This window comes from Somniosus microcephalus, unplaced genomic scaffold (assembly GCF_052327205.1).
Source record: "Somniosus microcephalus isolate GS21.2 unplaced genomic scaffold, FLI_Smic_1.0 scaffold99, whole genome shotgun sequence".
NCBI lineage: Eukaryota > Metazoa > Chordata > Chondrichthyes > Squaliformes > Somniosidae > Somniosus > Somniosus microcephalus.
Genome location: NW_028225286.1, coordinates 332,605 through 476,783, shown reverse-complemented (window position 1 = coordinate 476,783; position 144,179 = coordinate 332,605). Strand labels below are relative to the sequence as shown.

Genomic DNA, 144,179 nt, shown 5'->3' with positions numbered 1-144,179 from the left:
GTACACATTGATTTCGCTGGTCCATTTATGGACTCAATGTTTCTAATTGCTGTGGACGCCCATTCGAAATGGCCAGAGGTCATTAAAATGTCCTCCACCACCACGGAGAAAACTATTGCAGTCCTAAGAACCATCTTCGCCAGGAATGGGTTGCCAGAACAGATCTGTTCCTACAATGGCCCACAGTTTGTGTCTGAGGATTTCCGGAGGTTCCTGAAGAATAATGGGGTGAAACATTACACATCTGCCCCATATCATCCAGCCACAAATGGATTGGCTGAGAGGTTTGTTCAGACCTTTAAAAAGGCCATAAAGGCAATGTATAATGACGACATACCACTGCAACACAAGGTGGATAACTTCCTGTTTGCTTACCGGAATGCAACACATGCAGTAACCAACCAAACTCCAGCCGTACTGTTTTTTAACCGGAGACTAAGATGTCGCTTGGATTTGCTCAAACCAAACATAAGACGAGATGTTGAGGATAAGCAGTTCCAGCACATAAATGAGAAGCCAACCAGGACCTTCAAGATAGGGCAACCAGTCTTGGCCCGCGACTACCGAACAGAAAAATGGCAGCCAGGCACGATATGCACACAGCAGGGACCACTAATGTACACAGTGGACGTTGGAGAGAGCATCGTGAGATGCCATGCTGACCAGATTCTAGAGTCACAGGAACAAGCCAAACCTGTACCACAAGCATGTGCACCTGGTAATGAGCCCGAAGTACAGATTGCGTCTACCTCAGAAGCAGGGGTATTGGAAGCTGAAGAACCAACCAATGACAATGAGCCAGAATTGACTCCACCGCCAGAACAGGATACTTGAGAAAGGCGCTATCCAGTCCGGATCAGGAAGCCTCCTCAAAGACTGAACTTATAAATGACTATTTCAGTTGATGTATATATTACTGAGAAAATTGTAATTGTAATTAGTTATTATTTAGTTGCTAAATGAATGTTATGTACTGTTTATCTAAAAGGGGAGGAATTGTTGTGTATGTACCTTTAAGGGAATAACTGGTCTTAGACTGCAGTACCGGCAGTGACCACCCCTGTATAAAAGGCCCTAACAGGCTTCTGTAGTTTCAGTTTCAAGCTGCCTCTTGTTCAGTAAAGTACCTGTTAAACTGTTCTCCCGAAGTCCGTGTATTATTGAGGCGCGGACTTTACACCCACAGCTCCGCACATTTTTCCCTTCAAGTATTTATCCAATTCCTTTTTGAAAGTTACTACTGAATCTACTTCCACTGCCCTTTTAGGCAGCGCATTCCAGATCGTAATAACTTGCTGCTTAAAAAAAAAATTCACCTCATCTCGAATGGGAAATGTTTCTGGTGCAGAAGGGGCAGGAGGCTCTGGTACATTGTTGTGGCAGACTCGAGGAAGCTTTGCTGTGTATCTAACTTGTGCTGTACTTGACCTGGGAGTGCTGATCCCAACACTGGGTGCCTGATATTGGGAAGTGTTCTGTCTCCCAGTAATCTATAGAAGGGGTGAATGTGATGAAATATATTCCATTCATCACTGCCTGTTTTCTGTGTCTGGTAACTGCCTGCTTTCTGTGTCTTTTCCCTTCCCCCAGTCCTCATGTATTATGTATTGGAATGTGCTGGAACTGGTTGTGTGCAGGGCTCCGCCCATACCTGGCTCCTTTGTAATCTAACTTCAGTCGGGCATCAGCCTCCTGAAGGAAGACACCTCTCTATTTTACGTGTTATGTTCTGAGTTAATAAAAGCCTTACTTTTGTTCTGCTAACTTCGAGTCTCGGAATAATTGAGGCACATCACCCACAAAAATCTGGGCCGCTGTTGCCCTGGGAGCCCCCGTCTCTGCGTTTGTGCTCCCCCGCCCACCCCCCCTCCCCCGACTTCCCCTCATGTCTTACCTTGCTGGCAGCAGCTCTGGCTCGATAGATTTTTGGACCCTAGGGGAATCATAGAAACATAGAAGAGAGGAGCAGGAGTAGGCCATTCGGCCCCTCTAGCCAGGTCCGCCATTCAATGCGATCATGGGTGATCATCCAAGTTCAGTACCCGGTCCCTGCTTTCTCCCCATGCCCCTTGATCCCTTTAGCCTTAAGAAATATATCCAACTCCTTCTTGAATATATTTAATGAATTGGCCTCGACTACCTTCTGTGGTAGAGAATTCCACAGGTTCACCACTCTCTGGGTGAAGAAATTCCTCACCATTTCTGTCCTAAAAGGCCTACCCCTTATCCTTAGACTGTGACCCCTGGTTCTGGATTCCCCGACCATCGGGAACATCCTCACTGCATCTAGTCTGTCCAGTCCTGCCAGAATTTTATAAGTTTCAATGAGATCCCCTCTCATTCCTCTAAACTCCAGTGAGTACAAGCCCAATCGACCCAATCTCTCCTCATACGTCATTCCTGTCATCCCAGGAATCTGCCTGGTGAACCTTTGCTGAACTCCTTCAATGGCGAGAATATCCTTCCTCAGATAAGGTGACCAAAACTGCACACAATACTCTAGATGTGGTCTCAACAAGGCCCTGTACAACTGCAGCAAGACATCCTTATTCTTGTACGCAAACCCTCTCGCTATGAAGGCCAACATACTATTTGCCTTTTTAACAGCCTGCTGCACCTGCATGCTTACCTTCAGCAACTGGTGCACAAGGACACCCAGGTCTCGTTGCACTTCCCCTTCTCCCAATCTATTGCCATTCAGATAATAATCTGCCTTCCTGTTTTTGACCCCAAAGTGGATAACCTCACATTTATCCACGTTATATTGCACCTGCCATGCTTCTGCCCAATCACCCAACCTGTCCAAATCACACTGGAGTTTCTCGGCATCCTCCTCACAGCACACACGCCCACCCAGCTTTGTGTCGTCTGCAAATTTGGAGATATTACATCTAGTTCCCTTGTCTAGGTCATTAATATATATAGGCCTAGAAATTGGGTTTTGGCGCAGCCAGGGCTTTAGCGCCGGAAGTTAGTGCTGGCGCTAAGTCCCCCTGCGCGCGCCAAAAATTCAGTAGCGCCGCGCCCAAACGGCTGCCGGCGCTACTGGAGGGTTTTAGCGCCTCCCAATGGGCGCTACCTGCCCCATTGCGGCGCTGTTCCGGCGCTGCGGCGCCCGATGCGGTGCAGCAGGCTGGGGAAGTGCAGGCCTCCTCCTTCCGTTAAGGAGGAGCTGCCTGCACCCGACCGCTGGCCGTTGACGGCTGAATAAAAATGAGCCCGGCACCTCGGAGAAGTGCCGGGCTCGCGGCCCACACGCATCTGTGCCACGGGGGGGTCTTGGAGGAGTCCGGGGAGGGAGGTGCGGGCAGGCGGCCACCGGGGAAGCGGCCGGCCGCCGCGCGACCTTAATGCGCCGGCGCTAACTTCAGCAAGGCACCTTTTACAGAACGTTGATTGCGGCTGCCACGGGCGAGGCGGCCGCAACTCAATTTCGGAGTTCGGGCGGGTTACCACGGCAACCGGGACGCTGCGCACACCGATGACGTCATCGGTGCCGGCGCAGCGCTACCGGTGCAACGCCACTTTAGGGCCCCACTCAATTTTTCAAATGGCCATAACTCTGGCGCTAGTCCCTCTAGCGCCTCAAAAGCGGCGCTAAGGCTAGTGAATTTCTAGGCCCCAGTGAATAGCTGGGGTCCTAGCACCGATCCCTGCGGTACCCCACTAGTCACTGCCTGCCACTCAGAAAAAGACCTGTTTATTCCAACTCTTTGCTTTCTATCTGCCAACCAGTTCTCTATTCAAGTCAATACCTTGCCCCCAATCCCATGTGCCTTAACTTTGCACGCTAATCTCTTATGTGGGACCTTATTGAAAGCCTTCTGAAAGTCCAAATACACTACATCCACTGGTTCTCCCTTATCTATTTTACTAGTTACATCCTCAAAAAATTCCAGTAGATTAGTCAAGCACGATTTACCTTTTGTAAATCCATGTTGATTTTGTCCGATCCTGTCACTGTTTTCCAAGTGCTCTGCCATTACATCTTTTATAATGGACTCTAGCATTTTCCCCACTACCGATGTCAGGCTTACCGGTCTGTAATTCCCCATTTTCTCTCTACCACCTTTTTGCATAGTGGGGTAACATTAGCTACCCTCCAATCCATGGGTACTGTTCCAGATTCCATCGAATGTTGGAAGATGATCAGCAATGCATCTCCTATTTCTAGGGCCACTTCGTTAAGTACCCTAGACTGTAGATTATCAGGCCCTGGGGCTTTATCGGCCTTCAATCCCATCAATTTCCCTAACACCATTTCCCTACAAATACTGATTTCTTTCAGTTCCTCCCTTTCATCAGACCCTATGTTCCCTGACATTTCTGGGGGGTTATTTGTGTCCTGCTTTGTGAAGACAGAACCAAAATATGTATTTAATTGGTCGGCCATTTCTTTGTTCCCCATTATAAATCCCCCTGATTCTGACTGCAAGGGACCTACGCTTGACTTCACCAATCTTTTTATCTTCACTTATCTATAAAAGCTTTTACAGTCAGTTTTTATGTTCCCTGCAAGCTTACTCCCATATTCTATATTCCCTCTCTTAATTAATCCCTTTGTCCTCCTTTGTTGAATCCTAAACTGCTCCCAATCCTCTGGATTACTGCTTTTTTTGGCCAATTTATATGGCCTCTTCTTGGATCTTATGCTATCCCTAATTTCCCTCATTAGCCACGGTTGAGTCACCTTTTTTGTTTTATTTTTATGCCAAACTGGGATGAACATATTCTGTAGTTCATCCATGCGGTCTTTGAATGTTTGCCAATGCCTATCCACCGTTAACCCTTTGAGTGACATTCCCCAATCTATCCTACCCAATTCGCGCCTCAGACCATCTTCGTTTCCTTTATTTAAATTCAGGACCCTAGTCTCTGATTCAACTACTTCATTCTCCATCTTAATGAAGAATTCAATCATATTATGATCGCTCTGCCCCAAGGGGCCTCGTACAACAAGATTGCTAATTAATCCTTTCTCGTTACATAATACCCAGTCTAAGATGGCCTGATCTCTGGTTGGTTCCTTGACATATTGGTCCAGGAATCCATCCCGTAAACACTCAAGGAATTCCTCATCCACAGTATTGTTACTAATTTGGTTAGCCCAATCTATATGTAGATTAAAGTCACCCATGATGACTACTGTGCCGTTTTTGCACGCTTCTCTAATTTCCCTTTTAATGCATTACGGTTTGGAATTCTTTATGCCACTCCCACTAACGTTTTCTGCCCCTTGGTATTTCTCAGTTCTACCCATACAGTTTCCACATCATCAGAGCTAATATCCTTCCTTACAATTGTGTTAATCCCTTCTTTAACCAGTAATCAAGGGATATGGGGGTCCGGCGGGAAAGTGGAGTTGAGGTCGAAGATCAGCCATGATCTTATTGAATGGCGGAGCAGGCTTGAGGGGCCGTATGGCGTACTCCTGCTCCTATTTCTTACATTGTTATTTCCAGGCTTCAATCCGACTAGCTTGGTGGGGACGCCTGATTTCTGCGCCCTGCAGCTCACTTGGAGAATTCAAGTGAGGCCGGGACCTCAAAATCATGGGGGGTGAGGGGGCAGTTCTCTTTGCTGCTGGAATCGGCAGCCCAAAGGTCAAAATCAACCCCGATGTCTTCTATTATGTGATGTACATTTTCCTGGTACTGCACACGGGGCTTTTGGACGACTCAGGAGTAGCCGATGCAGGAAAATTGGGTGTGGAGTGGCACAGGCCCGTGAGGAGGCCTTTCCTGATTGTCCCTTTTTCTATTTAAATGGACAGGAGGTCAGGGCCAGCGGCTGTGCGCTCCTCTCACACAATTGTCTCGTATTCGCTTTGCCCAGGAGATCCCACAGGCCAGGGCACAGGAACCCCCCACTCTTTCATCTACGCCATGCGTGTGAAGGAATCAAAGATGTCACAAACCAGGAAGTGATGTTTGCATTGCTGCCCATTCCAGCGTTTCAAACAAAAAACAAAAAAGGTGACTCAACCGTGGCTAACAAGGGAAATTAGGGATAGCATAAGATCCAAGGAGTGGACATATAAATTGGCCAGAAAAAGCAGTAAACCTGAGGACTGGGAGCAGTTTAGGATTCAGCAAAGGAGGACAAAGGGATTAATTAAGAGAGTATGAGAGTAAGCTTGCAGGGAACATAAAAACTGACTGTAAAAGCTTCTATAGATATGTGAAGAGAAAAAGATTGATGAAGTCAAGCGTAGGTCCCTTGCAGTCAGAATCAGGGGAATTTATAATGGGGAACAAAGAAATGGTAGACCAACTAAATATATACTTCGGTTCTGTCTTCACGAAGGAGGACACAAATAACCTCCCAGAGATGTCGGGGAACATAGGGTCTAATGAGAGGGAGGAACTGAATGAAATCAGTATTTGTAGGGAAATGGTGTTAGGGAAATTTACGGGAATGAAGGCCGATAAATCCCCAGGGCCTGATAATTTACATCCTAGGGTACTTAAGGAAGTGGCCCTAGAAATAGTAGATGCATTGCTGCTCATCTTCCAAAATTCTATAGACTCTGGAACAGTTCCCATGGATTGGAGGGTAGCTAATGTTACCCTACTGTTCAAAAAAGGTGGTAGAGAGAAAATGGGGAATTATATTGAATGGCGGAGCAGGCTCGAGGGGCTGAATGGCCTACTCCTGCTCCTCTCTTCTATGTTTCTATGTTTCTTCACCGGCCATTTTTTGCTCTTATTTTTTTTTGAAAATGTGCAAACAAACAATTTAAGGAAAGTCGAGCACACGCTGGTTAATCATGTGCAGGCAACAAACGCCAACAACCCGAGAGATTGCACACATGCCAAAGATCAAGATCATCATGATCAAAGCTTTTCTGTTAGAGGGGAGGCGGGTGGGGGGGTGGGGAGCTGCGATGGGGGGAATGAAACTCTTCTGCAACATGACAGGATACAAATGTGAAACTGATTACTGCACTTGTTAGTCTCACCGCATAAAGAAGAAAGAGGCTGCCTTTCTGTATGATCCTATTGATGGGTGGTCCCCTTTTTCCAGAGCAAAGGGAAGCCAAGCAAGGGAAAATAAGCACAAGGCATAGAGCTTATAGATCAAACCATGTGCTTTGGTGTGGCGACGTCATTACTTATGGTGGTGGGACTCTTGCAGCTCGTAGCCTTTTATGCTGACTGGAGGGAACGGACCAGAGACCCAACACGGGTTGACATCGTTGCATTTGCAGCAAAGATGTTTCTGTCCCTTTTGAAGTAAGTGTTTTGCAGTCTGGCCCTTGACAGTGGACTGTAATTAGTAACTGATAATTAATGCTTCCATAACACCATAAGAAATAGGAGCAGGAGTAGGCCATACGACCCCTCGAGCCTGCTCCGCCATTCAATAAGATCATGGCTGATCATCGACCTCAACTCTAGTTTCCCGCCCGATCTCCATAATCCCTTTATTCCCTTAGTGTCCAAAAATCTATCAATCTCAGTTTTGAATGTACTCAACAACTGAGCAACTCTGGGTACCTCTGCGGTAGAGAATTCCAAAGATTCAAACCCAAAGATACCGACCCCATATCCTCTCCATCACCAATTTCCACCCATGTCCACCTCCGTAACATCATTGGACTCCACCAACCCACCTGCTGCTGAAACCCTCATCCATGCCTTTGTTACCTCCAGACTCCACTATTCCAAAGCTCTACTGGCTGGTCTCCCACCTACCACCCTCTGTAAACTTGAACTCATCGAAAACTCTGCTGCTCATATCCTAACTCATACCAAGTCCCGTTCACCCATCATCCCTGTGTTCGCTGACCTACGTTAGCTCCCAGTCTGGCGAGATCTCTCCACTCCTCTAATTCTGAACTCTTGCGCACCCTTAATTTTAATCCCTCCACCATTGGTGGCCGTGCCTTCTGCTGCCAAGGCCCTGAGCTCTGGAATTCTCTTGCTAAATCTCTCCACCTCTCCGCCTCTCTACCTCTTTCCTCCTTTAAGACGCTCCTTAAAACCTACCTCTTTGACCAAGCTTTTGGTCACCTCTCCCAATATCTCCTTATGTGGCTCAGTGTGAAATATTTGAATGATAACGCTCCTGAGAAGTGCCTTGGAATGTTTTACTGCGTTAAAGATAGCTGTATAAATGTAAGTTGTTGTTATTTTCAGTAAAAACAAAAATCCAGCTTTGCGGTTGCCTCAGTTTATACACCCACTGTCCAGTATGGAACTGAGCCATGAGGGCTAGAAAGATCCCATGTTCAATCCCTAGTCCTTGCTAGCTGGTAGGGGTGTTGCAATTGGGCTGACTGCCCCTGGGTTGGGGCATCACTAAAACAGATTATCTGGTCAGTAACACATTGCTTTTCGTGGGAGCTTGCTGTGCACAAATTGGTTGCTGCATTTTCCTACATTACAACAGTGACTAAACTTTAAATGTAATTCATTGGCTAAAAAGTGCTTTGGGAGGTCCTGAGGTCATGAACGGCACCAAATAAATGTAAGTCCTGTTTTTCCTTCTTATAATACTGCAGTCTTCAGCTGCAGAAGATCAGAAGAAGGCTGGTCGATATTGGTAGATCTCATTTACTTGCTGTTTGTAGGAATTTATGTACAAATTGGCTGTTGCATTTGCTTGCACATAAGAACAGTGACTACAATTCACAAAGTAATGAATTAGATGTGAAGCAGTTTGGGATCTCCTGGGAGATGTGATAAGGTGCTATATTCTTTCTAGTTTTTTTCTCCATATGAGTTGAACACATCAAAAAAAAATTTTTTTGCCTCAGCCTTCACAATCACAGCGTATCATGCGGTTTATTTAAATCCAAGTTCTCTCTTTTACTTTATTCATATGTTTACACTTTAGTTTCCCTTTCTTTATGCCACCAGTGTGCAATTATAATTATCAATTAATCCAATCAGGAGCTCCTTGGGGGTACAACAACAACTTACCACCATATTCTTCAGTTAACCCTTAGTCATTAGTAAATGAGCTGCTGCACAACTGCTGCAGTGTGAGTAATGACCAACAAAGTGGATGGAATAGATTCTGATGTTGTTCGATAGTGTAAAATGTGTGATAGTGAGTCGGCAGCCCGTTTTACATCTCTCCCCATTTTTATTTACATTGAAGTTAAGATCTATCCCAACAGGTGTCCAGAGGGCTGCCTTCAGCTATGTAGCAGAGACAGCCCCTGGTAGTTACGCTACCATCAAGCTGCTCCAACTGTTTCCAGGTACAAGTTACCATTTATTTGGATGCCAGCATTATCCACTTATCGCTTTGACTTCATTGTCTTCACATGAACGTGTTAAGATGGCAAAGGCTGAGAGTTGGCCTGAAATGGTTAACAGAGTTCTCTTTCAAACAGTCCTCCTCATATTCCCACTGTGTGATCAGTTGTTGTGTCATTACTAAATCCATTTGAAATGCAGGAGACAAATATGGACTTCACCAGACTATATCAATCTCCAGGGAGAAACTGATGTGCCTCAAATGGATCATTGTCACTCACTGAATCTATTGTAGTCTTGTGGTTGAAAAAAGCCTGTTGTCAAGGGCTGGATTTAATATCACGTGGGGCATTACTCATAATATCTACAAATGAGTTTTCAAGTGAGTTGCTGTTACGTACCAGCAGTGTAATCCACTCATGTTAAATGCCTACTTTTCCTCAATTTCTTGTGCACATAATCCTAAATGTTAGGAAGGGGCTATCGTTATACTTCTTGGTGTGTCTCGGTTGCCTCTTGTTATCATGAATTATCCAATAATTGCTACTTAGAGTCATTAATTTTGTGGAGAACTCCTCTGATGTGATATTGTGGCGTTTTGTCCAGTGACACTATGAATGAATGGGGATGATGGACAGTGGACAACACTTCCCGTTCTCGATGTGGAACTTCATGAGGGAATTGTAAAGGAATGCCTATTACCAGGCTACCTCTAACAGTTGCAACCCTTTCTGTGCCAAAGATAAGTTATCTTGTCTGGGCAGGATAAGGTTATCACTGCTAACAAGGTAACGTGCCCCACAGTAATGTTGATACTAGCTAAAGTCTCATAACAATGAACTGCATAAGTGAAGAAAACAAACAACAGGTCAGGATATATAGCTAAGGGTGTGACTTATAAGTCTAAGGAGATGAATGTTGATATTGGATCAAGCTTTGGCAAGCCATGTCTGAAGTACAGTGTTCAATTTTGGTTATGTGGCAGAGCCACTGAGAGACTCTGAACAAGTGTACATAATTCCTTTTAATGATGTGTTAGCTACAGACTAAATCTGTACCATTGTATATACTGTTTGCATGTACAGGGCGCGGGCCCTTTAAGAGTGCGGGCAAATGCGATGATGTCATGCCGCTGATCACGTGATCACCCTAAACGCGGGAAGAATGTGATGACGTCATGACGCCATCCACGGGACTGCCCAGGCAGTCCTCGTGGAGCTTCCAGCTAGTTAAGACCTGTATTCATAGTTCTCTTGCATCAATCTGTTAAACTCGTTAGTTTGACATTAAAAACCTTTTTGATTGATTGCCTGCGTTGAACTCAATCTCTGGATAGGAATTTGACCATTCCTACAGTTACATGTTAAAGAAAGGATGCTGGGGAATCCAAAACTAGGGGCCATCAATATAAGATAGTCACCAATAAATCCAATAAGGAATTCAGAAGAAACTTCATTACCCAGAGAGAGATGAGAATGTGGAACTTGCTACCACAGGGAGTGGTTAACATGAAGAGCACAGGTGCATTCAAGGGGAAGCTAGATGAGCACATAAGGGAGAAAGGAATAGAAGGGCTTCCTTTTTATCTTACTGTGATATTCCATGCTTTCAGTAAATGTCTCCAGTTATGTTAAATGTTTTGAGGGAAGATCTCTATTTTATACACACACACACAATTCCCTATAAATAGCGCCCAGTGTTACATCTTCTCCATGGGGTCAAAGCAGTGGTGGCTTGGGAACTATTCAAAGTTCATTCTAATTCACCATGTGAAGCACTTTGAAACATTTTGATGATGTGATAGAGCATCATATAAATACAAGAGTTTCTAGTTTTCTATTTTCCACCCTTTTAATGATAGCAAGGAGCCAGCTACCTCACTGGCTTTTCACTAATATCAAAATTTAACCGCCATTCGGATATCGGTGAGTGCAGCTCTGCACTTGCAACAACAACCTGTATTTATATAGCACCTCTAACGTAGTAAAATGTCCCAGGGTGCTTCACAGGAGCGATTATCAAACAAAATTTGACACCAAGCCACATGATATATTAAGACTGGTGACCAAAAGCTTGGTCAAACAGGTAGGTTTTAAGGAGCGTCTTAAAGGAGGAGAGAGAGGTAGAGAGGCGGAGAGGTTTAGGCAGGGAATTCCAGAGCTTAGGGTCTAGGCAACAGAAGGCACGGCCACCAATGGTGGAGCGATGAAAATCGGAGACACGCAAGCAGCCAGAATTGGAGGAGCGCAGGGATCTGCTTTCCGTGACTGGAGAGCAGTATAGCAACTGTGCCTGTCTCTAGTTCTGTGTGTGTGTCTCTCTCTCTTCAATTCATTCCCTCCCTCTTAACCCACAATGCCTCACTTTCATCCTCTCCCCTTTGATTTCTGCTTGAACTTGGCAAGCTGTGTCATGGGCTGGAGATGACTTCTAAAGAAAGGACAAAATTATCCTTTTGAGGATAATAGCTGGTTACAGTTTTGGTCTGGGACAATCCCTGGGAATCTGGTGATGGTGGGAAACTACTCACTTAAAAGGATAAAACTCCACAGAAATTAGTGGAAGAAAATCTGATCTTTATAGAAGCTGCACAGGATTTAAATGGATGTCGATGTAATGGGTATAATACGTTAGGGAAAGCGACTGGGCTTGAATGAGGGCCCCGAGGTAACTTTGTGGCGTAATAGTGTATGAACACTTAATGGGTTAATCTAAATCTCCTTCGTCTGCTATTTTACTAGTCAGAAGGTTCAAGTCCCACTCCAACGACTTGAGCACAAAATCCAGGCTGACACTCCAGTGCAGTGCTGAGGGAGTGCTGCACTGTCGGACCCTACGGCACTATTTCGAAGAAGAGCAGGGAGTTCACCCTGGTGTCCTGGCCAATATTTATCCCTCAATCAACATAACAAAAACAGATTATCTGGTCATTATCACATTGCTGTTTGTGGGAGCTTGCTGTGCCCAAACTGGCTGCTGCGTTTCCCTACATTACAACAGTGACTACACTTCAAAAGTACTTCATTGGCTGTAAAGCGCTTTGGGACTCCTGAGGTCATGAAAGGCGCTATAGAAATGCAAGTCTTTATTACTGGAGGTGTTAGCCCATTTGTTCTAAGGAAACAGTAAATAAAGGAAATTCAGACAAACCCGTTAAATGTTCATGTGCGATTATCCCACTGTATAATTTCTGGACCAACTTTAAAAAAAAACTGACTTTAAAGAGAGACCAAATATTTCTGCAGCCATTTCTCATGGGCACATAGCTTTGGGCAGCATTCCATAGAGCCACTGCCTGATTAGACTGTATCCCGAGTCATCTATTTATGTCATAACTATGGATACTACTGACCTTGGGAGGCAGTGCACACCCTTTCCCACGCTATCTAGAGTACATGTGCGACAGGCTCCTTTCTGTGAAGCCATATTCATTTGGAACTTACAATTCCACCACACTGCATCTTCTTTTAATGTTAAAACTGGGGTGGGGGGAGGAGGAGATGCGCAATGTGTCAGTCTGGTTTCAGAATGATAAAGTGTACAGAAATCACACTCTTCAGATGGCCAGGAGTTTAGATTTTAAACAAAATCCTGCCTTACATCACAGGGAGTTTGTTTCATTTTTTTTCCTGAAGAGTGACATCTCTTCAAGTAGGGCACTGGACTCTGATTTAGATGGGGAAAATTCTATGTATGTAAGCTCAAAAATCATCAAGGTGGGAGTAAAATATTCCCACTTGAGAGAGCAGTGGATATGCAGAACGGGCTCCCAACAATAATTTGTACTTATTTAGCTCCTTTAACATAGTAAAATCTCCCAAGGCGCTTCACAGGAGCGATTATCAAACAACATTTGACACCGAGCCACATAATGAGAAATTGGGCAGATGACCAAAAGCTTGGTCAAAGAGGTCGGTTTTAAGGAACATCTTAAAGGAGGAGTGAGAGGCGGAGAGGTTTAGGGAGGAAATTCCAGAGCTTAGGGCCTTGGCAGCTGAAGGCACAGCCGCCAATGGTGGAGCGATTAAATTCGGGAATGTGTAAGAGGCCAGAATTGGAGGAGCGCAGAGATCTTGCAGGGATGCAGGACTGCAGGAGATTACAGAGATAGGGAGAGTCGAGGCCATGGAGGGATTTGAAAACAAGGATGAAAATTTTAAAATTGAAGCGTTGCCGGACTGGGAGCCAATGTAGGTTAGTTAGGTTGGCGATCCCTCTTTTTGAAGGAGTTAACTATCTAGTTAGGCCAGGGATTGAAGGGGCAAGTGGAGCGTGAGGTGATGAAATACTCCAGAGGACATGATGGTTCGTGTGCTTCTGGACTGGGGGTAGCAGTGGGAGTTGCGAATATTTTCCACGTTGAGCAGCAGGCCAAGGTTGAATAGTGCAGATAAATATCCTGCAGTTTTACTTATAATTACCTTTGGGAGACATGCGGAATTCATCCAGAGCTTTGCCTTAGTTGATTAGATAGTTTGGGAAGAGTCCACGATATGGAATGTGGTCTGTGAGAGGAGTGATCTTAATTGGCCAGATGTTCTTTTCTTGCTCAATGCTAAGCACCAGCCTTGCTTTTTTTTTTACAGGAATTTGGTTGATGTGGTTCAATGGATGAATTTAGCCTGGTGGAATGTGTTGTTGGCAACATTGTGCTCCTCTTGAATGGAAGGGGGTGTTGGCGGAGGTGGGGAGAATAGAAAGAAAGGCGGTAAGAAGACTTATCCCATCTCACAACACATGCTTGTTGTAAGTCGATGCAATAAATCCCTGATAATTGGTCATTAAGATGTCTGCAGCCCACCCTTAGACTGGGTCCCCTTTCCCAAGGGGAGAAGGTGAGAAGGTAGTAAATGGGTACTTAAGAATATGCATTAAAAATGAAACCTGATAGGAAACATATATTTTCTCTCACAATGGAGATATTTCAGTGAAGATTTGCATTGAATTCAGCCGAAACCAAGACTCATTGGGGTAGATCTTGACTTGGTGCGATAATGTAAAGCGAGTGATAGCGAGTCAGCAGCTCATTCAACCTGCATTTATATAACACCTTTAACATAGTAAAATGTCCTAAGGCCTTTCACAGGAGCGTTATAAAACAAAATTTGACATGGAGCCACATAAGGAGATACTGGGGCAGATGACCAATGCCTTGGTCGAAGAGGTAGGTTTTTAAGAAGCATTTTAAAAGAAGAGAAAGAGATAGAAAGGTTTAGGGAGGGGATTCCAGAGCTTAGGGCAGCAGAAGGCACGGCCGCCAATGGTAGAGCGATTAAAATTGGAGATGTAAAACCCAAATCTTGGGGGGAAAAATTGAGTGGCACCCATTTTGGGGCGCTAATGTCAGCGCCCTGAAAAGGTTAGCGCCCCTCCGCCGTAACTTCAGTAGTAGTGCCCCAAGCAGGAGGTGGGGCTCTACTGGAAAGCGCTCCACCTCCTGCTTGGGGCGCTACTACAGAATTTCACGGTGCTATGATTATGGGAGAGGCCTAGCGCTGCGCGCACCGGGGCCCTGCTGGACCACCGGGGAGCGGGGTGCCGTAAAAACAGCTCGGTACTCAAGAGGAGTGCCGGGTTGCGCGATCGCAACCGGCACCCTGCATAAAAAAGTGAAAAGGGGCAGGTGCTGGCAGTTGGGCAAAATAAAAATGGCCGCCTGACACCTGACCTTTAATTTGTGCCGCCGCGGCTGCAGAAATGCCCCCTGACCCTGTCGGACATATTGTCCGGTGATAGGCCAGGGGGCGCAAGGGAAGTTTGCAGCCGGGGCGCAAGCGGGGCGCTGCACACGGCGATGACGTCTTCGGCGGAGGTGCAGCGCCACGGGGCGCTTCCAGCTACTGCCGCCGCTAACCTCCCGCTGAATTTTGTGGGCGGCATTAGTGGCGCCATACCCGGGTGCTAGGGGATTTGTGCCCCGTTAGTGCCCCCCGGGGGTTCCTAACAAGAGGCGCAAACCAACCCAATTTTTCCCCATTGGTGTCTTATAACCACTATCTCTTGATTTGTCTTTTCTTTCTCTCCTATTCTTTTCAAACTTAGTGGTGTCCTGCACTATGGGTCTTGGCCCTTTGCCAAAGCTTTCAAACTTTAAAAGAAATAGTTGGGAATCATTTCCCCCCACCCCGGGATAAGCAGCACCCTTCCCACTGGGACCTTGGCTGAGCCTTGCGATACTCACCCTGTACCATTGACCCTTTACCTTGGTTTCTCAGTTCAAGAACAAAATTGGTGTCTCTCGGATGAAGACTGAGCATCTGATTGCATCATACCGCGCGCATCAGTTTAAGCTGTCAAGGAAATACTTGCTGATTTTCAAAACAAATCCATTTAAGCTGCTGTGGCGGAGCCACGAAGGGACTCCAATCAATTGTATATAATTCCCTTTAATAATATGTTAGCTACAGCCTGACTCTGTATCTTTGTTTTCACTGTTTACATGTACAGAGCGCGATCACTTTAATAGCGCAGGTAAACGCGATGACATCACGCTGTTCATCACGTGATCCGCCACCGGCGGGAAAAACGTGATGACGTCATGACGTCAGCCACGGGAGCGCCCAAGCAGTCCTCGTGGAGCCTCCGAACTGACTTGACCTATATTCGATGTTCTCCTGTAATTATCCATTAAACTCTGTTAGTTTTCATTAAACCTCATTTATTTGATCGCCTGACTGGACCTCAGTCTTTTGGATAGGAACTAGGCATTCCTACATTGGTGACCCCAACTTTAGCGAACGGTTTTCGCAGAAGTTACTGAACATGGAATTGAACGCCGTTGCTTTGAAGCTACCACAGTTCTGGGAGCAACAGCCAGCCGCGTGGTTCATCCAGGCTGAAGCCCAGTTCGCAATCAGGAACATCGTTGCGGATCAGACCCATTACTATCACGTGGTCTCCGCCCTCGACAGCGCCACAGCCTCGTGGATCGTCAGCCTGCTTGGTAATCCACCAGAAGATCGCAAGTATGAAATGATAAAGGCGCAGTTGTTACAGGTCTTCGGGCTCACGAAGTCGGAGCGTGCCCGCCGGCTGCTCAATATGTCTGGCCTCGGGGACTCCAAGCCGTCCGAGCTCATGAGCCAAATGCTCACGCTCCTGGGCTCCGAACCGGAATGCCTCCTCTTCAGGGAGCTATTCCTCAGCCAGCTACTGGAGCAAGTTCAGGCTGCCCTAGCCAGGTCGGAAGTCACAGACTGCGCAGAGCTGGCTGCCGATGTGGACAAAATCTTCGCGGTGACACAGCAGTACTGCGCTGCCATGAGGCGCCCATCCCCCACAGACGCTGCTCCAGCCCCTCAACCTGCGGGGTTGTGCTTCTACCACGCCCGTTTTGGCACGATAGCAAGATGCTGCCACCCACCCTGCAGCTTTTCGCTCAAAAAAAAACAGCAGCCACCCTGTCAAAAGAGGATCGGTTATAACGAGTGCCCCATGGCTGCAATGGCAATTGGTAATTCGGGAAAACTCCTCTTCATCAACGACTCCCTATCTGGTCGACGTTTCCTCTGCGACACCGGGGCGCAGTGTAGCATCCTACCCACGTCAAATCTTGATCTACAAGCTGGGGGGCATGGCCCCTCCCTCCAGGCGGCTAATGGCGGGGCCATTCGGACCTTCGGAAGCTGGCGGGTCCAGGTGTGCTTTGGCGGCCAGCGGTTTTACTGGGATTTCATCATGGCCAAAGTCTCTCAAGCCACCCTCGGGGTGGATTTTTTGTGCACCAACGGCCTCCTGGTGGATGTACAGCACCGCCGGTTGATCAATGCAGCCACTTTTCACTCCATCCCGTGCCACCGCAGTAACACCGTGGCACGCACTGTCTCCTGCGTGTTCCCACCTCCGGATGACTTCACTCACCTCCTCGGAGATTTCCCAGACCTGACCAGGCCCACTTTCTCTTCCACGACCACGAAACATGGTGTCGAACATCACATCACCACTACTGGCTCCCCGGTACGGGCCCGGCGCCTCGAACCTGGCAAGCTCGCGGCTGCGAAAGCGGAGTTCGACATGATGGAGCGGCTAGGGATTATTTGCCAGTCGAATAGTCCCTGGTCTTCACCTCTCCACATTGTTCCAAAACCTGGCGGCGGATGGCGGCCTTGCGCCGACTACCGACGCTTGAACGACGCCACTACTCCTGATCGGTACCCGATCCCTCATATTCAGGATTTCTCTGCCCATTTGTCGGGAAATACCATTTTTTCAAAAGTCGACCTTGTCCGTGGCTACCATCAGGTCCCCGTACACCCGCAAGATGTCCCGAAAACTGCAGTCATCACCCCATTCGGCCTGTTTGAATTTCTGCGGATGCCGTTTGGATTGAAGAACGCTGCACAGGCTTTCCAGTGCTTGATGGACTCCGTGCTTCGGGACCTCAAGTTTCTATTCATCTACCTCGATGACATCCTCATCGCCAGCCCTAATAAAGAGGAGCACATCTGCCATTTGCGCACCCTCTTTAGACACCTCAGTCAACACGGCTTGATCATCAACCCGGCCAAGTGCCAGTTTGGCCTGCAGCAGATTGATTTCTTAGGCCATTGCATCACATCGGATGGCGCAATTCCCCTGCAAACGAAGTGGAGTCAGTTACTTCGTTCCCATGCCCACAGACCGTCAAGGCCCTGCAGGAGTTCCTCGGGATGGTAAATTTTTATCACCGGTTCATCCCTAATGCAGCTCTGCTCATGCAGCCCCTGTACGAGGCCCTCAAGGGCAAGTCCGGCAAGGATCCGATTAGCTAGACGGTCGACATGGACCGGGCGTTCGACGACACAAAGGGCGCGTTAGCCAATGCAACCATGCTGGCACACCCGCTGCCAGGTGTCACCATCGCCCTTACCACCGACGCGTCAGACTACGCCATCGGCGCAGTGCAGGAACAGTGGGTGCACGGGACGTGGCAACCGCTGGCGTTTTTCAGCCGTCAACTACGGCGAAACGAACGGAAGTACAGCACGTTCGACCGGGAGTTGCTGGCCCTTTTTCTGGCCATCCGCCATTTCCGGTTCTTGCTAGAGGGACGTCCGTTCACGGCTTTTGTGGACCATAAGCCACTAACGTTCGCTATGGCCAAGACCGCCAAACCGTGGTCAGCTCGGCAACAACGTCGGTTGACGTTTATCTCAGAATTCACCACTGACATTCAGCATGTGTCCGGTAAAGACAACCTGGTGGCGGATTGCCTCTCCCGCGTGACCGTTCATGCAGTCCAGCTCGGCATCGACTATGCCCTCATGGCTGCGGATCAAGCCTCGGATCCGGAAGTCCAATCTTACAGAACCAACCCCTCTAGCCTCCAAGCGGCCGACATCAAATTCCATGCCGCGGGCACTACGCTACTCTGCGACGTCGCCGTAGGAGATCCACGCCCTATCGTCCCGGTCGCCTGGCACCGAAAAGTTTTTGATGCCATACATGGGTTGTCACACCCTGGCATGAAGGCCTCGCAATGGCTGATGTCATCCAAATTCGTGAGGCGGGGCATGCACATGGATGTTTGCGACTCAGCCAACACCTGGGTGGTCTGCCAAAAGTCCAAGGTGCAGCGTCACATCAAGGCTCCATTGGTCACTTTCGCTGTTCCGGAACGTAGGTTTGATCATGTGCATGTGGACCTGGTGGGGCCACTTCCACCTTCGTACGGATTTACTCATCTTCTTACAATGGTGGACCGCACCACTCGATGGCCGGAGGCGGTTCCTTTGTCATCCACCACTTCCGCAGACGTCGCCAGGGCATTCATCTCCTCTTGGGTCGCCCGTTTCGGGGTACCGGCAGACATCTCGTCTGATCGTGGGCCGCAGTTTTCTTCAGAGCTCTGGAACGCTGTGGCTCAGGGGCTCAGCGTCAAGCTACATCGCACCACTGCCTACCATCCACAGGCAAATGGCCTGTGCGAACGATTCCACAGGTCGCTCAAAGCCACACTGCAAGCCAGCCTTCAAGGCACGGGCTGGGTGGACAGGCTTCCGTGGGTCCTTTTAGGTCTTCGTACGGCACCTAAAGAAGATCTTCAATCGTCTTCGGCGGAGCTCGTATATGGCCAGCCACTACGTGTACCAGGGGATTTCCTTCCGTCTCCAACAGAGCCATGGTCCGCGTCCCAGCAGCGCATCAGCCACCAGGAGGCAGCCCGAAGTTTCGCTCCAGTGCCTACGTCGCATCATGGCTTGCAGAGCTCCCACGTCCCTGCTGAGCTGAAGAACGCCGACTATGTGTTTATCCGCCACGACGCTCATCGGGACCCGCTCAAACCCCTTTACACTGGTCCTTTCCGTGTGATAGAGCCGGGAGACAAATCTTTTTCGGTCGATGTTGGAAGTAAACCGGACCACATTTCGGTTGACCGGTTGAAGCCGGCTCACTTGGACCTTGACTGCCCAGTCGAGATCGCACAACCGCCGAAATGTGGCCGACTGCCCACAGTCGCCGTGCCGGATCAAACGCAACCGCCCGCCAGCTCACCCGCCGTCCATCAGCTTCCGCCTCAAGGCTACTGAAGTCGATCTGACAGGCTTGTCAGGCCTCCTCGCCATTTTACTTTTGCTATTAAAGACAATTCTGGGGGGAGCATGTGGCGGAGCCACTAAGGGACTCCAATCAATTGTATATAATTCCCTTTAATAATATGTTAGCTACAGCCTGAGTCTGTATCTTTGATTTCACTGTTTACATGTACAGAGTGCGATCACTTTAATAGCGTGGGTAAACGCGATGACATCACGCCGTTCATCACGTGATCCCCCACCGGCGGGAGAAACGTGATGACGTCATGACGTCAGCCACGGGACCGCCCAAGCAGTCCTCGTGGAGCCTCCGAACTGACTTGACCTATATTCGATGTTCTCCTGTAGTTATCCGTTAAACTCTGTTAGTTTTCATTAAACCTCGTTTATTTGATCGCCTGAGTGGACCTCAGTCTTTTGGATAGGAACTAGACATTCCTACACTGCAACAATTTACTCTTTTGCAATGATGACCGTCTGCTGCCTATAAATCAGCACAGGTTTCAATCACCTCACTTAAGTTCTGGTGAATATTTAGTTGAGAGTCTCAACTGGCAGTACCTCACCTTCAATGGAAATATTCGATTTTGTTTAAGAATGTGGTGTGCCTGTTATAGTTAGCCACAACATTTCCCATGCCAAAACTTGTTCTCAAAGCGCAAGAACAGGAAATCAGAAAAGTGCCACCATAGTAGATCAAAAGGGGTCTGATTCCAAACCACAATGTAAAACTCGAAACATTCATTTGTACTGTATTCATGCCAAATATTACAAACATTTCTGTATATTAAGTGGTCTGTGAAATTACAACACTAGTTATCTACTGTTACAGGGGATACATCCTCCCAGAAACAACATATAATTATGGTTGCTTTGGCAGATTTTCTTTTTTCATTGTTAATATTTCTTTAGAACTAATGGACCGACTGCTGCTGTTTCTGGTTCAATCACTAGTTAAAACGGAACTGGGCCACTGTTTGCGGCCTACTTGTGTCCCGGTCCTATTAGCTGGAAGTGGACATGGGAAAAATACATCTTCCCCATTGGCAAAGTGAATTTCAAAAGATGTATTTTCTTGGGTTTTTTTTAAAAGAGGTTTTCATAATTCTAATAAAGTCTTAGGATCAGTCAAATCGGAAGCAGAAAATGTCTGAGGTTTGAAGTAGAGAACTATGGGATCTTTGACATTACATACGCACATCAAATATGTATCCTGAACACAAGTTGTACTGTATCCATGACTCTTTTGAAGATAAGCAACTTCGCGCCTTTTGTACTTGGGATTGTGGGGGGGGGGGGGCCGGATGTGGGCGGGGATGTTCGTTCCCAACTGAAATTCATAGTCACAAAAATTTTATGGAATTGGCCATTACAGATGCACAGAAGCTGTTTGATTGTGGGCTTCATTCAGTTCGTGGAGTCTTAACAATTCTAGTTTCCTTTCCCTTCCATCTATAGATTAGCTTTGAAATATTATTAGCTATCCCTCCTTCAGCAACTTTTGCTTTCCTGCCTGTCGCTCGTTTAAAGGAGCCAGGTTTCTTTTGAAACCTCCTACACTGTTCCAATGAAGCTCAACGGAAGCTGGAGGAACAGCAGCTCACCTTTCGATTAGGCACTTTACTGCCTTCCGGACTCGACCTTGAATTCAACAACTTTAAATCATAACCACTGCTCCCATTTTCTTGTGATGGCAGATTCCACGTATCTGTTCCCAGCTAAGTAACAAAACAGTTCTAGTCAGGCCTCAGGGTTGTCTCATGTATCCCCATTCAACCTACGTAACAACCCAAGGAGGGAGAAATGGGTGAAATGGTTTGAGGGGGGGAGGTAATTTAAACTTAACCCGACTGGTGGGAATGTGAGGATCGGATCAGCCGCCTGTTTTACACCCCGCCCCGATTTTACTCTGTATTGAAGTTGGGTTAGGTTGGAATTACCCTCCAGTGTGTCACAATGGGGATTATATCACCTTTCAAACTAGAGTTTTGCTTTATAACAACAGAAAATGCTGGAAAAACTCAGCAGGTCAGGCAACATCCGTGGAGAGAAATTTGAGTTGACGTTTCGGGTTGGACCCTTCTTCAAAACTGGAAAGAAAAGAAACTAGGTCCGAGGCAGGGCTGCGATCGGACAAAAGAATAAAAGAAACAAAAGAAATAAAAGAGATTAGAAGCTAGACGAGATGGTAATAGGCTGGGATTAGGTGTAAAGTGTACTGGCAGGGCAAAAGATAGCTGCCAGGTGTGAGAGAGAAACAAAAGGAAAGGGGGGGGGGAAAAGGAGTGGAACAATTACAAGAGAAAATGAAATGGGGGCCGAGCTTATGATCTGAAATTGTTGAACTCGATATTGAGTCCGGAAGGCTGCTTTTGCTTTATTGGGTGGGGAAGGGGGGTGGGGGAGTGGACATTTGCGAGGTATGTTTGACACACAGATACTGAAAATGATGCAGACTACGTTAAGGCCTAATTAAGCCAGCTGATCATTTCACTCCTAAGCAATATGCGCACAGCAAGCTCCCACAAACAGCAATGTGATAATGACCAGATAACCTGTTTTTTAGTTGTTGGCTGAGGGATAAATATTGACCAGGAGAACTCCCCTGCACCTCTTCGAAATAGTGCCCTGGGATTACGTTCTGTGAAACGCCTTGGGAGGTTTTACTACGCTAAAGGTGCTATATAAATGCAAGTTGTTGTTGTTCTGGTGGAACATCCCACCACGCTGGTGCTTGTCCATCTCCACCAAAGGGCAAAGAATGTGGGAATCAATGGTGGCTTCGCCTGGTGCCTGCAGCCAACCAACCATAGACCGCCACGCAAACATCCCATGGAACACAGTGACCTAGGTACATATCCACAAAGATACAACTAGTCCAAGCTGCACAATGTGCAATGTTACCAAAAGAGAATCTACTATCTGCAGTATCCAGAATCGAGCACTGCTACTTGCACGTTCTGTTTCAGACCTCACTACCTCAGTGTATTGTTTGAAAATTCACATGCAATGTTTTAGGAATCCGGCTTATTTGTGTTTTTTACATATATGCTGTCATTCTTTCTTAAAGGAAGGGAGGAATGTAGCGCGATCATCCCAACTCTAGTTTTCTGTTGCAACAAAGACGTACTAGATTGTTTAACTTATAACAGCCACGGACTCTTTCTGAAAATAAATAATCAGTGTTTGACAAACATGACAGATGTTCTGCCTTTCTTAAGGTTTTTATTTGCTAAGTTAAGTGCAGAGAAGGGAGGACATCCAGCTCATTTTCGCCTTGCTAGCGCCTGTTTTTCAGCAGGAATGGGGTGGTAGGTGGTGGCACTCTTGCCTCTGAGTTGGAAGGTCGTGGGATCAAGTCCCACTCCAGAGACTTGCGCCCAAGGTCTAGGCTGACACTCCAGTGCAGTACTGAGGGAGTGCTGCATGGTCGGAGGTGCCGTCTTTCGGATGAATCGTTAAACCGAGACCCCATCTGCCCTCTCTGGTGGAAGTAAAAGACCCCACGGCCACTATTTTGAAGAAGGGCAAGAGCAGTACTCCCCCATGTCCTGGCCAATATTTATCCCTTAACCAACACCTAAAACAGATTATCTGGTCATTATCACATTCCTGTTTGTGGGAGCTTGCTGTGCACAAATTGGATAAGACAGAGTTCCGTGCATGTTGGTAGCACCCTTAATATCGAGGGTTGAAAGGTCAACCTTTTTCCTTGAGGTTGAGTCAGGGGGCTCAGTGGACACTCATTGGGCAGAGCATCGCCCCCTGAGGTCACTGATGCATCCAATGGGAAGCTGAGGTATCCCTAGTGCTCTGTCTTAGCTAAACAGTTACAACCAACTTGACACAGCAAACACAATTAACCAGGAAGGGGCTGATACTGGACCTGATCCAACAGCTTGAAATCCTCTTCCGATCAATTGATGAAAAGCCACCCAACGAAATGAATCAAGTTCACGGTGGCATAGTGGTTAGCACTGTTGCCTCACAGCGCCAGGGACCCGGGTTCAAATCTGGCCTCGGGCAACTGTCTGTGTGGAGTTTGCACATTCACAGAATCACAGAATCACAGAAACCCCACAGTGCAGATAGAGGCTATTTCGGCCCATCGAGCCTGCACCGACACATATCCCACCCGATCCACATAACCCCACGTATTTAATCCCCCCTAACACTAAGGGTCAATTTATCATAGCCAATCAACCTAACCCGCACATCTTTGGACTGTAGGAGGAAACCGGAGCACCCGGAGGAAACCCACGCAAACACGGGGAGAATGCGTGGGTTTCCTCCGGGTGCTCTGGTTTCCTCCCACAGTCCAAAGATGTGCAGGTTAGGTTGATTTGGCTATGATAAATTGACCCTTAGTGTTAGGGGATTAAATACGTGGGGTTACGGGGATAGGGTGGGATATGTGTCGGTGCAGGCTCGATGGGCCGAAATGGCCTCTATCTGCACTGTAGATTCTGTGATTCTGCGAATATAAGTTGCGACTGCCTAAGCATTCCATCCCCTTCCTTGAACTGGCTGCAACAGTTCAGTGGCCTCACATAAGAGGGGCCATGTTTTGTTTAAACATTACTTCATCATCTTCCCTTGGAAAAATTCTCCTCTTCAAAATAATGTGTGGTGACATTTGCAGGCAACGTTCAGTGCACCATGACGGAAAGGCTCCTCGTAGGTTTTTCACCACTTCATAGTTTCAACATAAAGCAGTTGGCCATGATGCATGACAGACAGATTGTTCTCTGAATGATTTACCTGTTCTCCTAAAGTTTAGAGCCTCATTACTCAACCGTGAAGACCGTTCTGCGCTTCTAGAAATCATGACCTCCAAGTGAGAAATTGCTAAGTCTTTTGAGAAGAAATATTTTACAAAGCCACCTAGATTTTAGCTGACACAACTACACACAAGCAAATTTTTGAACATACAACTTTAATGATCAGTCACGTGATGACCATGGAATCCACCAGATCTTGGCACATTGCGTACTCCATCTGCTGGCTTCTGCACCTGTCTTCCTGCCATTGTTCTTCCAGTGAGATCTTACCGTACCTGGTCGCATTACCTAAGTTTCAGGGTTCTTTGGGGTCTTCCTTCACCTGAGGTCGTCATTCTTCAGTATGCTACACCCAGTTCCTGCTGATGCTGGTTGAGGGACAAATATTGTCCAGAACACCCCTGCTCTTCTTCGAAACATTGTCGTGGGATCTTTTACATCCACCTGAGTGGCCTCGGTTTAACGTCTCGTCCGAAAGACGGCACTTCCGACCATGCAGAGGAAGCCACAGTGACACCTGGAAGAGCAAGAAGAATGAAACTGAACATCAATATTGGTTACAATCTATTGGGGGCAAAAGAGACCATGGAAATCTGTTTCAAATGGAAATAATTTTCTAAAAGAATACAGTGTATCTAATCTGAATTATAGCATTTTAAAATTCTCATCCTAGTTTTCAATTCCCTCCATGTCCTCGCCCCTCTGTAACCTCCTCCAGCCCCACAGCCCCCCGAGACATCTGCGTTCCTCCAAAGCTGGCCTCTTGAGCATCCCTGATTTTAATCGCCTTCAGCTGCTGAGGCCCTGAGCTCTGGAATTCCCTCCCTAAACCTCTCTATCTCTCCCTCCTCCTTTAAGACGCTTCTTAAAACCTACCTCTTTGACCAAGCTTTTGGACACCTGCCCTAATTTCTCCTTATGTGGCTTAGTGTCAAATTTTGTCTGGTAACGCTTCCGTGAAGCGCCTTGCGATGTTTTACTATGTTAAAGGCACTGTATAAATGTCATTTGTTGTTTAATCCCTTCCGGGTGCACTTTGATCATATTGAATTCCTGATGCATACTAATAGTCCTGATCCAAGGAAAAAAATCACAGTAAATTCAGTAAGCTTCCATGCCCGTGCAAAACCTAGCTCACTGCGACATGGGTCAGAGGTACGGCTGCCGTACTAAAGGCTGATTCTTTGAGTTGTGCTCATGGCTTCTGCACCGGGAATGCAACTTTGTTGAATTTTCCCGTTTGTCCTATTCTACATGTCACAAGATTCTATTCTGTGATTAAGAATGTGAGGAAGCATGGAATAGGGCACCTCTTAATCTTCGGTGAACTTTTCCAGTGAGTAGGTGGGCCATTCAGTCCTCATTCTGCATCGAATTCGCTGATGTGAGTTGGGTGGCAGTGATGTAACGGCACAAGGGAGTATGGCAGGGTTGAATGGCATTTATTTTAATGCAAGGAGTCTTGCGAGTAAGGCAGATGAATTGAAGGTGTTGATGAACACATGGGAGTATGATATTGTTGCTGATGTGCCTCAATAAATCCGAGACTCAATGTTAGCGGAACAAAAACAAGGCTTTTATTAACTTAGAAGGTAACACACAGTGGAGAGGTGTCTTCCATCCAGAGGTCTGCAGTACTGGATGTGAGGCACGCTGAGCCTGCTTACATAGGGGCCAGGTATGGGCGGAGCCCTACACACAATACAATACAAGGTGAGGAAACGGAACTGAGGTAAGGGAAATGAAACTGAAAATAAACCACAGTCACAGGCACAATCACACAGAGAATACAGATGAGTGATGAATGGCATATTTCATCACATTCACCCCTTCTATAGATTTAGTCTGTTCGGGGGTTTGATAGTCCTCTGTGACCGACGTGGCTGTTGTGGTGCCGCGGGTGTCGGCTGGGTGTCCCCGGTGGCCTCCTGGGTCTCTGCCGGGGGCGCCACCAGGGTTGTTGAAGGGGTAGTTGGTGGGGGTACCGTTGGTCGATGTTCTTCCGGGGGTGATGAAAGAGTAGTGGGTGGGTAAGAGTTGCTGTGATCGTTGTTGCTGCTGTTGTCGTGGTTGTTGTCGTTACCGGCTGGGGCGACGTCTTTTATGGACACGGTGTCCTCCCTTCCGTCGGCGTGCCGGACATACGCGTATTGGGGGTTGGCGTGGAGTAGGTGCACTGACTCCACGAGAGGGTCCATCTTGTGGCCCCTCACATGCCTTCGAACGAATACCGGACCTGGGGTGGAGAGCCATGACGGCATGGATACGCCTGAGGTGGATTTCCGGGGAAAGACAAACATTCGTTCATGAGGCGTGGCATTAGTGGCAGTACACAATAGCGACCGTATCGAATGGAGCACATCTGAGAGGACTTTCTGCCAGCGGGAGATAGGGAGGCCCTTGGTCCTTAGAGCTAGAGTGACTGCTTTCCATACTGTCCCGTTCTCTCGCTCCACTTGACCGTTACCCCGGGGGTTGTAGCTGGTGGTACGGCTCATGGCGATCCCCCTGGACAGCATGTACTGGCGTAGCTCTTCACTCATGAAGGACGCCCTCCTATTCGTATGGATGTAGCTCGGCATACCGAACAGGCAGAACAGGCTGTTGAGGCATTTAATGACTGCGGCGCTGGTCATGTCTGGGCAGGGGAAGGCGAATGGGAAACGGGAGTATTCGTCCACAATTTTCAGGAAGTAAACATTGCGGTCGACGGACAGGAGGGGGCCCTTGAAATCTAAGCTGAGCCGCTCAAAGGGCCGTGTAGCTTTGATTAAGTGGGCTCTATCTGGGCGGTAGAACCGAGGCTTGCACTCAGCGCAAGTGCGGCAATTCCTGGTCAGAGATCGAACTTCCTCGATCGAGTAGGGTCAGTTACGGGACTTTATGAAGTGGAACAGCCGCGTGACCCCTGGGTGGCAGAGGTCATTGTGGAGGGTCTGTAGCCAATCCCCGGTGGCGCTGGCACACATGGCCCGCTCAATATCCCGCTTAATGCTTTTGAAGGCGGCATGGGCCTCAGCAGAGAGCGGAAAAGAGGATGCTTTCAAGAGGGGGCGGGCTTTGTCGGAGTAGTTGGGGACCCATTGGGAATAATAAGAAAATAACCCCAGGCACCTTTTCAGGGCTTTGGGAGTGTTGGGCAGGGGCAGCTCCCGTAGGGGGCTCAATCGGTCGGGGTCTGGTCCGATTTCCCCATTCTCCACCACGCTGCCTAGTATGCAGAGGCGCGTGGTGTTGTAAACGCACTTGTCCTCGTTGTAAGTGAGGTTGAGTTTTTTTGCGGTTTTCAGGAACCTCTCGAGGTTCGAGTCATGATCCTGCTGGTTGTGACTGCAGATGGTGACGTTGTCGAGGTAGGGGAAGGTTGCCTGCAAGTGGTGGTCATCGACCATGCGGTCCATCTCCCTCTGGAAGACCGAGACCCCATTCGTCACCCCAAATGGGACTCTGAGGAATTGGTAGAGGCGTCCGTTCGCCTCGAAGGCGGTGTACGGGCGGTCCTCTGGTCTGATAGGGAGCTGGTGGTACACTGACTTGAGGTCGATGGTGGAGAACACCCGGTATTGGGCGATTTGGTTCACCATTTCTGATATGTGGGGTAGCGGGTAGGCGTCTAGCTGGGTATACCTGTTGATCGTTTGGCTATAGTTGATCACCATCCGTTTCTTCTCGCTACCCCTTACCACCACCACTTGGGCGCGCCACGGGCTGTTGCTGCGTTCAATAATGCGCTCCTTCAGGAGCCTGTCTACCTTGGTCGCGATAAACCGCCTGTCCTCCCAGCTGTACCTCCTGCTTTTGGTTGCTATTGGCCGGCAGTTAGGGGTAAGGTTCGCGAATAGCGAAGGCGGCTTTACCTTCAGGGTAGTCAGACCGCACACTGTGAGGGGCGGCTGGGACCCACCGTAATTGAGCGTGATGCTTTGGTGGTGGCACTGGAAATCCAGGCCCAAGATCACGCTCGCACATAGATTCTTCATGATTAGTACTTTAAAATTATCGTATACAGTTCCGTTAATGGACAATTGTACCGTGCAGTAACCCATAATGGTCGATGTCTGGGTTTTATCAGCCATAGAGATGGTACCCCGAGTAGGGACCACCTTTAGGGAGAGTTGTTGTGCTAGGTCAGGGTGGATAAAACTCTCCGTGCTTCCACTGTCAATTAAACATTTAACCCCGCACCCGTTTACCTCGATGTCCACCATTGATTTGGATTGCGGGTGTGGCCTGGTCTGGGCCACTGTGACCGATGCCACTGTAGGGCCCTGATCGAGACAAGATGGCGTCCATGCTGTCTGCTCATAAGATGGCGGACCCCACGAGGTCGGGCAAGATGGCGTCCAAGATGGCCACTCCCACGGCGCACACGCGGCGGTGGCGGGTTTTCCGGCGGGGTTCCCTCTGCACACCTTCCCAAAGTGCCCCTTCTTACCGCACTTAAAGCAGGTGGTGCCTTTCGCCGGGCACAGGTTTCTGGTGTGCTTCGACTACCCGCAGAAGTAGCAGTTGGGTCCCCGACGCGTCGCGGCTGTCGTAGGGCTTCTGGGGGGAGAGCGGGGCCCCGACGGTGTCGGGCTGCCGGGCGGGGAAGATGCCTTCCAAGATGGCGGCGCCCTTGATGCACACGTGGCAGCATGGGCGGCGCGGGCTGAAGAGTAGGCGTCTGAGTTTCTCTGGGCCACATCCAGGGATCGCGCTGTGTCCACAGCCTGTTTCAGGTCCAATCCCGTTTTTTCCAGCAGTCTCTGCCGGATGTAAGTGGAGCTGAGGCCTGTGATGAAGGCATTGCGAACAAGCTCGTCAGTGTACACTGCGGCTTTTACATCTTGGCACTTGCAGTCTTTGCCAAGCGTTTTCAGGGTGACTAGGAACTCATCCAGCGATTCCTCGCTGTGCGCGAGTAGCGAGCAGATGCCTAGCATACAGCTCATTCGTAGGCTGCTGGTAATGCACCTTTAAGATGTCGCAGGCAGCCGGGTACATGTCGGCGTCTTGGATGAGGGGGTAAACCCTGTGGCTTACCCAATTCTGCAGGATTCCGAGTTTCATACTTTCAGCGTCCGTAGCGCCTGTGACGGCTGCCGAATTGTCCAGGAAGAATTCCATACACATAAACCAGTGTCCGAAGCATGCCGATGCTCCGAAGCATGCTGGTCCAAATCCAAACGTTCGGGTTTCAAGAGTTGATCCATTGTGTTGAAAAGTAAGTTAATAAAATTTATGTGCCTCAATAAATCCGAGACTCAATGTTAGCGGAACAAAACAAGGCTTTTATTAACTTAGAAGGTAACACACAGTGGAGAGGTGTCTTCCATCCAGAGGTCTGCAGTACTGGATGTGAAGCACGCTGAGCCTGCTTACATAGGGGCCAGGTATGGGCAGAGCCCTACACACAATACAATACAAGGTGAGGAAATGGAACTGAGGTAAGGGAAATGAAACTGAAACTAAACCACAGTCACAGGCACAATCACACAGAGAAGACAGACGAGTGATGAATGGCATATTTCATCACAGTTGCTATCACAGATACATGGTTGAGGGAGAGGCAGGACTGGCAGCTCAATATTCCAGGGTATAGAATCTTCAGGCGAGACAGAGGGGGGTGTAAAAGAGGAGGGGGTGTTGCAATATTAATCAAGGAGTCAATTACTGCAGTAAGGAGGGATGATATCTTAGCAGGTTCCTCTAATGAGGCCATATGGGTAGAACTTAAAAACAAAAAGGGGCAAGCACTTTGCTGGGAGTGTAAACAGTCAGGGGGAGGTAGAGGAACAGATATGTAGGCAAATCTCAGAGAAGTGTAGTAATAATAGTAGGAGATTTCAACTTCCGCAGTATTAACTGGGATGGTCAGAGTGTGAAAGGCTTAAAGGGTGCGGAATTCTTAAAGTGCATCCAGGAGAGCTTTTTGAGCCAGCATGTAGAAAGTCCTACAAGAGAGGGGGCGGTACTGGACCTAATTCTATGGAATGTAACCAGGCAAGTGGTAGAAGTGTCAGAAGGAGAGCATTTTGGTGACCGTGACCATAATTCGGTGAGATTTAAGGTAGTCATGGAAAAGGACAAAGATGGACCAGAAATAAAGGTTCTAAATTGGGGGAAGGCCGATTTTAATATGATAAGGCAGGATCTGGCTAAAGTGGACTGGGATCAGCTACTTGTAGGAAAATCCACATCAGAATAGTGGGAGTCATTCAGAAAGGAAATAGAGAGAGAGTACAGCACCAACATGTTCCCGTAAAGGTCAAGGGTGGGACCAACAAGTCCAGGGAACCCAGGATGTCAAGGGATATACAAGAATGGATTAGGAAAAAAAGGGAGGCTTTTGGCAGATACAAAGGACTAAAAACAGTGGAAGCCCTAGAGGAATATAGAAAGTGCAGGGGGGTACCTAAAAAAGAAATTAGGAGGGCAAAGAGGGGGCATGAAAAAACACTGGCGGGCAAAATAAAGGAAAATCCCAAGGTGTTCTATAAGTATATTAAGGGCAAGAGGATAACCAGGGAAAGAGTAGGGCCCATTAGGGACCAAAGTGGCAATCTGTGTGTAGAGCCAGAAGATGTAGATGAGGTTTTAAATGAATATTTTGCAATTGTGTTCACTATGGAGAAGGACGATTTAGGATAGAAATCAGGCAGGGGGATTGTGATATACTTGAACAAATTAGCATTGAGAGGGAGGAGGTACTAGCAGTTCTAGAGGGCTTAAAATTGGATAAATCCCCAGGCCCAGACGAAATGTATCTCAGGCAGCTGTGTGAGGCAAGGGAGGAGATTGCAGGGGCTCTGACACAAATTTTCAGAACCTCTCTGGCCCCAGGGGATGTGCCAGAAGACTGGAGGACAGCTAACGTAGTACCATTGTTCAAGAAGGGGAGTAGGGATAAACCAGGGAATTACAGACCAGTGAGCCTAACATCAGTGGTAGGGAAATTATTGGAAAAAATTCTGAGGGACAGAATTAGTCTCCACTTGGAGAGGCAAGGATTAATCAAGAATAGTCAGCATGGCTTTGTCAGGGGGAGATCATGTCTAACCAATTTGATTGAATTTTTCGAGGGGGTGACTAGGTGTGTGGATGAAGGTAGTGCAGTTGATGTAGTCTGCATGGACTTCAGTAAGGCTTTTGACAAAGTCCCGCATGGGAGACTGGTCAAGAAGGTAAGAGCCCATGTGATCCAGGGCAATTTGGCACATTAGATCCATCTATTTACAGCCTCCTAGGTCCTGATTACTAACTGAATTAATGAAGATTAGAGGTGGGAGACAGTGACAAATGATACTTGGCTCACTGCCAACATCATTTTTTTGATTCTTCTCAGGCTGTGGGCGTCGCTGGCAAGGCCACATTTATCGCCTGTCGTCAATTGCCCTGAGAAGGTGATTTGTCATGAACAGGTACAGGAAATAATCAAAAAGGCTAATGGGATGCTGGCCTTTATATCTAGAGGACTAGAATACAAGGGGGTCGAAGTTATGCTGATTCAGGTCCCCCTCAGCCTCCTCTGCTCCAAGGAAAACAACCCCAGCCTGTCCAGTCTCTCTTCATAGCTGAAGTGCTCCAGCCCAGGTAACATCCTGGTGAATCTCCTCTGCACCCTCTCCAATGCAATCACATCCTTCCTATAGTGTGGTGACCAGAACTGCACACAGTATTCCAGCTGTGGCGTAACTAGCGTTTTGTACAGCTGTATCATAACCTCCCTGCTCTTATATTCTATGCCTCGGTTAATGAAGGCAAGTATCCCATATGTCTTTTTAACCACCTTTTCTACCTGTCCTGCTGCCTTCAGGAATCTATGTACATGCACACCAAGGTCCCTCTGATCCTCTGTCCTTCCTAGGGTCCTAGCATTCATTGTCTATTCCCTTGCCTTGTTAGTCCTCCCAAAATGCATCACCTCACACTTTTCAGGGCTAAATTCCATTTGCTATGACTCCTTCATACTGCGCCAGTCTAGTGTGCCTCCGCTATTCAGTCCACCAGACCAAGCTAACGGATGGCTACTTGGAGACAAGGGCTATCCCCTGAAGACGTGGCTAATGATGCCGTTGAGGAGCCCATCCAACGAAGCTGAGGAGAGCTACAACTCCAGCCACATGTCCACCAGAGCCATAATCGAGCAAACCATCGGTTTGCTGAAGATGCGCTTCAGATGTCTGGATAGGTCAGTACTCAGCAGCCAGGGTCTCCAGAATCGTCGTGGTTTGCTGTGCACTTCACAACATGGCACAGCATTGTGGCTTGCAGATTCCTGAGGACCAAGTGGCTCCTCACATATCCTCCTCAGATGAGGAGGAGGAGGAGGAGGAGGAGGAGGAGAGCAAAAACGAACATCTTGCAGAGGCCGATCAACCAGCAGCAGCAGTACGCGAGAACATTGCTGCCCGGGATACAAGGAATGCACTCATCTTGGCAAGATTTGCTTAGCCTAGCCAATCAAGCACTTTTGCCTCGCAGCTTCTTATCTGAGCATCGACAATAGCCAAGAACCAGCGGATTCCTAGCAATTTGACCACCATACTGACAATTGCAAGTAATCCTAAGCCCTCAATGTGGAAGTCCCATTCGCGAAATGACACACGCTACAACTACAGCAGTAGCCATCAGATTTTGTATTTACAGTAATCATCTGATGGCTTTTCAACATAAAACATCAAATTTCTCCCAAGTGACTACCCTTGTGACTATTTGTGCAGTATCTTTCTCTTACGCGTGCTCCTACGTAGTGCTTCCCCTGTGGCTTCAGCAGATGTGGAGGCCCCTTGCTCAGTTTCTTGCTGCTCCTGCCTCGACACCTTTGGCGGGCGTCCTCTTGGATTGCAAACCTGTGAGGGCTCGCCAACAGTCTGCTGCTCCTGCGTCTGTGCAGAGGTTGAGACGCCGATCTCAGTTGGATCTGGACTCTGGTGGGGCTCTGACCGAGGGCTCTGCAGTGGTATGGAAGTGTGAACGCTTGGCGAGGAGCCCCCACTTCCTTGATGTCAGCCACCAACTTCCCTCTCATGGGTCAGGTCCCCCTCAGCGCTTGCAAGTGGCTTGAGAGCACCTTGCTGCACATCAGGGGGGCCATGGGGACCCGTATCTGCACTGGCAGTCCTACTCAGAAGGACTTCCATGAAGGTCTGGTTTCTCTGTTCAATTGATGACCATCGCTCCACCAGAGATGTCATTCTATTCAGAACACTCACCATGTTTTCTGCACTCTGGCGACTTATCACCTCTATGGAGGTTGCCATCCTTTCCATGGTGATACATTCATGTGCCAATGGCTCCACAAAGACTCTGCTCATGTTTGCAATGGACTCCTACATTCACTCCACACTTGCAGCGATCCTGGAGACAAAATCTGCCAGAGACTCCTGCATCTGTTCCTGGAGTTCCAGCACCGTTGATCTTGTGGATGGACCCAGAGGCAGAGGGTCGACATGCAGCTGAGCCGAGCTGGGAGAGTCCTGCGCCCTCTGACTAGGACTCTCCACTGCTGTCCCTGTCTCCACAATCTGCTGATGCTCACTTGTGAGCTGTGATACATAAGGTGACAACTCTATGTCCCGAAGGTCCCATCGAGGTGTGAGTGTCTGCGCTGGTGCAGGGTGCGCTTAATTCTGCTGATGCTGCGCCCTCAGAGGTTGCAGCTTCCTCTGAGGATTCTGGATGCTCAGGATCTTCCTCCTGGAGAGTGGGGATGGGTGCTTGCGATGGTCCTGTGGGGGAGTAAAGGAAATAGTCTGAGATGTGATGCCAAGGTTACATGCACATTGCATATTGCAGATGATCATAAGTCCATCTGTTAGAGCTTCAGAATCATTATCAGCGACTCATGCAATGTCAATGAGAGAGATGGAAAACTGTTCTGTCACCAGCTTGCTGTGATGCACTCGTCTGTCCGTTCTCCACTTGCGCATCATCCTCCACTCCCACGATCTCCAGGACCACATCCTCCCAGGGGGTGAGGTGGGCTACTGAGGGTGGCCCTCCTCCTGTCCTCGCTCTTTCTCTCTTATTGTGAGCTCTCTTTTCCTGCAATGAGGGAGACAAGTGGAGTTTGAGTGAGAATGAAGGAGTGAGTGTAGAGAATCCATAGCATAGGTACTTAGAAGGAGACAAAGATGGAGTGAGGTGGCAAGACCAAGGGCCCTCCCTGTGTGTTGTAAGTTGTTTTCATAGCATCACAGTGATAGGAAGTGTGAGGGCTGCATAGCCGAATAGTTAGGTGAATGTGACCATAGAGAGAGAGGGAATGGGTAAGGGTGCATGGATGTCAGTGTCAAGTGGGATGTGGAGGAAGAGATTGCTAAAGCTGAGTGCTGGTGAGGAGAGGCAATGGAGATCAGATTGAGGGTGATGGGAAATTCATACTCACTTTTCCAGTGCGCAGAAGGTCATGAAATCGCTTCCTGCAGTGAAGCCAGGTTCTGCGGGTTACTGACAAAGCGTTGACCTCCTCTGCCACCTGGATCCACACAGCCTTGCTGTGCTGGGGAGGCTTCTTCCTCTCTGAAGAAGGGAAGAGCACCTCTTTATGTGCTCTTGCTCCCTCTACTAAAGCCTGCAGGGCAATGTCATTGAAGCGGGGTGCAGACCTAGGTCTCTCGCTGGCCATTCTTCCTGCAGGTGCCTCTCACTGCAAAGGCCAAATGGTTGGCAGTCTGCAGAAGAAGCAAGGCTTGTTGCAGACCTTAAATCAGCAGCAATGATGACGTCATCGGAGGCGACTTTCAGACTGGAAAAGCTCATTGGCCATGGGTTCCCACACGTTGGAACTCAATTGGCCAATTAAGTTAAAATGGCAGAATTTTCCCACATCGATGTAGAATTGGGTGGCTAACACGAAATGCAGATTACACGATCCCAGCCCGCCCCAGTATCAAAATCCAGCCCACTAACTGCACTCTAAAAATAGCACACAGAGGGAGACCAAACCCTGATGTACAAATGGCTGTCAGAGAGAGATTTCAATATTGGAAGAACTTGTATGTAAAATATATTTTACTTAGATTCCTCATCCTCAGAACAGACCAGTTTTTGGAAAATATATGTGGGCGGGTTTAGTGAAATGATAACTTAATTTGATATGGCCTGTACAATCACAGTGTTTGTTACGAAATGCAGTTGATTTAATTTGGGTTGATTTGTTGAAGTAACCTCTTACTGGCATGCGGCACAGTGCAAGGACTTGTCAGATTGATGTACGGTGCACAATTACAAAATCCAATTGATATAACGCTAAAATACACCGGATCAAAAGGTTTAAACGTATCATTAGAAATATTCTGTAATAAACTACCAGACCCCATCAGAGGAAATGCATTACCCGAGTTTTCAATTTGTGTGTTTCCTTGGGAGAGAAGGTGGGGCCATAAATAGGTAGTTGAATGACTTCATGTATGAATGGGTGTCAATTTTGATAAATGATGGGCATTGTAGCCCTCCTGGGTTTATTTTTTCTTCAAAGCAAAAATTGAAATGACACATTTTACTTGACCCTAACTGCAGCCTTTGGTCATCATGTCATAGAGTCATAGAGTTTTACAGCACAGAAAGAGGCCCTTCGGCCCATCGTGTCTGCGCCGCCCATCCATCCCTTTCCAGTCTAATCCCATTTTCCAGCATTTGGTCCATAGCCTTGTATGCAATGGCATTTCAAGTGCTCATCCAAATGCTTCTTGAATGTTGTGAGGGTTCCTGCCTCCACCACCCTTTCAGGCATTGAGTTCCACATTCCAACCACCCTCTGGGTGAAAAAGTTCCTCCTCAAATCCCCTCTAAATCTCCTGCCCCTTACCCTGAATCTATGCCCCCTTGTTATTGACCCCCCCACTAAGGGGAAAAGTTCCTCTTTATCTACCCTATCTATGCCCCTCATTATTTTGTACACCTCAATCAGGTCCCCCCTCAGCCTTCTCTGCTCCAAGGAAAACAACTCCAGCCTGTCCAGCCTCTCTTCATAGCTGAGGCGCTCCATCCCAGGTAACATCCTGGTGAATCTTCTCTGCACCCTCTCCAAAGCAATCACATCCTTCCTATAGTGAGGCGACCAGAACTGCACACAGTACTCCAGCTGTGGCCTCACCAGCGTTTTGTACAGCTCCATCATAACCTCCCTGCTCTTATATTCTATGCCTCGGCTAAGGAAGGCAAGTATCCCATATGCCTTTTTAACCACCTTATCTACCTGCTCCGCTGCCTTCAGGGATCTATGTACATGTACACCAAGGTCCCTCTGACCCTCTGTACTTCCTAGGGTCCTACCACTCATTGTGTATTCCCTTGCCTTATTTGTCCGTCCAAAATGCATCACCTCGCACTTTTCAGGGTTAAATTCCATTTGCCACTTTTCCGCCCATCTGACCAACCTGTTTATATCGTCCTGTAGCCGGAGGCTTTCCTCCTCGCAATTTACCACCCCACCAATTTTCGTGTCTTTAAGAACATAAGAAATAGGAGAAGGAGTCGGCCATTTAGCCCCTCAAGCCTGCTCCGCCATTCAATAAGATCATGGCTGATCATCGATCTCAATTCCACTTTCCCGCCCTATCCCCATTTCCCTTGATTCCCTTAGAATCCAAAAATGACCTTTGAAAGTCATTGCGTAGCAGACCTGCAGGGCGAGCTGCACGCAAGTGTTTGGGGTTTGGAGTTTGGAGGGGTTTGAGTTTACATCAAGTGATGATGTCAGGTGAGGGATGGGGTAAAGGTTTCCCTACGAAATCGGGTGAGAGGCTGTTGGGCGAAGATGGGCGGAGCCTCTTTGATTCATACTTTCCTTTCCATCTCTAAGACCAAGCAACAGAGACACCTTGCAGATGAATTTCATGCAATTAAATAGCGTAAACACTTTGTACGTGTGGAGATTGATCTTTAGAAATGCTTCAATAATTGTAGAAAATGCGTTACAGATTTTTCACTCAGTGCACTGGTAGTGGATGGCACCAGATGAAGTTCTCAACCAGCAGGTTAACACTATAAACACCATAGTCCTTCCTACCCCAGTCATGGGAGGAGTGTGGGAGGCTCCAGGAGCACTGCTTTGGGAGGAGTGTGGGAGGCTCCAGGAGTACTGCTTTGTGTCACGTTCACGGTGTCAGCCGTGGCTCCGTGGGTTGCACTCTCATCTCAAAGTCAGCAGGTCGTGGGTTCAAGTCCCACTCCAGAGACTTTCAGCACAAAATCTAGGCTGACTCTCCAGTGCCACCATTGAGAGAATGTTGCACTGTCGGAGGGGTCGTCTTTTGGATGAGACGTTAAACTGAGGCCCTGTCTCCCCTCTCAGGTGGGCGTAAAAGATCCCATGGCCACTATTTTGAAGAAGAACAGCGGAGTTCTCCCCGGTGTCCTGGCCAATATTTATCCCTCAACAAAAATCACTTAAACAGATGATCTGATCATTATCACATGGCTATTTGTGGGAGCTTGCTGTGCGCAAATTGGCTGCAACCTTTCCTACTTCTTCTTCTTAGGCAGTCCCTCGGAACCGAGGATGACTTGCTTCCACATTAAAAATGAGTTCTCAGGTGACTGATGAGTCCAATGCAGGACCTACAGTCTCTGTCACAGGTGGGGCAGACGGTGGCTGAAGCGGCGGGTGGGTGGCGTGCTTGGGTTGACGTGCGCTCCTTGCGCTTAGCTTCCGCTTGCTCCCGGCGAAGAGACTCGAGGTGTTCGGCGCCTTCCCGGATGCTTCTCCTCCACTTTGTGTGGTCTTGGGCCAGGGATTCCCATCTTTCAGTGGGGATGTTGCACTTTTTCAAGGAGGCTTTGAGGGTGTCCTTGAAGCATTTCCTCTGCCCACCTGGGGCTCTCTTGCCGTGTTGGAGCTCCATGTAGAGCGCTTGTTTTGGGAGTCTCATATTGGGAATGCTGATGATGTGGCCCGTCCATCGGAGCTGATCGAGCGTGGTCAAAGCTTCGATGCTGGGGATGTTGGCCTGAGCGAGAACACTGACGTTGGTGCGCCTATCTTGCCAATGGATTTACAGGATCTTGCGGAGGCAGCGTTGGTGGTACCTCTCCAGTGCTATGAGGTGCCTGCTGTACATGGTCCATGTTTCTGAAGCATACAGGAGGGCGGATATCACTAATGCTCTGTAGACCATGAGCTTGGTGCTGGGTTTGAGGTCCTGGTCTTCAAACACACTCTTCCTCAGGCGACCGAAGGCTGCACTGGCACATTGAAGGTGGTGTTGGACTTCGCCATCGACATCTGCCCTTGTAGACAGTAGGCTCCCGAGGTATGGAAAGTGGTCCACGTTGTCCAAGGCCTCATCATGTATTTTGACAATCGGGGAGCAGTACTGTGTGGCGGGGGCAGGTTGGTAGAGGACCTTTGTCTTACGGATGTTTAGTGTAAGGCCCATGCTCTCGTATGCTTCGGTGAAGGTGTTGATGATGGTTTGGAGTTCGACCTCAGAATGTGCGCAGACGCAAGCATTGTCTGCATACTGTAATTCGATGACAGAGGATAGGACGACATTGGATCTAGTCTGAAGGCGACGGAGGTTGAACAGTTTCCCGTTTGTTCTGTAGATTAGCTCCACTCCAGTGGGGAGCTTACTGAGGGTGAGATGGAGCATTGCAGCCAGGAAGATCAAGAAGAGTGTTGGTGTGATGACAAAGCATTGCTTGACCCCGGTCCATACATGAATTGGATCTGTCGTGGATCCATTGGTCAGGATCACGGCTTGCATGTCATCGTGAAGCAGGCAGAGGATGGTAACAAACTTTTGAGGGCAGCCGAATTTGAGGAGAACACTCCATAATTCCTCACGGTTGACGGTGTCGAAGGTCTTTGTGAGGTCAAAGAAGGCCATATACAGCGGTTGGTGCTGTTCCCTGCATTTCTCTTGTAGTTGACGTGCGGTGAAGATCATGTCCATTGTGCCCCTTAGTGGACGGAATCCGCATTGCGACTCTGGGAGGAGCTCTTCAGCCACTGGGAGAAGGCGATTGAGGAGGATTCTTGTGATGACTTTCCCTGTGGCAGACAGCAGGGAGACTCCTCTGTAATTACTGCAATCGGCCTTGTCACCTTTCTTGAAGATGGTCATGATTACGGCATCTCTGAGATCCCCTGTCATGCTCTCCTCCTTCCAAATAAGAGAAATGAGTTCATGTATTCGCACCAATAGTGCTTCTCCACCATGTTTTAGTGCCTCGGCGAGGATTCCATCTGCTCCTGAGGCCTTCAGTTGTCGGATGGCCTTTTCAACCTCATGCCGGGCTGAGGTGGTGGCGGGTAGCATGTTGCGGGATGGAGTTGAGGACACTCGCGTCGAAGACAGAGTCTCGGTTAAGGAGATCTTCGAAGTGCTCCTTCCAGCGGGCACTGATTGCCTCTCTGTCCTTGATGAGGACCTCTCCGTTCTTGGCCCGCAGTGGGGTAGGACCTTGGGTGCATGGGCTGTAGGTGGTCTTGACTGCGCTAAAAAATCCACGCATGTCGTGGTTGTCGGCTAGCTGCTGGATCTCCTGCGCTTTCTCCACCCACCATCTGTTCTTTAGGTCACAAGTTTTCTGTTGGATCTTGGCCTTCAGGCGTCTGGAGAGCTGCTTTCTTGCTCTCGAGTTCTGTTGCTGTTTCCAGATCAGGAATGCCTTGTGCTTGTGAGTTATTAGCTCCTGGATCTCCTGGTCATTCTCGTTGAACCAGTCTTGATATTTCCTGGTCGAGTGACCGAGCGTCTCTTCACAGGTGCTGATTGTGGAGACCTTGAGTGCAGACCAGGTGCTGTGGACACTCTGTGTCTCTGAATCACAGGGAGTCGCCAGGTTGGTTGTGAGGAGCAGGCTGAATAGGGCTTTCTTAGCAGGGTATTTGAGTGCTCCAGCGTTGATTTTCCTGCGGCATTTCCTACATTACAACAATGACTACACTTCAAAAAACACTTTGTCAGCTGTTAAGCACTTTGAGATGTTATGAAAGGCGCGATATAAATGCAAATGTTGGAGTTCAGTTACACACCATGTCAGGGTTCAATTACACACTGTGTTGGGGTGCAGTAACACACCGTGTCAGGGTTCAGTTACACACCGTGTCGGGGTTCAGTTACGCACCGTGTCGGGGTTCAGTTACATACCATGTCGGGGTTCAGTTACACACCGTGTCGGGGTTCAGTTACACACCGTGTCGGGGTTCAGTTGCATACCATGTCGGGGTTCAGTTACACACCATGTCGGGGTTCAGTTACACACCGTGTCAGGGTTCAGTTACAAACCGTGCCGGGGTTCAGTTACACACCGTGTCGGGGTTCAGTTACACACCGTGTCGGGGTACAGTTACACACCATGTCAGGGTTCAGTTACACACCGTGCCGGGGTTCAGTTACACACCGTGTCGGGGTTCAGTTACACAACATGTCGGGGTTCAGTTACACACCGTGTCGGGGTTCAGTTACAGACCGTGTCAGGGTTCAGTTACACACCGTGTCGGGTTCAGTTACACACCGTGTCAGGGTTCAGTTACACACCATGTCGGGGTACAGTTACAGACTGTGCCGGGGTTCAGTTACACACCGTGTCGGGTTTCAGTTACACACCGTGTCGGGGTTCAGTTACACACCGTGCCAGGGTTCAGTTGCACACCGTGTCGGGGTTCAGTTACACACTGTGTCGGGGTTCAGTTACACAACATGTCAGGGTTCCGTTACACACAGTGTCGGGGTTCAGTTACAGGCCGTGTCAGGGTTCAGTTACAGAACGTGTCAGGGTTCAGTTACACACCATGCCGGGGTTCAGTTAAAGACCGTGTCAGGGTTCAGTTACACACCGTGTCAGGGTTCAGTTACAGGCCGTGTCAGGGTTCAGTTACAGACCGTGTCGGGGTTCAGTTACAGACCGTGTCAGGGTTCAGTTACAGACTGTGTCGGGTTTCAGTTACACACCATGTCGGGGTTCAGTTACACATCGTGTCAGGGTTCAGTTACAGACCGTGTCGGGGTTCAGTTACAGACCGTGTCGTGGTTCAGTCACAGACCGTGTCAGGGTTCAGTTACACACCATGTCGGGGTTCAGTTACACATCATGTCAGGGTTCAGTTACAGACCGTGTCGGGGTTCAGTTACACACCGTGTTGGGGTTCAGTTACACACCGTGTCAGGGTTCAGTTACACACCGTGTCAGGGTTCAGTTACAGACTTTGTCAGGGATCAGTTACAGACCGTGTCAGGGTTCAGTTACACACCCTGCCGGGGTTCAGTTACACACCGTGTCGGGGTTCAGTTACACACCGTGTCTGGGTTCAGTTACACACTGTGTCGGTGTTCAGTTACACACCGTGTCAGGGTTCAGTTACAGACTGTGTCGGGGTTCAGTTACACACTGTGTCGGGGTTCAGTTACACACCGTGTCAGGGTTCAGTTACAGACCGTGTCGGGGTTCAGTTACAGACCGTGTCGGGGTTCAGTTACAGACTGTGTCGGGGTTCAGTTAGAGACCGTGTGATGCGCCATCAATTACTCAAAAGACTGAAGTTGAGCGAGTAACAATCAGGCTTTTATTAACTAAAGAATGAAGGTCTTGTCTCGAGTGATCGACCCGTCCAGAATACTAAGGGACTGGGAGGTAGTCACTTATATACCTGGAATAGTGGGAGGAGTCAGCCGAGGCATGTCCAGACCTGTACCTAGTGGAATACACATACAGACACAGACAGGTATGACAGTGGTTTACCACACCGTGTCGGGGTTCAGTTACAGGCCGTGTCGGTGTTCAGTTACACACCGTGTCGGGGTTCAGTTACAGACTGTGTCGGGGTTCAGTTACACACCGTGTCGGGGTTCAGTTACAGACCGTGTCGGGGTTCAGTTACAGACCGTGTCAGGGTTCAGTTACACACCATGCCGGGGTTCAGTTACAGACCGTGTCAGGGTTCAGTTACACACCATGTCGGGGTTAAGTTACGCACCGTGTCGGGGTTCAGTTACATACCATGTCGGGGTTCAGTGATACACTGTGTCGGGGTTCAGTTACACACCGTGTCAGGGTTCAGTTGCATACCATGTCGGGGTTCAGTTACAGACCGTGTCAGGGATCAGTTACAGACCATGTCAGGGTTCAGTTACACACCGTGTCGGGGTTCAGTTACACACCGTGTCTGGGTTCAGTTACACACCATGTCGGTGTTCAGTTACACACCGTGTCAGGGTTCAGTTACAGACCGTGTCGGGGTTCAGTTACACACTGTGTCGGGGTTCAGTTACACACCGGGTCGGGGTTCAGTTACAGACCGTGTCGGTGTTCAGTTACAGACCGTGTCGGTGTTCAGTTACAGACCGTGTCGGGGTTCAGTTACACACCGTGTCGGGGTTCAGTTACACACCGTGTCAGGGTTCAGTTACACACCCTGTCAGGGTTCAGTTACACATCGTGCCGGGGTTCAGTTGGACACCGTGTCGGGGTTCAGTTACACATCGTGTCGGGGTTCAGTTACAGACCGTGTCGGGGTTCAGTTACGCACCGTGTCAGGGTTCAGTTACAGACCGTGTCGGGGTTCAGTTACACACCGTGTCGGGGTTCAGTTACACACCGTGTCGGGGTTCAGTTACACACCGTGTCAAGGTTCAGTTACACACCGTGTCGGGGTTCAGTTACACACCGTGTCGGGGTTCAGTTACAGACCGTGTCGGGGTTCAGTTGCAGACCGTGTCGGGTTTCAGTTACAGACCGTGTCGGGGTTTAGTTACAGACCGTGCCAGGGTTTAGTTACACACTGTGTCAGGGTTCAGTTACAGACCGTGTCGGGGTTCAGTTACAGACCGTGTCAGGGTTCAGTTACACACCGTATCAGGGTTCAGTTACACACCGTGTCGGGGTTCAGTTACACACCGTGTCGGGGTTCAGTTACAGACCGTGTCAGGGTTCAGTGACAGACCGTGTCAGGGTTCAGTTACACACCGTGTCGGGGTTCAGTTACACACCGTGTAAGGGTTCAGTTACACATCGTGTCAGTGTTCAGTTACAGACCGTGTCAGGGTTCAGTTACGCACCGTGTCGTGGTTCAGTTACAGACCGTGTCAGGTTTCAGTTACTGACCGTGTCAGGGTTCAGTTACAGACCGTGTCAGGGTTCAGTTACAGACTGTGTCAGGGTTCAGTTACACACCGTGTCAGGGATCAGTTACACACCGTGTTGGTGTTCAGTTACACACCGTGTCAGGGTTCAGTTACACACCGTGTCAGGGTTCAGTTACAGACCGTGTCAGGCTTCAGTTACAGACCGTGTCAGGGTTCAGTTACAGACCGTGTCAGGGTTTAGTTACAGACCGCGTCAGGTTTCAGTTACAGACCGTGTCGGGGTTCAGTTAAAGACCGTGTGAGGGTTCAGTTAGAGACCGTGTGAGGGTTCAGTTACAGACTGTGTCAGGGTTCAGTTACACACCGTGTCAGGGTTGAGTTACAGACCATGTCAGGGTTCAGTTACACACCGTGTCGGGGTTCAGTTACAGACTGTGTCGGGTTTCAGTTACAGACCGTGTCAGGGTTCAGTTACACACCATGTCAGGGTTCAGTTACACACCGTGTCGGGGTTCAGTTACAGACCGTGTCGGGGTTCAGTTACAGACAGTGTCAGTGTTCAGTTACACACCGTGCCAGGGTTCAGTTACAGACCATGTCGGGTTCCAGTTGCAGACCGTGTCAGGGTTCAGTTACACACCGTGTCGGGGTTCAGTTAAAGACCGTGTCAGGGTTCAGTTACAGACCGTGTCAGGGTTCAATTACAGACCGTTTCAGGGTCCAGTTACACACCGTGTCAGGGTTCAGTTACAGACCGTGTCAGGGTTCAGTTACAGACTGTGTCGGGGTTCAGTTACACACCGTGTCAGGGTTCAGTTACAGACCGTGTCACGGTTCAGTTACACACCATGTCAGGGTTCAGTTACAGACTGTGTCAGGGTTCAGTTACACACCGTGTCTGGGTTCAGTTACAGACCGTGTCAGGGTAGAGTTACACACAGCATCGGGGTTCAGTTACACACCGTCTGAGGGTTCAGTTACACACCGTGTCAGGGTTCAGTTACAGACCGTGTCGGGGTACAGTTACAGACTGTGTCGGGGTTCAGTTACACACCGAGCCAGGTTTCAGTTACAGACCGTGTCAGGGTTCAGTTACAGGCCGTGTCAGGGTTCAGTTACACACCGTGTCGGGGTTCAGTTACAGACTGTGTCGGGGTTCAGTTACAGACGGTGTCGGGGTTCAGTTACACAACATGCCGGGGTTCAGTTACAGACCGTGTCAGGGTCCAGTTACACACCATGTCGGGGTTCAGTTACACATCGTTTCAGGGTCCAGTTACAGACTGTGTCGGGGGTCAGTTACACACCGTGTCGGGGTTCAGTTACACACCGTGTCAGTGTTCAGTTACACATCCTGTCAGGGTTCAGTTACACATCGTGCCGGGGTTCAGTTACACACCGTGTCGGGGTTCAGTTACACATCGTGTCGGGGTTCAGTTACAGACCGTGTCGGGGTTCAGTTACGCACCGTGTCAGGGTTCAGTTACAGACTGTGTCGGGTTTCAGTTACACACCGTGTCGGGGTTCAGTTACACACCGTGTCGGGGTTCAGTTACACACCGTGTCAGGGTTCAGTTAAACACCGTGTCGGGGTTCAGTTACACACCGTGTCGGGGTTCAGTTACGGACCGTGTCGGGGTTCAGTTACAGACCCTGTTGGGTTTCAGTTACAAACCGTGTCGGGGTTCAGTTACAGACCGTGCCAGGGCTCAGTTACACACCGTGTCAGGGTTCAGTTACGGACCGTGTCGGGGTTCTTTTGCAGACCGTGTCGGGGTTCAGTTACACACCGTGTCAGGGTTCAGTTACACACCGTGTCAGGGTTCAGTTACACACCGTGTCAGGGTTCAGTTACAGACCGTGTCAGGGTTCAGTTACACACCGTGTCAGGGTTCAGTGACAGACCGTGTCATGGTTCAGTTACACACCGTGTCGGGGTTCAGTTACACACCGTGTCAGGGATCAGTTACACACCGTATTAGGGTTCAGTTACAGACCGTGTCAGGGTTCAGTTACGCACCGTGTCGTGGTTCAGTTACAAACCGTGTCAGGGTTCAGTTACAGACCGTGTCAGGGTTCAGTTACAGACCGTGTCAGGGTTCAGTTATAGACTGTGTCAGGGTTCAGTTACACACTGTGTCAGGGTTCAGTTACACACCGTGTTGGGGTTCAGTTACACACCGTGTCAGGGTTCAGTTACACGCCGTGTCAGGGTTCAGTTACAGACCGTGTCAGGGTTCAGTTACAGACCGTGTCAGGGTTCAGTTACAGGCCGTGTCAGGGTTCAGTTACAGACCGTGTCAGGTTTCAGTTACAGACCGTGTCGGGATTCAGTTAAAGACCGTGTCAGGGTTCAGTTACAGACCGTTTCAGGGTTCAGTTACAGACTGTGTCAGGGTTCAGTTACACATCGTGTCAGGGTTCAGTTACAGACCGTGTCATGGTTCAGTTACACACCATGTCGGGGTTCAGTTACAGACTGTGTTGGGTTTCAGTTACAGACCGTGTCAGGGTTCAGTTACACACCATGTCAGGGTTCAGTTACACACCGTGTCGGGGTTCAGTTACAGACCGTGTCGGGGTTCAGTTACAGACCGTGTCAGGGTTCAGTTACACACCGTGCCAGGGTTCAGTTACAGACAGTGTCGGGGTTCAGTTACAGACCGTGTCAGGGTTCAGTTACACACCGTGTCAGGGTTCAGTTACACACCGTGTCAGGGTTCAGTTACAGACCTTGTCGGGGTTCAGTTACAGACCGTGTCGGGATTCTGTTACACACCGTGCTAGGGTTCAGTTACAGACCGTGTCAGGGTTCAGTTACAGACCGTGTCGGGGTTCAGTTGCACACCATGTCGGGGTTCAGTTACACATCGTGTCAGGGTTCAGTTACTGACCGTGTCGGGGTTCAGTTACACACCGTGTCAGGGTTCAGTTACAGACCGTGTCAGGGTTCAGTTACAGACCGTGTCAGGGTTCAGTTACAGACTGTGTCAGGGTTCAGTTACAGACCGTGTCGGGGTTCAGTTAAAGAACGTGTCAGGGTTCAGTTACAGACCGTGTCAGTGTTCAGTTACAGACTGTTTCAGGGTTCAGTTACACACCGTGTCAGTGTTCAGTTACACACCGTGTCAGGGTTCAGTTACAGACCGTGTCGGGGTTCAGTTACACATCGTGTCAGGGTTCAGTTACAGACGGTGTCTGGGTTCAGTTACACACCGTGTCAGGGTTCAGTTACAGACCGTGTCAGGTTTCAGTTACACACCATGTCGGGGTTCAGTTACACACCGTGTCAGGGTTCAGTTACAGACCGTGTCAGGGTTCAGTTACAGACCGTGCCAGGGTTCAGTTACAGACCGTGTCAGGGTTCAGTTACAGACCGTGTCGGGGTTCAGTTACACACCATGTCGGGGTTCAGTTACACATCGTGTCAGGGTTCAGTTACTGACCGTGTCGGGGTTCTGTTACACACCGTGTCAGGGTTCAGTTACAGACCGTGTCAGGGTTCAGTTACAGACCGTGTCTGGGTTCAGTTACAGACCGTGTCAGGGTTCAGTTACAGACCGTGTCGGGGTTCAGTTAAAGACCGTGTCAGGGTTCAGTTACAGACCGTGTCAGGGTTCAGTTACAGACCTTTTCAGGGTTCAGTTACACACCGTGTCAGGGTTCAGCTACAGACCGTGTCAGGGTTCAGTTACAGACCGTGTCGGGGTTCAGTTACACATCGTGTCAGGGTTCAGTTGCAGACCGTGTCTGGGTTCAGTTACACACCGTGTCAGGGTTCAGTTACAGACCGTGTCAGGGTTCAGTTACACACCATGTCGGGGTTCAGTTACACACCGTGTCAGGGTTCAGTTACACACCGTGTCAGGGTTCAGTTACACACCGTGTCAGGGTTCAGTTACAGACCGTGTCGGGGAACAGTTACAGACCGTGTCGGGGTTCAGTTACACACTGTGCCAGGTTTCAGTTACAGACCATTTCAGGGTTCAGTTACAGACCGTGTCGGGGTTCAGTTACACACCGTGTCAGGGTTCAGTTACAGACCGTGTCGGGGTTCAGTTGCACACCGTGTCGGGGTTCAGCTCCAGGCCGTGTCGGGGTTCAGTTACAGACTGTTTCAGGGTTCAGTTACAGACCGTGTCAGGGTTCAGTTACACACCGTGTCAGGGTTCAGTTACACACCGTGTCAGGGTTCAGTTACAGACCGTGTCAGGCTTCAGTTACAGACCGTGTCAGGGTTCAGTTACAGACCGTGTCAGGGTTTAGTTACAGACCGCGTCAGGTTTCAGTTACAGACCGTGTCGGGGTTCAGTTAAAGACCGTGTGAGGGTTCAGTTAGAGACCGTGTGAGGGTTCAGTTACAGACTGTGTCAGGGTTCAGTTACACACCGTGTCAGGGTTGAGTTACAGACCATGTCAGGGTTCAGTTACACACCGTGTCGGGGTTCAGTTACAGACTGTGTTGGGTTTCAGTTACAGACCGTGTCAGGGTTCAGTTACACACCATGTCAGGGTTCAGTTACACACCGTGTCGGGGTTCAGTTACAGACCGTGTCGGGGTTCCGTTACAGACCGTGTCAGTGTTCAGTTACACACCGTGCCAGGGTTCAGTTACAGACCATGTCGGGTTCCAGTTGCAGACCGTGTCAGGGTTCAGTTACACACCATGTCGGGGTTCAGTTACACATCGTGTCAGGGTTCAGTTACTGACCGTGTCGGGGTTCTGTTACACACCGTGTCAGGGTTCAGTTACAGACCGTGTCAGGGTTCAGTTACAGACCGTGTCTGGGTTCAGTTACAGACCGTGTCAGGGTTCAGTTACAGACCGTGTCGGGGTTCAGTTAAAGACCGTGTCAGGGTTCAGTTACAGACCGTGTCAGGGTTCAGTTACAGACCTTTTCAGGGTTCAGTTACACACCGTGTCAGGGTTCAGCTACAGACCGTGTCAGGGTTCAGTTACAGACCGTGTCGGGGTTCAGTTACACATCGTGTCAGGGTTCAGTTGCAGACCGTGTCTGGGTTCAGTTACACACCGTGTCAGGGTTCAGTTACAGACCGTGTCAGGGTTCAGTTACACACCATGTCGGGGTTCAGTTACACACCGTGTCAGGGTTCAGTTACACACCGTGTCAGGGTTCAGTTACACACCGTGTCAGGGTTCAGTTACAGACCGTGTCGGGGAACAGTTACAGACCGTGTCGGGGTTCAGTTACACACTGTGCCAGGTTTCAGTTACAGACCATTTCAGGGTTCAGTTACAGACCGTGTCGGGGTTCAGTTACACACCGTGTCAGGGTTCAGTTACAGACCGTGTCGGGGTTCAGTTGCACACCGTGTCGGGGTTCAGCTCCAGGCCGTGTCGGGGTTCAGTTACAGACTGTTTCAGGGTTCAGTTACAGACCGTGTCAGGGTTCAGTTACACACCGTGTCAGGGTTCAGTTACACACCGTGTCAGGGTTCAGTTACAGACCGTGTCAGGCTTCAGTTACAGACCGTGTCAGGGTTCAGTTACAGACCGTGTCAGGGTTTAGTTACAGACCGCGTCAGGTTTCAGTTACAGACCGTGTCGGGGTTCAGTTAAAGACCGTGTGAGGGTTCAGTTAGAGACCGTGTGAGGGTTCAGTTACAGACTGTGTCAGGGTTCAGTTACACACCGTGTCAGGGTTGAGTTACAGACCATGTCAGGGTTCAGTTACACACCGTGTCGGGGTTCAGTTACAGACTGTGTTGGGTTTCAGTTACAGACCGTGTCAGGGTTCAGTTACACACCATGTCAGGGTTCAGTTACACACCGTGTCGGGGTTCAGTTACAGACCGTGTCGGGGTTCCGTTACAGACCGTGTCAGTGTTCAGTTACACACCGTGCCAGGGTTCAGTTACAGACCATGTCGGGTTCCAGTTGCAGACCGTGTCAGGGTTCAGTTACACACCGTGTCAGGGTTCAGTTACACACCATGTCAGTGTTCAGTTACAGACCTTGTCGGAGTTCAGTTACAGACCGTGTCGGGGTTCAGTTACACACTGTGCCAGGTTTCAGTTACAGACCATTTCAGGGTTCAGTTACAGACCGTGTCGGGGTTCAGTTACACACCGTGTCAGGGTTCAGTTACAGACCGTGTCGGGGTTCAGTTGCACACCGTGTCGGGGTTCAGCTCCAGGCCGTGTCGGGGTTCAGTTACAGACTGTTTCAGGGTTCAGTTACAGACCGTGTCAGGGTTCAGTTACACACCGTGTCAGGGTTCAGTTACACACCGTGTCAGGGTTCAGTTACAGACCGTGTCAGGCTTCAGTTACAGACCGTGTCAGGGTTCAGTTACAGACCGTGTCAGGGTTTAGTTACAGACCGCGTCAGGTTTCAGTTACAGACCGTGTCGGGGTTCAGTTAAAGACCGTGTGAGGGTTCAGTTAGAGACCGTGTGAGGGTTCAGTTACAGACTGTGTCAGGGTTCAGTTACACACCGTGTCAGGGTTGAGTTACAGACCATGTCAGGGTTCAGTTACACACCGTGTCGGGGTTCAGTTACAGACTGTGTTGGGTTTCAGTTACAGACCGTGTCAGGGTTCAGTTACACACCATGTCAGGGTTCAGTTACACACCGTGTCGGGGTTCAGTTACAGACCGTGTCGGGGTTCCGTTACAGACCGTGTCAGTGTTCAGTTACACACCGTGCCAGGGTTCAGTTACAGACCATGTCGGGTTCCAGTTGCAGACCGTGTCAGGGTTCAGTTACACACCGTGTCAGGGTTCAGTTACACACCATGTCAGTGTTCAGTTACAGACCTTGTCGGAGTTCAGTTACAGACCGTGTCGGGATTCTGTTACACACCGTGCCAGGGTTCAGTTACAGACCGTGTCAGGGTTCAGTTACAGACCGTGTCGGGGTTCAGTTACACACCATGTCGGGGTTCAGTTACACATCGTGTCAGGGTTCAGTTACTGACCGTGTCGGTGTTCTGTTACACACCGTGTCAGGGTTCAGTTACAGACCGTGTCAGGGTTCAGTTACAGACCGTGTCAGGGTTCAGTTACAGACCGTGTCAGGGTTCAGTTACAGACCGTGTCAGGGTTCAGTTACAGACCGTGTCGGGGTTCAGTTAAAGACCGTGTCAGGGTTCAGTTACAGACCGTGTCAGGGTTCAATTACAGACCGTTTCAGGGTCCAGTTACACACCGTGTCAGGGTTCAGTTACAGACCGTGTCAGGGTTCAGTTACAGACTGTGTCGGGGTTCAGTTACACACCGTGTCAGGGTTCAGTTACAGACCGTGTCACGGTTCAGTTACACACCATGTCAGGGTTCAGTTACAGACTGTGTCAGGGTTCAGTTACACACCGTGTCTGGGTTCAGTTACAGACCGTGTCGGGGTAGAGTTACACACAGCATCGGGGTTCAGTTACACACCGTGTGAGGGTTCAGTTACACACCGTGTCAGGGTTCAGTTACAGACCGTGTCGGGGTTCAGTTACAGACGGTGTCGGGGTTCAGTTACACAACATGCCGGGGTTCAGTTACAGACCGTGTCAGGGTCCAGTTACACACCATGTCGGGGTTCAGTTACACATCGTTTCAGGGTCCAGTTACAGACCGTGTCGGGGGTCAGTTACACACCGTGTCGGGGTTCAGTTACACACCGTGTCAGTGTTCAGTTACACACCCTGTCAGGGTTCAGTTACACATCGTGCCGGGGTTCAGTTACACACCGTGTCGGGGTTCAGTTACACACCGTGTCGGGGTTCAGTTACAGACCGTGTCGGGGTTCAGTTACGCACCGTGTCAGGGTTCAGTTACAGACTGTGTCGGGTTTCAGTTACACACCGTGTCGGGGTTCAGTTACACACCGTGTCAGGGTTCAGTTAAACACCGTGTCGGCGTTCAGTTACACACCGTGTCGTGGTTCAGTTACGGACCGTGTCGGGGTTCAGTTACAGACCCTGTTGAGTTTCAGTTACAAACCGTGTCGGGGTTCAGTTACAGACCGTGCCAGGGCTCAGTTACACACCGTGTCAGGGTTCAGTTACAGACCGTGTCGGGGTTCATTTGCAGACCGTGTCGGGGTTCAGTTACACACCGTGTCAGGGTTCAGTTACACACCGTGTCAGGGTTCAGTTACACACCGTGTCAGGGTTCAGTTACAGACCGTGTCAGGGTTCAGTTACACACCGTGTCAGGGTTCAGTGACAGACCGTGTCAGGGTTCAGTTACACACCGTGTCGGGGTTCAGTTACACACCGTGTCAGGGATCAGTTACACACCGTATTAGGGTTCAGTTACAGACCGTGTCAGGGTTCAGTTACGCACCGTGTCGTGGTTCAGTTACAAACCGTGTCAGGGTTCAGTTACAGACCGTGTCAGGGTTCAGTTACAGACCGTGTCAAGGTTCAGTTATAGACTGTGTCAGGGTTCAGTTACACACTGTGTCAGGGTTCAGTTACACACCGTGTTGGGGTTCAGTTACACACCGTGTCAGGGTTCAGTTACACGCCGTGTCAGGGTTCAGTTACAGACCGTGTCAGGGTTCAGTTACAGACCGTGTCAGGGTTCAGTTACAGACCGTGTCAGGGTTCAGTTACAGACCGTGTCAGGTTTCAGTTACAGACCGTGTCGGGATTCAGTTAAAGACCGTGTCAGGGTTCAGTTACAGACCGTTTCAGGGTTCAGTTACAGACTGTGTCAGGGTTCAGTTACACATCGTGTCAGGGTTCAGTTACAGACCGTGTCATGGTTCAGTTACACACCATGTCGGGGTTCAGTTACAGACTGTGTTGGGTTTCAGTTACAGACCGTGTCAGGGTTCAGTTACACACCATGTCAGGGTTCAGTTACACACCGTGTTGGGGTTCAGTTACAGACCGTGTCGGGGTTCAGTTACAGACCGTGTCAGGGTTCAGTTACAGACCGTGTCAGGGTTCAGTTACACACCGTGTCAGGGTTCAGTTACACACCGTGTCAGGGTTCAGTTACAGACCGTGTCAGGGTTCAGTTACACAGCGTGTCATGGATCAGTTACAGACCGTGTCAGGGTTCAGTTACAGGCCGTGTCGGGGTTCAGTTACGGATCGTGTCGGGGTTCAGTTAAAGACTGTGTCAGGGTTCAGTTACACACCGTGTCAGGGTTCAGTTACAGACCGTGTCAGGGTTCAGTTACAGACCGTGTTGGGGTTCAGTTACAGACCGTGCCAGGGTTCAGTTACAGACCGTGTCGGGTTTCAGTTACAGACCATGTCGGGGTTCAGTTACACATCGTGTCAGGGTTCAGTTACAGACCGTGTCAGGGTTCAGTTACGGATCGTGTCGGGGTTCAGTTAAAGACTGTGTCAGGGTTCAGTTACACACCGTGTCAGGGTTCAGTTACAGACCGTGTCAGGGTTCAGTTACAGACCGTGTTGGGGTTCAGTTACAGACCGTGCCAGGGTTCAGTTACAGACCGTGTCGGGTTTCAGTTACAGACCATGTCGGGGTTCAGTTACACATCGTGTCAGGGTTCAGTTACAGACCGTGTCAGGGTTCAGTTACACACCGTGTCGGGGTTCAGTTACAGACCGTGTCGGGGTTCAGTTACACACCATGTCGGGGTTCAGTTACACATCGTGTCAGGGTTCATTACCGACCGTGTCTGGGTTCAGTTACACACCGTGTCGGGGTTCAGTTACACACAGTGTCGGGGTTCAGTTACACACCGTGTCAGGGTGCAGTTACAGACTGTGTCAGGGTTCAGTTACAGACCGTGTCAGGGTTCAGTTACACACCGTGCCGGGGTTCAGTTACACACCGTGCCGGGGTTCAGTTACACACCGTGTCGGGGTTCAGTTACACAACGTGTCCAGGTTCAGTTACACACCGTGTCCAGGTTCAGTTACACACCGTGTCGGGGTTCAGTTACACACCGTGTCAGGGTTCAGTTACAGACTGTGTCGGGGTTCAGTTACACACCGTGTCGGGGTTCAGTTACACACCGTGTCAGGATTCAGTTACACACCGTGTCGGGGTTCAGTTACACACCGTGTCGGGGTTCAGTTACAGACTGTGTTGGGGTTCAGTTACAGACTGTGTCGGGGTTCAGTTACAGGTCGTGTCGGGGTTCAGTTACACACCGTGTCGGGGTTCAGTTACAGACTGTGTCGGGGTTCAGTTACAGACCGTGTCGGGTTTCAGTTACACACCATGCCGGGGTTCAGTTACAGACCGTGTCAGGGTTCAGTTACGCACCATGTCGGGGTTCAGTTACACATCGTGTCAGGGTTCAGTTACAGACCGTGTCGGGGTTCAGTTACACACCGTGTCGTGGTTCAGTCACACACCGTGTCAGGGTTCAGTTACACACCGTGTCGGGGTTCAGTTACAGACCGTGTCAGTGCTCAGTTACAGACCGTGTCAGGGTTCAGATACACATCGTGCCGGGGTTCAGTTACACACCGTGTCGGGGTTCAGTTACACACCGTGTCGTGGTTCAGTTACACACCGTGCCGGGGTTCAGTTACGCACCGTGTCAGTGTTCAGTTACAGACTGTGTCGGGGTTTAGTTACACACCGTGTCGGGGTTCAGTTACACACCGTGTCAGGGTTCAGTTACACACCGTGTCGGGGTTCAGTTACACACCGTGTCGGGGTTCAGTTACAGACCGTGTCGGCGTTCAGTTACAGACCGTGTCGGGGTTCAGTTACACACCATGCCGGGGTCCAGTTGCAGACTGTGTTGGGGTTCAGTTACACACCGTGTCGGGGATCAGTTACAGACCGTGTCGGGGTTCAGTTACAAACCGTGTCGGGGTTCAGTTACACACCATGTCAGGGTTCAGTTACAAACCGTGTCGGAGTTCAGTTACAGACTGTGTCGGGGTTCAGTTACAGACCATGTCGGGGTTCAGTTACAGACCGTGTCGGGGTTCAGTTACACAACGTGTCGGGGTTCAGTTACACACAGTGTCAGGGTTCAGTTACAGACCGTGTCGGGGTTCAGTTACGGACTGTGTCGGGGTTCAGTTACAGGCCGTGTCAGGGTTCAGTTACTGACCATGTCAGGTTTCAGTTACACATCGTGTCGGGGTTCAGTTACACACCGTGTCAGGGTTCAGTTACACCCCGTGTCAGGGTTCAGTTACAGACCGTGTCAGGGTTCAGTTACACACCGTGTCGGGGTTCAGTTACAGACCGTGTCGGGGTTCAGTTACAGACCGTGTCAGGGTTCAGTTACAGACCGTGTCGGGGTTCAGTTACAGACCGTGTCAGGTTTCAGTTACAGACCGTGTCAGGGTTCAGTTATAGACTGTGTCAGGGTTCAGTTACACACTGTGTCAGGGTTCAGTTACACACCGTGTTGGGGTTCAGTTACAGACCGTGTCAGGGTTCAGTTACACGCCGTGTCAGGGTTCAGTTACAGACCGTGTCAGGGTTCAGTTACAGACCGTGTCAGGGTTCAGTTACAGACCGTGTCAGGGTTCAGTTACAGACCGTGTCAGGTTTCAGTTACAGACCGTGTCGGGATTCAGTTAAAGACCGTGTCAGTGTTCAGTTACAGACCGTTTCAGGGTTCAGTTACAGACTGTGTCAGGGTTCAGTTACACATCGTGTCAGGGTTCAGTTACAGACCGTGTCAGGGTTCAGTTACACACCGTGTCGGGGTTCAGTTACAGACTGTGTTGGGTTTCAGTTACAGACCGTGTCAGGGTTCAGTTACACACCATGTCAGGGTTCAGTTACACACCGTGTCGGGGTTCAGTTACAGACCGTGTCGGGGTTCAGTTACAGACCGTGTCAGGGTTCAGTTACACACCGTGCCAGGGTTCAGTTACAGACAGTGTCGGGGTTCAGTTACAGACCGTGTCAGGGTTCAGTTACACACCGTGTCAGGGTTCAGTTACACACCGTGTCAGGGTTCAGTTACAGACCGTGTCGGGATTCTGTTACACACCGTGCTAGGGTTCAGTTACAGACCGTGTCAGGGTTCAGTTACAGACCGTGTCGGGGTTCAGTTGCACACCATGTCGGGGTTCAGTTACACATCGTGTCAGGGTTCAGTTACTGACCGTGTCGGGGTTCAGTTACACACCGTGTCAGGGTTCAGTTACAGACCGTGTCAGGGTTCAGTTACAGCCCGTGTCAGGGTTCAGTTACAGACTGTGTCAGGGATCAGTTACAGACGTGTCGGGGTTCAGTTAAAGACCGTGTCAGGGTTCAGTTACAGACCGTGTCAGTGTTCAGTTACAGACTGTTTCAGGGTTCAGTTACACACCGTGTCAGGGTTCAGTTACAGACCGTGTCAGGGTTCAGTTACAGACCGTGTCGGGGTTCAGTTACACATCGTGTCAGGGTTCAGTTACAGACGGTGTCTGGGTTCAGTTACACACCGTGTCAGGGTTCAGTTACAGACCGTGTCAGGTTTCAGTTACAAACCATGTCGGGGTTCAGTTACACACCGTGTCAGGGTTCAGTTACAGACCGTGTCAGGGTTCAGTTACAGACCGTGCCAGGGTTCAGTTACAGACCGTGTCAGGGTTCAGTTACAGACCGTGTCGGGGTTCAGTTACACACCATGTCGGGGTTCAGTTACACATCGTGTCAGGGTTCAGTTACTGACCGTGTCGGGGTTCTGTTACACACCGTGTCAGGGTTCAGTTACCGACCGTGTCAGGGTTCAGTTACAGACCGTGTCAGGGTTCAGTTACAGACTGTGTCAGGGTTCAGTTACAGACCGTGTCGGGGTTCAGTTAAAGACCGTGTCAGGGTTCAGTTACAGACCGTGTCAGGGCTCAGTTACAGACCTTTTCAGGGTTCAGTTACACACCGTGTCAGGGTTCAGCTACAGACCGTGTCAGGGTTCAGTTACAGACCGTGTCGGGGTTCAGTTACACATCGTGTCAGGGTTCAGTTGCAGACCGTGTCTGGGTTCAGTTACACACCGTGTCAGGGTTCAGTTACAGACCGTGTCAGGGTTCAGTTACACACCATGTCGCGGTTCAGTTACTCACCGTGTCAGGGTTCAGTTACACACCGTGTCAGGGTTCAGTTACACACCGTGTCAGGGTTCAGTTACAGACCGTGTCGGGGTACAGTTACAGACCGTGTCGGGGTTCAGTTACACACTGTGCCAGGTTTCAGTTACAGACCATTTCAGGGTTCAGTTACAGACCGTGTCGGGGTTCAGTTACACACCGTGTCAGGGTTCAGTTACAGACCGTGTCGGGGTTCAGTTGCACACCGTGTCGGGGTTCAGTTACAGGCCGTGTCGGGGTTCAGTTACAGACCGTGTCAGGGTTCAGTTACAGACCATGTCAGGGTTCAGTTACACACCATGTCAGGGTTCAGTTACAGACCGTGTCAGGCTTCAGTTACACAGCGTGTCATGGATCAGTTACAGACCGTGTCAGGCTTCAGTTACACAGCGTGTCATGGATCAGTTACAGACTGTGTCAGGGTTCAGTTAGAGGCCGTGTCGGGGTTCAGTTACAGACCGTGTCAGGGTTCAGTTACAGACCGTGTCGGGGTTCAGTTAAAGATTGTGTCAGGGTTCAGTTACACACCGTGTCAGGGTTCTGTTACAGACCGTGTCAGGGTTCAGTTACAGACCGTGTTGGGGTTCAGTTACAGACCGTGCCAGGGTTCAGTTACAGACCGTGTCGGGTTTCAGTTACAGACCATGTCGGGTTTCAATTACACACCGTGCCAGGGTTCAGTTACAGACCGTGTCAGGGTTCAGTTACAGACCGTGTCGGGGTTCAGTTACACACCATGTCGGGGTTCAGTTACACATCGTGTCAGGGTTCAGTTGCAGACCGTGTCGGGGTTCAGTTACACACCGTGTCGGGGTTCAGTTACAGACCGTGTCGGGGTTCAGTTACACACCATGTCGGGGTTCAGTTACACATCGTGTCAGGGTTCAGTTACAGACCGTGTCTGGGTTCAGTTACACACCGTGTCGGGGTTCAGTTACACACCGTGTCAGGGTTCAGTTACACACCGTGTCAGGGTGCAGTTACAGACCGTGTCAGGGTTCAGTTACAGACCGTGTCAGGGTTCAGTTACACACCGTGCCGGGGTTCAGTTACACACCGTGTCGGGGTTCAGTTACACAACGTGTCCAGGTTCAGTTACACACCGTGTCGGGGTTCAGTTACACACCGTGTCAGGGTTCAGTTACAGACTGTGTCAGGGTTCAGTTACACGCCGTGTCAGGGTTCAGTTACAGACCGTGTCAGGGTTCAGTTACAGATCGTGTCAGGGTTCAGTTACAGACCGTGTCAGGTTTCAGTTACAGACCGTGTCGGGGTTCAGTTAAAGACCGTGTCAGGGTTCAGTTACAGACCGTGTCAGGGTTCAGTTACAGACCGTGTCAGGGTTCAGTTGCAGACTGTGTCAGGGTTCAGTTAAAGACCGTGTCAGGGTTCAGTGACAGACCGTGTCAGGGTTCAGTTACACACCGTGTCGGGGTTCATTTACACACCGTGTAAGGGTTCAGTTACACACCGTGTCAGTGTTCAGTTACAGACCGTGTCAGGGTTCAGTTACAGACCGTGTCGGGGTTCAGTTACACAACGTGTCGGGGTTCAGTTACACACCGTGTCGGGGTTCAGTTACACACCGTGTCAGGATTCAGTTACACACCGTGTCGGGGTTCAGTTACACACCGTGTCGGGGTTCAGTTACAGACTGTGTTGGGGTTCAGTTACAGACTGTGTCGGGGTTCAGTTACAGGTCGTGTCGGGGTTCAGTTACACACCGTGTCGGGGTTCAGTTACAGACTGTGTCGGGGTTCAGTTACAGACCGTGTCGGGTTTCAGTTACACACCATGCCGGGGTTCAGTTACAGACCGTGTCAGGGTTCAGTTACGCACCATGTCGGGGTTCAGTTACACATCGTGTCAGGGTTCAGTTACAGACCGTGTCGGGGTTCAGTTACACACCGTGTCGTGGTTCAGTCACACACCGTGTCAGGGTTCAGTTACACACCGTGTCGGGGTTCAGTTACAGACCGTGTCAGTGCTCAGTTACAGACCGTGTCAGGGTTCAGATACACATCGTGCCGGGGTTCAGTTACACACCGTGTCGGGGTTCAGTTACACACCGTGTCGTGGTTCAGTTACACACCGTGCCGGGGTTCAGTTACGCACCGTGTCAGTGTTCAGTTACAGACTGTGTCGGGGTTTAGTTACACACCGTGTCGGGGTTCAGTTACACACCGTGTCAGGGTTCAGTTACACACCGTGTCGGGGTTCAGTTACACACCGTGTCGGGGTTCAGTTACAGACCGTGTCGGCGTTCAGTTACAGACCGTGTCGGGGTTCAGTTACACACCATGCCGGGGTCCAGTTGCAGACTGTGTTGGGGTTCAGTTACACACCGTGTCGGGGATCAGTTACAGACCGTGTCGGGGTTCAGTTACAAACCGTGTCGGGGTTCAGTTACACACCATGTCAGGGTTCAGTTACAAACCGTGTCGGAGTTCAGTTACAGACTGTGTCGGGGTTCAGTTACAGACCATGTCGGGGTTCAGTTACAGACCGTGTCGGGGTTCAGTTACACAACGTGTCGGGGTTCAGTTACACACAGTGTCAGGGTTCAGTTACAGACCGTGTCGGGGTTCAGTTACGGACTGTGTCGGGGTTCAGTTACAGGCCGTGTCAGGGTTCAGTTACTGACCATGTCAGGTTTCAGTTACACATCGTGTCGGGGTTCAGTTACACACCGTGTCAGGGTTCAGTTACACCCCGTGTCAGGGTTCAGTTACAGACCGTGTCAGGGTTCAGTTACACACCGTGTCGGGGTTCAGTTACAGACCGTGTCGGGGTTCAGTTACAGACCGTGTCAGGGTTCAGTTACAGACCGTGTCGGGGTTCAGTTACAGACCGTGTCAGGGTTCAGTTACAGACCGTGTCAGGGTTCAGTTACAGACCGTGTCAGGGTTCAGTTACAGACCGTGTCAGGTTTCAGTTACAGACCGTGTCAGGGTTCAGTTATAGACTGTGTCAGGGTTCAGTTACACACTGTGTCAGGGTTCAGTTACACACCGTGTTGGGGTTCAGTTACAGACCGTGTCAGGGTTCAGTTACACGCCGTGTCAGGGTTCAGTTACAGACCGTGTCAGGGTTCAGTTACAGACCGTGTCAGGGTTCAGTTACAGACCGTGTCAGGGTTCAGTTACAGACCGTGTCAGGTTTCAGTTACAGACCGTGTCGGGATTCAGTTAAAGACCGTGTCAGTGTTCAGTTACAGACCGTTTCAGGGTTCAGTTACAGACTGTGTCAGGGTTCAGTTACACATCGTGTCAGGGTTCAGTTACAGACCGTGTCAGGGTTCAGTTACACACCGTGTCGGGGTTCAGTTACAGACTGTGTTGGGTTTCAGTTACAGACCGTGTCAGGGTTCAGTTACACACCATGTCAGGGTTCAGTTACACACCGTGTCGGGGTTCAGTTACAGACCGTGTCGGGGTTCAGTTACAGACCGTGTCAGGGTTCAGTTACACACCGTGCCAGGGTTCAGTTACAGACAGTGTCGGGGTTCAGTTACAGACCGTGTCAGGGTTCAGTTACACACCGTGTCAGGGTTCAGTTACACACCGTGTCAGGGTTCAGTTACAGACCTTGTCGGGGTTCAGTTACAGACCGTGTCGGGATTCTGTTACACACCGTGCTAGGGTTCAGTTACAGACCGTGTCAGGGTTCAGTTACAGACCGTGTCGGGGTTCAGTTGCACACCATGTCGGGGTTCAGTTACACATCGTGTCAGGGTTCAGTTACTGACCGTGTCGGGGTTCAGTTACACACCGTGTCAGGGTTCAGTTACAGACCGTGTCAGGGTTCAGTTACAGCCCGTGTCAGGGTTCAGTTACAGACTGTGTCAGGGATCAGTTACAGACGTGTCGGGGTTCAGTTAAAGACCGTGTCAGGGTTCAGTTACAGACCGTGTCAGTGTTCAGTTACAGACTGTTTCAGGGTTCAGTTACACACCGTGTCAGGGTTCAGTTACAGACCGTGTCAGGGTTCAGTTACAGACCGTGTCGGGGTTCAGTTACACATCGTGTCAGGGTTCAGTTACAGACGGTGTCTGGGTTCAGTTACACACCGTGTCAGGGTTCAGTTACAGACCGTGTCAGGTTTCAGTTACAAACCATGTCGGGGTTCAGTTACACACCGTGTCAGGTTTCAGTTACAGACCATTTCAGGGTTCAGTTACAGACCGTGTCGGGGTTCAGTTACACACCGTGTCAGGGTTCAGTTACAGACCGTGTCGGGGTTCAGTTGCACACCGTGTCGGGGTTCAATTACAGGCCGTGTCGGGGTTCAGTTACAGACCGTGTCAGGGTTCAGTTACAGACCATGTCAGGGTTCAGTTACACACCATGTCAGGGTTCAGTTACAGACCGTGTCAGGCTTCAGTTACACAGCGTGTCATGGATCAGTTACAGACCGTGTCAGGCTTCAGTTACACAGCGTGTCATGGATCAGTTACAGACTGTGTCAGGGTTCAGTTAGAGGCCGTGTCGGGGTTCAGTTACAGACCGTGTCAGGGTTCAGTTACAGACCGTGTCGGGGTTCAGTTAAAGATTGTGTCAGGGTTCAGTTACACACCGTGTCAGGGTTCTGTTACAGACCGTGTCAGGGTTCAGTTACAGACCGTGTTGGGGTTCAGTTACAGACCGTGCCAGGGTTCAGTTACAGACCGTGTCGGGTTTCAGTTACAGACCATGTCGGGTTTCAATTACACACCGTGCCAGGGTTCAGTTACAGACCGTGTCAGGGTTCAGTTACAGACCGTGTCGGGGTTCAGTTACACACCATGTCGGGGTTCAGTTACACATCGTGTCAGGGTTCAGTTGCAGACCGTGTCGGGGTTCAGTTACACACCGTGTCGGGGTTCAGTTACAGACCGTGTCGGGGTTCAGTTACACACCATGTCGGGGTTCAGTTACACATCGTGTCAGGGTTCAGTTACAGACCGTGTCTGGGTTCAGTTACACACCGTGTCGGGGTTCAGTTACACACCGTGTCAGGGTTCAGTTACACACCGTGTCAGGGTGCAGTTACAGACCGTGTCAGGGTTCAGTTACAGACCGTGTCAGGGTTCAGTTACACACCGTGCCGGGGTTCAGTTACACACCGTGTCGGGGTTCAGTTACACAACGTGTCCAGGTTCAGTTACACACCGTGTCGGGGTTCAGTTACACACCGTGTCAGGGTTCAGTTACAGACTGTGTCAGGGTTCAGTTACACGCCGTGTCAGGGTTCAGTTACAGACCGTGTCAGGGTTCAGTTACAGATCGTGTCAGGGTTCAGTTACAGACCGTGTCAGGTTTCAGTTACAGACCGTGTCGGGGTTCAGTTAAAGACCGTGTCAGGGTTCAGTTACAGACCGTGTCAGGGTTCAGTTACAGACCGTGTCAGGGTTCAGTTGCAGACTGTGTCAGGGTTCAGTTAAAGACCGTGTCAGGGTTCAGTGACAGACCGTGTCAGGGTTCAGTTACACACCGTGTCGGGGTTCATTTACACACCGTGTAAGGGTTCAGTTACACACCGTGTCAGTGTTCAGTTACAGACCGTGTCAGGGTTCAGTTACAGACCGTGTCGGGGTTCAGTTACACAACGTGTCGGGGTTCAGTTACACACCGTGTCGGGGTTCAGTTACACACCGTGTCAGGATTCAGTTACACACCGTGTCGGGGTTCAGTTACACACCGTGTCGGGGTTCAGTTACAGACTGTGTTGGGGTTCAGTTACAGACTGTGTCGGGGTTCAGTTACAGGTCGTGTCGGGGTTCAGTTACACACCGTGTCGGGGTTCAGTTACAGACTGTGTCGGGGTTCAGTTACAGACCGTGTCGGGTTTCAGTTACACACCATGCCGGGGTTCAGTTACAGACCGTGTCAGGGTTCAGTTACGCACCATGTCGGGGTTCAGTTACACATCGTGTCAGGGTTCAGTTACAGACCGTGTCGGGGTTCAGTTACACACCGTGTCGTGGTTCAGTCACACACCGTGTCAGGGTTCAGTTACACACCGTGTCGGGGTTCAGTTACAGACCGTGTCAGTGCTCAGTTACAGACCGTGTCAGGGTTCAGATACACATCGTGCCGGGGTTCAGTTACACACCGTGTCGGGGTTCAGTTACACACCGTGTCGTGGTTCAGTTACACACCGTGCCGGGGTTCAGTTACGCACCGTGTCAGTGTTCAGTTACAGACTGTGTCGGGGTTTAGTTACACACCGTGTCGGGGTTCAGTTACACACCGTGTCAGGGTTCAGTTACACACCGTGTCGGGGTTCAGTTACACACCGTGTCGGGGTTCAGTTACAGACCGTGTCGGCGTTCAGTTACAGACCGTGTCGGGGTTCAGTTACACACCATGCCGGGGTCCAGTTGCAGACTGTGTTGGGGTTCAGTTACACACCGTGTCGGGGATCAGTTACAGACCGTGTCGGGGTTCAGTTACAAACCGTGTCGGGGTTCAGTTACACACCATGTCAGGGTTCAGTTACAAACCGTGTCGGAGTTCAGTTACAGACTGTGTCGGGGTTCAGTTACAGACCATGTCGGGGTTCAGTTACAGACCGTGTCGGGGTTCAGTTACACAACGTGTCGGGGTTCAGTTACACACAGTGTCAGGGTTCAGTTACAGACCGTGTCGGGGTTCAGTTACGGACTGTGTCGGGGTTCAGTTACAGGCCGTGTCAGGGTTCAGTTACTGACCATGTCAGGTTTCAGTTACACATCGTGTCGGGGTTCAGTTACACACCGTGTCAGGGTTCAGTTACACCCCGTGTCAGGGTTCAGTTACAGACCGTGTCAGGGTTCAGTTACACACCGTGTCGGGGTTCAGTTACAGACCGTGTCGGGGTTCAGTTACAGACCGTGTCAGGGTCCAGTTACAGACCGTGTCGGGGTTCAGTTACAGACCGTGTCAGGGTTCAGTTACAGACCGTGTCAGGGTTCAGTTACAGACCGTGTCAGGGTTCAGTTACAGACCGTGTCAGGTTTCAGTTACAGACCGTGTCAGGGTTCAGTTATAGACTGTGTCAGGGTTCAGTTACACACTGTGTCAGGGTTCAGTTACACACCGTGTTGGGGTTCAGTTACAGACCGTGTCAGGGTTCAGTTACACGCCGTGTCAGGGTTCAGTTACAGACCGTGTCAGGGTTCAGTTACAGACCGTGTCAGGGTTCAGTTACAGACCGTGTCAGGGTTCAGTTACAGACCGTGTCAGGTTTCAGTTACAGACCGTGTCGGGATTCAGTTAAAGACCGTGTCAGTGTTCAGTTACAGACCGTTTCAGGGTTCAGTTACAGACTGTGTCAGGGTTCAGTTACACATCGTGTCAGGGTTCAGTTACAGACCGTGTCAGGGTTCAGTTACACACCGTGTCGGGGTTCAGTTACAGACTGTGTTGGGTTTCAGTTACAGACCGTGTCAGGGTTCAGTTACACACCATGTCAGGGTTCAGTTACACACCGTGTCGGGGTTCAGTTACAGACCGTGTCGGGGTTCAGTTACAGACCGTGTCAGGGTTCAGTTACACACCGTGCCAGGGTTCAGTTACAGACAGTGTCGGGGTTCAGTTACAGACCGTGTCAGGGTTCAGTTACACACCGTGTCAGGGTTCAGTTACACACCGTGTCAGGGTTCAGTTACAGACCTTGTCGGGGTTCAGTTACAGACCGTGTCGGGATTCTGTTACACACCGTGCTAGGGTTCAGTTACAGACCGTGTCAGGGTTCAGTTACAGACCGTGTCGGGGTTCAGTTGCACACCATGTCGGGGTTCAGTTACACATCGTGTCAGGGTTCAGTTACTGACCGTGTCGGGGTTCAGTTACACACCGTGTCAGGGTTCAGTTACAGACCGTGTCAGGGTTCAGTCACAGCCCGTGTCAGGGTTCAGTTACAGACTGTGTCAGGGATCAGTTACAGACGTGTCGGGGTTCAGTTAAAGACCGTGTCAGGGTTCAGTTACAGACCGTGTCAGTGTTCAGTTACAGACTGTTTCAGGGTTCAGTTACACACCGTGTCAGGGTTCAGTTACAGACCGTGTCAGGGTTCAGTTACAGACCGTGTCGGGGTTCAGTTACACATCGTGTCAGGGTTCAGTTACAGACGGTGTCTGGGTTCAGTTACACACCGTGTCAGGGTTCAGTTACAGACCGTGTCAGGTTTCAGTTACAAACCATGTCGGGGTTCAGTTACACACCGTGTCAGGGTTCAGTTACAGACCGTGTCAGGGTTCAGTTACAGACCGTGCCAGGGTTCAGTTACAGACCGTGTCAGGGTTCAGTTACAGACCGTGTCGGGGTTCAGTTACACACCATGTCGGGGTTCAGTTACACATCGTGTCAGGGTTCAGTTACTGACCGTGTCGGGGTTCTGTTACACACCGTGTCAGGGTTCAGTTACCGACCGTGTCAGGTTTCAGTTACAGACCGTGTCAGGGTTCAGTTACAGACCGTGTCAGGGTTCAGTTACAGACCGTGTCGGGGTTCAGTTAAAGACCGTGTCAGGGTTCAGTTACAGACCGTGTCAGGGCTCAGTTACAGACCTTTTCAGGGTTCAGTTACACACCGTGTCAGGGTTCAGCTACAGACCGTGTCAGGGTTCAGTTACAGACCGTGTCGGGGTTCAGTTACACATCGTGTCAGGGTTCAGTTGCAGACCGTGTCTGGGTTCAGTTACACACCGTGTCAGGGTTCAGTTACAGACCGTGTCAGGGTTCAGTTACACACCATGTCGCGGTTCAGTTACTCACCGTGTCAGGGTTCAGTTACACACCGTGTCAGGGTTCAGTTACACACCGTGTCAGGGTTCAGTTACAGACCGTGTCGGGGTACAGTTACAGACCGTGTCGGGGTTCAGTTACACACTGTGCCAGGTTTCAGTTACAGACCATTTCAGGGTTCAGTTACAGACCGTGTCGGGGTTCAGTTACACACCGTGTCAGGGTTCAGTTACAGACCGTGTCGGGGTTCAGTTGCACACCGTGTCGGGGTTCAGTTACAGGCCGTGTCGGGGTTCAGTTACAGACCGTGTCAGGGTTCAGTTACAGACCATGTCAGGGTTCAGTTACACACCATGTCAGGGTTCAGTTACAGACCGTGTCAGGCTTCAGTTACACAGCGTGTCATGGATCAGTTACAGACCGTGTCAGGCTTCAGTTACACAGCGTGTCATGGATCAGTTACAGACTGTGTCAGGGTTCAGTTAGAGGCCGTGTCGGGGTTCAGTTACAGACCGTGTCAGGGTTCAGTTACAGACCGTGTCGGGGTTCAGTTAAAGATTGTGTCAGGGTTCAGTTACACACCGTGTCAGGGTTCTGTTACAGACCGTGTCAGGGTTCAGTTACAGACCGTGTTGGGGTTCAGTTACAGACCGTGCCAGGGTTCAGTTACAGACCGTGTCGGGTTTCAGTTACAGACCATGTCGGGTTTCAATTACACACCGTGCCAGGGTTCAGTTACAGACCGTGTCAGGGTTCAGTTACAGACCGTGTCGGGGTTCAGTTACACACCATGTCGGGGTTCAGTTACACATCGTGTCAGGGTTCAGTTGCAGACCGTGTCGGGGTTCAGTTACACACCGTGTCGGGGTTCAGTTACAGACCGTGTCGGGGTTCAGTTACACACCATGTCGGGGTTCAGTTACACATCGTGTCAGGGTTCAGTTACAGACCGTGTCTGGGTTCAGTTACACACCGTGTCGGGGTTCAGTTACACACCGTGTCAGGGTTCAGTTACACACCGTGTCAGGGTGCAGTTACAGACCGTGTCAGGGTTCAGTTACAGACCGTGTCAGGGTTCAGTTACACACCGTGCCGGGGTTCAGTTACACACCGTGTCGGGGTTCAGTTACACAACGTGTCCAGGTTCAGTTACACACCGTGTCGGGGTTCAGTTACACACCGTGTCAGGGTTCAGTTACAGACTGTGTCAGGGTTCAGTTACACGCCGTGTCAGGGTTCAGTTACAGACCGTGTCAGGGTTCAGTTACAGATCGTGTCAGGGTTCAGTTACAGACCGTGTCAGGTTTCAGTTACAGACCGTGTCGGGGTTCAGTTAAAGACCGTGTCAGGGTTCAGTTACAGACCGTGTCAGGGTTCAGTTACAGACCGTGTCAGGGTTCAGTTGCAGACTGTGTCAGGGTTCAGTTAAAGACCGTGTCAGGGTTCAGTGACAGACCGTGTCAGGGTTCAGTTACACACCGTGTCGGGGTTCATTTACACACCGTGTAAGGGTTCAGTTACACACCGTGTCAGTGTTCAGTTACAGACCGTGTCAGGGTTCAGTTACAGACCGTGTCGGGGTTCAGTTACACAACGTGTCGGGGTTCAGTTACACACAGTGTCAGGGTTCAGTTACAGACCGTGTCGGGGTTCAGTTACGGACCGTGTCGGGGTTCAGTTACAGACCGTGTCAGGGTTCAGTTACAGACCGTGTCGGGGTTCAGTTACACACCGTGTCGGGGTTCAGTTACAGACTGTGTCGGGGTTCAGTTACACACCGTGTCGGGGTTCAGTTACAGACTGTGTCGGGGTTCAGTTACACACCGTGTCGGGGTTCAGTTACACACCGTGTCAGGGTTCAGTTACACACCGTGTCGGGGTTCAGTTACACACCGTGTCGGGGTTCAGTTACACACCGTGTCGGGGTTCAGTTACAGACCGTGTTGGGTTTCAGTTACAGACCGTGTCGGCGTTCAGTTACAGACCGTGCCAGGTTTCAGTTACACACCGTGTCAGGGTTCAGTTACAGACCGTGTCGGGGTTCAGTTACAGACCATGTCGGGGTTCAGTTACACACCGTGTCAGGGTTCAGTTACACACCGTGTCAGGGTTCAGTTACACACCGTGTCGGGGTTCAGTTACAGACCGTGTCAGGGTTCAGTTACACACCGTGTCAGGGTTCAGTGACAGACCGTGTCAGGGTTCAGTTACACACCGTGTCGGGGTTCAGTTACACACCGTGTCAGGGTTCAGTTACACACCGTATCAGGGTTCAGTTACAGACCGTGTCAGGGTTCAGTTACGCACCGTGTCGTGGTTCAGTTACAGACAGTGTCAGGGTTCAGTTACAGACCGTGTCAGGGTTCAGTTACAGACCGTGTCAGGGTTCAGTTACAGACCGTGTCAGGGTTCAGTTACACACCGTGTCGGGGTTCAGTTACTCACCGTGTTGGGGTTCAGTTACACACCGTGTCAGGGTTCAGTTACACGCCGTGTCAGGGTTCAGTTACAGACCGTGTCAGGGTTCAGTTACAGACCGTGTCAGGGTTCAGTTACAGACCGTGTCAGGTTTCAGTTACAGACCGTGTCGGGGTTCAGTTAAAGACCGTGTCAGGGTTCAGTTACAGACCGTGTCAGGGTTCAGTTACAGACTGTGTCAGGGTTCAGTTAAAGACCGTGTCAGGGTTCAGTTACAGACCATGTCAGGGTTCAGTTACACACCATGTCGGGGTTCAGTTACACGTCGTTTCAGGGTTCAGTTACAGACCGTGTCGGGGTTCAGTTACACACCGTGTCGGGGTTCAGTTACACACCGTGTCAGGGTTCAGTTACACACCCTGTCAGGGTTAAGTTACACATCGTGCCGGGGTTCAGTTGCACACCGTGTCGGGGTTCAGTTACACATCGTGTCGGGGTTCAGTTACAGACCGTGTCGGGGTTCAGTTACGCACCGTGTCAGGGTTCAGTTACAGACTGTGTCGGGGTTCAGTTACACACCGTGTCGGGGTTCAGTTACACACCGTGTCAAGGTTCAGTTACACACCGTGTCGGGGTTCAGTTACACACCGTGTCGGGGTTCAGTTACAGACCGTGTCGGGGTTCAGTTGCAGACCGTGTTGGGTTTCAGTTACAGACCGTGTCGGGTTTCAGTTACAGACCGTGTCGGGGTTTAGTTACAGACCGTGCCAGGGTTTAGTTACACACCGTGTCAGGGTTCAGTTACAGACCGTGTCGGGGTTCAGTTACAGACCGTGTCGGGGTTCAGTTACACACCGTATCAGGGTTCAGTTACACACCGTGTCAGGGTTCAGTTACACACCGTGTCGGGGTTCAGTTACAGACCGTGTCAGGGTTCAGTTACACACCGTGTCAGGGTTCAGTGACAGACCGTGTCAGGGTTCAGTTACACACCGTGTCGGGGTTCATTTACACACCGTGTAAGGGTTCAGTTACACACCGTGTCAGTGTTCAGTTACAGACCGTGTCAGGGTTCAGTTACGCACCGTGTCGTGGTTCAGTTACAGACCGTGTCAGGTTTCAGTTACTGACCGTGTCAGGGTTCAGTTACAGACCGTTTCAGGGTTCAGTTACAGACTGTGTCAGGGTTCAGTTACACACCGTGTCAGGGATCAGTTACACACCGTGTTGGTGTTCAGTTACTCACCGTGTCAGGGTTCAGTTACACACCGTGTCAGGGTTCAGTTACAGACCGTGTCAGGGTTCAGTTACAGACCGTGTCAGGGTTCAGTTACAGACCGTGTCAGGGTTTAGTTACAGACCGCGTCAGGTTTCAGTTACAGACCGTGTCGGGGTTCAGTTAAAGACCGTGTGAGGGTTCAGTTAGAGACCGTGTGAGGGTTCAGTTACAGACTGTGTCAGGGTTCAGTTACACACCGTGTCAGGGTTGAGTTACAGACCATGTCAGGGTTGAGTTACAGACCATGTCAGGGTTCAGTTACACACAGTGTCGGGGTTCAGTTACAGACTGTGTTGGGTTTCAGTTACAGACCGTGTCAGGGTTCAGTTACACACCATGTCAGGGTTCAGTTACACACCGTGTCGGGGTTCAGTTACAGACCGTGTCGGGGTTCAGTTGCAGACCGTGTCAGTGTTCAGTTACACACCGTGCCAGGGTTCAGTTACAGACCATGTCGGGGTCCAGTTGCAGACCGTGTCAGGGTTCAGTTACACACCATGTCAGGGTTCAGTTACACACCGTGTCAGTGTTCAGTTACAGACCTTGTCGGAGTTCAGTTACAGACCGTGTCGGGATTCTGTTACACACCGTGAGAGGGTTCAGTTACAGACCGTGTCAGGGTTCAGTTACAGACCGTGTCGGGGTTCAGTTACACACCATGTCGGGGTTCAGTTACACATCATGTCAGGGTTCAGTTACTGACCGTGTCGGGGTTCTGTTACACACCGTGTCAGGGTTCAGTTACAGACCGTGTCAGGGTTCAGTTACAGACCGTGTCAGGGTTCAGTTACAGACCATGTCAGGGTTCAGTTACAGACCGTGTCGGGGTTCAGTGAAAGACCGTGTCAGGGTTCAGTTACAGACCGTGTCAGGGTTCAATTACAGACCGTTTCAGGGTCCAGTTACACACCGTGTCAGGGTTCAGTTGCAGACCGTGTCAGGGTTCCGTTACAGACTGTGTCGGGGTTCAGTGACACACCGTGTCAGGGTTCAGTTGCAGACCGTGTCATGGTTCAGTTACACACCATGTCAGGGTTCAGTTACAGACTGTGTCAGGGTTCAGTTACACACCGTGTCGGGGTTCAGTTACAGACCGGGTCGGGGTAGAGTTACACACAGCATTGGGGTTCAGTTACACACCGTGTCAGGGTTCAGTTACACACCGTGTCAGGGTTCAGTTACAGACCGTGTCGGGGTACAGTTACAGACCGTGTCGGGGTTCAGTTACACACCGAGCCAGGTTTCAGTTACAGACCGTGTCAGGGTTCAGTTACAGGCCGTGTCAGGGTTCAGTTACACACCGTGTCGGGGTTCAGTTACAGACTGTGTCGGGGTTCAGTTACACACCGTGTCGGGGTTCAGTTACAGACCGTGTCGGGGTTCAGTTACACACCATGCCGGTGTTCAGTTACAGACCGTGTCAGGGTTCAGTTACACACCATGTCGGGGTTCAGTTACACATCGTTTCAGGGTCCAGTTACAGACCGTGTCGGGGTTCAGTTACACACCGTGTCGGGGTTCAGTTACACACCGTGTCAGGGTTCAGTTACACACCCTGTCAGGGTTCAGTTACACATCGTGCCGGGGTTCAGTTACACACCGTGTCGGGGTTCAGTTACACACCGTGTCGGGGTTCAGTTACAGACTGTGTCGGGGTTCAGTTACGTACCGTGTCAGGGTTCAGTTACAGACTGTGTCGGGTTTCAGTTACACACCGTGTCGGGGTTCAGTTACAGACCGTGTTGGGTTTCAGTTACAAACCGTGTCGGGGTTCAGTTACAGACCGTGCCAGGGCTCAGTTACACACCGTGTCAGGGTTCAGTTACAGACCGTGTCGGGGTTCAGTTGCAGACCGTGTCGGGGTTCAGTTACACACCGTGTCAGGGTTCAGTTACACACCGTGTCAGGGTTCAGTTACACACCGTGTCAGGGTTCAGTTACAGACCGTGTCAGGGTTCAGTTACACACCGTGTCAGGGTTCAGTGACAGACCGTGTCAGGGTTCAGTTACACACCGTGTCGGGGTTCAGTTACACACCGTGTCAGGGTTCAGTTACACACCGCATCAGGGTTCAGTTACAGACCGTGTCAGGGTTCAGTTACGCACCGTGTCGTGGTTCAGTTACAGACCGTGTCAGGGTTCAGTTACAGACCGTGTCAGGGTTCAGTTACAGACCGTGTCAGGGTTCAGTTACAGACTGTGTCAGGGTTCAGTTACACACTGTGTCAGGGTTCAGTTACACACCGTGTTGGGGTTCAGTTACACACCGTGTCAGGGTTCAGTTACACGCCGTGTCAGGGTTCAGTTACAGACCGTGTCAGGGTTCAGTTACAGACCGTGTCAGGGTTCAGTTACAGACTGTGTCAGGGGTCAGTTACAGACCGTGTCAGGTTTCAGTTACAGACCGTGTCGGGGTTCAGTAAAAGACCGTGTCAGGGTTCAGTTACAGACCGTTTCAGGGTTCAGTTACAGATTGTGTCAGGGTTCAGTTACACATCGTGTCAGGGTTCAGTTACAGACCATGTCAGGGTTCAGTTACACACCGTGTCGGGGTTCAGTTACAGACTGTGTTGGGTTTCAGTTACAGACCGTGTCAGGGTTCAGTTACACACCATGTCAGGGTTCAGTTACACACCGTGTCGGGGTTCAGTTACAGACCGTGTCGGGGTTCAGTTACAGACCGTGTCAGGGTTCAGTTACACACCGTGCCAGGGTTCAGTTACAGACAGTGTCGGGGTTCAGTTACAGACCGTGTCAGGGTTCAGTTACACACCGTGTCAGGGTTCAGTTACAGACCATGTCAGGGTTCAGTTACACACCGTGTCAGGGTTCAGTTACAGACCGTGTCAGGCTTCAGTTACACAGCGTGTCATGGATCAGTTACAGACCGTGTCAGGCTTCAGTTACACAGCGTGTCATGGATCAGTTACAGACTGTGTCAGGGTTCAGTTACAGGCCGTGTCGGGGTTCAGTTACAGACCGTGTCAGGGTTCAGTTACAGACCGTGTCGGGGTTCAGTTAAAGATTGTGTCAGGGTTCAGTTACACACCGTGTCAGGGTTCTGTTACAGACCGTGTCAGGGTTCAGTTACAGACCGTGTTGGGGTTCAGTTACAGGCCGTGTCAGGGTTCAGTTACACACCGTGTCGGGGTTCAGTTACAGACTGTGTCGGGGTTCAGTTACACACCGTGTCGGGGTTCAGTTACAGACCGTGTCGGGGTTCAGTTACACACCATGCCGGTGTTCAGTTACAGACCGTGTCAGGGTTCAGTTACACACCATGTCGGGGTTCAGTTACACATCGTTTCAGGGTCCAGTTACAGACCGTGTCGGGGTTCAGTTACACACCGTGTCGGGGTTCAGTTACACATCGTGCCGGGGTTCAGTTACACACCGTGTCGGGGTTCAGTTACACACCGTGTCGGGGTTCAGTTACAGACTGTGTCGGGGTTCAGTTACGTACCGTGTCAGGGTTCAGTTACAGACTGTGTCGGGTTTCAGTTACACACCGTGTCAGGGTTCAGTTACAGACCGTGTCAGGGTTCAGTTACACACCGTGTCAGGGTTCAGTGACAGACCGTGTCAGGGTTCAGTTACACACCGTGTCGGGGTTCAGTTACACACCGTGTCAGGGTTCAGTTACACACCGCATCAGGGTTCAGTTACAGACCGTGTCAGGGTTCAGTTACGCACCGTGTCGTGGTTCAGTTACAGACCGTGTCAGGGTTCAGTTACAGACCGTGTCAGGGTTCAGTTACAGACCGTGTCAGGGTTCAGTTACAGACTGTGTCAGGGTTCAGTTACACACTGTGTCAGGGTTCAGTTACACACCGTGTTGGGGTTCAGTTACACACCGTGTCAGGGTTCAGTTACACGCCGTGTCAGGGTTCAGTTACAGACCGTGTCAGGGTTCAGTTACAGACCGTGTCAGGGTTCAGTTACAGACTGTGTCAGGGGTCAGTTACAGACCGTGTCAGGTTTCAGTTACAGACCGTGTCGGGGTTCAGTAAAAGACCGTGTCAGGGTTCAGTTACAGACCGTTTCAGGGTTCAGTTACAGATTGTGTCAGGGTTCAGTTACACATCGTGTCAGGGTTCAGTTACAGACCATGTCAGGGTTCAGTTACACACCGTGTCGGGGTTCAGTTACAGACTGTGTTGGGTTTCAGTTACAGACCGTGTCAGGGTTCAGTTACACACCATGTCAGGGTTCAGTTACACACCGTGTCGGGGTTCAGTTACAGACCGTGTCGGGGTTCAGTTACAGACCGTGTCAGGGTTCAGTTACACACCGTGCCAGGGTTCAGTTACAGACAGTGTCGGGGTTCAGTTACAGACCGTGTCAGGGTTCAGTTACACACCGTGTCAGGGTTCAGTTACAGACCATGTCAGGGTTCAGTTACACACCGTGTCAGGGTTCAGTTACAGACCGTGTCAGGCTTCAGTTACACAGCGTGTCATGGATCAGTTACAGACCGTGTCAGGCTTCAGTTACACAGCGTGTCATGGATCAGTTACAGACTGTGTCAGGGTTCAGTTACAGGCCGTGTCGGGGTTCAGTTACAGACCGTGTCAGGGTTCAGTTACAGACCGTGTCGGGGTTCAGTTAAAGATTGTGTCAGGGTTCAGTTACACACCGTGTCAGGGTTCTGTTACAGACCGTGTCAGGGTTCAGTTACAGACCGTGTTGGGGTTCAGTTACAGACCGTGCCGGGGTTCAGTTACAGACCGTGTCGGGTTTCAGTTACAGACCATGTCGGGTTTCAATTACACACCGTGCCAGGGTTCAGTTACAGACCGTGTCAGGGTTCAGTTACAGACCGTGTCGGGGTTCAGTTACACACCATGTCGGGGTTCAGTTACACATCGTGTCAGGGTTCAGTTGCAGACCGTGTCGGGGTTCAGTTACACACCGTGTCGGGGTTCAGTTACAGACCGTGTCGGGGTTCAGTTACACACCATGTCGGGGTTCAGTTACACATCGTGTCAGGGTTCAGTTACAGACCGTGTCTGGGTTCAGTTACACACCGTGTCGGGGTTCAGTTACACACCGTGTCAGGGTTCAGTTACACACCGTGTCAGGGTGCAGTTACAGACTGTGTCAGGGTTCAGTTACAGACCGTGTCAGGGTTCAGTTACACACCGTGCCGGGGTTCAGTTACACACCGTGTCGGGGTTCAGTTACACAACGTGTCCAGGTTCAGTTACACACCGTGTCGGGGTTCAGTTACACACCGTGTCAGGGTTCAGTTACAGACTGTGTCGGGGTTCAGTTACACACCGTGTCGGGGTTCAGTTACACACCGTGTCAGGGTTCAGTTACACACCGTGTCGGGGTTCAGTTACACACCGTGTCGGGGTTCAGTTACAGACTGTGTTGGGGTTCAGTTACAGACTGTGTCGGGGTTCAGTTACAGGTCGTGTCGGGGTTCAGTTACACACCGTGTCGGGGTTCAGTTACAGACTGTGTCGGGGTTCAGTTACACACCGTGTCGGGGTTCAGTTACAGACTGTGTCGGGGTTCAGTTACAGACCGTGTCGGGGTTCAGTTACACACCCTGCCGGGGTTCAGTTACAGACCGTGTCAGGGTTCAGTTACGCACCATGTCGGGGTTCAGTTACACATCGTGTCAGGGTTCAGTTACAGACCGTGTCGGGGTTCAGTTACACACCGTGTCGTGGTTCAGTCACACACCGTGTCAGGGTTCAGTTACACACTGTGTCGGGGTTCAGTTACAGACCGTGTCAGTGTTCAGTTACAGACCGTGTCAGGGTTCAGTTACACATCGTGCCGGGGTTCAGTTACACACCGTGTCGGGGTTCAGTTACACACCGTGTCGTGGTTCAGTTACACACCGTGCCGGGGTTCAGTTACGCACCGTGTCAGGGTTCAGTTACAGACCGTGTCAGGTTTCAGTTACACACCGTGTCGGGGTTCAGTTACACACCGTGTCGGGGTTCAGTTACAGACCGTGTCGGCGTTCAGTTACAGACCGTGTCGGGGTTCAGTTACACACCATGCCGGGGTTCAGTTGCAGACTGTGTCGGGGTTCAGTTACACACCGTGTCGGGGATCAGTTACAGACCGTGTCGGGGTTCAGTTACAAACCGTGTCGGGGTTCAGTTACACACCATGTCAGGGTTCAGTTACAAACCGTGTCGGAGTTCAGTTACAGACTGTGTCGGGGTTCAGTTACAGACCATGTCGGGGTTCAGTTACAGACCGTGTCGGGGTTCAGTTACACAACGTGTCGGGGTTCAGTTACACAGAGTGTCAGGGTTCAGTTACAGACCGTGTCGGGGTTCAGTTACGGACCGTGTCGGGGTTCAGTTACAGGCCGTGTCAGGGTTCAGTTACTGACCATGTCAGGTTTCAGTTACACATCGTGTCGGGGTTCAGTTACACACCGTGTCAGGGTTCAGTTACACCCCGTGTCAGGGTTCAGTTACAGACCGTGTCAGGGTTCAGTTACACACCGTGTCGGGGTTCAGTTACAGACCGTGTCGGGGTTCAGTTACAGACCGTGTCAGGGTTCAGTTACAGACCGTGTCGGGGTTCAGTTACACACCGTGTCGGGGTTCAGTTACAGACTGTGTCGGGGTTCAGTTACACACCGTGTCGGGGTTCAGTTACAGACTGTGTCGGGGTTCAGTTACACACCGTGTCGGGGTTCAGTTACACACCGTGTCAGGGTTCAGTTACACACCGTGTCGGGGTTCAGTTACACACCGTGTCGGGGTTCAGTTACACACCGTGTCGGGGTTCAGTTACAGACCGTGTTGGGTTTCAGTTACAGACCGTGTCGGCGTTCAGTTACAGACCGTGCCAGGTTTCAGTTACACACCGTGTCAGGGTTCAGTTACAGACCGTGTCGGGGTTCAGTTACAGACCATGTCGGGGTTCAGTTACACACCGTGTCAGGGTTCAGTTACACACCGTGTCAGGGTTCAGTTACACACCGTGTCGGTGTTCAGTTACAGACCGTGTCAGGGTTCAGTTACACACCGTGTCAGGGTTCAGTGACAGACCGTGTCAGGGTTCAGTTACACACTGTGTCGGGGTTCAGTTACACACCGTGTCAGGGTTCAGTTACACACCGTATCAGGGTTCAGTTACAGACCGTGTCAGGGTTCAGTTACGCACCGTGTCGTGGTTCAGTTACAGACAGTGTCAGGGTTCAGTTACAGACCGTGTCAGGGTTCAGTTACAGACCGTGTCAGGGTTCAGTTACAGACCGTGTCAGGGTTCAGTTACAGACCGTGTCAGGGTTCAGTTACACACCGTGTCGGGGTTCAGTTACTCACCGTGTTGGGGTTCAGTTACACACCGTGTCAGGGTTCAGTTACACGCCGTGTCAGGGTTCAGTTACAGACCGTGTCAGGGTTCAGTTACAGATCGTGTCAGGGTTCAGTTACAGACCGTGTCAGGTTTCAGTTACAGACCGTGTCGGGGTTCAGTTAAAGACCGTGTCAGGGTTCAGTTACAGACCGTGTCAGGGTTCAGTTACAGACCGTGTCAGGGTTCAGTTACAGACTGTGTCAGGGTTCAGTTAAAGACCGTGTCAGGGTTCAGTTACAGACCATGTCAGGGTTCAGTTACACACCATGTTGGGGTTCAGTTACACGTCGTTTCAGGGTTCAGTTACAGACCGTGTCGGGGTTCAGTTACACACCGTGTCGGGGTTCAGTTACACACCGTGTCAGGGTTCAGTTACACACCCTGTCAGGGTTAAGTTACACATCGTGCCAGGGTTCAGTTGCACACCGTGTCGGGGTTCAGTTACACATCGTGTCGGGGTTCAGTTACAGACCGTGTCGGGGTTCAGTTACGCACCGTGTCAGGGTTCAGTTACAGACTGTGTCGGGGTTCAGTTACACACCGTGTCGGGGTTCAGTTACACACCGTGTCAAGGTTCAGTTACACACCGTGTCGGGGTTCAGTTACACACCGTGTCGGGGTTCAGTTACAGACCGTGTCGGGGTTCAGTTGCAGACCGTGTTGGGTTTCAGTTACAGACCGTGTCGGGGTTTAGTTACAGACCGTGCCAGGGTTTAGTTACACACCGTGTCAGGGTTCAGTTACAGACCGTGTCGGGGTTCAGTTACAGACCGTGTCGGGGTTCAGTTACACACCGTGTCAGGGTTCAGTTACACACCGTGTCAGGGTTCAGTTACACACCGTGTCGGGGTTCAGTTACAGACCGTGTCAGGGTTCAGTTACACACCGTGTCAGGGTTCAGTGACAGACCGTGTCAGGGTTCAGTTACACACCGTGTCGGGGTTCATTTACACACCGTGTAAGGGTTCAGTTACACACCGTGTCAGTGTTCAGTTACAGACCGTGTCAGGGTTCAGTTACAGACCGTGTCGGGGTTCAGTTACACAACGTGTCGGGGTTCAGTTACACACAGTGTCAGGGTTCAGTTACAGACCGTGTCGGGGTTCAGTTACGGACCGTGTCGGGGTTCAGTTACAGACCGTGTCAGGGTTCAGTTACAGACCGTGTCGGGGTTCAGTTACACACCGTGTCGGGGTTCAGTTACAGACTGTGTCGGGGATCAGTTACACACCGTGTCGGGGTTCAGTTACAGACTGTGTCGGGGTTCAGTTACACACCGTGTCGGGGTTCAGTTACACACCGTGTCGGGGTTCAGTTACACACCGTGTCGGGGTTCAGTTACACACCGTGTCGGGGTTCAGTTACACACCGTGTCGGGGTTCAGTTACAGACCGTGTCGGGGTTCAGTTACAGACCGTGTCAGGGTTCAGTTACACACCGTGCCAGGGTTCAGTTACAGACAGTGTCGGGGTTCAGTTACAGACCGTGTCAGGGTTCAGTTACACACCGTGTCAGGGTTCAGTTACAGACCATGTCAGGGTTCAGTTACACACCGTGTCAGGGTTCAGTTACAGACCGTGTCAGGCTTCAGTTACACAGCGTGTCATGGATCAGTTACAGACCGTGTCAGGCTTCAGTTACACAGCGTGTCATGGATCAGTTACAGACTGTGTCAGGGTTCAGTTACAGGCCGTGTCGGGGTTCAGTTACAGACCGTGTCAGGGTTCAGTTACAGACCGTGTCGGGGTTCAGTTAAAGATTGTGTCAGGGTTCAGTTACACACCGTGTCAGGGTTCTGTTACAGACCGTGTCAGGGTTCAGTTACAGACCGTGTTGGGGTTCAGTTACAGACCGTGCCGGGGTTCAGTTACAGACCGTGTCGGGTTTCAGTTACAGACCATGTCGGGTTTCAATTACACACCGTGCCAGGGTTCAGTTACAGACCGTGTCAGGGTTCAGTTACAGACCGTGTCGGGGTTCAGTTACACACCATGTCGGGGTTCAGTTACACATCGTGTCAGGGTTCAGTTGCAGACCGTGTCGGGGTTCAGTTACACACCGTGTCGGGGTTCAGTTACAGACCGTGTCGGGGTTCAGTTACACACCATGTCGGGGTTCAGTTACACATCGTGTCAGGGTTCAGTTACAGACCGTGTCTGGGTTCAGTTACACACCGTGTCGGGGTTCAGTTACACACCGTGTCAGGGTTCAGTTACACACCGTGTCAGGGTGCAGTTACAGACTGTGTCAGGGTTCAGTTACAGACCGTGTCAGGGTTCAGTTACACACCGTGCCGGGGTTCAGTTACACACCGTGTCGGGGTTCAGTTACACAACGTGTCCAGGTTCAGTTACACACCGTGTCGGGGTTCAGTTACACACCGTGTCAGGGTTCAGTTACAGACTGTGTCGGGGTTCAGTTACACACCGTGTCGGGGTTCAGTTACACACCGTGTCAGGGTTCAGTTACACACCGTGTCGGGGTTCAGTTACACACCGTGTCGGGGTTCAGTTACAGACTGTGTTGGGGTTCAGTTACAGACTGTGTCGGGGTTCAGTTACAGGTCGTGTCGGGGTTCAGTTACACACCGTGTCGGGGTTCAGTTACAGACTGTGTCGGGGTTCAGTTACACACCGTGTCGGGGTTCAGTTACAGACTGTGTCGGGGTTCAGTTACAGACCGTGTCGGGGTTCAGTTACACACCCTGCCGGGGTTCAGTTACAGACCGTGTCAGGGTTCAGTTACGCACCATGTCGGGGTTCAGTTACACATCGTGTCAGGGTTCAGTTACAGACCGTGTCGGGGTTCAGTTACACACCGTGTCGTGGTTCAGTCACACACCGTGTCAGGGTTCAGTTACACACTGTGTCGGGGTTCAGTTACAGACCGTGTCAGTGTTCAGTTACAGACCGTGTCGGGGTTCAGTTACACATCGTGCCGGGGTTCAGTTACACACCGTGTCGGGGTTCAGTTACACACCGTGTCGGGGTTCAGTTACAGACCGTGTCAGGGTTCAGTTACACACCGTGTCAGGGTTCAGTGACAGACCGTGTCAGGGTTCAGTTACACACCGTGTCGGGGTTCAGTTACACACCGTGTCAGGGTTCAGTTACACACCGTATCAGGGTTCAGTTACAGACCGTGTCAGGGTTCAGTTACGCACCGTGTCGTGGTTCAGTTACAGACAGTGTCAGAGTTCAGTTACAGACCGTGTCAGGGTTCAGTTACAGACCGTGTCAGGGTTCAGTTACAGACCGTGTCAGGGTTCAGTTACACACCGTGTCGGGGTTCAGTTACTCACCGTGTTGGGGTTCAGTTACACACCGTGTCAGGGTTCAGTTACACGCCGTGTCAGGGTTCAGTTACAGACCGTGTCAGGGTTCAGTTACAGACCGTGTCAGGGTTCAGTTACAGACCGTGTCAGGTTTCAGTTACAGACCGTGTCGGGGTTCAGTTAAAGACCGTGTCAGGGTTCAGTTACAGACCGTGTCAGGGTTCAGTTACAGACTGTGTCAGGGTTCAGTTAAAGACCGTGTCAGGGTTCAGTTACAGACCATGTCAGGGTTCAGTTACACACCATGTCGGGGTTCAGTTACACGTCGTTTCAGGGTTCAGTTACAGACCGTGTCGGGGTTCAGTTACACACCGTGTCGGGGTTCAGTTACACACCGTGTCGGGGTTCAGTTACACACCGTGTCAGGGTTAAGTTACACACCCTGTCAGGGTTAAGTTACACATCGTGCCGGGGTTCAGTTGCACACCGTGTCGGGGTTCAGTTACACACCGTGTCGGGGTTCAGTTACACACCGTGTCAAGGTTCAGTTACACACCGTGTCGGGGTTCAGTTACACACCGTGTCGGGGTTCAGTTACAGACCGTGTCGGGGTTCAGTTGCAGACCGTGTTGGGTTTCAGTTACAGACCGTGTCGGGGTTTAGTTACAGACCGTGCCAGGGTTTAGTTACACACCGTGTCAGGGTTCAGTTACAGACCGTGTCGGGGTTCAGTTACAGACCGTGTCGGGGTTCAGTTACACACCGTATCAGGGTTCAGTTACACACCGTGTCAGGGTTCAGTTACACACCGTGTCGGGGTTCAGTTACAGACCGTGTCAGGGTTCAGTTACACACCGTGTCAGGGTTCAGTGACAGACCGTGTCAGGGTTCAGTTACACACCGTGTCGGGGTTCATTTACACACCGTGTAAGGGTTCAGTTACACACCGTGTCAGTGTTCAGTTACAGACCGTGTCAGGGTTCAGTTACGCACCGTGTCGTGGTTCAGTTACAGACCGTGTCAGGTTTCAGTTACTGACCGTGTCAGGGTTCAGTTACAGACCGTGTCAGGGTTCAGTTACAGACTGTGTCAGGGTTCAGTTACACACCGTGTCAGGGATCAGTTACACACCGTGTTGGTGTTCAGTTACACACTGTGTCAGGGTTCAGTTACACACCGTGTCAGGGTTCAGTTACAGACCGTGTCAGGGTTCAGTTACAGACCGTGTCAGGGTTCAGTTACAGACCGTGTCAGGGTTTAGTTACAGACCGCGTCAGGTTTCAGTTACAGACCGTGTCGGGGTTCAGTTAAAGACCGTGTGAGGGTTCAGTTAGAGACCGTGTCAGGGTTCAGTTACACACCATGTCAGGGTTCAGTTACACACCGTGTCGGGGTTCAGTTACAGACCGTGTCGGGGTTCAGTTGCAGACCGTGTCAGTGTTCAGTTACACACCGTGCCAGGGTTCAGTTACAGACCATGTCGGGGTCCAGTTGCAGACCGTGTCAGGGTTCAGTTACACACCATGTCAGGGTTCAGTTACACACCGTGTCAGTGTTCAGTTACAGACCTTGTCGGAGTTCAGTTACAGACCGTGTCGGGATTCTGTTACACACCGTGAGAGGGTTCAGTTACAGACCGTGTCAGGGTTCAGTTACAGACCGTGTCGGGGTTCAGTTACACACCATGTCGGGGTTCAGTTACACATCGTGTCAGGGTTCAGTTACTGACCGTGTCGGGGTTCTGTTACACACCGTGTCAGGGTTCAGTTACAGACCGTGTCAGGGTTCAGTTACAGACCGTGTCAGGGTTCAGTTACAGACCATGTCAGGGTTCAGTTACAGACCGTGTCGGGGTTCAGTTAAAGACCGTGTCAGGGTTCAGTTACAGACCGTGTCAGGGTTCAATTACAGACCGTTTCAGGGTCCAGTTACACACCGTGTCAGGGTTCAGTTGCAGACCGTGTCAGGGTTCCGTTACAGACTGTGTCGGGGTTCAGTGACACACCGTGTCAGGGTTCAGTTGCAGACCGTGTCATGGTTCAGTTACACACCATGTCAGGGTTCAGTTACAGACTGTGTCAGGGTTCAGTTACACACCGTGTCGGGGTTCAGTTACAGACCGGGTCGGGGTAGAGTTACACACAGCATTGGGGTTCAGTTACACACCGTGTCAGGGTTCAGTTACACACCGTGTCAGGGTTCAGTTACAGACCGTGTCGGGGTACAGTTACAGACCGTGTCGGGGTTCAGTTACACACCGAGCCAGGTTTCAGTTACAGACCGTGTCAGGGTTCAGTTACAGGCCGTGTCAGGGTTCAGTTACACACCGTGTCGGGGTTCAGTTACAGACTGTGTCGGGGTTCAGTTACACACCGTGTCGGGGTTCAGTTACAGACCGTGTCAGGGTTCAGTTACACACCATGCCGGGGTTCAGTTACAGACCGTGTCAGGGTTCAGTTACACACCATGTCGGGGTTCAGTTACACATCGTTTCAGGGTCCAGTTACAGACCGTGTCGGGGTTCAGTTACACACCGTGTCGGGGTTCAGTTACACACCGTGTCAGGGTTCAGTTACACACCCTGTCAGGGTTCAGTTACACATCGTGCCGGGGTTCAGTTACACACCGTGTCGGGGTTCAGTTACACACCGTGTCGGGGTTCAGTTACAGACTGTGTCGGGGTTCAGTTACGTACCGTGTCAGGGTTCAGTTACAGACTGTGTCGGGTTTCAGTTACACACCGTGTCGGGGTTCAGTTACAGACCGTGTTGGGTTTCAGTTACAGACCGTGTCGGGGTTCAGTTGCAGACCGTGTCGGGGTTCAGTTACACACCGTGTCAGGGTTCAGTTACACACCGTGTCAGGGTTCAGTTACACACCGTGTCAGGGTTCAGTTACAGACCGTGTCAGGGTTCAGTTACACACCGTGTCAGATTTCAGTGACAGACCGTGTCAGGGTTCAGTTACACACCGTGTCGGGGTTTAGTTACACACCGTGTCAGGGTTCAGTTACACACCGCATCAGGGTTCAGTTACAGACCGTGTCAGGGTTCATTTACGCACCGTGTCGTGGTTCAGTTACAGACCGTGTCAGGGTTCAGTTACAGACCGTGTCAGGGTTCAGTTACAGACCGTGTCAGGGTTCAGTTACAGACTGTGTCAGGGTTCAGTTACACACTGTGTCAGGGTTCAGTTACACACCGTGTTGGGGTTCAGTTACACACCGTGTCGGGGTTCAGTTACACACCGTGTCAGGGTTCAGTTACACGCCGCGTCAGGGTTCAGTTACAGACCGTGTCAGGGTTCAGTTACAGACCGTGTCAGGGTTCAGTTACAGACTGTGTCAGGGTTCAGTTACAGACCGTGTCAGGTTTCAGTTACAGACCGTGTCGGGGTTCAGTAAAAGACCGTGTCAGGGTTCAGTTACAGACCGTTTCAGGGTTCAGTTACAGACTGTGTCAGGGTTCAGTTACACATCGTGTCAGGGTTCAGTTACAGACCATGTCAGGGTTCAGTTACACACCGTGTCGGGGTTCAGTTACAGACTGTGTTGGGTTTCAGTTACAGACCGTGTCAGGGTTCAGTTACACACCATGTCAGGGTTCAGTTACACACCGTGTCGGGGTTCAGTTACAGACCGTGTCGGGGTTCAGTTACAGACCGTGTCAGGGTTCAGTTACACACCGTGCCAGGGTTCAGTTACAGACAGTGTCGGGGTTCAGTTACAGACCGTGTCAGGGTTCAGTTACACACCGTGTCAGGGTTCAGTTACACACCGTGTCAGGGTTCAGTTACAGACCTTGTCGGGGTTCAGTTACAGATCGTGTCGGGATTCTGTTACACACAGTGCTAGGGTTCAGTTACAGATCGTGTCAGGGTTCAGTTACAGACCGTGTCGGGGTTCAGTTGCACACTGTGTCGGGGTTCAGTTACACATCGTGTCAGGGTTCAGTTGCTGACCGTGTCGGGGTTCTGTTACACACCGTGTCAGGGTTCAGTTACAGACCGTGTCAGGGTTCAGTTACAGACCGTGTCAGGGTTCAGTTACAGACCGTGTCGGGGTTCAGTTAAAGACCGTGTCAGGGTTCAGTTACAGACCGTGTCAGTGTTCAGTTACAGACTGTTTAAGAGTTCAGTTACACACCGTGTCAGGGTTCAGTTACAGACCGTGTCAGGGTTCAGTTACAGACGGTGTCTGGGTTCAGTTACACACCGTGTCAGGGTTCAGTTACAGACCGTGTCAGGTTTCAGTCACACACCATTTCGGGGTTCAGTTACACACCGTGTCAGGGTTCAGTTACAGACCGTGTCAGGGTTCAGTTACACACCGTGCCAGGGTTCAGTTACAGACCGTGTCAGGGTTCAGTTACAGACCGTGTCGGGGTTCAGTTACACACCATGTCGGGGTTCAGTTACACATCGTGTCTGGGTTCAGTTACTGAACGTGTCGGGGTTCTGTTACACACCGTGTCAGGGTTCACTTACAGACTGTGTCAGGGTTCATTTACAGACCGTGTCAGGGTTCAGTTACAGACCATGTCAGTGTCCAGTTACAGACCGTGTCGGGGTTCATTTAAAGACCGTGTCAGGGTTCAGTTACAGACCGTGTCAGGGTTCAGTTACAGACCGTTTCAGGGTTCAGTTACACACCGTGTCAGGGTTCAGCTACAGACCGTGTCAGGGTTCAGTTACAGACCGTGTCAGGGTTCAGTTACACATCGTGTCAGGGTTCAGTTGCAGACCGTGTCTGGGTTCAGTTACAGACTGTGTCGGGTTTCAGTTACACACCGTGTCGGGGTTCAGTTACAGACCGTGTTGGGTTTCAGTTACAAACCGTGTCGGGGTTCAGTTACAGACCGTGCCAGGGCTCAGTTACACACCGTGTCAGGGTTCAGTTACAGACCGTGTCGGGGTTCAGTTGCAGACCGTGTCGGGGTTCAGTTACACACCGTGTCAGGGTTCAGTTACACACTGTGTCAGGGTTCAGTTACAGACCGTGTCAGGGTTCAGTTACACACCGTGTCAGGGTTCAGTGACAGACCGTGTCAGGGTTCAGTTACACACCGTGTCGGGGTTCAGTTACACACCGTGTCAGGGTTCAGTTACACACCGCATCAGGGTTCAGTTACAGACCGTGTCAGGGTTCAGTTACGCACCGTGTCGTGGTTCAGTTACAGACCGTGTCAGGGTTCAGTTACAGACCGTGTCAGGGTTCAGTTACAGACCGTGTCAGGGTTCAGTTACAGACTGTGTCAGGGTTCAGTTACACACTGTGTCAGGGTTCAGTTACACACCGTGTTGGGGTTCAGTTACACACCGTGTCAGGGTTCAGTTACACGCCGTGTCAGGGTTCAGTTACAGACCGTGTCAGGGTTCAGTTACAGACCGTGTCAGGGTTCAGTTACAGACTGTGTCAGGGTTCAGTTACAGACCGTGTCAGGTTTCAGTTACAGACCGTGTCGGGGTTCAGTAAAAGACCGTGTCAGGGTTCAGTTACAGACCGTTTCAGGGTTCAGTTACAGACTGTGTCAGGGTTCAGTTACACATCGTGTCAGGGTTCAGTTACAGACCATGTCAGGGTTCAGTTACACACCGTGTCGGGGTTCAGTTACAGACTGTGTTGGGTTTCAGTTACAGACCGTGTCAGGGTTCAGTTACACACCATGTCAGGGTTCAGTTACACACCGTGTCGGGGTTCAGTTACAGACCGTGTCGGGGTTCAGTTACAGACCGTGTCAGGGTTCAGTTACACACCGTGCCAGGGTTCAGTTACAGACAGTGTCGGGGTTCAGTTACAGACCGTGTCAGGGTTCAGTTACACACCGTGTCAGGGTTCAGTTACACACCGTGTCAGGGTTCAGTTACAGACCTTGTCGGGGTTCAGTTACAGATTGTGTCGGGATTCTGTTACACACAGTGCTAGGGTTCAGTTACAGATCGTGTCAGGGTTCAGTTACAGACCGTGTCGGGGTTCAGTTGCACACCGTGTCGGGGTTCAGTTACACATCGTGTCAGGGTTCAGTTGCTGACCGTGTCGGGGTTCTGTTACACACCGTGTCAGGGTTCAGTTACAGACCGTGTCAGGGTTCAGTTACAGACCGTGTCAGGGTTCAGTTACAGACCGTGTCGGGGTTCAGTTAAAGACCGTGTCAGGGTTCAGTTACAGACCGTGTCAGTGTTCAGTTACAGACCGTGTCAGGGTTCAGTTACAGACGGTGTCTGGGTTCAGTTACACACCGTGTCAGGGTTCAGTTACAGACCGTGTCAGGTTTCAGTCACACACCATTTCGGGGTTCAGTTACACACCGTGTCAGGGTTCAGTTACAGACCGTGTCAGGGTTCAGTTACACACCGTGCCAGGGTTCAGTTACAGACCGTGTCAGGGTTCAGTTACAGACCGTGTCGGGGTTCAGTTACACACCATGTCGGGGTTCAGTTACACATCGTGTCAGGGTTCAGTTACTGAACGTGTCGGGGTTCTGTTACACACCGTGTCAGGGTTCACTTACAGACTGTGTCAGGGTTCAGTTACAGACCGTGTCAGGGTTCAGTTACAGACCATGTCAGGGTTCAGTTACAGACCGTGTCGGGGTTCATTTAAAGACCGTGTCAGGGTTCAGTTACAGACCGTGTCAGGGTTCAGTTACAGACCGTTTCAGGGTTCAGTTACACACCGTGTCAGGGTTCAGCTACAGACCGTGTCAGGGTTCAGTTACAGACCGTGTCAGGGTTCAGTTACACATCGTGTCAGGGTTCAGTTGCAGACCGTGTCTGGGTTCAGTTACACACCGTGTCAGGGTTCAGTTACAGACCGTGTCAGGGTTCAGTTACACACCATGTCGGGGTTCAGTTACACACCGTGTCAGGGTTCAGTTACACACCGTGTCAGGGTTCAGTTACACACCGTGTCAGGGTTCAGTTACAGACCGTGTCGGGGTACAGTTGCAGACCGTGTCGGGGTTCAGTTACAGACCGTGTCGGGGTTCAGTTACACACCGTGCCAGGTTTCAGTTACAGACCATTTCAGGGTTCAGTTACAGACCGTGTCGAGGTTCAGTTACACACCGTGTCAGGGTTCAGTTACAGACCGTGTCGGAGTTCAGTTACACACCGTGTCGGGGTTCAGTTACAGGCCGTGTCGGGGTTCAGTTACAGACTGTGTCGGGGTTCAGTTACAGACCGTGTCAGGGTTCAGTTACACAGCGTGTCATGGATCAGTTACAGACCGTGTCAGGGTTCAGTTACGGGCCGTGTCGGGGTTCAGTTACAGAACGTGTCGGGGTTCAGTTACAGACCGTGTCGGGGTTCAGTTAAAGACTGTGTCAGGGTTCAGTTACACACCGTGTCAGGGTTCAGTTACAGACCGTGTCGGGGTTCAGTTAAAGACCGTGTCAGGGTTCAGTTACAGACCGTGTCAGGGTTCAGTTACAGACTGTGTCAGGGTTCAGTTAAAGACCGTGTCAGGGTTCAGTTACAGACCATGTCAGGGTTCAGTTACACACCATGTCGGGGTTCAGTTACACATCGTTTCAGGGTTCAGTTACAGACCGTGTCGGGGTTCAGTTACACACCGTGTCGGGGTTCAGTTACACACCGTGTCAGGGTTCAGTTACACACCCTGTCAGGGTTCAGTTACACATCGTGCCAGGGTTCAGTTGCACACCGTGTTGGGGTTCAGTTACACATCGTGTCGGGGTTCAGTTACAGACCGTGTCGGGGTTCAGTTACGCACCGTGTCAGGGTTCAGTTACAGACTGTGTCGGGGTTCAGTTACACACCGTGTCGGGGTTCAGTTACACACCGTGTCAAGGTTCAGTTACACACCGTGTCGGGGTTCAGTTACACACCGTGTCGGGGTTCAGTTACAGACCATGTCGGGGTTCAGTTGCAGACTGTGTTGGGTTTCAGTTACAGACCGTGTCGGGGTTTAGTTACAGACCGTGCCAGGGTTTAGTTACACACCGTGTCAGGGTTCAGTTACAGACCGTGTCGTGGTTCAGTTACAGACCGTGTCGGGGTTCAGTTACACACCGTATCAGGGTTCAGTTACACACCGTGTCAGGGTTCAGTTACACACCGTGTCGGGGTTCAGTTACAGACCGTGTCAGGGTTCAGTTACACACCGTGTCAGGGTTCAGTGACAGATCGTGTCAGGGTTCAGTTACACACCGTGTCGGGGTTCAGTTACACACCGTGTAAGGTTTCAGTTACACACCGTGTCAGTGTTCAGTTACAGACCGTGTCAGGGTTCAGTTACGCACCGTGTCGTGGTTCAGTTACAGACCGTGTCAGGTTTCAGTTACTGACCGTGTCAGGGTTCAGTTACAGACCGTGTCAGGGTTCAGTTACAGACTGTGTCAGGGTTCAGTTACACACCGTGTCAGGGATCAGTTACACACCGTGTTGGTGTTCAGTTACACACCGTGTCTGGGTTCAGTTACACACCGTGTCAGGGTTCAGTTACAGACCGTGTCAGGGTTCAGTTACAGACCGTGTCAGGGTTCAGTTACAGACCGTGTCAGGGTTTAGTTACAGACCGCGTCAGGTTTCAGTTACAGACCGTGTCGGGGTTCAGTTAAAGACCGTGTGAGGGTTCAGTTAGAGACCGTGTGAGGGTTCAGTTACAGACCGTGTCGGGGTTCAGTTACACACCGTATCAGGGTTCAGTTACACACCGTGTCAGGGTTCAGTTACACACCGTGTCGGGGTTCAGTTACAGACCGTGTCAGGGTTCAGTTACACACCGTGTCAGGGTTCAGTGACAGACCGTGTCAGGGTTCAGTTACACACCGTGTCGGGGTTCAGTTACACACCGTGTAAGGGTTCAGTTACACACCGTGTCAGTGTTCAGTTACAGACCGTGTCAGGGTTCAGTTACGCACCGTGTCGTGGTTCAGTTACAGACCGTGTCAGGGTTCAGTTACAGACTGTGTCAGGGTTCACTTACAGACTGTGTCAGGGTTCAGTTACAGACCGTGTCAGGGTTCAGTTACAGACCATGTCAGGGTTCAGTTACAGACCGTGTCGGGGTTCATTTAAAGACCGTGTCAGGGTTCAGTTACAGACCGTGTCAGGGTTCAGTTACAGACCGTTTCAGGGTTCAGTTACACACCGTGTCAGGGTTCAGCTACAGACCGTGTCAGGGTTCAGTTACAGACCGTGTCAGGGTTCAGTTACACATCGTGTCAGGGTTCAGTTGCAGACCGTGTCTGGGTTCAGTTACACACCGTGTCAGGGTTCAGTTACAGACCGTGTCAGGGTTCAGTTACACACCATGTCGGGGTTCAGTTACACACCGTGTCAGGGTTCAGTTACACACCGTGTCAGGGTTCAGTTACACACCGTGTCAGGGTTCAGTTACAGACCGTGTCGGGGTACAGTTGCAGACCGTGTCGGGGTTCAGTTACACACCGTGCCAGGTTTCAGTTACAGACCATTTCAGGGTTCAGTTACAGACCGTGTCGAGGTTCAGTTACACACCGTGTCAGGGTTCAGTTACAGACCGTGTCGGAGTTCAGTTACACACCGTGTCGGGGTTCAGTTACAGGCCGTGTCGGGGTTCAGTTACAGACTGTGTCAGGGTTCAGTTACAGACCGTGTCAGGGTTCAGTTACACACCGTGTCAGGGTTCAGTTACAGACCGTGTCAGGGTTCAGTTACACAGCGTGTCATGGATCAGTTACAGACCGTGTCAGGGTTCAGTTACGGGCCGTGTCGGGGTTCAGTTACAGAACGTGTCGGGGTTCAGTTACAGACCGTGTCGGGGTTCAGTTAAAGACTGTGTCAGGGTTCAGTTACACACCGTGTCAGGGTTCAGTTACAGACCGTGTCGGGGTTCAGTTAAAGACCGTGTCAGGGTTCAGTTACAGACCGTGTCAGGGTTCAGTTACAGACTGTGTCAGGGTTCAGTTAAAGACCGTGTCAGGGTTCAGTTACAGACCATGTCAGGGTTCAGTTACACACCATGTCGGGGTTCAGTTACACATCGTGCCAGGGTTCAGTTGCACACCGTGTTGGGGTTCAGTTACACATCGTGTCGGGGTTCAGTTACAGACCGTGTCGGGGTTCAGTTACGCACCGTGTCAGGGTTCAGTTACAGACTGTGTCGGGGTTCAGTTACACACCGTGTCGGGGTTCAGTTACACACCGTGTCAAGGTTCAGTTACACACCGTGTCGGGGTTCAGTTACACACCGTGTCGGGGTTCAGTTACAGACCATGTCGGGGTTCAGTTGCAGACTGTGTTGGGTTTCAGTTACAGACCGTGTCGGGGTTTAGTTACAGACCGTGCCAGGGTTTAGTTACACACCGTGTCAGGGTTCAGTTACAGACCGTGTCGTGGTTCAGTTACAGACCGTGTCGGGGTTCAGTTACACACCGTATCAGGGTTCAGTTACACACCGTGTCAGGGTTCAGTTACACACCGTGTCGGGGTTCAGTTACAGACCGTGTCAGGGTTCAGTTACACACCGTGTCAGGGTTCAGTGACAGATCGTGTCAGGGTTCAGTTACACACCGTGTCGGGGTTCAGTTACACACCGTGTAAGGTTTCAGTTACACACCGTGTCAGTGTTCAGTTACAGACCGTGTCAGGGTTCAGTTACGCACCGTGTCGTGGTTCAGTTACAGACCGTGTCAGGTTTCAGTTACTGACCGTGTCAGGGTTCAGTTACAGACCGTGTCAGGGTTCAGTTACAGACTGTGTCAGGGTTCAGTTACACACCGTGTCAGGGATCAGTTACACACCGTGTTGGTGTTCAGTTACACACCGTGTCTGGGTTCAGTTACACACCGTGTCAGGGTTCAGTTACAGACCGTGTCAGGGTTCAGTTACAGACCGTGTCAGGGTTTAGTTACAGACCGCGTCAGGTTTCAGTTACAGACCGTGTCGGGGTTCAGTTAAAGACCGTGTGAGGGTTCAGTTAGAGACCGTGTGAGGGTTCAGTTACAGACCGTGTCGGGGTTCAGTTACACACCGTATCAGGGTTCAGTTACACACCGTGTCAGGGTTCAGTTACACACCGTGTCGGGGTTCAGTTACAGACCGTGTCAGGGTTCAGTTACACACCGTGTCAGGGTTCAGTGACAGACCGTGTCAGGGTTCAGTTACACACCGTGTCGGGGTTCAGTTACACACCGTGTAAGGGTTCAGTTACACACCGTGTCAGTGTTCAGTTACAGACCGTGTCAGGGTTCAGTTACGCACCGTGTCGTGGTTCAGTTACAGACCGTGTCAGGGTTCAGTTACAGACTGTGTCAGGGTTCAGTTACACACCGTGTCAGGGATCAGTTACACACTGTGTTGGTGTTCAGTTACACACCGTGTCAGGGTTCAGTTACACACCGTGTCAGGGTTCAGTTACAGACCGTGTCAGGGTTCAGTTACAGACCGTGTCAGGGTTCAGTTACAGACCGTGTCAGGGTTTAGTTACAGACCGCGTCAGGTTTCAGTTACAGACCGTGTCGGGGTTCAGTTAAAGACCGTGTGAGGGTTCAGTTAGAGACCGTGTGAGGGTTCAGTTACAGACTGTGTCAGGGTTCAGTTACACACCGTGTCAGGGTTGAGTTACAGACCATGTCAGGGTTCAGTTACACACCGTGTCGGGGTTCAGTTACAGATTGTGTTGGGTTTCAGTTACAGACCGTGTCAGGGTTCAGTTACACACCATGTCAGGGTTCAGTTACACACCGTGTCGGGGTTCAGTTACAGACCGTGTCGGGGTTCAGTTACAGACCGTGTCAGTGTTCAGTTACACACCGTGCCAGGGTTCAGTTACAGACCATGTCGGGGTCCAGTTGCAGACCGTGTCGGGGTTCAGTTACACACCATGTCGGCGTTCAGTTACACATCGTGTCAGGGTTCAGTTACTGACCGTGTCGGGGTTCTGTTACACACCGTGTCAGGGTTCAGTTACAGACCGTGTCAGGGTTCAGTTACAGACCGTGTCAGGGTTCAATTACAGACCGTTTCAGGGTCCAGTTACACACCGTGTCAGGGTTCAGTTACAGACCGTGTCAGGGTTCAGTTACAGACTGTGTCGGGGTCCAGTTACACACCGTGTCAGGGTTCAGTTACAGACCGTGTCAGGGTTCAGTTGCAGACCGTGTCATGGTTCAGTTACACACCATGTCAGGGTTCAGTTACAGACTGTGTCAGGGTTCAGTTACACACCGTGTCGGGGTTCAGTTACAGACCGTGTCGGGGTAGAGTTACACACAGCATTGGGGTTCAGTTACACACTGTGTCAGGGTTCAGTTACAGACCGTGTCGGGGTACAGTTACAGACCGTGTCGGGGTTCAGTTACACACCGAGCCAGGTTTCAGTTACAGACCGTGTCAGGGTTCAGTTACAGGCCGTGTCAGGGTTCAGTTACACACCGTGTCGGGGTTCAGTTACAGACTGTGTCGGGGTTCAGTTACACACCGTGTCGGGGTTCAGTTACAGACCGTGTCGGGGTTCAGTTACAGAACGTGTCGGGGTTCAGTTACACACCATGCCGGGGTTCAGTTACAGACCGTGTCAGGGTTCAGTTACACACCATGTCGGGGTTCAGTTACACATCATTTCAGGGTCCAGTTACAGACCGTGTCGGGGTTCAGTTACACACCGTGTCGGGGTTCAGTTACACACCGTGTCAGGGTTCAGTTACACACCCTGTCAGGGTTCAGTGACACATCGTGCCGGGGTTCAGTTACACACCGTGTCGGGGTTCAGTTACACACCGTGTCGGGGTTCAGTTACAGACCGTGTCGGGGTTCAGTTACGCACCGTGTCAGGGTTCAGTTACAGACTATGTCTGGTTTCAGTTACACACCGTGTCGGGGTTCAGTTACACACCGTGTCAGGGTTCAGTTACACACAGTGTCGGGGTTCAGTTACACACCGTGTCGGTGTTCAGTTACGGACCGTGTCGGGGTTCAGTTACAGACCGTGTTGGGTTTCAGATACAAACCGTGTCGGGGTTCAGTTACAGACCGTGCCAGGGCTCAGTTACACACCGTGTTAGGGTTCAGTTACAGACCGTGTCGGGGTTCAGTTGCAGACCGTGTCGGGGTTCAGTTACACACCGTGTCGGGGTTCAGTTACACACCATGTCGGGGTTCAGTTACACATCGTGTCAGGGTTCAGTTACTGACCGTGTCGGGGTTCTGTTACACACCGTGTCAGGGTTCAGTTACAGACCGTGTCAGGGTTCAGTTACAGACCGTGTCAGGGTTCAGTTACAGACCGTGTCAGGGTTCAGTTACAGACCGTGTCGGCGTTCAGTTAAAGACCGTGTCAGGGTTCAGTTACAGACCGTGTCAGGGTTCAATTACAGACCGTTTCAGGGTCCAGTTACACACCGTGTCAGGGTTCAGTTACAGACCGTGTCAGGGTTCAGTTACAGACTGTGTCGGGGTCCAGTTACACACCGTGTCAGGGTTCAGTTACAGACCGTGTCAGGGTTCAGTTGCAGACCGTGTCATGGTTCAGTTACACACCATGTCAGGGTTCAGTTACAGACTGTGTCAGGGTTCAGTTACACACCGTGTCGGGGTTCAGTTACAGACCGTGTCGGGGTAGAGTTACACACAGCATTGGGGTTCAGTTACACACCGTGTCAGGGTTCAGTTACAGACCGTGTCGGGGTACAGTTACAGACCGTGTCGGGGTTCAGTTACACACCGAGCCAGGTTTCAGTTACAGACCGTGTCAGGGTTCAGTTACAGTCCGTGTCAGGGTTCAGTTACACACCGTGTCGGGGTTCAGTTACAGACTGTGTCGGGGTTCAGTTACACACCGTGTCGGGGTTCAGTTACAGACCGTGTCGGGGTTCAGTTACAGACCGTGTCGGGGTTCAGTTACACACCATGCCGGGGTTCAGTTACAGACCGTGTCAGGGTTCAGTTACACACCATGTCGGGGTTCAGTTACACATCATTTCAGGGTCCAGTTACAGACCGTGTCGGGGTTCAGTTACACACCGTGTCGGGGTTCAGTTACACACCGTGTCAGGGTTCAGTTACACACCCTGTCAGGGTTCAGTGACACATCGTGCCGGGGTTCAGTTACACACTGTGTCGGGGTTCAGTTACACACCGTGTCGGGGTTCAGTTACAGACCGTGTCGGGGTTCAGTTACGCACCGTGTCAGGGTTCAGTTACAGACTATGTCTGGTTTCAGTTACACACCGTGTCGGGGTTCAGTTACACACCGTGTCAGGGTTCAGTTACACACAGTGTCGGGGTTCAGTTACACACCGTGTCGGTGTTCAGTTACGGACCGTGTCGGGGTTCAGTTGCAGACCGTGTTGGGTTTCAGATACAAACCGTGTCGGGGTTCAGTTACAGACCGTGCCAGGGCTCAGTTACAGACCGTGTCGGGGTTCAGTTACAGACCGTGTCGGGGTTCAGTTGCAGACCGTGTCGGGGTTCAGTTACACACCGTGTCAGGGTTCAGTTACACACCGTGTCAGGGTTCAGTTACACACCGTGTCAGGGTTCAGTTACAGACCGTGTCAGGGTTCAGTTACACACCGTGTCAGGGTTCAGTGACAGACCGTGTCAGGGTTCAGTTACACACCGTGTCGGGGTTCAGTTACACACCGTGTCAGGGTTCAGTTACACACCGTATCAGGGTTCAGTTACAGACCGTGTCAGGGTTCAGTTACGCACCGTGTCGTGGTTCAGTTACAGACCGTGTCAGGGTTCAGTTACAGACCGTGTCAGGGTTCAGTTACAGACCGTGTCAGGGTTCAGTTACAGACTGTGTCAGGGTTCAGTTACACACCGTGTCAGGGTTCAGTTACACGCCGTGTCAGGGTTCAGTTACAGACCGTGTCAGGGTTCAGTTACAGACCGTGTCAGGGTTCAGTTACAGAACGTGTCAGGGTTCAGTTACAGACCGTGTCAGGTTTCAGTTACAGACCGTGTCGGGGTTCAGTTACAGACCGTGTCGGGGTTCAGTTACAGACCGTGTCACGTTTCAGTTACACACCGTGCCAGGGTTCAGTTACAGACAGTGTCGGAGTTCAGTTACAGACCGTGTCAGGGTTCAGTTACACAGCGTGTCAGGGTTCAGTTACACACCGTGTCAGGGTTCAGTTACAGACCTTGTCGGGGTTCAGTTACAGACCGTGTCGGGATTCTGTTACACACCGTGCTAGGGTTCAGTTACAGACCGTGTCAGGGTTCAGTTACTGACCGTGTCGGGGTTCAGTTACTGACCGTGTCAGGGTTCAGTTCCAGACCGTGTCAGGGTTCAGTTACAGACCGTGTCGCGGTTCAGTTAAAGACCGTGTCAGGGTTCAGTTACAGACCGTGTCAGTGTTCAGTTACAGACCGTTTCAGAGTTCAGTTACACACCGTGTCAGGGTTCAGTTACAGACCGTGTCAGGGTTCAGTTACAGACCGTGTCGGGGTTCAGTTACACATCGTGTCAGGGTTCAGTTACAGACGGTGTCTGGGTTCAGTTATACACCGTGTCAGGGTTCAGTTACAGACCGTGTCAGGTTTCAGTTACACACCATGTCGGTGTTCAGTTACACACCGTGTCAGGGTTCAGTTACAGACCGTGTCAGGGTTCAGTTAAACACCGTGCCAGGGTTCAGTTACAGACCGTGTCAGGGTTCAGTTACAGACCGTGTCAGGGTTCAGTTACAGACCGTGTCAGGGTTCAGTTACAGACCGTGTCAGGGTTCAGTTACAGACTGTGTCAGGGTTCAGTTACACACCGTGTCAGGGTTCAGTTACACGCCGTGTCAGGGTTCAGTTACAGACCGTGTCAGGGTTCAGTTACAGACCGTGTCAGGGTTCAGTTACAGAACGTGTCAGGGTTCAGTTACAGACCGTGTCAGGTTTCAGTTACAGACCGTGTCGGGTTTCAGTAAAAGACCGTGTCAGGGTTCAGTTACAGACCGTTTCAGGGTTCAGTTACAGACTGTGTCAGGGTTCAGTTACACATCGTGTCAGGGTTCAGTTACACACCGTGTCGGGGTTCAGTTACAGACTGTGTTGGGTTTCAGTTACAGACCGTGTCAGGGTTCAGTTACACACCATGTCAGGGTTCAGTTACACACCGTGTCGGGGTTCAGTTACAGACCGTGTCGGGGTTCAGTTACAGACCGTGTCACGTTTCAGTTACACACCGTGCCAGGGTTCAGTTACAGACAGTGTCGGAGTTCAGTTACAGACCGTGTCAGGGTTCAGTTACACAGCGTGTCAGGGTTCAGTTACACACCGTGTCAGGGTTCAGTTACAGACCTTGTCGGGGTTCAGTTACAGACCTTGTCGGGGTTCAGTTACAGACCGTGTCGGGATTCTGTTACACACCGTGCTAGGGTTCAGTTACAGACCGTGTCAGGGTTCAGTTACTGACCGTGTCGGGGTTCAGTTACTGACCGTGTCAGGGTTCAGTTCCAGACCGTGTCAGGGTTCAGTTACAGACCGTGTCGCGGTTCAGTTAAAGACCGTGTCAGGGTTCAGTTACAGACCGTGTCAGTGTTCAGTTACAGACCGTTTCAGAGTTCAGTTACACACCGTGTCAGGGTTCAGTTACAGACCGTGTCAGGGTTCAGTTACAGACCGTGTCGGGGTTCAGTTACACATCGTGTCAGGGTTCAGTTACAGACGGTGTCTGGGTTCAGTTATACACCGTGTCAGGGTTCAGTTACAGACCGTGTCAGGTTTCAGTTACACACCATGTCGGTGTTCAGTTACACACCGTGTCAGGGTTCAGTTACAGACCGTGTCAGGGTTCAGTTAAACACCGTGCCAGGGTTCAGTTACAGACCGTGTCAGGGTTCAGTTACAGACCGTGTCGGGGTTCAGTTACACACCATGTCGGGGTTCAGTTACACATCGTGTCAGGGTTCAGTTACTGAACGTGTCGGGGTTCTGTTACACACCGTGTCAGGGTTCAGTTACAGACCGTGTCAGGGTTCAGTTACAGACCGTTTCAGGGTTCAGTTACACACCGTGTCAGGGTTCAGCTACAGACCGTGTCAGGGTTCAGTTACAGACCGTGTCGGGGTTCAGTTACACATCGTGTCAGGGTTCAGTTGCAGACCGTGTCTGGGTTCAGTTACACACCGTGTCAGTGTTCAGATACAGACCGTGTCAGAGTTCAGTTACACACCATGTCGGGGTTCAGTTACACACCGTGTCAGGGTTCAGTTACACACCGTGTCAGGGTTCAGTTACACACCGTGTCAGGGTTCAGTTACAGACCGTGTCGGGGTACAGTTGCAGACCGTGTCGGGGTTCAGTTACACACCGTGCCAGGTTTCAGTTACAGACCAATTCAGGGTTCAGTTACAGACCGTGTCGGGGTTCAGTTACACACCGTGTCAGGGTTCAGTTACAGACCGTGTCGGGGTTCAGTTACACACCGTGTCGGGGTTCAGTTACAGGCCGTGTCGGGGTTCAGTTACAGACTGTGTCAGGGTTCAGTTACAGACCGTGTCGGGGTTCAGTTACACACCGTGTCGGGGTTCAGTTACACACCGTGTCGGGGTTCAGTTACAGGCCGTGTCGGGGTTCAGTTACAGACTGTGTCAGGGTTCAGTTACAGACCGTGTCAGGGTTCAGTTACACACCGTGTCAGTGTTCAGTTACAGACCGTTTCAGAGTTCAGTTACACACCGTGTCAGGGTTCAGTTACAGACCGTGTCAGGGTTCAGTTACAGACCGTGTCGGGGTTCAGTTACACATCGTGTCAGGGTTCAGTTACAGACGGTGTCTGGGTTCAGTTATACACCGTGTCAGGGTTCAGTTACAGACCGTGTCAGGTTTCAGTTACACACCATGTCGGTGTTCAGTTACACACCGTGTCAGGGTTCAGTTACAGACCGTGTCAGGGTTCAGTTAAACACCGTGCCAGGGTTCAGTTACAGACCGTGTCAGGGTTCAGTTACAGACCGTGTCGGGGTTCAGTTACACACCATGTCGGGGTTCAGTTACACATCGTGTCAGGGTTCAGTTACTGAACGTGTCGGGGTTCTGTTACACACCGTGTCAGGGTTCAGTTACAGACCGTGTCAGGGTTCAGTTACAGACCGTGTCAGGGTTCAGTTACAGACCGTGTCAGGGTTCAGTTACAGACCGTGTCGGGGTTCATTTAAAGACCGTGTCAGGGTTCAGTTACAGACCGTGTCAGGGTTCAGTTACAGACCGTTTCAGGGTTCAGTTACACACCGTGTCAGGGTTCAGTTACAGACCGTGTCAGGGTTCAGTTACAGACCGTGTCTGGGTTCAGTTACACACCGTGTCAGTGTTCAGATACAGACCGTGTCAGAGTTCAGTTACACACCATGTCGGGGTTCAGTTACACACCGTGTCAGGGTTCAGTTACACACCGTGTCAGGGTTCAGTTACACACCGTGTCAGGGTTCAGTTACAGACCGTGTCGGGGTACAGTTGCAGACCGTGTCGGGGTTCAGTTACACACCGTGCCAGGTTTCAGTTACAGACCAATTCAGGGTTCAGTTACAGACCGTGTCGGGGTTCAGTTACACACCGTGTCAGGGTTCAGTTACAGACCGTGTCGGGGTTCAGTTACACACCGTGTCGGGGTTCAGTTACAGGCCGTGTCGGGGTTCAGTTACAGACTGTGTCAGGGTTCAGTTACAGACCGTGTCGGGGTTCAGTTACACACCGTGTCGGGGTTCAGTTACACACCGTGTCGGGGTTCAGTTACAGGCCGTGTCGGGGTTCAGTTACAGACCGTGTCAGGGTTCAGTTACACACCGTGTCAGGGTTCAGTTACAGACCGTGTCAGGGTTCAGTTACACAGCGTGTCATGGATCAGTTACAGACCGTGTCAGGGTTCAGTTACAGGCCGTGTCGGGGTTCAGTTACAGACCATGTCAGGTTTCAGTTACAGACCGTGTCGGGGTTCAGTTAAAGACTGTGTCAGGGTTCAGTTACACACCGTGTCAGGGTTCAGTTACAGACCGTGTAAGGGTTCAGTTACAGACCGTGTTGGGGTTCAGTTACAGACCGTGCCAGGGTTCAGTTACAGACCGTGTCGGGTTTCAGTTACAGACCATGTCGGGTTTCAGTTACACACCGTGCCAGGGTTCAGTTACAGACCGTGTCAGGGTTCAGTTACAGACCCTGTCGGGGTTCAGTTACACACCATGTCGGGGTTCAGTTACACATCGTGTCAGCGTTCAGTTACAGACCGTGTCAGGGTTCAGTTACACACCGTGTCGGGGTTCAGTTACAGATCATGTCGGGGTTCAGTTACACACTCTGTCGGGGTTCAGTTACACACCGTGTCGGGGTTCAGTTACAGACTGTTTCGGGGTTCAGTTACACACCGTGTCGGGGTTCAGTTACAGACTGTGTCGGGGTTCAGTTACAGACCGCGTCGAGGTTCAGTTACAGACCGTGTCAGGGTTCAGTTACACACCGTGTCTGGGTTCAGTTACACACCGTGTCGGGGTACAGTTACAGACTGTGTCGGGGTTCAGTTACAGACCGTGTCGGGGTTCAGTTACAAACGGTGTCAGGGTTCGGTTACACACCGCGTCAGGGTTCAGTTACACACCGTGTCGGGGTTCAGTTACAAACCGTGTCGGGGTTCAGTTACACACCATGTCGGGGTTCAGTTACACACCGTGTCGGGGTTCAGTTACAGACCGTGTCGGGGTTCAGTTACAGACCGTGTCGGGGTTCAGTTAAAGTCCGTGTCGGGGTTCAATTACACATCATGTCGGGATTCAGTTCGAGACCGTGTCGGGGTTCAGTTACAGACCGTGTCGGGGTTCAGTTACAGACCGTGTCGGGTTTCAGTTGCACACCGTTTCGGGGTTCAGTTACAGACCGTGTCGGGGTTCAGTTACACACCGTGTCGGGGTTCAGTTACAGACTGTGTCGGGGTTCAGTTACACACCATGTCGGGGTTCAGTTACAGACTGTGTCGGGGATCAGTTACAGACCGTATCGGGGTTCAGTTACACACTGTGTCGGGGTTCAGTTACAGACCGTGCCGGGGTTCAGTTACAAACCATGTCGGGGTTCAGTTACACACCGTGTCGGGGTTCAGTTACAGACCGTGTCGGGGTTCAGTTACACACCGTGTCGGTGTTAAGTTACACACCGTTTCGTGGTTCAGTTACACACTGTGTCAGGGTTCAGTTACACACCGTGTCGTGGTTCAGTTACACACCGTGTCAGGGTTCAGTTACACACCGTGTCGTGGTTCAGTTACACATCTTGTCAGGTTCAGTTACACACCGTGTCGTGGTTCAGTTACACACCGTGTCGGGGTTCAGTTACAGACCGTGTCGGGTTTCAGTTACAAATCATGTCGGGGTTCAGTTACACACCGTGTCAGGTTCAGTTACACACCGTGTCAGGGTTCAATTACAGACCGTGTCAGGGTTCAGTTGCAAACCATGTCGGTGTTCAGTTACAGACCGTGTCGGGGTTCAGTTACACACTGTGTCAGGGTTCAGTTACACACCGTGTCGTGGTTCAGTTACACATCGTGTCAGGGTTCAGTTACACACCGTGTCGGGGTTCAGTTACACACCGTGTCAGGGTTCAGTTACACACCGCATCGGGGTTCAGTTACAGACCGTGTCGGGCTTCAATTACAGACCGTGTCGGGGTTCAGTTACACACCGCGTTGGAGTTCAGTTACAGACCGTGCCAGTGTTCAGTTACAGACCGTGTCGGGGTTCGGTTACACACCGTGTCGGGGTTCAGTTACAGACCGTGTCGGGGTTCAGTTACAGACCGTATCTGGGTTCAGTTACACACCGTTTCGGTGTTCAGTTACACACCGTGTCGGGGTTCAGTTACACACCGTGTCGGGGTTCGGTTACACATCGCGTCGGGGTTCAGTTACAGACCGTGTCAGGGTTCAGTTACACACCGTGTCGGGGTTCAGCTACAGACCGTGTCGGGTTTCAGTTACAGACTGTGTCAGGGTTCAGTTACACAGCGTGTCAGGGATCAGTTACAGACCGTGTCGGGGTTCAGTTAAAGACTGTGTCGGGTTTCCGTTACAGACCGCGTCGGGGTTCAGTTACAGACCATGTCGGGGTTCAGTTACACACTGCGTCGGGGTTCAGTTACAGACCGTGTCGGGGTTCAGTTACAGACCGTGTCGGGGTTCAGTTACAGACTGTGTCGGGGTTCAGTTACAGACCGTGTCGGGGTTCAGTTACACACGGTGTCGGGGTCCGGTAACACACCGTGTTGGGGTTCAGTTACAGACCGTGCCGGGGTTCAGTTACAAACCATGTCGGGGTTCAGTTACACACCGTGTCGGGGTTCAGTTACAGACCGTGTCGGGGTTCAGTTACACACCGTGTCGGGGTTCAGTTACACACCGTGTCGGGGTTCAGTTACACACCGCGTCATGGTTCAGATACACACCGTGTCAGGGTTCAGTTACAGACCGTGTCAGGGTTCAGTTACACACCGTGTCGGGGTTCAGTTACTCACCGTGTCGTGGTTCAGTTACACACCGTGTCGTGGTTCAGTTACAGACCGTGTCGGGGTTCAGTTACAAACCATGTCGGGGTTCAGTTACACACCGTGTCAGGTTTCAGTTGCAAACCATGTCGGTGTTCAGTTACACATCGTGTCAGGGTTCAGTTACAGACCATGTCAGGGTTCAGTTACACACCGTGTCAGGGTTCAGTTACAGACCGTGTCAGGGTTCAGTTACACACCGTGTCGGGGTTCAGTTACAAACCATGTCGGGGTTCAGTTACAGACCGTGTCGGGGTTCAGTTACACACCGTGTCATGGTTCAGTTACACACCGTGTCGTGGTTCAGTTACACACCGTGTCAGGGTTCAGTTACACATCATGTTGGGGTTCAGTTACACACCGTGTCGGGGTTCAGTTACACACCGTGTCAGGGTTCAGTTACAGACCGTGTCGGGGTTCAGTTACAAACCATGTCGGGGATCAGTTACACACCGTGTCAGGTTTCAGTTACACACCGTGTCAGGGTTCAGTTACAGACCGTGTCACGGTTCAGTTGTAAACCATGTCGGTGTTCAGTTACACATCGTGTCAGGGTTCAGTTACAGACCGTGTCAGGGTTCAGTTACAGACCGTGTCGGAGTTCAGTTACAGACCGTGTCGGGGTTCAGTTACACACCGTGTCAGGGTTCAGTTACAGACCGTGCCAGGGTTCAGTTACACACCGTGTCGGGGTTCAGTTACACACCGTGTCGGGGTTCAGTTACAGACCTTGTCGGGGTTCAGTTACAGACCTTGTCAGGGTTCAGTTACACACCGTGTCAGGGTTCAGTTACACACTGTGTCAGGGTTCAGTTACACAACGTGTTGGGGTTCAGTTACACACCGTGTCGGGGTTCATTTACAGACCGTTTCGGGATTCAGTTACAGACCGTGCCAGGGTTCAGTTACACACCGTGTTAGGGTTCAGTTACAGACCGTGTCAGGGTTCAGTTACACACCGTGTCGGGGTTCAGTTACACAGCGTGTCGGGGTTCAGTTACACACCGTGTCGGGGTTCAGTTACACACCGTGTCAGGGTTCAGTTACACATCGTGTCGAGGTTCGGTTACAGACCGCGTCGGGGTTCAGTTAAATGCCGTGCCGGGGTTCAGTTACAAACCATGTCGGGGTTCAGTTACACACCGTGTCGGGGTTCAGTTACAGACCGTGCCGGGGTTCAGTTACACACCGTGTCGGGGTTCAGTTACACACCGTGTCGTGGTTCAGTTACACACCGTGTCAGTGTTCAGTTACAGACCGTGTCAGGGTTCAGTTACACACCGTGTCGGGGTTCAGTTACACACGGTGCCGTGGTTCAGTTACACACCGTGTCGGGGTTCAGTTACAGACCGTGTCGGGGTTCAGTTACAAACCATGTCGGGGTTCAGTTACACACCGTGTCAGGGTTCAGTTACAGACCGTGTCAGGGTTCAGTTACAGACCGTTTCAGGGTTCAGTTACACACCGTGTCAGGGTTCAGCTACAGACCGTGTCAGGGTTCAGTTACAGACCGTGTCGGGGTTCAGTTACACATCGTGTCAGGGTTCAGTTGCAGACCGTGTCTGGGTTCAGTTACACACCGTGTCAGTGTTCAGATACAGACCGTGTCAGAGTTCAGTTACACACCATGTCGGGGTTCAGTTACACACCGTGTCAGGGTTCAGTTACACACCGTGTCAGGGTTCAGTTACACACCGTGTCAGGGTTCAGTTACAGACCGTGTCGGGGTACAGTTACAGACCGTGTCGGGGTTCAGTTACACACCGTGTCAGGGTTCAGTTACAGACCGTGTCGGGGTTCAGTTACACACCGTGTCGGGGTTCAGTTACAGGCCGTGTCGGGGTTCAGTTACAGACTGTGTCAGGGTTCAGTTACAGACCGTGTCGGGGTTCAGTTACACACCGTGTCGGGGTTCAGTTACACACCGTGTCGGGGTTCAGTTACAGGCCATGTCGGGGTTCAGTTACACACCGTGTCAGGGTTCAGTTACAGACCGTGTCAGGGTTCAGTTACACACCGTGTCAGGGTTCAGTTACAGACCGTGTCAGGGTTCAGTTACACAGCGTGTCATGGATCAGTTACAGACCGTGTCAGGGTTCAGTTACAGGCCGTGTCGGGGTTCAGTTACAGACCATGTCAGGTTTCAGTTACAGACCGTGTCGGGGTTCAGTTAAAGACTGTGTCAGGGTTCAGTTACACACCGTGTCAGGGTTCAGTTACAGACCGTGTAAGGGTTCAGTTACAGACCGTGTTGGGGTTCAGTTACAGACCGTGCCAGGGTTCAGTTACAGACCGTGTCGGGTTTCAGTTACAGACCATGTCGGGTTTCAGTTACACACCGTGCCAGGGTTCAGTTACAGACCGTGTCAGGGTTCAGTTACAGACCCTGTCGGGGTTCAGTTACACACCATGTCGGGGTTCAGTTACACATCGTGTCAGCGTTCAGTTACAGACCGTGTCAGGGTTCAGTTACACACCGTGTCGGGGTTCAGTTACAGATCATGTCGGGGTTCAGTTACACACTCTGTCGGGGTTCAGTTACACACCGTGTCGGGGTTCAGTTACAGACTGTTTCGGGGTTCAGTTACACACCGTGTCGGGGTTCAGTTACAGACTGTGTCGGGGTTCAGTTACAGACCGCGTCGAGGTTCAGTTACAGACCGTGTCAGGGTTCAGTTACACACCGTGTCTGGGTTCAGTTACACACCGTGTCGGGGTACAGTTACAGACTGTGTCGGGGTTCAGTTACAGACCGTGTCGGGGTTCAGTTACAAACGGTGTCAGGGTTCGGTTACACACCGCGTCAGGGTTCAGTTACACACCGTGTCGGGGTTCAGTTACAAACCGTGTCGGGGTTCAGTTACACACCATGTCGGGGTTCAGTTACACACCGTGTCGGGGTTCAGTTACAGACCGTGTCGGGGTTCAGTTACACACCGTGTCGGGATTCAGTTCGAGACCGTGTCGGGGTTCAGTTACAGACCGTGTCGGGGTTCAGTTACAGACCGTGTCGGGTTTCAGTTGCACACCGTTTCGGGGTTCAGTTACAGACCGTGTCGGGGTTCAGTTACACACCGTGTCGGGGTTCAGTTACAGACTGTGTCGGGGTTCAGTTACACACCATGTCGGGGTTCAGTTACAGACTGTGTCGGGGATCAGTTACAGACCGTATCGGGGTTCAGTTACACACTGTGTCGGGGTTCAGTTACAGACCGTGCCGGGGTTCAGTTACAAACCATGTCGGGGTTCAGTTACACACCGTGTCGGGGTTCAGTTACAGACCGTGTCGGGGTTCAGTTACACACCGTGTCGTGGTTCAGTTACACACCGTGTCAGGGTTCAGTTACACACCGTGTCGTGGTTCAGTTACACATCTTGTCAGGTTCAGTTACACACCGTGTCGTGGTTCAGTTACACACCGTGTCGGGGTTCAGTTACAGACCGTGTCGGGTTTCAGTTACAAATCATGTCGGGGTTCAGTTACACACCGCGTTGGAGTTCAGTTGCAGACCGTGCCAGTGTTCAGTTACAGGCCGTGTCGGGGTTCGGTTACACACCGTGTCGGGGTTCAGTTACAGACCGTGTCGGGGTTCAGTTACAGACCGTATCTGGGTTCAGTTACACACCGTTTCGGTGTTCAGTTACACACCGTGTCGGGGTTCAGTTACACACCGTGTCGGGGTTCGGTTACACTTCGCGTCGGGGTTCAGTTACAGACCGTGTCAGGGTTCAGTTACACACCGTGTCGGGGTTCAGCTACAGACCGTGTCGGGTTTCAGTTACAGACTGTGTCAGGGTTCAGTTACACAGCGTGTCAGGGATCAGTTACAGACCGTGTCGGGGTTCAGTTAAAGACTGTGTCGGGTTTCCGTTACAGACCGCGTCGGGGTTCAGTTACAGACCATGTCGGGGTTCAGTTACACACTGCGTCGGGGTTCAGTTACAGACCGTGTCGGGGTTCAGTTACAGACCGTGTCGGGGTTCAGTTACAGACTGTGTCGGGGTTCAGTTACAGACCGTGTCGGGGTTCAGTTACAGACTGTGTCGGGGTTCAGTTACAGACTGTGTCAGGGTTCAGTTACACATCGTGTCGGGGATCCGTTACAGAACGTGTTGGGGTTCAGTTCAAACCATGTCGGGGTTCAGTTGCACACCGTGTCAGGGTTCAGTTACACACCGTGTCAGGGTTCAGTTACAGACCGTGTCAGGGTTCAGTTACACACCGTGTCGGGGTTCAGTTACAGAACGTGTCAGGGTTCAGTTACACACCGTGTCAGGGTTCAGTTGCAGACCGTGTCAGGGTTCAGTTACACACCGTGTCTGGGTTCAGTTACAAACCATGTCGGGGTTCAGTTACAGACTGTGTCGGGGTTTAGTTACACACCATGTCAGGGTTCAGTTGCAGACCGTGTCAGGGTTCAGTTACAGACCGTGTCACGGTTCAGTTGCAAAACATGTCGGTGTTCAGTTACACATCGTGTCAGGGTTCAGTTACAGACCGTGTCGGGGTTCAGTTACAAACCATGTCGGGGTTCAGTTACACACCGTGTCAGGTTTCAGTTACACACCGTGTCAGGGTTCAGTTACAGACCGTGTCACGGTTCAGTTGCAAAACATGTCGGTGTTCAGTTACACATCGTGTCAGGGTTCAGTTACAGACCGTGTCAGGGTTCAGTTACACACCGTGTCAGGGTTCAGTTACAGACCGTGTCAGGGTTCAGTTACACACCGTGTCGGGGTTCAGTTACAAACCATGTCGGGGTTCAGTTACAGACTGTGTCGGGGTTCAGTTACACACCGTGTCATGGTTCAGTTACACACCGTGTCGTGGTTCAGTTACACACCGTGTCAGGGTTCAGTTACACATCATGTTGGGGTTCAGTTACACACCGTGTCGGGGTTCAGTTACACACCGTGTCAGGGTTCAGTTACACACCGTGTCAGGGTTCAGTTACAGACCGTGTCGGGGTTCAGTTACAAACCATGTCGGGGATCAGTTACACACCGTGTCAGGTTTCAGTTACACACCGTGTCAGGGTTCAGTTACAGACCGTATCACGGTTCAGTTGCAAACCATGTCGGTGTTCAGTTACACATCGTGTCAGGGTTCAGTTACAGACCGTGTCAGGGTTCAGTTACAGACCGTGTCGGAGTTCAGTTACAGACCGTGTCGGGGTTCAGTTACACACCGTGTCAGGGTTCAGTTACAGACCGTGCCAGGGTTCAGTTACACACCGTGTCGGGGTTCAGTTACACACCGTGTCGGGGTTCAGTTACAGACCTTGTCGGGGTTCAGTTACAGACCTTGTCAGGGTTCAGTTACACACCGTGTCAGGGTTCAGTTACACACTGTGTCAGGGTTCAGTTACACAACGTGTTGGGGTTCAGTTACACACCGTGTCGGGGTTCATTTACAGACCGTTTCGGGATTCAGTTCCAGACCGTGCCAGGGTTCAGTTACACACCGTGTTAGGGTTCAGTTACAGACCGTGTCAGGGTTCAGTTACACACCGTGTCGGGGTTCAGTTACACACCGTGTCGTGGTTCAATTACACACCGTGTCGGGGTTCAGTTACAGACCGTGTCGGGGTTCAGTTACAAACCATGTCGGGGTTCAGTTGCAGACCGTGTCAGGGTTCAGTTACAGACCGTGTCAGGGTTCAGTTACAGACCGTGTCAGGGTTCAGTTACAGACCGTGTCAGGGTTCAGTTGCAAAGCATGTCGGTGTTCAGTTACACATCGTGTCAGGGTTCAGTTACAGACTGTGTCAGGGTTCAGTTACACACCGTGTCAGGGTTCAGTTACAGACCGTGTCAGGGTTCAGTTACACAGCGTGTCGGGGTTCAGTTACACACCGTGTCGGGGTTCAGTTACACACCGTGTCAGGGTTCAGTTACACATCGTGTCGAGGTTCGGTTACAGACCGCGTCGGGGTTCAGTTACAGACCGTTTCGGGGTTCAGTTACAGACCGTGTCGGGGTTCAGTTACACACCGTGTCAGGGATCAGTTACAGACCGTGCCAGGGATCAGTTACACACCGTGTCAGGGTTCAGTTACACACCGTGTCAGGGTTCAGTTACAGACCGTGTCAGGGTTCAGTTACACACCGTGTCAGGGTTCAGTTACAGACTGTGTCAGTGTTCAGTTACACATCGTGTCAGGGTTCAGTTACAGACCGTGTCAGGGTTCAGTTACACACCGTGTCAGGGTTCAGTTACACATCGTGTCGGGGTTCAGTTACAGACCGTGTCAGGGTTCAGTTACACATCGTGTCAGGGTTCAGTTACAGACCGTGTCAGGGTTAAGTTACACACCGTGTCAGGGTTCAGTTACACATCGTGTCGGGGTTCAGTTGCACACCGTTTCAGGGTTCAGTTACACACCGTGTTGGGGATCAGTTACAGATCGTGTCAGTGTTCAGTTACACACCGTGTTGGGGTTCAGTTACAGACAGTGTCAGGGTTCTGTTACAGACCGTGTCGGGGTTCAGTTACAGACCGTGTCGGGGTTCAGTTACAGACCGTGTCGGGGTTCAGTTACACACCGTGTCAGGGTTCAGTTACACACCTTGTCGCGGTTCAGTTACAGACCATGTCAGGGTTCAGTTACACATCGTGTCGGGGTTCAGTTACACACTCTGTCGGGGTTCAGTTACACACCGTGTCGGGGTTCAGTTACAGACTGTTTCGGGGTTCAGTTACACACCGTGTCGGGGTTCAGTTACAGACCGTGTCGGGGTTCAGTTACACACCGTGTCAGGGTTCAGTTACACATCGTGTCGAGGTTCAGTTACAGACCGCGTCGGGGTTCAGTTACAGACCCTGTCGGGGTTCAGTTACAGACCGTGTCGGGGTTCAGTTACACACCGTGTCAGGGTTCTGTTACAGACCGTGCCAGGGTTCAGTTACACACCGTGTCAGGGTTCAGTTACACACCGTGTCAGGGTTCAGTTGCACACCGTGTCGTGGTTCAGTTACACACCATGTCGGGGTTCAGTTGCAGACCGTGTCGGGATTCAGTGACAGACCGTGTCAGGGTTCAGTTACAGACCGTGTCAGGGTTCAGTTACACACCGTGTCGGGGTTCATTTACAGACCGTGTCAGGGTTCAGTTACACACCGTGTCAGGGTTCAGTTACAGACCGTGTCACGGTTCAGTTGCAAAACATGTCGGTGTTCAGTTACACATCGTGTCAGGGTTCAGTTACAGACCGTGTCAGGGTTCAGTTACACACCGTGTCAGGGTTCAGTTACAGACCGTGTCAGGGTTCAGTTACACACCGTGTCGGGGTTCAGTTACAAACCATGTCGGGGTTCAGTTACAGACTGTGTCGGGGTTCAGTTACACACCGTGTCATGGTTCAGTTACACACCGTGTCGTGGTTCAGTTACACACCGTGTCAGGGTTCAGTTACACATCATGTTGGGGTTCAGTTACACACCGTGTCGGGGTTCAGTTACACACCGTGTCAGGGTTCAGTTACACACCGTGTCAGGGTTCAGTTACAGACCGTGTCGGGGTTCAGTTACAAACCATGTCGGGGATCAGTTACACACCGTGTCAGGTTTCAGTTACACACCGTGTCAGGGTTCAGTTACAGACCGTATCACGGTTCAGTTGCAAACCATGTCGGTGTTCAGTTACACATCGTGTCAGGGTTCAGTTACAGACCGTGTCAGGGTTCAGTTACAGACCGTGTCGGAGTTCAGTTACAGACCGTGTCGGGGTTCAGTTACACACCGTGTCAGGGTTCAGTTACAGACCGTGCCAGGGTTCAGTTACACACCGTGTCGGGGTTCAGTTACACACCGTGTCGGGGTTCAGTTACAGACCTTGTCGGGGTTCAGTTACAGACCTTGTCAGGGTTCAGTTACACACCGTGTCAGGGTTCAGTTACACACTGTGTCAGGGTTCAGTTACACAACGTGTCGGGGTTCAGTTACACACCGTGTCGGGGTTCATTTACAGACCGTTTCGGGATTCAGTTCCAGACCGTGCCAGGGTTCAGTTACACACCGTGTTAGGGTTCAGTTACAGACCGTGTCAGGGTTCAGTTACACACCGTGTCGGGGTTCAGTTACACACCGTGTCGGGGTTCAGTTACACACCGTGTCGTGGTTCAATTACACACCGTGTCGGGGTTCAGTTACAGACCGTGTCGGGGTTCAGTTACAAACCATGTCGGGGTTCAGTTGCAGACCGTGTCAGGGTTCAGTTACAGACCGTGTCAGGGTTCAGTTACAGACCGTGTCAGGGTTCAGTTACAGACCGTGTCAGGGTTCAGTTGCAAAGCATGTCGGTGTTCAGTTACACATCGTGTCAGGGTTCAGTTACAGACTGTGTCAGGGTTCAGTTACACACCGTGTCAGGGTTCAGTTACAGACCGTGTCAGGGTTCAGTTACACAGCGTGTCGGGGTTCAGTTACACACCGTGTCGGGGTTCAGTTACACACCGTGTCAGGGTTCAGTTACACATCGTGTCGAGGTTCGGTTACAGACCGCGTCGGGGTTCAGTTACAGACCGTTTCGGGGTTCAGTTACAGACCGTGTCGGGGTTCAGTTACACACCGTGTCAGGGTTCAGTTACAGACCGTGCCAGGGATCAGTTACACACCGTGTCAGGGTTCAGTTACACACCGTGTCAGGGTTCAGTTACAGACCGTGTCAGGGTTCAGTTACACACCGTGTCAGGGTTCAGTTACAGACTGTGTCAGTGTTCAGTTACACATCGTGTCAGGGTTCAGTTACAGACCGTGTCAGGGTTCAGTTACACACCGTGTCAGGGTTCAGTTACACATCGTGTCGGGGTTCAGTTACAGACCGTGTCAGGGTTCAGTTACACATCGTGTCAGGGTTCAGTTACAGACCGTGTCAGGGTTAAGTTACACACCGTGTCAGGGTTCAGTTACACATCGTGTCGGGGTTCAGTTGCACACCGTTTCAGGGTTCAGTTACACACCGTGTTGGGGATCAGTTACAGATCGTGTCAGTGTTCAGTTACACACCGTGTTGGGGTTCAGTTACAGACAGTGTCAGGGTTCTGTTACAGACCGTGTCGGGGTTCAGTTACAGACCGTGTCGGGGTTCAGTTACAGACCGTGTCGGGGTTCAGTTACACACCGTGTCAGGGTTCAGTTACACACCTTGTCGCGGTTCAGTTACAGACCATGTCAGGGTTCAGTTACACATCGTGTCGGGGTTCAGTTACACACTCTGTCGGGGTTCAGTTACACACCGTGTCGGGGTTCAGTTACAGACTGTTTCGGGGTTCAGTTACACACCGTGTCGGGGTTCAGTTACAGACCGTGTCGGGGTTCAGCTACAGACCGCGTCGGGGTTCAGTTACAGACCGTGTCAGGGTTCAGTTACACACCGTGTCTGGGTTCAGTTACACACCGTGTCGGGGTCCAGTTACAGACCGTGTCGGGGTTCCGTTACAGACCGTGTCGGTGTTCAGTTACAGTCCGTGTCGGGGTTCAATTACACATCATGTCGGGATACAGTTACAGACCTTGTCGGGGTTCAGTTACAGACCGTGTCGGGGTTCAGTTACAGACCGTGTCGGGTTTCAGTTACAGACCGTGCCGGGGTTCAGTTACAGACCGTGTCAGGGTTCAGTTACACACCGTGTCGGGGTTCAGTTACACACGGTGCCGTGGTTCAGTTACACACCGTGTCGGGGTTCAGTTACAGACCGTGTTGGGGTTCAGTTACAAACCATGTCGGGGTTCAGTTACACACCGTGTCAGGGTTCAGTTACACATCGTGTCGAGGTTCAGTTACAGACCGCGTCGGGGTTCAGTTACAGACCCTGTCGGGGTTCAGTTACAGACCGTGTCGGGGTTCAGTTACACACCGTGTCAGGGTTCTGTTACAGACCGTGCCAGGGTTCAGTTACACACCGTGTCAGGGTTCAGTTACACACCGTGTCAGGGTTCAGTTGCACACCGTGTCGTGGTTCAGTTACACACCATGTCGGGGTTCAGTTGCAGACCGTGTCGGGATTCAGTGACAGACCGTGTCAGGGTTCAGTTACAGACCGTGTCAGGGTTCAGTTACACACCGTGTCGGGGTTCATTTACAGACCGTGTCAGGGTTCAGTTACACATCGTGTCGGGGATCCGTTACAGACCGTGTTGGGGTTCAGTTCAAACCATGTCGGGGTTCAGTTGCACACCGTGTCAGGGTTCAGTTACACACCGTGTCAGGGTTCAGTTACAGACCGTGTCAGGGTTCAGTTACACACCGTGTCGGGGTTCAGTTACAGAACGTGTCAGGGTTCAGTTACACACCGTGTCAGGGTTCAGTTGCAGACCGTGTCAGGGTTCAGTTACACACCGTGTCTGGGTTCAGTTACAAACCATGTCGGGGTTCAGTTACAGACTGTGTCGGGGTTCAGTTACACACCATGTCAGGGTTCAGTTACACACCGTGTCGGGGTTCAGTTACAGACCGTGTCGTGGTTCAGTTACACACCATGTCGGGGTGCAGTTACACACCGTGTCGGGGTTCAGTTACACACCGTGTCGGGGTTCAGTTACACACCGTGCCGGGGTTCAGTAACACACCGTGTCAGGGTTCAGTTGCAGACCGTGTCAGGGTTCAGTTACACACCGTGTCGGGCTTCAGTTACAGACCGTGTCAGGGTTCATTTACAGACCGTGTCAGGGTTCAGTTACACACCGTGTCGGGGTTCAGTTACAGACAGTGTCAGGGTTCAGTTACACATCGTGTCGGGGTTCAGTTACACACCGTTCCGAGGTTCAGTTACAGACCGTGTTGGGGTTCAGTTACAGACCGTGTCGGGGTTCAGTTACACACCGTGTCCGGGTTCAGTTACACACCGTGTCAGGGTTCAGTTACACACCGTGTCAGGGTTCAGTTACACACCGTGTCGGGGTTCAGTTACACACCGTGTCAGGGTTCAGTTACACATCATGTCGGGGTTCAGTTACACACCGTGTCGGGGTCCAGTTACAGACCGTGTCGGGGCTCAGTTACACACCGTGTCGGGGTTCAGTTACACACCATGTCGGGGTTCAGTTACAGACCGTGTCATGGTTCAGTTACACACCGTGTCGGGGTTCAGTTACACATCGTGTCAGGGTTCAGTTACAGACGGTGTCTGGGTTCAGTTACACACCGTGTCAGGGTTCAGTTACAGACCGTGTCAGGTTTCAGTTACACACCATGTCGGGGTTCAGTTACACACCGTGTCAGGGTTCAGTTACAGACCGTGTCAGGGTTCAGTTACAGACCGTGTCAGGGTTCAGTTACAGACGGTGTCGGGGTTCAGTTACACACCATGTCGGGGTTCAGTTACACACCGTGTCGGGGTCCAGTTACAGACCGTGTCGGGGTTCCGTTACAGACCGTGTCGGTGTTCAGTTACAGTCCGTGTCGGGGTTCAGTTACAGACCGTGTCAGGGTTCAGTTACAGACCGTGTCAGGGTTCAGTTACAGACCGTGTCCGGGTTCAGTTACAGACCGTGTCGGGGTTCAGTTAAAGACCGTGTCAGGGTTCAGTTACAGACCGTGTCAGGGTTCAGTTACAGACCGTTTCAGGGTTCAGTTACACACCGTGTCAGGGTTCAGCTACAGACTGTGTCAGGGTTCAGATACAGACCGTGTCGGGGTTCAGTTACACATCGTGTCAGGGTTCAGTTGCAGACCGTGTCTGGGTTCAGTTACACACCGTGTCAGGGATCAGTTACAGACCGTGTCAGGGTTCAGTTACACACCATGTCGGGGTTCAGTTACACACCGTGTCAGGGTTCAGTTACACACCGTGTCAGGGTTCAGTTACACACCGTGTCAGGGTTCAGTTACAGACCGTGTCGGGGTACAGTTACAGACCGCGTCGGGGTTCAGTTACACACCGTGCCAGGTTTCAGTTACAGACCATTTCAGGGTTCAGTTACAGACCGTGTCGGGGTTCAGTTACACACCGTGTCAGGGTTCAGTTACAGACCGTGTCGGGGTTCAGTTGCACACCGTGTCGGGGTTCAGTTACAGGCCGTGTCGGGTTCAGTTACAGACTGTGTCAGGGTTCAGTTACAGACCGTGTCAGGGTTCAGTTACACACCGTGTCAGGGTTCAGTTACAGACCGTGTCAGGGTTCAGTTACACAGCGTGTCATGGATCAGTTACAGACCGTGTCAGGGTTCAGTTACAGGCCGTGTCGGGGTTCAGTTACAGACCGTGTCAGGGTTCAGTTACAGACCGTGTCGGGGTTCAGTTAAAGACTGTGTCAGGGTTCAGTTACACACCGTGTCAGGGTTCAGTTACAGACCGTGTCAGGGTTCAGTTACAGACCGTGTTGGGGTTCAGTTACAGACCGTGCCAGGGTTCAGTTACAGACTGTGTCGGGTTTCAGTTACAGACCATGTCGGGTTTCAGTTACACACCGTGCCAGGGTTCAGTTACAGACCGTGTCAGGGTTCAGTTACAGACCGTGTCGGGGTTCAGTTACACACCATGTCGGGGTTCAGTTACACATCGTCTCAGGGTTCAGTTACAGACCGTGTCGGGGTTCAGTTACACACCGTGTCGGGGTTCAGTTACAGACCGTGTCGAGGTTCAGTTACACACCATGTCGGGGTTCAGTTACACATCGTGTCAGGTTTCAGTTACAGACCGTGTTGGGGTTCAGTTACACACCGTGTCGCGGTTCAGTTACACACCGTGTCAGGGTTCAGTTACACACCGTGTCAGGGTGCAGTTACAGACTGTGTCAGGGTTCAGTTACAGACCGTGTCAGGGTTCAGTTACAGACCGTGTCGGGGTTCAGTTACACACCGTGTCATGGTTCAGTTACAGACTGTGTCGGGGTTCAGTTACACACCGTGTCGGGGTTCAGTTACACACCGTGTCAGGGTTCAGTTACACACCGTGTCGGGGTTCAGTTACACACCGTGTCGGTGTTGAGTTACAGACTGTGTTGGGGTTCAGTTACAGACTGTGTCGGGGTTCAGTTACAGGTCGTGTCGGGGTTCAGTTACACACCGTGTCGGGGTTCAGTTACACACCGTGTCGGGGTTCAGTTACACACCGTGTCAGGGTTCAGTTACACACCGTGTCAGGGTGCAGTTACAGACTGTGTCAGGGTTCAGTTACAGACCGTGTCAGGGTTCAGTTACACACCGTGCCGGGGTTCAGTTACACACCGTGTCGGGGTTCAGTTACACAACGTGTCCAGGTTCAGTTACACACCGTGTCGGGGTTCAGTTACACACCGTGTCAGGGTTCAGTTACAGACTGTGTCGGGGTTCAGTTACACACCGTGTCGGGGTTCAGTTACACACCGTGTCATGGTTCAGTTACACACCGTGTCGGGGTTCAGTTACACACCGTGTCGGGGTTGAGTTACAGACTGTGTTGGGGTTCAGTTACAGACTGTGTCGGGGTTCAGTTACAGGTCGTGTCGGGGTTCAGTTACACACCGTGTCGGGGTTCAGTTACAGACTGTGTCGGGGTTCAGTTACACACCGTGTCGGGGTTCAGTTACAGACTGTGTCGGGGTTCAGTTACAGACCGTGTCGGGGTTCAGTTACACACTATGCCGGGGTTCAGTTACAGACCGTGTCAGGGTTCAGTTAAGCACCATGTCGGGGTTCAGTTACACATCGTGTCAGGGTTCAGTTACAGACCGTGTCGGGGTTCAGTTACACACCGTGTCGTGGTTCAGTCACACACCGTGTCAGGGTTCAGTTACACACCGTGTCGGGGTTCAGTTACAGACCGTGTCAGTGTTCAGTTACAGACCGTGTCAGGGTTCAGTTACACATCGTGCCGGGGTTCAGTTACACACCGTGTCGGGGTTCAGTTACACACCGTGCCGGGGTTCAGTTACGCACCGTGTCAGGGTTCAGTTACAGACTGTGTCGGGGTTCAGTTACACACTATGCCGGGGTTCAGTTACAGACCGTGTCAGGGTTCAGTTAAGCACCATGTCGGGGTTCAGTTACACATCGTGTCAGGGTTCAGTTACAGACCGTGTCGGGGTTCAGTTACACACCGTGTCGTGGTTCAGTCACACACCGTGTCAGGGTTCAGTTACACACCGTGTCGGGGTTCAGTTACAGACCGTGTTAGTGTTCAGTTACAGACCGTGTCAGGGTTCAGTTACACATCGTGCCGGGGTTCAGTTACACACCGTGTCGGGGTTCAGTTACACACCGTGCCGGGGTTCAGTTACGCACCGTGTCAGGGTTCAGTTACAGACTGTGTTGGGGTTCAGTTACACACCGTGTCGGGGTTCAGTTACACACCGTGTCAGGGTTCAGTTACACACCGTGTCGGGGATCAGTTACAGACCGTGTCGGGGTTCAGTTACAAACCGTGTCGGAGTTCAGTTACAGACTGTGTCGGGGTTCAGTTACAGACCATGTCGGGGTTCAGTTACAGACCGTGTCGGGGTTCAGTTACACAAAGTGTCGGGGTTCAGTTACACACAGTGTCAGGGTTCAGTTACAGACCGAGTCGGGGTTCAGTTACGGACCGTGTCGGGGTTCAGTTACAGGCCGTGTCAGGGTTCAGTTACTGACCATGTCAGGTTTCAGTTACACATCGTGTCGGGGTTCAGTTACACACCGTGTCAGGGTTCAGTTACACCCTGTGTCAGGGTTCAGTTACAGACCGTGTCAGGGTTCAGTTACACACCGTGTCGGGGTTCAGTTACAGACCGTGTTAGGGTTCAGTTACACACCGTGTCGGGGTTCAGTTACAGACTGTGTCGGGGTTCAGTTACACACCGTGTCGGGGTTCAGTTACAGACTGTGTCGGGGTTCAGTTACACACCGTGTCGGGGTTCAGTTACACACCGTGTCAGGGTTCAGTTACACACCGTGTCGGGGTTCAGTTACACACCGTGTCGGGGTTCAGTTACAGACCGTGTCGGTGTTCAGTTACAGATCGTGTTGGGTTTCAGTTACAGACCGTGTCGGCGTTCAGTTACAGACCGTTCCAGGGTTCAGTTACACACCGTGTCAGGGTTCAGTTACAGACCGTGTCGGGGTTCAGTTACAGACCATGTCGGGGTTCAGTTACACACCGTGTCAGGGTTCAGTTACACACCGTGTCAGGGTTCAGTTACACACCGTGTCGGGGTTCAGTTACAGACCGTGTCAGGGTTCAGTTACACACCGTGTCAGGGTTCAGTGACAGACCGTGTCAGGGTTCAGTTACACACCGTGTCGGGGTTCAGTTACACACCGTGTCAGGGTTCAGTTACACACCGTATCAGGGTTCAGTTACAGACCGTGTCAGGGTTCAGTTACGCACCGTGTCGTGGTTCAGTTACAGACAGTGTCAGTGTTCAGTTACAGACCGTGTCAGGGTTCAGTTACAGACCGTGTCAGGGTTCAGTTACACACTGTGTCGGGGTTCAGTTACTCACCGTGTTGGGGTTCAGTTACACACCGTGTCAGGGTTCAGTTACACGCCGTGTCAGGGTTCAGTTACAGACCGTGTCAGGGTTCAGTTACAGACCGTGTCAGGGTTCAGTTACAGACTGTGTCAGGTTTCAGTTACAGACCGTGTCGGGGTTCAGTTAAAGACCGTGTCAGGGTTCAGTTACAGACCGTGTCAGGGTTCAGTTACAGACTGTGTCAGGGTTCAGTTAAAGACCGTGTCAGCGTTCAGTTAAAGACCGTGTCAGCGTTCAGTTACAGACCATGTCAGGGTTCAGTTACACACCATGTCGGGGTTCAGTTACACATCCTTTCAGGGTTCAGTTACAGACCGTGTCGGGGTTCAGTTACACACTGTGTCGGGGTTCAGTTACACACCGTGTCAGGGTTCAGTTACACACCCTGTCAGGGTTCAGTTACACATCGTGCCGGGGTTCAGTTGCACACCGTGTCGGGGTTCAGTTACACATCGTGTCGGGGTTCAGTTACAGACCGTGTCGGGGTTCAGTTACGCACCGTGTCAGGGTTCAGTTACAGAATGTGTCGGGGTTCAGTTACACACCATGTCGGGGTTCAGTTACACACCGTGTCAAGGTTCAGTTACACACGGTGTCGGGGTTCAGTTACACACCGTGTCGGGGTTCAGTTACACACCGTGTCAGGGTTCAGTTACAGACTGTGTCGGGGTTCAGTTACACACCGTGTCGGGGTTCAGTTACACACCGGGTCAGGGTTCAGTTACACACCGTGTCGGGGTTCAGTTACACACCGTGTCGGGGTTGAGTTACAGACTGTGTTGGGGTTCAGTTACAGACTGTGTCGGGGTTCAGTTACAGGTCGTGTCGGGGTTCAGTTACACACCGTGTCGGGGTTCAGTTACAGACTGTGTCGGGGTTCAGTTACACACCGTGTCGGGGTTCAGTTACAGACTGTGTCGGGGTTCAGTTACAGACCGTGTCAGGGTTCAGTTAAGCACCATGTCCGGGTTCAGTTACACATCGTGTCAGGGTTCAGTTACAGACCGTGTCGGGGTTCAGTTACACACCGTGTCGTGGTTCAGTCACACACCGTGTCAGGGTTCAGTTACACACCGTGTCGGGGTTCAGTTACAGACCGTGTCAGTGTTCAGTTACAGACCGTGTCAGGGTTCAGTTACACATCGTGCCGGGGTTCAGTTACACACCGTGTCGGGGTTCAGTTACACACCGTGCCAGGGTTCAGTTACGCACCGTGTCAGGGTTCAGTTACAGACTGTGTCGGGGTTCAGTTACACACCGTGTCAGGGTTCAGTTACACACCGTGTCGGGGTTCAGTTACACACCGTGTCGGGGTTCAGTTACAGACCGTGTCGGCGTTCAGTTACAGACCGTGTCGGGGTTCAGTTACACACCATGCCGGGGTTCAGTTGCAGACTGTGTCGGGGTTCAGTTACACACCGTGTCGGGGATCAGTTACAGACCGAGTCGGGGTTCAGTTACAAACCGTGTCGGGGTTCAGTTACACAACATGTCAGGGTTCAGTTACAAACCGTGTCGGAGTTCAGTTACAGACTGTGTCGGGGTTCAGTTACACACCGTGTCGGTGTTGAGTTACAGACTGTGTTGGGGTTCAGTTACAGACTGTGTCGGGGTTCAGTTACAGGTCGTGTCGGGGTTCAGTTACACACCGTGTCGGGGTTCAGTTACACACCGTGTCGGGGTTCAGTTACACACCGTGTCAGGGTTCAGTTACACACCGTGTCAGGGTGCAGTTACAGACTGTGTCAGGGTTCAGTTACAGACCGTGTCAGGGTTCAGTTACACACCGTGCCGGGGTTCAGTTACACACCGTGTCGGGGTTCAGTTACACAACGTGTCCAGGTTCAGTTACACACCGTGTCAGGGTTCAGTTACACACCGTGTCGGGGTTGAGTTACAGACTGTGTTGGGGTTCAGTTACAGACTGTGTCGGGGTTCAGTTACAGGTCGTGTCGGGGTTCAGTTACACACCGTGTTGGGGTTCAGTGACAGACCGTGTCAGGGTTCAGTTACAGACTGTGTCGGGGTTCAGTTACACACTATGCCGGGGTTCAGTTACAGACCGTGTCAGGGTTCAGTTAAGCACCATGTCGGGGTTCAGTTACACATCGTGTCAGGGTTCAGTTACAGACCGTGTCGGGGTTCAGTTACACACCGTGTCGTGGTTCAGTCACACACCGTGTCAGGGTTCAGTTACACACCGTGTCGGGGTTCAGTTACAGACCGTGTTAGTGTTCAGTTACAGACCGTGTCAGGGTTCAGTTACACATCGTGCCGGGGTTCAGTTACACACCGTGTCGGGGTTCAGTTACACACCGTGCCGGGGTTCAGTTACGCACCGTGTCAGGGTTCAGTTACAGACTGTGTTGGGGTTCAGTTACACACCGTGTCGGGGTTCAGTTACACACCGTGTCAGGGTTCAGTTACACACCGTGTCGGGGATCAGTTACAGACCGTGTCGGGGTTCAGTTACAAACCGTGTCGGAGTTCAGTTACAGACTGTGTCGGGGTTCAGTTACAGACCATGTCGGGGTTCAGTTACAGACCGTGTCGGGGTTCAGTTACACAAAGTGTCGGGGTTCAGTTACACACAGTGTCAGGGTTCAGTTACAGACCGAGTCGGGGTTCAGTTACGGACCGTGTCGGGGTTCAGTTACAGGCCGTGTCAGGGTTCAGTTACTGACCATGTCAGGTTTCAGTTACACATCGTGTCGGGGTTCAGTTACACACCGTGTCAGGGTTCAGTTACACCCTGTGTCAGGGTTCAGTTACAGACCGTGTCAGGGTTCAGTTACACACCGTGTCGGGGTTCAGTTACAGACCGTGTTAGGGTTCAGTTACACACCGTGTCGGGGTTCAGTTACAGACTGTGTCGGGGTTCAGTTACACACCGTGTCGGGGTTCAGTTACAGACTGTGTCGGGGTTCAGTTACACACCGTGTCGGGGTTCAGTTACACACCGTGTCAGGGTTCAGTTACACACCGTGTCGGGGTTCAGTTACACACCGTGTCGGGGTTCAGTTACAGACCGTGTCGGTGTTCAGTTACAGATCGTGTTGGGTTTCAGTTACAGACCGTGTCGGCGTTCAGTTACAGACCGTTCCAGGGTTCAGTTACACACCGTGTCAGGGTTCAGTTACAGACCGTGTCGGGGTTCAGTTACAGACCATGTCGGGGTTCAGTTACACACCGTGTCAGGGTTCAGTTACACACCGTGTCAGGGTTCAGTTACACACCGTGTCGGGGTTCAGTTACAGACCGTGTCAGGGTTCAGTTACACACCGTGTCAGGGTTCAGTGACAGACCGTGTCAGGGTTCAGTTACACACCGTGTCGGGGTTCAGTTACACACCGTGTCAGGGTTCAGTTACACACCGTATCAGGGTTCAGTTACAGACCGTGTCAGGGTTCAGTTACGCACCGTGTCGTGGTTCAGTTACAGACAGTGTCAGTGTTCAGTTACAGACCGTGTCAGGGTTCAGTTACAGACCGTGTCAGGGTTCAGTTACACACTGTGTCGGGGTTCAGTTACTCACCGTGTTGGGGTTCAGTTACACACCGTGTCAGGGTTCAGTTACACGCCGTGTCAGGGTTCAGTTACAGACCGTGTCAGGGTTCAGTTACAGACCGTGTCAGGGTTCAGTTACAGACTGTGTCAGGTTTCAGTTACAGACCGTGTCGGGGTTCAGTTAAAGACCGTGTCAGGGTTCAGTTACAGACCGTGTCAGGGTTCAGTTACAGACTGTGTCAGGGTTCAGTTAAAGACCGTGTCAGCGTTCAGTTAAAGACCGTGTCAGCGTTCAGTTACAGACCATGTCAGGGTTCAGTTACACACCATGTCGGGGTTCAGTTACACATCCTTTCAGGGTTCAGTTACAGACCGTGTCGGGGTTCAGTTACACACTGTGTCGGGGTTCAGTTACACACCGTGTCAGGGTTCAGTTACACACCCTGTCAGGGTTCAGTTACACATCGTGCCGGGGTTCAGTTGCACACCGTGTCGGGGTTCAGTTACACATCGTGTCGGGGTTCAGTTACAGACCGTGTCGGGGTTCAGTTACGCACCGTGTCAGGGTTCAGTTACAGAATGTGTCGGGGTTCAGTTACACACCATGTCGGGGTTCAGTTACACACCGTGTCAAGGTTCAGTTACACACGGTGTCGGGGTTCAGTTACACACCGTGTCGGGGTTCAGTTACACACCGTGTCAGGGTTCAGTTACAGACTGTGTCGGGGTTCAGTTACACACCGTGTCGGGGTTCAGTTACACACCGGGTCAGGGTTCAGTTACACACCGTGTCGGGGTTCAGTTACACACCGTGTCGGGGTTGAGTTACAGACTGTGTTGGGGTTCAGTTACAGACTGTGTCGGGGTTCAGTTACAGGTCGTGTCGGGGTTCAGTTACACACCGTGTCGGGGTTCAGTTACAGACTGTGTCGGGGTTCAGTTACACACCGTGTCGGGGTTCAGTTACAGACTGTGTCGGGGTTCAGTTACAGACCGTGTCAGGGTTCAGTTAAGCACCATGTCCGGGTTCAGTTACACATCGTGTCAGGGTTCAGTTACAGACCGTGTCGGGGTTCAGTTACACAACGTGTCGTGGTTCAGTCACACACCGTGTCAGGGTTCAGTTACACACCGTGTCGGGGTTCAGTTACAGACCGTGTCAGTGTTCAGTTACAGACCGTGTCAGGGTTCAGTTACACATCGTGCCGGGGTTCAGTTACACACCGTGTCGGGGTTCAGTTACACACCGTGCCAGGGTTCAGTTACGCACCGTGTCAGGGTTCAGTTACAGACTGTGTCGGGGTTCAGTTACACACCGTGTCAGGGTTCAGTTACACACCGTGTCGGGGTTCAGTTACACACCGTGTCGGGGTTCAGTTACAGACCGTGTCGGCGTTCAGTTACAGACCGTGTCGGGGTTCAGTTACACACCATGCCGGGGTTCAGTTGCAGACTGTGTCGGGGTTCAGTTACACACCGTGTCGGGGATCAGTTACAGACCGAGTCGGGGTTCAGTTACAAACCGTGTCGGGGTTCAGTTACACAACATGTCAGGGTTCAGTTACAAACCGTGTCGGAGTTCAGTTACAGACTGTGTCGGGGTTCAGTTACAGACCATGTCGGGGTTCAGTTACACAAAGTGTCGGGGTTCAGTTACACACAGTGTCAGGGTTCAGTTACAGACCGTGTCGGTGTTCAGTTACGGACCGTGTCGGGGTTCAGTTACAGGCCGTGTCAGGGTTCAGTTACTGACCATGTCAGGTTTCAGTTACACATCGTGTCGGGGTTCAGTTACACACCGTGTCAGGGTTCAGTTACACACCGTGTCAGGGTTCAGTTACACACCGTGTCGGGGATCAGTTACAGACCGTGTCGGGGTTCAGTTACAAACCGTGTCGGAGTTCAGTTACAGACTGTGTCGGGGTTCAGTTACAGACCATGTCGGGGTTCAGTTACAGACCGTGTCGGGGTTCAGTTACACAAAGTGTCGGGGTTCAGTTACACACAGTGTCAGGGTTCAGTTACAGACCGAGTCGGGGTTCAGTTACGGACCGTGTCGGGGTTCAGTTACAGGCCGTGTCAGGGTTCAGTTACTGACCATGTCAGGTTTCAGTTACACATCGTGTCGGGGTTCAGTTACACACCGTGTCAGGGTTCAGTTACACCCTGTGTCAGGGTTCAGTTACAGACCGTGTCAGGGTTCAGTTACACACCGTGTCGGGGTTCAGTTACAGACCGTGTTAGGGTTCAGTTACACACCGTGTCGGGGTTCAGTTACAGACTGTGTCGGGGTTCAGTTACACACCGTGTCGGGGTTCAGTTACAGACTGTGTCGGGGTTCAGTTACACACCGTGTCGGGGTTCAGTTACACACCGTGTCAGGGTTCAGTTACACACCGTGTCGGGGTTCAGTTACACACCGTGTCGGGGTTCAGTTACAGACCGTGTCGGTGTTCAGTTACAGATCGTGTTGGGTTTCAGTTACAGACCGTGTCGGCGTTCAGTTACAGACCGTTCCAGGGTTCAGTTACACACCGTGTCAGGGTTCAGTTACAGACCGTGTCGGGGTTCAGTTACAGACCATGTCGGGGTTCAGTTACACACCGTGTCAGGGTTCAGTTACACACCGTGTCAGGGTTCAGTTACACACCGTGTCGGGGTTCAGTTACAGACCGTGTCAGGGTTCAGTTACACACCGTGTCAGGGTTCAGTGACAGACCGTGTCAGGGTTCAGTTACACACCGTGTCGGGGTTCAGTTACACACCGTGTCAGGGTTCAGTTACACACCGTATCAGGGTTCAGTTACAGACCGTGTCAGGGTTCAGTTACGCACCGTGTCGTGGTTCAGTTACAGACAGTGTCAGTGTTCAGTTACAGACCGTGTCAGGGTTCAGTTACAGACCGTGTCAGGGTTCAGTTACACACTGTGTCGGGGTTCAGTTACTCACCGTGTTGGGGTTCAGTTACACACCGTGTCAGGGTTCAGTTACACGCCGTGTCAGGGTTCAGTTACAGACCGTGTCAGGGTTCAGTTACAGACCGTGTCAGGGTTCAGTTACAGACTGTGTCAGGTTTCAGTTACAGACCGTGTCGGGGTTCAGTTAAAGACCGTGTCAGGGTTCAGTTACAGACCGTGTCAGGGTTCAGTTACAGACTGTGTCAGGGTTCAGTTAAAGACCGTGTCAGCGTTCAGTTAAAGACCGTGTCAGCGTTCAGTTACAGACCATGTCAGGGTTCAGTTACACACCATGTCGGGGTTCAGTTACACATCCTTTCAGGGTTCAGTTACAGACCGTGTCGGGGTTCAGTTACACACTGTGTCGGGGTTCAGTTACACACCGTGTCAGGGTTCAGTTACACACCCTGTCAGGGTTCAGTTACACATCGTGCCGGGGTTCAGTTGCACACCGTGTCGGGGTTCAGTTACACATCGTGTCGGGGTTCAGTTACAGACCGTGTCGGGGTTCAGTTACGCACCGTGTCAGGGTTCAGTTACAGAATGTGTCGGGGTTCAGTTACACACCATGTCGGGGTTCAGTTACACACCGTGTCAAGGTTCAGTTACACACGGTGTCGGGGTTCAGTTACACACCGTGTCGGGGTTCAGTTACACACCGTGTCAGGGTTCAGTTACAGACTGTGTCGGGGTTCAGTTACACACCGTGTCGGGGTTCAGTTACACACCGGGTCAGGGTTCAGTTACACACCGTGTCGGGGTTCAGTTACACACCGTGTCGGGGTTGAGTTACAGACTGTGTTGGGGTTCAGTTACAGACTGTGTCGGGGTTCAGTTACAGGTCGTGTCGGGGTTCAGTTACACACCGTGTCGGGGTTCAGTTACAGACTGTGTCGGGGTTCAGTTACACACCGTGTCGGGGTTCAGTTACAGACTGTGTCGGGGTTCAGTTACAGACCGTGTCAGGGTTCAGTTAAGCACCATGTCCGGGTTCAGTTACACATCGTGTCAGGGTTCAGTTACAGACCGTGTCGGGGTTCAGTTACACAACGTGTCGTGGTTCAGTCACACACCGTGTCAGGGTTCAGTTACACACCGTGTCGGGGTTCAGTTACAGACCGTGTCAGTGTTCAGTTACAGACCGTGTCAGGGTTCAGTTACACATCGTGCCGGGGTTCAGTTACACACCGTGTCGGGGTTCAGTTACACACCGTGCCAGGGTTCAGTTACGCACCGTGTCAGGGTTCAGTTACAGACTGTGTCGGGGTTCAGTTACACACCGTGTCAGGGTTCAGTTACACACCGTGTCGGGGTTCAGTTACACACCGTGTCGGGGTTCAGTTACAGACCGTGTCGGCGTTCAGTTACAGACCGTGTCGGGGTTCAGTTACACACCATGCCGGGGTTCAGTTGCAGACTGTGTCGGGGTTCAGTTACACACCGTGTCGGGGATCAGTTACAGACCGAGTCGGGGTTCAGTTACAAACCGTGTCGGGGTTCAGTTACACAACATGTCAGGGTTCAGTTACAAACCGTGTCGGAGTTCAGTTACAGACTGTGTCGGGGTTCAGTTACAGACCATGTCGGGGTTCAGTTACACAAAGTGTCGGGGTTCAGTTACACACAGTGTCAGGGTTCAGTTACAGACCGTGTCGGTGTTCAGTTACGGACCGTGTCGGGGTTCAGTTACAGGCCGTGTCAGGGTTCAGTTACTGACCATGTCAGGTTTCAGTTACACATCGTGTCGGGGTTCAGTTACACACCGTGTCAGGGTTCAGTTACAGACCGTGTCGGGGTTCAGTTACACACCGTGTCAGGGTTCAGCTACAGACTGTGTCAGGGTTCAGATACAGACCGTGTCGGGGTTCAGTTACACATCGTGTCAGGGTTCAGTTGCAGACCGTGTCTGGGTTCAGTTACACACCGTGTCAGGGTTCAGTTACAGACCGTGTCAGGGTTCAGTTACACACCATGTCGGGGTTCAGTTACACACCGTGTCAGGGTTCAGTTACACACCGTGTCAGGGTTCAGTTACACACCGTGTCAGGGTTCAGTTACAGACCGTGTCGGGGTACAGTTACAGACCGCATCGGGGTTCAGTTACACACCGTGCCAGGTTTCAGTTACAGACCATTTCAGGGTTCAGTTACAGACCGTGTCGGGGTTCAGTTACACACCGTGTCAGGGTTCAGTTACAGACCGTGTCGGGGTTCAGTTGCACACCGTGTCGGGGTTCAGTTACAGGCCGTGTCGGGGTTCAGTTACAGACTGTGTCAGGGTTCAGTTACAGACCGTGTCAGGGTTCAGTTACACACCGTGTCAGGGTTCAGTTACAGACTGTGTAAGGATAAAATAGCGGAGCACTTGACAAATGGGGAAAGGATCGGACAGAGTCAACATGGATTTACAAAGGGTAAATCGTGTTTGACTAATCTGCTGGAATTTTTTGAGGAGGTAACTGGTAGAATAGATGGGGGAGAGCCAGTGGATGTGGTGTACCTTGACTTCCAGAAAGCCTTCGATAAGGTTCCACACAAAAGATTATCATGCAAAATTAAGGCTCATGGGATTGGGGGCAAAGTATTAACGTGGATAGAGAACTGGCTGGCGGATAGAAAACAGAGAGTTGGAATAAACGGCTCGTTTTCGGAGTGGCAGGCAGTGACCAGCGGGGTGCCGCAAGGATCTGTCCTGGGACCCCAGCTGTTCACAATATATATAAATGATCTGGATCAGGGAATTGGATGCAATATTTCCAAATTCGCTGACGACACTAAACTAGGAGGAGGGGTGGGCTCTGATGAGGATGTCAGGAGGCTACAGTGCGATTTGGACAGGTTGGGGGAATGGGCGGATACGTGGCAGATGCACTATAATGTGGATAAATGCGAGTTTATCCACTTTGGGGGTAAAAACAGGAGGGTAGATTATCTAAATGGCAATAGATTGGGAGATGGGGAAGTGCAGAGGGACCTGGGTGTTCTTGTGCACCAGTCACTGAAGGAGAGCATGCAGGTGCAACAGGCGATTAAGAAGGCAAATGGTATGTTGGCCTTCATATCAAGGGGGTTCGAGTATAGGAATAGGGATACCTTACTACAGCTGTACAAGGTGCTGGTGAGACCGCATCTGGAGTATTGTGTACAGTTTTGGTCGCCCCATCTGCGGAAGGATGTTCTTGCCATGGAAAGAGTGCAACGGCGATTCACCAGGCTGATACCTGGAATGGCGGGAATGACCTACGAAGAGAGATTAAATAGTTTGGGCTTGTACTCACTGGAGTTTAGAAGATTGAGAGGGGATCTCATCGAAACATATAAAATTATGGCAGGCCTGGACAGGCTGAATTCAGAGAGAATGTTTCCAATGGCCGGGGAGCACAGAACCAGGGGCCACAGTCTAAAAATAGCGGGCAAATCATTTAAAACAGAGATGAGGAAGAATTTCTTCACTCAAAGAGTGGTGAGCCTGTGGAATTCCCTGCCACAGAGGGCTGTGAAGGCTAATTCAATAAATATTTTCAAGAGAGAATTGGATATATTTCTGAAGGCTAAGGGGATTAAGGGTTACGGAGAAAAGGCGGGGACGGGGTACTGAACTGGTAAGATCAGCTATGATCTCAGAGGAAGATCAGCCATGATCTCATTGAATGGCGGAGCAGGCTCGAAGGGCCGAATGGCCTACTCCTGTTCCTATCTCTATGTATCTATGTATGTCGGGGTTCAGTTACACATCGTGTCAGGTTTCAGTTACAGACCGTGTCGGGGTTCAGTTACACACCGTGTCGGGGTTCAGTTACACACCGTGTCAGGGTTCAGTTACACACCGTGTCAGGGTGCAGTTACAGACTGTGTCAGGGTTCAGTTACAGAACGTGTCAGGGTTCAGTTACAGACCGTGTCGGGGTTCAGTTACACACCGTGTCAGGGTTCAGTTACAGACTGTGTCGGGGTTCAGTTACACACCGTGTCGGGGTTCAGTTACACACCGTGTCAGGGTTCAGTTACACACCGTGTCGGGGTTCAGTTACACACCGTGTCGGTGTTGAGTTACAGACTGTGTTGGGGTTCAGTTACAGACTGTGTCGGGGTTCAGTTACAGGTCGTGTCGGGGTTCAGTTACACACCGTGTCGGGGTTCAGTTACACACCGTGTCGGGGTTCAGTTACACACCGTGTCAGGGTTCAGTTACACACCGTGTCAGGGTGCAGTTACAGACTGTGTCAGGGTTCAGTTACAGACCGTGTCAGGGTTCAGTTACACACCGTGCCGGGGTTCAGTTACACACCGTGTCGGGGTTCAGTTACACAACGTGTCCAGGTTCAGTTACACACCGTGTCAGGGTTCAGTTACACACCGTGTCGGGGTTGAGTTACAGACTGTGTTGGGGTTCAGTTACAGACTGTGTCGGGGTTCAGTTACAGGTCGTGTCGGGGTTCAGTTACACACCGTGTTGGGGTTCAGTGACAGACCGTGTCAGGGTTCAGTTACAGACTGTGTCGGGGTTCAGTTACACACTATGCCGGGGTTCAGTTACAGACCGTGTCAGGGTTCAGTTAAGCACCATGTCGGGGTTCAGTTACACATCGTGTCAGGGTTCAGTTACAGACCGTGTCGGGGTTCAGTTACACACCGTGTCGTGGTTCAGTCACACACCGTGTCAGGGTTCAGTTACACACCGTGTCGGGGTTCAGTTACAGACCGTGTTAGTGTTCAGTTACAGACCGTGTCAGGGTTCAGTTACACATCGTGCCGGGGTTCAGTTACACACCGTGTCGGGGTTCAGTTACACACCGTGCCGGGGTTCAGTTACGCACCGTGTCAGGGTTCAGTTACAGACTGTGTTGGGGTTCAGTTACACACCGTGTCGGGGTTCAGTTACACACCGTGTCAGGGTTCAGTTACACACCGTGTCGGGGATCAGTTACAGACCGTGTCGGGGTTCAGTTACAAACCGTGTCGGAGTTCAGTTACAGACTGTGTCGGGGTTCAGTTACAGACCATGTCGGGGTTCAGTTACAGACCGTGTCGGGGTTCAGTTACACAAAGTGTCGGGGTTCAGTTACACACAGTGTCAGGGTTCAGTTACAGACCGAGTCGGGGTTCAGTTACGGACCGTGTCGGGGTTCAGTTACAGGCCGTGTCAGGGTTCAGTTACTGACCATGTCAGGTTTCAGTTACACATCGTGTCGGGGTTCAGTTACACACCGTGTCAGGGTTCAGTTACACCCTGTGTCAGGGTTCAGTTACAGACCGTGTCAGGGTTCAGTTACACACCGTGTCGGGGTTCAGTTACAGACCGTGTTAGGGTTCAGTTACACACCGTGTCGGGGTTCAGTTACAGACTGTGTCGGGGTTCAGTTACACACCGTGTCGGGGTTCAGTTACAGACTGTGTCGGGGTTCAGTTACACACCGTGTCGGGGTTCAGTTACACACCGTGTCAGGGTTCAGTTACACACCGTGTCGGGGTTCAGTTACACACCGTGTCGGGGTTCAGTTACAGACCGTGTCGGTGTTCAGTTACAGATCGTGTTGGGTTTCAGTTACAGACCGTGTCGGCGTTCAGTTACAGACCGTTCCAGGGTTCAGTTACACACCGTGTCAGGGTTCAGTTACAGACCGTGTCGGGGTTCAGTTACAGACCATGTCGGGGTTCAGTTACACACCGTGTCAGGGTTCAGTTACACACCGTGTCAGGGTTCAGTTACACACCGTGTCGGGGTTCAGTTACAGACCGTGTCAGGGTTCAGTTACACACCGTGTCAGGGTTCAGTGACAGACCGTGTCAGGGTTCAGTTACACACCGTGTCGGGGTTCAGTTACACACCGTGTCAGGGTTCAGTTACACACCGTATCAGGGTTCAGTTACAGACCGTGTCAGGGTTCAGTTACGCACCGTGTCGTGGTTCAGTTACAGACAGTGTCAGTGTTCAGTTACAGACCGTGTCAGGGTTCAGTTACAGACCGTGTCAGGGTTCAGTTACACACTGTGTCGGGGTTCAGTTACTCACCGTGTTGGGGTTCAGTTACACACCGTGTCAGGGTTCAGTTACACGCCGTGTCAGGGTTCAGTTACAGACCGTGTCAGGGTTCAGTTACAGACCGTGTCAGGGTTCAGTTACAGACTGTGTCAGGTTTCAGTTACAGACCGTGTCGGGGTTCAGTTAAAGACCGTGTCAGGGTTCAGTTACAGACCGTGTCAGGGTTCAGTTACAGACTGTGTCAGGGTTCAGTTAAAGACCGTGTCAGCGTTCAGTTAAAGACCGTGTCAGCGTTCAGTTACAGACCATGTCAGGGTTCAGTTACACACCATGTCGGGGTTCAGTTACACATCCTTTCAGGGTTCAGTTACAGACCGTGTCGGGGTTCAGTTACACACTGTGTCGGGGTTCAGTTACACACCGTGTCAGGGTTCAGTTACACACCCTGTCAGGGTTCAGTTACACATCGTGCCGGGGTTCAGTTGCACACCGTGTCGGGGTTCAGTTACACATCGTGTCGGGGTTCAGTTACAGACCGTGTCGGGGTTCAGTTACGCACCGTGTCAGGGTTCAGTTACAGAATGTGTCGGGGTTCAGTTACACACCATGTCGGGGTTCAGTTACACACCGTGTCAAGGTTCAGTTACACACGGTGTCGGGGTTCAGTTACACACCGTGTCGGGGTTCAGTTACACACCGTGTCAGGGTTCAGTTACAGACTGTGTCGGGGTTCAGTTACACACCGTGTCGGGGTTCAGTTACACACCGGGTCAGGGTTCAGTTACACACCGTGTCGGGGTTCAGTTACACACCGTGTCGGGGTTGAGTTACAGACTGTGTTGGGGTTCAGTTACAGACTGTGTCGGGGTTCAGTTACAGGTCGTGTCGGGGTTCAGTTACACACCGTGTCGGGGTTCAGTTACAGACTGTGTCGGGGTTCAGTTACACACCGTGTCGGGGTTCAGTTACAGACTGTGTCGGGGTTCAGTTACAGACCGTGTCAGGGTTCAGTTAAGCACCATGTCCGGGTTCAGTTACACATCGTGTCAGGGTTCAGTTACAGACCGTGTCGGGGTTCAGTTACACAACGTGTCGTGGTTCAGTCACACACCGTGTCAGGGTTCAGTTACACACCGTGTCGGGGTTCAGTTACAGACCGTGTCAGTGTTCAGTTACAGACCGTGTCAGGGTTCAGTTACACATCGTGCCGGGGTTCAGTTACACACCGTGTCGGGGTTCAGTTACACACCGTGCCAGGGTTCAGTTACGCACCGTGTCAGGGTTCAGTTACAGACTGTGTCGGGGTTCAGTTACACACCGTGTCAGGGTTCAGTTACACACCGTGTCGGGGTTCAGTTACACACCGTGTCGGGGTTCAGTTACAGACCGTGTCGGCGTTCAGTTACAGACCGTGTCGGGGTTCAGTTACACACCATGCCGGGGTTCAGTTGCAGACTGTGTCGGGGTTCAGTTACACACCGTGTCGGGGATCAGTTACAGACCGAGTCGGGGTTCAGTTACAAACCGTGTCGGGGTTCAGTTACACAACATGTCAGGGTTCAGTTACAAACCGTGTCGGAGTTCAGTTACAGACTGTGTCGGGGTTCAGTTACAGACCATGTCGGGGTTCAGTTACACAAAGTGTCGGGGTTCAGTTACACACAGTGTCAGGGTTCAGTTACAGACCGTGTCGGTGTTCAGTTACGGACCGTGTCGGGGTTCAGTTACAGGCCGTGTCAGGGTTCAGTTACTGACCATGTCAGGTTTCAGTTACACATCGTGTCGGGGTTCAGTTACACACCGTGTCAGGGTTCAGTTACAGACCGTGTCGGGGTTCAGTTACACACCGTGTCAGGGTTCAGCTACAGACTGTGTCAGGGTTCAGATACAGACCGTGTCGGGGTTCAGTTACACATCGTGTCAGGGTTCAGTTGCAGACCGTGTCTGGGTTCAGTTACACACCGTGTCAGGGTTCAGTTACAGACCGTGTCAGGGTTCAGTTACACACCATGTCGGGGTTCAGTTACACACCGTGTCAGGGTTCAGTTACACACCGTGTCAGGGTTCAGTTACACACCGTGTCAGGGTTCAGTTACAGACCGTGTCGGGGTACAGTTACAGACCGCATCGGGGTTCAGTTACACACCGTGCCAGGTTTCAGTTACAGACCATTTCAGGGTTCAGTTACAGACCGTGTCGGGGTTCAGTTACACACCGTGTCAGGGTTCAGTTACAGACCGTGTCGGGGTTCAGTTGCACACCGTGTCGGGGTTCAGTTACAGGCCGTGTCGGGGTTCAGTTACAGACTGTGTCAGGGTTCAGTTACAGACCGTGTCAGGGTTCAGTTACACACCGTGTCAGGGTTCAGTTACAGACTGTGTAAGGATAAAATAGCGGAGCACTTGACAAATGGGGAAAGGATCGGACAGAGTCAACATGGATTTACAAAGGGTAAATCGTGTTTGACTAATCTGCTGGAATTTTTTGAGGAGGTAACTGGTAGAATAGATGGGGGAGAGCCAGTGGATGTGGTGTACCTTGACTTCCAGAAAGCCTTCGATAAGGTTCCACACAAAAGATTATCATGCAAAATTAAGGCTCATGGGATTGGGGGCAAAGTATTAACGTGGATAGAGAACTGGCTGGCGGATAGAAAACAGAGAGTTGGAATAAACGGCTCGTTTTCGGAGTGGCAGGCAGTGACCAGCGGGGTGCCGCAAGGATCTGTCCTGGGACCCCAGCTGTTCACAATATATATAAATGATCTGGATCAGGGAATTGGATGCAATATTTCCAAATTCGCTGACGACACTAAACTAGGAGGAGGGGTGGGCTCTGATGAGGATGTCAGGAGGCTACAGTGCGATTTGGACAGGTTGGGGGAATGGGCGGATACGTGGCAGATGCACTATAATGTGGATAAATGCGAGTTTATCCACTTTGGGGGTAAAAACAGGAGGGTAGATTATCTAAATGGCAATAGATTGGGAGATGGGGAAGTGCAGAGGGACCTGGGTGTTCTTGTGCACCAGTCACTGAAGGAGAGCATGCAGGTGCAACAGGCGATTAAGAAGGCAAATGGTATGTTGGCCTTCATATCAAGGGGGTTCGAGTATAGGAATAGGGATACCTTACTACAGCTGTACAAGGTGCTGGTGAGACCGCATCTGGAGTATTGTGTACAGTTTTGGTCGCCCCATCTGCGGAAGGATGTTCTTGCCATGGAAAGAGTGCAACGGCGATTCACCAGGCTGATACCTGGAATGGCGGGAATGACCTACGAAGAGAGATTAAATAGTTTGGGCTTGTACTCACTGGAGTTTAGAAGATTGAGAGGGGATCTCATCGAAACATATAAAATTATGGCAGGCCTGGACAGGCTGAATTCAGAGAGAATGTTTCCAATGGCCGGGGAGCACAGAACCAGGGGCCACAGTCTAAAAATAGCGGGCAAATCATTTAAAACAGAGATGAGGAAGAATTTCTTCACTCAAAGAGTGGTGAGCCTGTGGAATTCCCTGCCACAGAGGGCTGTGAAGGCTAATTCAATAAATATTTTCAAGAGAGAATTGGATATATTTCTGAAGGCTAAGGGGATTAAGGGTTACGGAGAAAAGGCGGGGACGGGGTACTGAACTGGTAAGATCAGCTATGATCTCAGAGGAAGATCAGCCATGATCTCATTGAATGGCGGAGCAGGCTCGAAGGGCCGAATGGCCTACTCCTGTTCCTATCTCTATGTATCTATGTATGTCGGGGTTCAGTTACACATCGTGTCAGGTTTCAGTTACAGACCGTGTCGGGGTTCAGTTACACACCGTGTCGGGGTTCAGTTACACACCGTGTCAGGGTTCAGTTACACACCGTGTCAGGGTGCAGTTACAGACTGTGTCAGGGTTCAGTTACAGAACGTGTCAGGGTTCAGTTACAGACCGTGTCGGGGTTCAGTTACACACCGTGTCAGGGTTCAGTTACAGACTGTGTCGGGGTTCAGTTACACACCGTGTCGGGGTTCAGTTACACACCGTGTCAGGGTTCAGTTACACACCGTGTCGGGGTTCAGTTACACACCGTGTCGGTGTTGAGTTACAGACTGTGTTGGGGTTCAGTTACAGACTGTGTCGGGGTTCAGTTACAGGTCGTGTCGGGGTTCAGTTACACACCGTGTCGGGGTTCAGTTACACACCGTGTCGGGGTTCAGTTACACACCGTGTCAGGGTTCAGTTACACACCGTGTCAGGGTGCAGTTACAGACTGTGTCAGGGTTCAGTTACAGACCGTGTCAGGGTTCAGTTACACACCGTGCCGGGGTTCAGTTACACACCGTGTCGGGGTTCAGTTACACAACGTGTCCAGGTTCAGTTACACACCGTGTCAGGGTTCAGTTACACACCGTGTCGGGGTTGAGTTACAGACTGTGTTGGGGTTCAGTTACAGACTGTGTCGGGGTTCAGTTACAGGTCGTGTCGGGGTTCAGTTACACACCGTGTTGGGGTTCAGTTACAGACTGTGTCGGGGTTCAGTTACACACCGTGTCGGGGTTCAGTTACAGACTGTGTCGGGGTTCAGTTACAGACCGTGTCGGGGTTCAGTTACACACTATGCCGGGGTTCAGTTACAGACCGTGTCAGGGTTCAGTTAAGCACCATGTCGGGGTTCAGTTACACATCGTGTCAGGGTTCAGTTACAGACCGTGTCGGGGTTCAGTTACACACCGTGTCGTGGTTCAGTCACACACCGTGTCAGGGTTCAGTTACACACCGTGTCGGGGTTCAGTTACAGACCGTGTCAGTGTTCAGTTACAGACCGTGTCAGGGTTCAGTTACACATCGTGCCGGTGTTCAGTTACACACCGTGTCGGGGTTCAGTTACACACCGTGCCGGGGTTCAGTTACGCACCGTGTCAGGGTTCAGTTACAGACTGTGTTGGGGTTCAGTTACACACCGTGTCGGGGTTCAGTTACACACCGTGTCAGGGTTCAGTTACACACCGTGTCGGGGATCAGTTACAGACCGTGTCGGGGTTCAGTTACAAACCGTGTCGGGGTTCAGTTACACACCATGTCAGGGTTCAGTTACAAACCGTGTCGGAGTTCAGTTACGGACTGTGTCGGGGTTCAGTTACAGACCATGTCGGGGTTCAGTTACAGACCGTGTCGGGGTTCAGTTACACAAAGTGTCGGGGTTTAGTTACACACAGTGTCAGGGTTCAGTTACAGACCGTGTCGGTGTTCAGTTACGGACCGTGTCGGGGTTCAGTTACAGGCCGTGTCAGGGTTCAGTTACTGACCATGTCAGGTTTCAGTTACACATCGTGTCGGGTTTCAGTTACACACCGTGTCAGGGTTCAGTTACACCCTGTGTCAGGGTTCAGTTACAGACCGTGTCAGGGTTCAGTTACACACCGTGTCGGGGTTCAGTTACAGACCGTGTCAGGGTTCAGTTACACACCGTGTCGGGGTTCAGTTACAGACTGTGTCGGGGTTCAGTTACACACCGTGTCGGGGTTCAGTTACAGACTGTGTCGGGGTTCAGTTACACACCGTGTCGGGGTTCAGTTACACACCGTGTCAGGGTTCAGTTACACACCGTGTCGGGGTTCAGTTACACACCGTGTCGGGGTTCAGTTACAGACCGTGTCGGTGTTCAGTTACAGACCGTGTTGGGTTTCAGTTACAGACCGTGTCGGCGTTCAGTTACAGACCGTTCCAGGGTTCAGTTACACACCGTGTCAGGGTTCAGTTACAGACCGTGTCGGGGTTCAGTTACAGACCATGTCGGGGTTCAGTTACACACCGTGTCAGGGTTCAGTTACACACCGTGTCAGGGTTCAGTTACACACCGTGTCGGGGTTCAGTTACAGATCGTGTCAGGGTTCAGTTCCACACCGTGTCAGGGTTCAGTGACAGACCGTGTCAGGGTTCAGTTACACACCGTGTCGGGGTTCAGTTACACACCGTGTCAGGGTTCAGTTACACACCGTATCAGGGTTCAGTTACAGACCGTGTCAGGGTTCAGATACGCACCGTGTCGTGGTTCAGTTACAGACAGTGTCAGTGTTCAGTTACAGATCGTGTCAGGGTTCAGTTACAGACCGTGTCAGGGTTCAGTTACAGACCGTGTCAGGGTTGAGTTACACACTGTGTCGGGGTTCAGTTACTCACCGTGTTGGGGTTCAGTTACACACCGTGTCAGGGTTCAGTTACACGCCGTGTCAGGGTTCAGTTACAGACCGTGTCAGGGTTCAGTTACAGACCGTGTCAGGGTTCAGTTACAGACTGTGTCAGGTTTCAGTTACAGACCGTGTCGGGGTTCAGTTAAAGACCGTGTCAGGGTTCAGTTACAGACCGTGTCAGTGTTCAGTTACAGACTGTGTCAGGGTTCAGTTAAAGACCGTGTCAGCGTTCAGTTACAGACCATGTCAGGGTTCAGTTACACACCATGTCGGGGTTCAGTTACACATCCTTTCAGGGTTCAGTTACAGACCGTGTCGGGGTTCAGTTACACACTGTGTCGGGGTTCAGTTACACACCGTGTCAGGGTTCAGTTACACACCCTGTCAGGGTTCAGTTACACATCGTGCCGGGGTTCAGTTGCACACCGTGTCGGGGTTCAGTTACACATCGTGTCGGGGTTCAGTTACAGACCGTGTCGGGGTTCAGTTACGCACCGTGTCAGGGTTCAGTTACAGACTGTGTCGGGGTTCAGTTACACACCGTGTCGGGGTTCAGTTACACACCGTGTCAAGGTTCAGTTACACACGGTGTCGGGGTTCAGTTACACACCGTGTCGGGGTTCAGTTACACACCGTGTCAGGGTTCAGTTACAGACTGTGTCGGGGTTCAGTTACACACCGTGTCGGGGTTCAGTTACACACCGTGTCAGGGTTCAGTTACACACCGTGTCGGGGTTCAGTTACACACCGTGTCGGGGTTGAGTTACAGACTGTGTTGGGGTTCAGTTACAGATTGTGTCGGGGTTCAGTTACAGGTCGTGTCGGGGTTCAGTTACACACCGTGTCGGGGTTCAGTTACAGACCGTGTCGGGGTTCAGTTACACACCATGCCGGGGTTCAGTTACAGACCGTGTCAGGGTTCAGTTAAGCACCATGTCGGGGTTCAGTTACACATCGTGTCAGGGTTCAGTGACAGACCGTGTCGGGGTTCAGTTACACACCGTGTCGTGGTTCAGTCACACACCGTGTCAGGGTTCAGTTACACACCGTGTCGGGGTTCAGTTACAGACCGTGTCAGTGTTCAGTTACAGACCGTGTCAGGGTTCAGTTACACATCGTGCCGGGGTTCAGTTACACACCGTGTCGGGGTTCAGTTACACACCGTGCCGGGGTTCAGTTACGCACCGTGTCAGGGTTCAGTTACAGACTGTGTCGGGGTTCAGTTACACACCGTGTCGGGGTTCAGTTACACACCGTGTCAGGGTTCAGTTACACACCGTGTCGGGGTTCAGTTACACACCGTGTCGGGGTTCAGTTACAGACCGTGTCGGCGTTCAGTTACAGACCGTGTCGGGGTTCAGTTACACACCGTGTCGGGGATCAGTTACAGACCGAGTCGGGGTTCAGTTACAAACCGTGTCGGGGTTCAGTTACACACCATGTCAGGGTTCAGTTACAAACCGTGTCGGAGTTCAGTTACAGACTGTGTCGGGGTTCAGTTACAGACCATGTCGGGGTTCAGTTACAGACCATGTCGGGGTTCAGTTACAGACCGTGTCGGGGTTCAGTTACACAAAGTGTCGGGGTTCAGTTACACACAGTGTCAGGGTTCAGTTACAGACCGTGTTGGGTTTCAGTTACAGACCGTGTCGGCGTTCAGTTACAGACCGTTCCAGGGTTCAGTTACACACCGTGTCAGGGTTCAGTTACAGACCGTGTCGGGGTTCAGTTACAGACCATGTCGGGGTTCAGTTACACACCGTGTCAGGGTTCAGTTACACACCGTGTCAGGGTTCAGTTACACACCGTGTCGGGGTTCAGTTACAGACCGTGTCAGGGTTCAGTTACACACCGTGTCAGGGTTCAGTGACAGACCGTGTCAGGGTTCAGTTACGCACCGTGTCGTGGTTCAGTTACAGACAGTGTCAGTGTTCAGTTACAGACCGTGTCAGGGTTCAGTTACAGACCGTGTCAGGGTTCAGTTACAGACCGTGTCAGGGTTCAGTTACACACCGTGTTGGGGTTCAGTTACACACCGTGTCAGGGTTCAGTTACACGCCGTGTCAGGGTTCAGTTACAGACCGTGTCAGGGTTCAGTTACAGACCGTGTCAGGGTTCAGTTACAGACTGTGTCAGGTTTCAGTTACAGACCGTGTCGGGGTTCAGTTAAAGACCGTGTCAGGGTTCAGTTACAGACCGTGTCAGGGTTCAGTTACAGACTGTGTCAGGGTTCAGTTAAAGACCGTGTCAGCGTTCAGTTACAGACCATGTCAGGGTTCAGTTACACACCATGTCAGGGTTCAGTGACAGACCGTGTCAGGGTTCAGTTACACACCGTGTCGGGGTTCAGTTACACACCGTGTCAGGGTTCAGTTACACACCGTATCAGGGTTCAGTTACAGACCGTGTCAGGGTTCAGTTACGCACCGTGTCGTGGTTCAGTTACAGACAGTGTCAGTGTTCAGTTACAGACCGTGTCAGGGTTCAGTTACAGACCGTGTCAGGGTTCAGTTACAGACCGTGTCAGGGTTCAGTTACACACTGTGTCGGGGTTCAGTTACAGACCGTGTCGGGGTTCAGTTACACACCGTGTCAGGGTTCAGTTACACGCCGTGTCAGGGTTCAGTTACAGACCGTGTCAGGGTTCAGTTACAGACCGTGTCAGGGTTCAGTTACAGACTGTGTCAGGTTTCAGTTACAGACCGTGTCGGGGTTCAGTTAAAGACCGTGTCAGGGTTCAGTTACAGACCGTGTCAGGGTTCAGTTACAGACTGTGTCAGGGTTCAGTTAAAGACCGTGTCAGCGTTCAGTTACAGACCATGTCAGGGTTCAGTTACACACCATGTCGGGGTTCAGTTACACATCCTTTCAGGGTTCAGTTACAGACCGTGTCGGGGTTTAGTTACACACCGTGTCGGGGTTCAGTTACACACCGTGTCAGGTTTCAGTTACACACCCTGTCAGGGTTCAGTTACACATCGTTCCGGGGTTCAGTTACACACCGTGTCAGGGTTCAGCTACAGACTGTGTCAGGGTTCAGATACAGACTGTGTCGGGGTTCAGTTACACATCGTGTCAGGGTTCAGTTGCAGACCGTGTCTGGGTTCAGTTACACACCGTGTCAGGGTTCAGTTACAGACCGTGTCAGGGTTCAGTTACACACCATGTCGGGGTTCAGTTACACACCGTGTCAGGGTTCAGTTACACACCGTGTCAGGGTTCAGTTACACACCGTGTCAGGGTTCAGTTACAGACCGTGTCGGGGTACAGTTACAGACCGCATCGGGGTTCAGTTACACACCGTGCCAGGTTTCAGTTACAGACCATTTCAGGGTTCAGTTACAGACCGTGTCGGGGTTCAGTTACACACCGTGTCAGGGTTCAGTTACAGACCGTGTCGGGGTTCAGTTACACACCGTGTCGGGGATCAGTTACAGACCGAGTCGGGGTTCAGTTACAAACCGTGTCGGGGTTCAGTTACACACCATGTCAGGGTTCAGTTACAAACCGTGTCGGAGTTCAGTTACAGACTGTGTCGGGGTTCAGTTACAGACCATGTCGGGGTTCAGTTACAGACCATGTCGGGGTTCAGTTACAGACCGTGTCGGGGTTCAGTTACACAAAGTGTCGGGGTTCAGTTACACACAGTGTCAGGGTTCAGTTACAGACCGTGTTGGGTTTCAGTTACAGACCGTGTCGGCGTTCAGTTACAGACCGTTCCAGGGTTCAGTTACACACCGTGTCAGGGTTCAGTTACAGACCGTGTCGGGGTTCAGTTACAGACCATGTCGGGGTTCAGTTACACACCGTGTCAGGGTTCAGTTACACACCGTGTCAGGGTTCAGTTACACACCGTGTCGGGGTTCAGTTACAGACCGTGTCAGGGTTCAGTTACACACCGTGTCAGGGTTCAGTGACAGACCGTGTCAGGGTTCAGTTACGCACCGTGTCGTGGTTCAGTTACAGACAGTGTCAGTGTTCAGTTACAGACCGTGTCAGGGTTCAGTTACAGACCGTGTCAGGGTTCAGTTACAGACCGTGTCAGGGTTCAGTTACACACCGTGTTGGGGTTCAGTTACACACCGTGTCAGGGTTCAGTTACACGCCGTGTCAGGGTTCAGTTACAGACCGTGTCAGGGTTCAGTTACAGACCGTGTCAGGGTTCAGTTACAGACTGTGTCAGGTTTCAGTTACAGACCGTGTCGGGGTTCAGTTAAAGACCGTGTCAGGGTTCAGTTACAGACCGTGTCAGGGTTCAGTTACAGACTGTGTCAGGGTTCAGTTAAAGACCGTGTCAGCGTTCAGTTACAGACCATGTCAGGGTTCAGTTACACACCATGTCAGGGTTCAGTGACAGACCGTGTCAGGGTTCAGTTACACACCGTGTCGGGGTTCAGTTACACACCGTGTCAGGGTTCAGTTACACACCGTATCAGGGTTCAGTTACAGACCGTGTCAGGGTTCAGTTACGCACCGTGTCGTGGTTCAGTTACAGACAGTGTCAGTGTTCAGTTACAGACCGTGTCAGGGTTCAGTTACAGACCGTGTCAGGGTTCAGTTACAGACCGTGTCAGGGTTCAGTTACACACTGTGTCGGGGTTCAGTTACAGACCGTGTCGGGGTTCAGTTACACACCGTGTCAGGGTTCAGTTACACGCCGTGTCAGGGTTCAGTTACAGACCGTGTCAGGGTTCAGTTACAGACCGTGTCAGGGTTCAGTTACAGACTGTGTCAGGTTTCAGTTACAGACCGTGTCGGGGTTCAGTTAAAGACCGTGTCAGGGTTCAGTTACAGACCGTGTCAGGGTTCAGTTACAGACTGTGTCAGGGTTCAGTTAAAGACCGTGTCAGCGTTCAGTTACAGACCATGTCAGGGTTCAGTTACACACCATGTCGGGGTTCAGTTACACATCCTTTCAGGGTTCAGTTACAGACCGTGTCGGGGTTTAGTTACACACCGTGTCGGGGTTCAGTTACACACCGTGTCAGGTTTCAGTTACACACCCTGTCAGGGTTCAGTTACACATCGTTCCGGGGTTCAGTTACACACCGTGTCAGGGTTCAGCTACAGACTGTGTCAGGGTTCAGATACAGACTGTGTCGGGGTTCAGTTACACATCGTGTCAGGGTTCAGTTGCAGACCGTGTCTGGGTTCAGTTACACACCGTGTCAGGGTTCAGTTACAGACCGTGTCAGGGTTCAGTTACACACCATGTCGGGGTTCAGTTACACACCGTGTCAGGGTTCAGTTACACACCGTGTCAGGGTTCAGTTACACACCGTGTCAGGGTTCAGTTACAGACCGTGTCGGGGTACAGTTACAGACCGCATCGGGGTTCAGTTACACACCGTGCCAGGTTTCAGTTACAGACCATTTCAGGGTTCAGTTACAGACCGTGTCGGGGTTCAGTTACACACCGTGTCAGGGTTCAGTTACAGACCGTGTCGGGGTTCAGTTGCACACCGTGTCGGGGTTCAGTTACAGGCCGTGTCGGGGTTCAGTTACAGACTGTGTCAGGGTTCAGTTACAGACTGTGTCAGGGTTCAGTTACACACCGTGTCAGGGTTCAGTTACAGACCGTGTAAGGATAAAATAGCGGAGCACTTGACAAATGGGGAAAGGATCGGACAGAGTCAACATGGATTTACAAAGGGTAAATCGTGTTTGACTAATCTGCTGGAATTTTTTGAGGAGGTAACTGGTAGAATAGATGGGGGAGAGCCAGTGGATGTGGTGTACCTTGACTTCCAGAAAGCCTTCGATAAGGTTCCACACAAAAGATTATCATGCAAAATTAAGGCTCATGGGATTGGGGGCAAAGTATTAACGTGGATAGAGAACTGGCTGGCGGATAGAAAACAGAGAGTTGGAATAAACGGCTCGTTTTCGGAGTGGCAGGCAGTGACCAGCGGGGTGCCGCAAGGATCTGTCCTGGGACCCCAGCTGTTCACAATATATATAAATGATCTGGATCAGGGAATTGGATGCAATATTTCCAAATTCGCTGACGACACTAAACTAGGAGGAGGGGTGGGCTCTGATGAGGATGTCAGGAGGCTACAGTGCGATTTGGACAGGTTGGGGGAATGGGCGGATACGTGGCAGATGCACTATAATGTGGATAAATGCGAGTTTATCCACTTTGGGGGTAAAAACAGGAGGGTAGATTATTATCTAAATGGCAATAGATTGGGAGATGGGGAAGTGCAGAGGGACCTGGGTGTTCTTGTGCACCAGTCACTGAAGGAGAGCATGCAGGTGCAACAGGCGATTAAGAAGGCAAATGGTATGTTGGCCTTCATATCAAGGGGGTTCGAGTATAGGAATAGGGATACCTTACTACAGCTGTACAAGGTGCTGGTGAGACCGCATCTGGAGTATTGTGTACAGTTTTGGTCGCCCCATCTGCGGAAGGATGTTCTTGCCATGGAAAGAGTGCAACGGCGATTCACCAGGCTGATACCTGGAATGGCGGGAATGACCTACGAAGAGAGATTAAATAGTTTGGGCTTGTACTCACTGGAGTTTAGAAGATTGAGAGGGGATCTCATCGAAACATATAAAATTATGGCAGGCCTGGACAGGCTGAATTCAGAGAGAATGTTTCCAATGGCCGGGGAGCACAGAACCAGGGGCCACAGTCTAAAAATAGCGGGCAAATCATTTAAAACAGAGATGAGGAAGAATTTCTTCACTCAAAGAGTGGTGAGCCTGTGGAATTCCCTGCCACAGAGGGCTGTGAAGGCTAATTCAATAAATATTTTCAAGAGAGAATTGGATATATTTCTGAAGGCTAAGGGGATTAAGGGTTACGGAGAAAAGGCGGGGACGGGGTACTGAACTGGTAAGATCAGCTATGATCTCAGAGGAAGATCAGCCATGATCTCATTGAATGGCGGAGCAGGCTCGAAGGGCCGAATGGCCTACTCCTGTTCCTATCTCTGTGTATCTATGTATGTCGGGGTTCAGTTACACATCGTGTCAGGTTTCAGTTACACACCGTGTCGGGGTTCAGTTACACACCGTGTCGGGGTTCAGTTACACACCGTGTCAGGGTTCAGTTACACACCGTGTCAGGGTGCAGTTACAGACTGTGTCAGGGTTCAGTTACAGAACGTGTCAGGGTTCAGTTACAGACCGTGTCGGGGTTCAGTTACACACCGTGTCAGGGTTCAGTTACAGACTGTGTCGGGGTTCAGTTACACACCGTGTCGGGGTTCAGTTACACACCGTGTCAGGGTTCAGTTACACACCGTGTCGGGGTTCAGTTACACACCGTGTCGGTGTTGAGTTACAGACTGTGTTGGGGTTCAGTTACAGACTGTGTCGGGGTTCAGTTACAGACCGTGTCAGGGTTCAGTTACGCACCGTGTCGTGGTTCAGTTACAGACAGTGTCAGTGTTCAGTTACAGACCGTGTCAGGGTTCAGTTACAGACCGTGTCAGGGTTCAGTTACAGATCGTGTTGGGTTTCAGTTACAGACCGTGTCGGCGTTCAGTTACAGACCGTTCCAGGGTTCAGTTACACACCGTGTCAGGGTTCAGTTACAGACCGTGTCGGGGTTCAGTTACAGACCATGTCGGGGTTCAGTTACACACCGTGTCAGGGTTCAGTTACACACCGTGTCAGGGTTCAGTTACACACCGTGTCGGGGTTCAGTTACAGACCGTGTCAGGGTTCAGTTACACACCGTGTCAGGGTTCAGTGACAGACCGTGTCAGGGTTCAGTTACACACCGTGTCGGGGTTCAGTTACACACCGTGTCAGGGTTCAGTTACACACCGTATCAGGGTTCAGTTACAGACCGTGTCAGGGTTCAGTTACGCACCGTGTCGTGGTTCAGTTACAGACAGTGTCAGTGTTCAGTTACAGACCGTGTCAGGGTTCAGTTACAGACCGTGTCAGGGTTCAGTTACAGACCGTGTCAGGGTTCAGTTACACACTGTGTCGGGGTTCAGTTACTCACCGTGTTGGGGTTCAGTTACACACCGTGTCAGGGTTCAGTTACACGCCGTGTCAGGGTTCAGTTACAGACCGTGTCAGGGTTCAGTTACAGACCGTGTCAGGGTTCAGTTACAGACTGTGTCAGGTTTCAGTTACAGACCGTGTCGGGGTTCAGTTAAAGACCGTGTCAGGGTTCAGTTACAGACCGTGTCAGGGTTCAGTTACAGACTGTGTCAGGGTTCAGTTAAAGACCGTGTCAGCGTTCAGTTACAGACCATGTCAGGGTTCAGTTACACACCATGTCGGGGTTCAGTTACACATCCTTTCAGGGTTCAGTTACAGACCGTGTCGGGGTTCAGTTACACACTGTGTCGGGGTTCAGTTACACACCGTGTCAGGGTTCAGTTACACACCCTGTCAGGGTTCAGTTACACATCGTGCCGGGGTTCAGTTGCACACCGTGTCGGGGTTCAGTTACACATCGTGTCGGGGTTCAGTTACAGACCGTGTCGGGGTTCAGTTACGCACCGTGTCAGGGTTCAGTTACAGAATGTGTCGGGGTTCAGTTACACACCATGTCGGGGTTCAGTTACACACCGTGTCAAGGTTCAGTTACACACGGTGTCGGGGTTCAGTTACACACCGTGTCGGGGTTCAGTTACACACCGTGTCAGGGTTCAGTTACAGACTGTGTCGGGGTTCAGTTACACACCGTGTCGGGGTTCAGTTACACACCGGGTCAGGGTTCAGTTACACACCGTGTCGGGGTTCAGTTACACACCGTGTCGGGGTTGAGTTACAGACTGTGTTGGGGTTCAGTTACAGACTGTGTCGGGGTTCAGTTACAGGTCGTGTCGGGGTTCAGTTACACACCGTGTCGGGGTTCAGTTACAGACTGTGTCGGGGTTCAGTTACACACCGTGTCGGGGTTCAGTTACAGACTGTGTCGGGGTTCAGTTACAGACCGTGTCGGGGTTCAGTTACACACCATGCCGGGGTTCAGTTACAGACCGTGTCAGGGTTCAGTTAAGCACCATGTCGGGGTTCAGTTACACACCGTGTCGTGGTTCAGTCACACACCGTGTCAGGGTTCAGTTACACACCGTGTCGGGGTTCAGTTACAGACCGTGTCAGTGTTCAGTTACAGACCGTGTCAGGGTTCAGTTACACATCGTGCCGGGGTTCAGTT

The 144,179-nt window shown here is 51.2% G+C and overlaps 1 long non-coding RNA gene across 1 annotated transcript; it reads right to left on the bottom strand.

Moving 5' to 3' along the window:
• Positions 1 to 24,639: 24,639 nt before the first annotated feature.
• Positions 24,640 to 126,126, bottom strand: LOC147083070 (uncharacterized). Its single transcript, XR_015075989.1, has 2 exons — positions 125,983 to 126,126; positions 24,640 to 25,021 (listed from the first exon to the last, which is right to left on the bottom strand). It is a non-coding gene; the product is annotated as an uncharacterized LOC147083070 (long non-coding RNA).
• Positions 126,127 to 144,179: the final 18,053 nt, after the last annotated feature.